This window comes from Falco peregrinus, chromosome 7 (assembly GCF_023634155.1).
Source record: "Falco peregrinus isolate bFalPer1 chromosome 7, bFalPer1.pri, whole genome shotgun sequence".
Taxonomy (NCBI): Eukaryota; Metazoa; Chordata; class Aves; order Falconiformes; family Falconidae; genus Falco; species Falco peregrinus.
In genome coordinates, this window is record NC_073727.1 from 3032383 (window position 1) to 3176561 (window position 144179).

A 144179-nucleotide genomic window follows, 5' to 3' on the forward strand; every position below is an offset into this window, starting at 1 on the left:
CACTGCACAGAAAACCCCATTCATTGTTGCCAAGCCACCAGGGTCAGCCACACAGCTGGAGTTTTACCTGTTTATTTATTTATTTAAAGGGTAACTATCACTTGGGTTTTTAGGTCATGTTGGTAATTTCAGATTTCTGCTCCAAAAGGATACACACACGCACACACACGTGGGCATATACATATATATATGTGTGTGTGTGTGTGTATATATTTCCTGCTTGGCAGCCTGACCTGTGGTGTTGGTCTAAATGCTCCCCTCAGAGGCACAGACCATCTGCCCTTCCCAGCAGGAATACACCGAAATAGCTGGGGGTACTTTAGCTTCAACATCAGGCCCCCCACCAATACATAACTGTGACACTGGGAGCTTTCAGGTACTCCTCAAAAAACCCCCAAACAAACACCAAGCTTGCATTTCTACTTATGTTTCATATCTGGGATGAACCATGTATCTTGCATCTGCATTCAGTCCTAGCTTCTACTCTGCCCAGAGTTTTCTGAAACAAATTTATTGGGAATTGAATTTTGCAATGCTCAGACTCACGAACAAAACCAGCAGAGTGCTGCTTCTTTTGGCTGTGCACATCAAAATGCTCTCTGTTTTAAGTTGTGGCCAGCACTTTTGCAAAATGTGGTTGAAAGTTATACTTTCTAACCTGGCTTTTATCATTGTTCTCAGGAAGTTGTAAAGAGTAAGCGCTTTTAAAGTGAAATCACTTGAGTTCAGTAGTTCTGGAATTGGGCTTTTAAGGTTGCAAATGGCCCTCCAGGGCACAAGGACGTGAATGCTTCGAATTTCAGACTTGTCTGGATCAGGTCGGAGCTAAACATAATCTGAATACCAGGAATCTCAGATTAGAAGGTAGGGTACATTTGGGAACATATCAGACTTGATACTTCAACATCAAGGATCTCACTGTTTGCACTGGCAAGCTCCCCATCCCCGCTCTTTGTTTCGTAAGATTGAAATCTCACATCAAGAGCTTAAACAGTTAATAAGATAACATTGGCACAGCACTGAAACAGAGGAATTAAGAGTGTGAAAATCAGAAAAATGCTTGCTCAAAGTGGTAAGCCTGATAGTAGCCCTGTCAGTTCCCTTAAAACAGATGTTGGCCAATTCTGCAGCTCATCGTGACATAACCTTAGAAAACGCAGAAAAAAAAAATGTCAGTTCATATTACACTCTCTATATAATTAAGGATAATTAAGTACTCTAGATAAGAAAAAAGTTTAATGCTGTGTATATCTTGGTAACATCTCAGCCATCCCAAAGTACACATTAATTCTAGCTCCCCCATGCAATGATACGTATTCTTAACATCAGTGACACCTTAGGTCATGACATGAATTATATTAAATCTGGAAATGACTTAGTACTTTCCTTGCCACCTTGGAGTGCACATCAGTCAGTGCATGGAGCTGTGATTGCTCAAGGAGAGAGATAGGGTGTGTTACAGTCCTCAGAAACTATCTCTTCACAGCCACACAAGGCAGTGCTGTGAGATCCTGTTTCACATGACATTAGGCAGCAGGCCTGAAATCCAGCAGAAGCCAAACCAAAGTCTGTCAACTCTTCCTAAATGAATTTACAAGTGAGGAATGGGGGAATGAGATGAATGGCATGGGCTGGCTGGTTGTGCATGAGTACAGGGAAGCAACTAAATATATTTGTGGAGATCCGAGTACACCACCCCAAAAATACACACATACTTTCCACCATTTAAATATCTTGTCTCTGGGTGGAAGCCAAACATTTTTCTATTTATTTCCATGTATGCCACCAAGATACTGAGGAATTTAATTGCCCAATTCAAAATGTTAAGAAAATAGCAGAAGGCTAAACATTTCAGAAAAGGCCATGGTGTTAGGAGGATGTTAACTCACCTAGCATCGTGTGCTGAAAAAAGGAAAGTGTTTCCTGTTGCTAGCACTGCATGTTCACTCCCAAATGATTTGTGAAAAAAGCTTCATTTAGTCTGCACAAGAAGCCAAGTTCTGCCTGTGATAAGCATTGGGAACATATGCAATGATACCTCGTTTCCAGGCTTGCTGACAGATACTTCCAATTTGCATTTCTAAGCGGAATTAGCAGAGAAAGGGGATTTACACATCCCTTCCTGATAGGGCCGATTGGTTTGGTTTGTGCTCCATGCAGCCAGGCTCCTGCAGAAGCCCAAACCTTGCAGTTAGTTCATCTTCGGACAGGAGAGATACCTTTGGATGAACGTGGTGGTGGACTTGTGCTCAGGATACTCCAGGCCAGACTGTGCCACAAATTCCCCACATTATGCAAGTCATTCAAACTCTCTTGGACTTAGTCATTTTCACAACAGGAATAAATCAGTTTTGCCTATTTAAATTGCAGCTCTTCAACCAGAGTGAGAAAAACTTATTACCACGTTATTAAAGGCGGCCAAGCAAACCCTCCTCGTACAAAATTTCTGCCCCTGAAGGCAACACTGGGAAGCTACGGTCATTCCTCAGAAATGCTTGAAACTGTTATCTTGGTGGAAAGGATCCTTGAAGGAAAACAGCGCTGTTATACCTGGAAGGACCCACACTGGTAGTTGCCCTCTGTTCACCCTGCAATTCCTGACCTGATACTGCTTTTACGAGAGGGAATGTATCCTTGATGGAAGTAACTTGCAGGTTCCCTGAGTGAGCACAGCCAAGAAAATCCTCCCCTTGCCCTCCATCTCTTCAGTTTCACAGGCTACAAGGAGGTAGGTTCACACAGGCGGGACTGCTGTGATGTTTGTGCGAAGACAAGGATGCCTTCCCCAGGAGAAAGGCCTGGGGGTGAACTGGGTTAGCACTGCTCCTGCTGCCAAAATGGGGAAAGGAGAGGCTGGGAAAGCCATTCTCACCCAGGCAACGGTAGCAGCACATTTGGTGTCAAGCCTCTTTGCTACAAAGTGCCAAGCTGCATTTGTCAGCACCTAGAAGTCAGCCTGGGTGAAAGGACATTATTGTAAAATGTAACTGGTATTACTTTTACTAGTAAAATAGATTTCTTTTTTAAAGCCATGAAATATTCAACCTTGTTTCATATGGTTGCAAGCTTACAATATCCATGTCCTCCCCAAACTCCTTCTTGATTGCACCCTGCCAAGAGGACAGTACCCGTCGCAGATGATAGCACGAGTAAGCCCGAGGACCTCCACACTGATTAGGCTGCAGAAGGCTGATTGCTGTTCATGGTGCCTTGGATCTTGGTGGCAGTTGCATTTTCCACGGATACAGGGTCCAGACTTTACTAGTTCAGTTTAGAAATCTCCAGGCATAAGCAACCCCTTTAATTCGCAGATGAAAGCAAGAGGACGTCACAGGCTGCCAGAAGGTATGTGGCATAGCCAGGTCTTCTGTGGGACAAGCTGAATCCAAACAGCCAGGGAAGAGGGTTGAAGTCTTCCTGCCATAGTCCAGATAGTATGATGGGTTGTGAGCAACGGGCTGTCAGAATCACTTTGCCCTCAGCTTAGCCGTGGATGGAGACAATGCCAGCACAAACCAAAGGATTTTGTGTGCAGCTGGAATCCTCCCGAACACATCTGACCCACTGCGAAGAATTTTTAAAACGTGTAACAAACATTTAGTTGTACAACAACTGTAAACAGAAATACCTATTTATATGAGCATTAGAAACCTGTAAATACAAATATAAATCAATCGAAAGTGAAAGCAGACTCAGGATCTCAGCAAAGCTGTGGCAAGTCAAACATCAAGCTTACTTACAGAACCAATACGTCAACCCACGTGTGGGGTGGGCGCGCATCAGGCAAAGCACTGCCATCACAGGGAGCACACCTTTTCTAAGAGAAAGACATGTATAGTTTGGCACATGGGCCCTTGCTTCCCTTCTCTCACATGCTACTCAAGGTGGCTTTGTTCAGCAGCAGAACATGCAGCACGTAAAAAAAGAGAAACAGTTACTACCTACAGAAAAACAAACCTGGGCTTTCCACAAACAGTTGGTGTCGGCCTGACTAGCCCCTGTTGGAAATGTTGTACAAATTTGATATACTCACTGTTTTTCCCCTGGTTTCCTCAATTGGCCGCAGCCTAGTGTCTGTTTTTGCTGGGTTATTCCTCTTCCATTTTCCACGTCGAGGCCCCCTGAGCAGGGCCAGCAGCGCCAGCCGCCCTTGGCACCTCTCCTCAGCGGAGGTGACACCTCAGAAAGCTCGGCAGCCATGTCTGCCAGCCCTTCCCTCTGCTTTCCCCTGTCCCTTGGGGCCATGCTGCTTGGGTGAAAAAACCAATCAACCACCAAAAAACCCACCCAAACACCAAAACCCTAAAGCAGCGCAGGGGATGAGGGCCTGGGGAGAAGAGAAGGGAAAGCAGGAGGGAGCCCTGGCCCTGTCATGGCCACCAGGGCCTCCTGAGGTGCAGCAACACCAGGCCAGGCCGCCCCAAATGTGCGAAATGCCTGAAAACCACTTAAAAGATACTTGGAAAAAACACCACCTGCCCCCTGGTCCCCATTGTGTTTGGGCGAGAACAGACTGTCCCCAAGGCTGGCAGTGTTTGCCACCCAAAAATGTGAAATAAATCAATAATTTTCCTCAGGAACGGCGAGGTTCTGGGGAAGTAGCTGTGGGGACATCCCCCTTTTCTTTCCCCCTCGTTTTCCAGCCAGCTAAATAACAATAAATAGCATCATTTTGACAATAAACGGCATCATTTTGATATGATGTATTTATATTTACATGGTACATTTTAAAGCAATAGCTACACTGATCGTACATATTAGAAACAATAAAAAAAGAAGTTAAGAACTAAAATGTACATCATACACTTGTATATATATTTTTTTTTTTACACAGAGGTAAAAAGGCTTATAAAAATCAATACAACAGGGTTTTAAGTTTTAGTATATAGATACAATAATGATGAGGCTTCAGGCACTTTAATTTGTTAACGTGAGCAATAGCTTGGAAAAAAACAACAAAAAAAAAACCCCAACACAAAAAAACCCTTTCCACAATAGAAAAAAAAAATTTTGGTTAATGTTTTGTTACCACAGATACAAAAATAAAATCTGAATAATTTCTCTCAAATGATTGATGTCAGTATTGCAAAGCTGACTGGGAGAACGCTACACACTGTTCAGCAGCAGTGTGGAAATTAAGGAGAAATATTTACAAAAAAACACCCATTTCTATCATTGTGCCCTTACACCACTGCCTTCACAAACCAAATAACACACGCAGCAAAATCTACAAGTATTACAAAAACCCAAGAGAAGAGGGAGGAAGGAGGAGGGGAAGAAAAAAAAATAAAAAGAGGGATTTTTTTTTTTTTTAATTTTTAGTTCCAGACATACGGAAAGGCTTGGAGTATGTCTACTTTGCTTAAATAAATAGGGGCACTTCAAGACCGGACAAAAAGCTGTAAGATCTTTTTGTAGTGTTGTGCTTTATAGAGAGATGATCTTACAGACGTTTGTTTACATGAAACAACTTTGAGAACAGAAATAAAAGGAAAAGGTTGTTCCATTAATTCTCTTTTTTTTTCCCGAGGCTGGCTTGATGTTTAGTAGACACCATTGAGAGATTTGTCAACTGCTATTAGGCACAAAATATTTATATTTCATTCAGCAAACCCAGACATATCACCCAGAGTGTAACACTCCATCCCTTTTCCACTATCATTCATTTTTTTTCCCAACTGAAAAAATCCCCAGCAACTGCTACAAATTAAGCCTACCAAACTCTATAGTGTATAAGCACATTGCATACTTAATTCATGGTTGACTAAAAAAGCTGTGATTAACTCTCAGAGGAACCGTTGGGACATTCCACCAAGAAAGAATGGCAAGCGTTCCTTTTACATTTATTTGGCAAATTAATAGTTTAAAAAAAAAAAAATCCTCTCTTTTAAGACTGATGTCAATGTGCAATAGAGGGAGGGAAAGGACATGCGCCCACTGGCAATTTACTGCAGAAAGAAATTATGGCAGGAACAGCAGTGCCAGCTTTGACAAGCCAATCCCTAGCTGCCTCAAAGTATTCAGATTGTACTATGCTAGTTAGAGCTCACTGCGCTAAATCTTTTTTTTTTTTTTTTAATAAAAATTATTTGGCTATTCCTTGTAATATATTAGAAAAATACTCTTTTTCCAAGCTAATTACAAGCCTTGTACACAAGACAACATGACATTAAAAAAATAAAAAAAAAAATTAAAGTAATCTTATCCTGCTGTATGCACCTTATGCATCCACTTGATAAATCTGGGTGGTGAACTGGGGAGGGGAAAGCCAGGGAGACACTTCGGTCTGGCTCCTGCAAAGACTCACATGCTTAATCCTACGCACAGACTCACAGGAACGCTGGCTGCATGCGCGATACATCGAGACATGTGTAAGCATCTGGAGGATTGGGACCGCAGGTCAAAAAATGGAAGTGGTGGTTATCATCCTGGCTTTTGCTTTTAAAAACCTGTCTAGATTGCTAAATGTAGTTTCTACTGTGGATGCGTATGTTCTCATGCTCATGTATTATACAGAAAACAAACAAACAAATACAATTTTCCATATAATCCACCACTTAATGCAGCATTTCCCCACAATAGTGCTTTTGACGTTGCATTGGTAGTAATTCTTTGCATAAAAACAATTTTCCTCATCTGGAACCTTAGTGTTTTATTCACAGATCATTACATGGCTGGCTAATGAAAAAGTTCCCTTTCTTTTGGGCAGAACTCTGAAAACACAGTTTTATTTTTCCAATGTTATTTAGGGAAAAAAGAAAACCCTAAAATTTAAGTTTCCCTTTCAAGTAGTGGTCTGAAATGATTACAGGTAAGGAGAACTACCAGATTCTCAATGGTTATGTGACTATGGTAACTGAGCCTTGCTTTCTGTTCACAGAGCTTTACGAACAGAGAAATAATTTCAGATGTTTGCTGAAGGAAATGACGATGGACTCTAGAAGAGAAACTGCAGTTTAGATGGCTATTTTGGCTTTGGAAAACAGAACAAAAACCCCAAAGAAAACCAGTGACAGAAATACTGTGTTGTGGTACAAGTTTGTTACTAGCACACCTTCTATACACACACAATAACTTGATGGCAAGTATCTTCCAAGTGAGATTTCATTCACTACACCACCCCGTTTCTATAAACGCCAAAGCTTGCTAACACGCTGATGGTACCGCACAAGCGGAGGCAAGACGGACACAACCTGGAGATGTTCTACAATCCACCACCATTTAAAGCAGTTCTTTCCTCAAACTCATTTTAACTGAAAAAAAAAAAAAAATTTTAAAAAAATGTACAAGACAGTCTGTTTTGATTACAGATTAATAATACAAAAGTCTATGCTGTAGGTTAGTTAGTTAGAACACTTGATGAGCAAATCAATGCAGTGTGAGCCCCTGACGACCAAATGTAAGATGATCCAAACTGGTGGTTTCTGGATGCTGCTGGGCACAGTGGCTGCATCAAAATGAGTGATCTCAGTGCTCCAAAACCAACGTGTTCCTTGAACTACAGGAAAAACGTAACACTTCGAATACATCTGTAGTCATCCAGCAGCTTTGTGTTTTCCACCACAGCACCTGCACATGACCCCACAGTGGTAACAAGCCCGAAGCGGCAAGTAACAGCACATACATGGAGCAATGAAAGACAAGGCGATAAGGGCCATCCACCGGAGGCAAAACATTTCATCACTGGTTTCGCACGAGCAAGGATCTATATAGTCTCCTTCTGAATCAGACATACAGTGATAGAGCATAGTGTCTGCACACCACATACAGCTCACTCGACGGATGCAAGTCTTGACGCGGTCTGGAGCATCCTGGCATTGACCCCGTTTATTCTCCTCATGGTTGAACATGTCCCTGCAGTACACACACCGCGACCTCTCACCATCTTCCTTCCGCCTGGGCTTGAATTTGACAGGTTGAGTCTTTATCACAGCACCTTTGATATCTTCACCCAGGTCAAAGTCCGAGTTGTCTACGTAAGGATAAGTGTATTCGTGTTTTGAGGCCTCGCTTTTGGCAAAACGTACGTAGGAGTCCGTGTCATCAGGATCAAAGTTCTTTCCTCGTGCTGGGGCATGGCGATAGTCCTCGTATCCAGTCATCCAAATCTTTTCCCGAGGGTTGATGCGCACTATCTCCTCATCATCATCTGGAAAGTTGACATGCCGATAGGATTGCGGTACTGACTGTGGAAGCAGGGATGGAGATGAAGAGGGAGAGAAGATAAATAAGCTCATTTTGCTATCAGCAATCACTGTCTCTTTGCTTAGAGAAAAAACAGTTATTTAATAATTTTAGTTTTCCTTCTTTGTACGCCCTTTACCACGACCCATCACAGAGTTTCAGCCTTCGGCTCAGGAATGGGTACAGCTGTCACAGACCTACGATGGTCCGTGTGCAGGTGGTACAACATAACATTAAATCACAGTATAAGCTTTTTTAAAAAAAAATAATCGAAAGCCATTTAAAGGTAACTGAGAAGGAAAGGGAGAGAAAGGAAGGGGGTGTCTTCCAGAGATGTGAGGGGAAAACCAACCACCAGTCAGCTATGGCAGACACAGCCGTTTAGGTGGCAACACTGGGAAGAAACCTTACTTGTTCTAGATGGTAGTGGTCAGAGCTATAATGGTCGTGAAGGTGTCCACGAGTGCAAATTCTTCGATGTTCGCAGGATGCAGGAGAAGCCAAAGTTCGCACAGGCTGTTCCCTTTTTTGAGAGGAGTTAGAGGAGCTATCTGTAGCATTCTGTTTTAAATGGAAAGGAAGGAGGGCAAATTGTCAAACATTCAGCTGTTATGGCATGCAGTATTAAAAAAGAGGTTTTGCCACTCACTGACTTCGCACACACCTGCAACATTGGCACCTTTGTAAAGTTTCACACAGAATACTTGAAAGAGGCAGACCTGTTGCCAGGCCATAAAATCTGTCACCACACATGTGGAAAAATAATGTCATAGCCTACCCATGACATATCCACCAACACCACTCATGTTCACATGGCGTGTTATTTGTTATACCGGGCATTGCGGGGTGATGAGTGCTCACGCTAGAAGCTACCTATGAAGAGCAAACTCCATCAAATGATGCAATCATGTCAGTCCTGTGGGCAGACTTGGACAGAGCATCTGTGTGCCCAGGCTACAAAAAATCCTGGCAATTCTGTTAACCTCCAGGCATCCCATTAAGCCAAAAACTCCTTTAAACATTCTTCTCCAGTCACCAAATTCCAGTTCATCACAGAATATTTTTTAAAACCTTCAGGGCATGTTCTTCTCATTTTGCCACTAATCTCTAATATGCAACAAATGTTACTTGTGTTGTTGTACATTCCTGGCTCACAGCGAGTACTTTTTTTAGGTTAGTTACATCATTACACAACAACGATCGTGAAAGGTGAAATATCACACAGTAACATGCTATTGCTAATACCTGCATCTTCTTAATAAATCTTCTTAAAAAATTTCTCCTGGAGAAATACACGGCGGGGGGGGTACCAGTCTTAGCTATCCTCTCTCTCTAGCCTTTCCTTGTTTCAATAGGTTCCATACACTATCCAGTCGTTCAGGATTTTGCCCATTAATTCGTTTCACAGATTGCTTGGACTTTTTCATATTAACATGAATATCAGAGGGCAGCTGTTAATACGCTAACAGATCAGGAGCAGGAAAAGAAGCCTCCATGCACAATGATCAGAAAAGCTGTAACACTGCACGTGTGTAAAATATTGGTGCTTTGTATTAAGAAAAATCTCTATTCTCTTCCAACTAACAAGCTGTGCTGCAGCTATGGTGAGGCCAAGGGAGACGTTTCCATTTGCCATGACAGTTAGTTAGAGACACAACTGCAACAGCAGAGAAAAGTTGTATCAGTAGCGGGAGAAGACCGGTTTTACCTGAAAAACCTTCTCTCCTTGTCAAGAATGCACTCTCTAAATATTATTTTCCCATGAATGGTACTAGACATATCTTCTACTCCAAGAATACAAGAACGCTCACTGTGGATATTTGTTTATTCTGAAAACAATGCTCTGCAAGACTCTGTCCAAAGGTGAGAACATCTTAAAGCATTAGAACAAAAAATACATGTTGATCCTCTTTAGCCAGTATAGCACTTAAAAGCACTGAACTCCCAGCTTACTTTGGTGAAAGCAAATATACCGATCTGTTTGCAGTGTGATGTAAAGCCAGGCTGGGTTATCTCAGGGGTACAACAAGCAGGATGAGTTTTGAATGGCTGACCCACCCGTTAGGGACAGACTTTCCATGCATGTCTTTGTTTTGGTTTTTTTTTGTTCGTGTTTTTTTGTTTTGTTTTAAACAAGTACGTAGAAACAGAACAACTCTTAAGACAGTTAACCACCCCTACAATGTAACTGCATTGATATTCAGGGTCTTTTTTTAAAAAGTGGTTTCATCAGCCCAGTCTTCATAACTTATTAAACAAAGGCATTTCAAACCTGGGGTTTAAACCCTTCAAAGCTAATTCTTGCGCCTTTAGGTCCTACAGTATCTAGCACATTTTGGAGATGTTTGAAAAGAAAATGAGCAGCTTCTACAACCAAGTACTTCATAGTAACATTAAGCTTCCAACCTGTTTGGAAAACCCGAGAAAAGTTAGGATTTAGTTACAACAGCCACTTCATATGAGCACCTTTCTGCAGCGCTGTGTGTGGTGCAGGCTCAGATGCTGAGCTGTAATTTAAGCTTCTCAGAACAACAACAGTAAGGCACACGCCCCATAGCCCGGGCAGCCGCAGCCTCAGCCTGCAGCGTGCTCTCAAAGTTAAACTTTGACTGGCATGAACCAAAAAGGAGGCAGAGCCTTAACACGGTGCTGTGCCAGCCAGCGGGACCCTTCACCTTCACTGGAACCACAGCCGAGCCCTGCTAGGATAAGCCTTTCATCGATACGCTCCAAAAACATTGTGGGTGCTCATGGCTGAAATAACGATGCCTGGGAAAATTACCCAACTGGTGGAGGTTGCACATACTGGCCTGCAACCCCCTCACCCTCCTAGATGAAAATAAAAATCCCAAACAGGATATAATTGCTAGATAATCTCAGTGGGGCAGCTGGGAGCTATAACCAGCCCTGCAAGCAGCATGCTATTTGCTGCCTGCCTCTCAGGGAGGGCAGTATTTCTGCAATAGGCAATTGGAAAAGAGGCTGTAGTGATTTTTATCTTGCCCGATTCTTATCTACCCTTGCTTTCCTTCACACCTTAATTCTCCTTCAGACCCAGCAGGGCAACCGAGCCTCTCCTCCACATGTGTTGACATGGCTACAAAACCTGTTTGCAGCATACCACAGAGGCTGTGGCTCTGGCCTCTGCTTTCACCTTATTAAAAAACTGCTGCATTTCCATGTTCAATGTCCTCAGATTAGAGGGGCACTTTGCCAACACAAACACCTACTCTAAGTGCCAGAAAGGGAGAAACCAAGCTATCCGAGACTAGGTCTCTGCTCGCTTGTCCGTAAAAAAAATTCACGTTGCCTCCTGGTTGGTGACACTAAAGGCAGCTGGTTGACAGTGTCTGCAGGGTTACCTTGCTGACCATCGGCTGGCATAAGCACTGTTACTTTCCGACAAGGTCCCTCACTGAAGCTTCGAACTTCTGTAGGAGAAAAAAGAGAAGGCTCTCGACACATAGGAATGAATGAAGACTGGGGAAAAAAAGGTAGAAAATACCTGCCTCCTCCCAAGCAGAAAGTCACCAACGAACCCCACAGGCTCCTCACCCGTGCTGGTGCGCATACTCATCAGTGATGTGAAGAGAGATGCGAACAGCAAGATGACACAGTTTTCTGATGAAACTTAAGTCATTCAAGGGCATAAAAATGAAAGCTGACCCTGAAAACTTGCTTAAGAATCTCATAATGCCAAAAGACTGGATGTTAAAAAAAAATAGAATAAATACCCCTAAAATGCAAAGTGATGGAAACACCTTGATCTGACACACATACAATGATACACTCTGAGCCAGCTGTTGCGGTCCAGGGAAGAGTTCTTGGGATGAAATCAGACAGCCCTGTGACAGTGTCAGCTTGGTGGCTCAGCAACAGATTAAAAAAACCCCAAAGAAGCAGCAACAAAGATGATCATCAAGACACTGCATGTATGTGCTGTGCTTCCCCAGTCTGTCCATAGTTCTGGCCCACCCTCCACCCTGTGTCAGTAAGGGTATTTCCACCATTTCTGCCGTGGTCAGGCCAACCGAGGACACGGGATGGCTTCACAACGCCTCCCTAAAAGCCTGGGTCTCTCCAGCCTGGAAAGAGATAATGGAAGGGACCATGAAGATGGGAAGGGGAAGCCTACTGAATCACGAGTCCTATGGGAACGTGAGTAAGGAAGAGATTATTCTTCTAGTAACTTCAGAATAGAAGCCTGCGAGGCATTCACTGGAACAGGCTCTGATAAAGGTCTAACAGAAGGAGGTGCTTCTGACAGACCCCATAGTTAAAACGTGGTTCAAGACACCATACAGAAACCCTCAGAAGAAAATAAATGACTGAGGATCAAAGGTATGATGATGCTCGACCTTCAAAAGCATACTGTTCTCTCAGTGCTGCTCCACTGGGACTGAACTTGGATTTGGTGACTGGTGAAAAACAGGCATGTTCTCAAAGAAAAGGCACCCTCATATTCAGGCAAGTGCCACTTCAAAAAATGATGGCAAAACTTTGTCAGAGATGGAAGCTGGGAACAACTTCTGTCTGCCCAGGATGAGACTGGGTCTTGGCTGGGATTTTCTACCACCAGCATAGCAGGAAAAATTCTGGGGAGGATGGTGAAGGGGGAAGATACGAGAGGTTTGCTGCAGGTCACATAAATACAAGACACTCACCTACAGGAATACATCTAGAAAGGGCACAGTCTTCAGAGCCAGGCTATTTCACCGATGGGAAAAGATGTCACGAACCGGTGAGCCACCGGTCTATCAGAGAAACACTGTCTTCTTCTAAAGCCTCTTGAAACCAATCCAGCTCCAGTATTTGTTTTTGAGGGGAAACTATTGAAAACATGCCCAGTAGCCACATAAGAGAAATGAACCCAAAACTAAAGTTGTTGGAACAGGGAGCCTGGTAAGAAACTCTGTTTCAACATGCCCTCAAATGCTCAATTAGAGAAATTTGTGCCGCACATACTAAAGCTTTGCGATTGCTATGGCGGTCGCGAAGTCTTGTGGTTTCACTGCTCGGATAACAAAATCATTAATCATGACCATAATAGTAATTTTGTAAAACCCGTGCAAAATATTTCCTTTTGCAAGTGAGCTGTACATATCCGAGTGAGCACACGTACTGCATGCTTGATATGGCTGCTCTGAGAAACACCACCGGGATTCTACATGCAAATGATTGCACTGTGATAATTTTTTTTTACAAAAAGTGTCCTTGTTTCCCCCTCAGACTTTCAGAAGTGGCTCACTAAATTAAAAAACCCTAGCCATTATTAAAGAAGATTGTGTTAATCATTTACTGCAGTTTACTTCTCATTGAAATGGATTTGCTACACAAGGACAGCTGGCTAATCAGGTGCCTAAGTAAAACTCTGAGATAAGCATCTATCATAAAAAATGATGAGAAAAAGAAGCCTGAACTGTACTGATCACCTTGCCTCTAATGGCTTTACAGAATAGGTTCACCCCATGTGATGCAACACCCAAGGGTGACTACAAAAAAGAAGAAAGATTCATCTCAAAATTATGAAGCAATACAATCTGTGGCAGCTTGTCAGAAATTGGTTGCCAGAGGGAAATTACGGAGCTCTGTCATTTTTAACTTCCAGAAGCGCTCTCCGCCAGCTAAAGCATGCACAAGTTTGCTGTCAAAAATAATTGTGCGTCAAGCAAGACGAGATGGTTTTTTTTTTCTCCCTCTAGGATATTAACGGTTACATGAGGTGGACAGGACCAGGGGCAACAGAAGTATCATGATGTTCAACAAGCAGTTTTGCAAGTCATGGACCTAAAGGAGTCGAAAACCTGTGCCAGCCTGGCCTTTGCAAAGCACAAGCCCTCTACAAGCTGACATGCCATGCTCTGCTTTGCTCGTCTCCCACTGCCGTGCGAGCCCACTCACTGCAGCACCCATATCTGAGGGGGACTGGCAACGTGCAGAATGGAAATGCAAAACTTGGTGGGGGCTCAAGTCTCATCTTCACCAAGGCAGCCTCCTGCAGCTGCCAAAGCTCCTTGGAGTGCCTCCTGTGTTCACATTGGGAAGCCTGGACATGTTAAAGAGGAGCCCATTGCTATCTTGTCATCTGAAAAGACATCCCCACCGTCCCCAGGACAAGAAACCCAGCTCCCTCCCCAGTTCACAGCTTGAGGATGACCCCGGAAAGATGACAGCCAGCAAACTGCATCCTCGCCCCGGCTGCAGCCCACCCACCTCCAGCCAAGACCCATGTGGTGACTCCCCGCAGCAGCCGGAGCCCTTTGTTTGTGCGCTCTGCCCAGGTGCAATCCCTTGGGAGTCCCGGCACAAGCCAGCTCTTCTTTGCTTGGCCCTTTTCATTCGCTGGAATAGGGGAAAACACAGCTGTGCTATCAATACGGAAAGGAAAGATGATAAAGTCGGCGAAATGGTACAGTAAGCGAGCAATACTGAGCTAAGAGCTAATCATAAGTTTATCTGCAGAGCCTCTGCTGTTTATGAAGTTTACAAAAAGGAAGTCTGAGAGTTATTTCGCATGCATGGTGAAGAAACTTCCACCTTTCCAAAGAAATTAAGATAAAATATAGTTTCCCAGAACTCCCTCAGCTTAATCTTGCCAGAACAAGTCCTTCCTTTCTCCTCCTGCCTTTTTTTTTTTTTTTTTTTCAATTTATTTAAGCCTAAAGAGACATAGCATGTTTTAATTTCACAGAGAGGGGAACAGCAAAAATCCTAAATTTGTGTCTCAAAACACCTCCTTCTCCCTATTAAGGAAATTAGAGAAGGAAAGAGTTGACATTTTCCATCCACCTCTAAGTGTGCCCCGTATTCTCAGAGCAGCCCACTTCAAAGGGGGCTTAGATAATCCAAGTCTTAAGAAAAAGGTTCAGTGTGAAAAATCTTTTGAGACTCCTGTCTCCTGAGCAGAAGCTTTTAATTTGTCACGGCAAGATAAAGCCACAGAAGAAAATGCTTTTGTCAAATTTCTGTTTGTTTCCTATCACTGAAGACAAGACAGAAATTGTATCGAAGAAAATTGCTCCCATACAGTTTTGAAACGTTTTGACACTCTCATCCACTGAGGACCGCTGGAATCTAGTTCTATTGCCTAGCAAAGAGTCTGAAGGAAAAGCTTCATGTTAGATCATATTCCAGTACAGTTCAGAGACAAACTGGCTGTACACAACCATTACAATAAGCATGGATTCAAGATTTTTCTGAAACCAGCACAGGACTATGACTTTTCAAATGTCTGGACTGTTTCCTCGTCACCACTCACACAAATACCAACCTGAAGTGCAGAAAGCTAGCTAGTTTTACTGCTACCTTTTCTGTTTTTATTTTTGAGTTTTGTGGTTATAGCTCTTAGTGCCAGTGGCTGTGCTGTCTGAAGTCAGCAAAGCTTCAGGAACGTTTACAAGGATTCAGTGCACAAGATCATCTCCGTTAAGCTAACGCTAAGCCCAATTCTGGCATCATCACTCAGTTCTGCATGGAGCACAGATGTGGCCTAACGGCTCGCTTCAAGGAGTAAAAAGAATATATGAGAATCAGACACGGTTAAGTGATACAGCAAATACTCAGATGTGGTAAGGGGGAAACCTCCGTGACATTTTCCTGTTTCACTACTGGTTGGTAATACAAGGAGTCAGACACATCACTGCAAAAGCTGGCATTTGAACAGATGCCCAGAGAAATGCCCGCAAAAGCCAGAGGAGGACTGAAGTAAAACAGTACCCCATTTTGCTCAGGCTCGGCCCACGACCAGAGGCTGTGAGTGGTTCCACAAAACATTTCCTTCCCATATGATACCCCTCGCCTTGTCCTTACTACACCACTGGGCTAGCGCACTGCTTCAATGGAAGAAAAAGTCTTTGCATCAGATACTTAGAAGGGAAACCCAGAATGTTGGAAGGGGGAAAAAAAGCCCCAGCTCCCAGGGGGGCTGCTCCCCAGGCAGCACAGCAATCCCATGGCACAGAGGCAAGAGTGGGATGGCTCTGCCTACCCACGAGGCGCTCGTGTCCTTGTCCATCTGGAGAGACTCTCCTTACCAGGACTCCTACATATCCTTCTTCATTCCTGTAACAACTCCTTGCTGTGGCCTGACAGGATTTCTCCATGTTGAGATGAGCTACATCACTTCAGCAGGATCTTTGTACCTAAGCTCGGGAACTGTTTAAACCAACCAATTGCTTAAAACCATCTAGGGCCAGAGGCAGACTTCTCCTGTCTGCATAAAGGGCTCCGTTAATCTGTTTATGCCTTGGAAATGACATCTTGATGCGGACTGCAGCACAGTCGGCATGATCAGCTGCCCAGTATTTGTGTTAGTAGCAAAGTCTCCCTCTTCTAACAGGTCATATTAGCCACATTACCCCAGCTGTCCTCTGCTAAGGCCAGGAGAGATGGGCACTGAGGTCAGTACCGCTGTGGGGAGGTGACGGTCCCTGCTTCTCCCTCCCACCACTCTCATCACCTGCTCCGTGTTCATGCTTGGGTGGAAAACCACAGGAACACAGCCCAAAAAATCATTTTCGGTCTCAGCTCCCTGACCCCAGCTGACCACCTGCAGAGGTTTGTGCCCTGATGGCACAGGAGGGTCTCCAGGCAAAGCAGGGGGCACAGACAGGTGGTCTGGAGAGGGAGGTGGGTGCCAGCTCCTCTTTATAAAGTCATCCACCTTTGACCTGCTTGCCATCAGCATAGCTGCAATTAATTTGGAAAGTGCCAGCTCCTAATTTTGAGGTGCTAACAGGGAACTTAGCACATCCAACGCTGCTGAAGAACTTTTAGAAGACGGGCAAGGATGCTAGGAGATAAAGGAGTGAAGCTCAGCCAGGGGGTGTTAAACACTGGACGTGCACAGGGGATGGCTGCGCTGCTGCTGAGCACAGCCGGGAACAGATGGCTCCACATAACTCACCACTGAATCTCAACTCTTCTACACAGAAAGTTTCCAAGGCAGGAGGAAGAAAATAAGATTGAGGGGGAAGAAAAATACTAATGAAAGTTAGATTAGCTAAACTAAAAGAACTGGTGCACCTAATCCATCACGTCTGTCTTTGCTATGTACAAATCCAACACTTCAGCCTTTAAATTCAGCAGCACGCTCCTCCTCTATGATATACCAGGTTACAAACAGAGGGGATAAAAACCCAGTTAAATGCAAACTTCCCACAGCACACTGATATGGTATTTTAAGAAGCCAGTTAGGGGTCATTTATTCACACAGTTATGAGCATCCACGTTATTTTAGCTGGAATTCACCACCAAAATAGAATCCAACAGCTGATGCAAACTTTTAAAATACCCTCTTCACATGCAATGCAAATATGTCAGGCTCCGCTTAAAAATGCAATGGTACTTTTTACTTCTGCCTTTCCTTCGCCTTTTGCAGACACAACCAGAGACAGATGAACTGCTTCCTATAATTGCTTCTGATTTAATTTTCATAAAAAATTTGCAAGATACAGGGCGAGCAGACCCTTGGCAAAACACATTAGGCAGGTGAGGGAAGGAAACAGGACTATTTAGATGCAGTTGTTTATAACGCATTTCTGTACCGGGCAGAGGTCCATTTTGAGCTCCCTGGACTCTTGTGTTCTGTTGTTCATCCTCAGTCACCACCAAGCACATGCCTCGGGGCAGAGGGAACACCATCCCGCAGTATTTTGTCAGTCAGAAGGTTGTATGGTGAGATTTTCGGGGTTTTTTTTTTCTTTTTCTTATTAAAGGGCTGAAAGTGGGAGCCTGCCACTTTAAAGGAAAATTATTCTTGAAGCTTCATGTAAAAGTACATTTCATTGTTTAGCTTTACCAAACTCCTCCTTTTCCTTTCCAAACTCTCCAAAAAAAGAAACCCCAAACAAAACAACACATTTGAGTGGATGCAAACAAATTATGGTTAGACTATCAAAACTCGGGTGTACACTTCAAGTGGCCTGAACTCTGTTTTATTATGGATTTTTTTTTCCCCCCATTTCTTTTCTACCTGTTATATGAGACAACAGATTCAAAACAGACTTGCAAGCGCTTAAACAGCACGTGGAAATTACAGGCTCCCTCATGAAGGGCAGGGCAACATAGTCATTTGCCCCGTGGTTCCAACTCAGCCCCCTTCCCACCACTGCCAAGAAGGATGCTCCAGCTCAGCACCAGGAGCCAAATGCTTTCCCCTGCCTCTAAAATACAGGGAGAGGCTGGGATGCCAGGGCTGAGCGTGGCTGTGCCTGCTTGCTGCTCCAGAGCCGCATCCCTCCGGCCCCACCAGCACTGCTGGGTTACGTGCTGGCTGTCGATCCCCTAATTCATTCTGCCACGGTATGGGAAGTGGTCAATCATTGCCATGTCCCCTGTCCAAGGCTGCCTCTTTCCAACAGCGTTTACACTCTGCATGGCATCTGCTCTGCCTGTCACCTTCGGAGGTGGCATCCAGGACTGAGCGAGACACCCCAAATGCAGCCAGCATCCCTGGTGCCCTCTCATGTGAGCGCTCCGGGACGAATGCAGCAGCTGCAGAGCCTGCAGCGTACACATATAGCTGCTCACTGAAAGCAGCTTCCTTGGGTTGCATATCACAATAATGGAAAAGGCCATTTTCTGCCTTTGTGAAACTTTCAAGCACCCCGTGGCCAAAAGAAAGGACTATACACTGCAAGGGCTAACCGCATAATCCAGATTAAAGAAGGAACCTAATGGAAAGCTACAGTAATATCAACTATGTGTTTTCAAGGTAAAAGTGTAACATTTGGCCCTAACACAATGCCACTGACATTGCCTCAGCTATCCTGTCGTCTCCTTCTTGTCTCAATCGAAAGCTGAATTTTGTGGTAGCAACATGAAGGAGGAAAATGCCATAAATACTAAGCCCGGCTCAGCCACGAGTACACGAACCGCCGTATCCGTACCACTGGCACAAGCACAGCAGAAGCCTGCGCAAAGCCGCCTTGCAGAAGGCAGTGTTATCCACGGCCAGGGGGTATGCAATGAATTTCGGGTGGCACGATGAACATCAGCGGGGTGGTGGAGGCTTTTTGCTGCCTGCTTAGCTGATCACTCTTACGGTTTCCCTTGAGCCAGCACTTCTGCTTCTCCAGCCCTACGAGCTGGCTTGAGGAGCTAAACCACCGGAAAAGTATTCACTTTCTTTTATAGGGCTTGGTTTTGGTTCACTTCCCCAGGCTGGCTCAGTGCGGGGTCAGCCGTGCTGGTAAAAGGGGGACGGCAGGAGCCCCTCTTTGCTCCACTGGCTCTCAGCGGTGCTGTGGCTAAAAGATGCATCAGTCAAGTTGCATCCCTCAGCTGTGGTTTCATACACAGCACTAAAATAACCCCTGCAACCCCGTTCCTGCTCCCCGACACCAGCTCCGCTCTTGGCACGGCTGTGCTGCAAAAGCAAGGTGGGGGGAACTGAGCTGGCTGGAAAATAACTTGCTTTTCTCAGGCGTCTTGCCTCAAATCTGGTCCCCCTTACATAATGCTGAAGAAATGCCCGGGGAACCACAGCTGAACAAAAAAGCGTGGCCAAAACAAGAAGGCCACAAACCCGGAGTACAAAACTCTGTTGACAAGCCGAGGTAGGCAAAACCGCTGCGCTGCAAACAGGGGAAAGACCAGCTGTACTTGCAAATGCTCCTCCTGGCTGAGGGCAGGGGATGGGAGCCACGCAAGGGAAAAAGCAAGGGCCACGGTGGCTCTTTTGGGGAGGAACAGCAAAGCCCACCCTCAGCGAGGGGTCCCTGCCATGGCTTTGTTGGCAGCCAGCAATTCCGGCTCCGCTTGTAGGTGCTCACCCCTCTGCATCCCCCCTTTATCTGGGCTGCTGCTATCGCCGGCAGGGCCATGCATGAAGTCCAACTAGTAAGCCGATCCAGGTTAAAAAACAATCCTCTAAAAAAAAAAGAATAAAAAAAAGAAAAAAATCTTTTCCCCCTGCATTTTACTGTAGGTTAAGAAAGGGCAATTTCATCTTGGCTACGTTTTGTTTCTGACACATTTGTGCCTTAAGCACACAAATGCACTAAAGCGTTCAGCTCCAGATGAATTAAAAGGGAACACGCTCATAAACAGCTTCGCACTTTAACTCATCACACAGTTTAACTACATTACTACACAGGCAAATTATTTCTTCAAAAGACAAGCATGCAGCTAGCTGATTGCAAGTGTGAAATGGTGCTACGACGCACTCGGGTAACAAATTCATCAGCGAGAAACTGCAGCTAGGGATGCACCAGTCAATTCACCCTTGGACGAGGAACTCTACAGGCAGGTTTGCTGGTGACCCTTCTCGTGCCGAAGCCTCAGGTGACTGCATATTACAAGGAAACAAGCTTTCTGTAATCTGAGGATTACTTAAATGAATGCACGTCTGGTTATACATAACAAATAATTAAATGGAGTATAAACCAGAAAGAGTTAGCACACTAAAATATGCCACATCATCACTTAAGCACAGGGAAAGGGGAAAGTGGGTGTTAAAAAGAGAAAGAAACAAAAAACCTGACCTAAATCTCTTTGAACTGCTGGAGCAAACTGAACAAAACCCCATACTTAACTGGTGCACAAACTACAACATTTACAAGTTCTGGCAAGATATAGCTATAAGGAAACTTCCATCACAGCAGAAGATCAAATTTCAGTTTCCTGCAGGATATATCCCAATCCCAGCGCAGGACCAACTGTGTTTGCATGTGGGAATGGTACAGAGCCAGAAAATACACTGCAAAAACGGTCTTGAGAGGAAGAATTGTGACAAGAGAAATTGCCTACCCTCAGCAAAGTAGCTCAACACATCCAAGTCGCTGCTATAATTAGCTCCATAAAAACTACACGACAGCGAGACTTGGAATATCTGACAGCAAGACCGGTATTTTCTGCTTAATAATTAGTTACCGAATAAGAGACGCCCCTCGCCTTGTCTTCACGCAGACACCCCAAACACCCCAAGCTCTCAGCAGGGCTGATATTTGCAAGAAAGAATCGCTGCTCATTTTTTGGGCTGCTGAAATTGGGCCTGCTCATGTCAGGGGGAAAAAAAAATCCACATCCTTTCTTACGGGTCTAGTTTTGTGCCAGCGAACACCTTTCTGCCTCCTCCACAAAGTGCCTGCCTGTGGCTGACCAGATTTCGGACCGCGTTCGCATCATCTCCCCGCCGGCGTGGCTGCGAGTGCCGGACCTTTGGGAAGCGCTGCAATACCAGTTGGCTGATCCTGTCCTTGCTGGGGACCTGGGAGTTTCAAGACTGTGTGTGGTAAAACAACCAGACTGATAGTTTGGGTTTGGGGGTGGGGGGGAAGCGTTATACTGTTTGAAAGCTTTAAACTGAAACAGTGCCAAAGAACTGAAGGTCAGTGCATTTGGGAGTTGCGTTAAACTGCGTACTCCTTATCTGCAACAAGAAAACCTTGCTTTGCCCATCAGAGGTTGACCCGAAAGCAAAAAAAATAGTATGATAAATACAATAAAGCAATACAGAAATTGTGCAAGACCTCTGCTTCCTCCTCGTTCCTTCTAACGACAGCAAATAAAGCTTCAAATCTACCCCACGGTTCTCTCCCCTACCAGTTTCCCCTCACTTATCACTTCAGTACAGCTCACGAATCTGTTATATACACAAGAATAAACAGATTATATGTTCTGTGTACCTCTGCACCACAGCAATTTTCCTATTTCCTTCTGTCCAGATGACAGGCTGCAAGTAAGCAAGGACAATCTATAGGCTGAAGACGACGTTAATTGCCCCTACAGTTTTGAAAGACTTAAAGAATTAAGAGCAGCTGCCATCCCATATGACAGCAGCGATATCTCTGTCTCGGTGACAATCATAGTAAATTATTATTGAGTATAGCTTGCTTGTACCGGTAGAAAGAGTAAGAAAATAAACGGGTTAATTTCCAGCATCACTTAAAAGAAACAGGAGGTCCTGAAGGAAAGGGAGAAACACAACGCTATAACAAAAAAAAACAAAACAAAAAACCACCCTGAAAGCCAGAGAAAAACTTTCCACTTGACTTTCCCTACTGAAAAAAATCTCTTTGAGCACTGGTATCCATTCCCATTGAGCAACGTGAATTTGTTGTGGGCAAAGTTAACCTGCAGAAAGGCAGGGGGTGGGGGGAAGGAACACAGAGAAGCTGGCCTTAAAATAGCTGCACATTCAGGACCTTTTCACTGTTTTAGCAGTATCTCTCCTGCCTCCCAACCCCTGGCATAAAAGCAGGCAGAATTCCCCTGATGCACCCCGGTATTAATGGGAGGAAGAAAATAAACCAATTAAACTCCAGCTAAACCAATGACTTCAGACGCCGGGACTACCCTGGAAGTCAGTCTGCTGGAACAAAGCGAGGCAGATTTCACGGCACTGAAGTGTGAAGAGCGAAAGCCGTGTTCAGACATGACAAGCGATTGCTAAGCTGGCGTTGCACTGACTGTTCAAGTGTAGGGTGTGGATGCCCAGAGCACTGCGTACATACAACTTGAGAGACCCAATTATGAAAAAATAGGAATAAATCTTAGTCCGGTTCATTGCTGAAAGCCAGGAAAGGCTGAAAGGCATGGGTTTTTGGTGGTTTTGTTTTTTGAAGGAGGGATTTGAGCCTGCTGGTTTCTGCGTGTGAATTTCTCTCTTCTTGGCAAGTACTTTTTTTCCTTTTAAAATCTGAATTAGAATAGCTGTGGTTTACAATGCAAGCCCAAAATCCAGACATCAGAGGATGTGGCTAGCAACAATGAACCCTTTGGCTGTACATGCACAGCACAGCTGGCTGCTGAGCAGGAAGAATAACATAGGTATGGCCATCTAGTCCTACTGCTGGGACAATCCCCTCATCGCCTCCCTCAGCCTCACCGAGCAAACAAGGTGGATGTGCTCGTGGTGACAACCTACCACCCCCATACAGAGAGCTCTGCTCCTCCAAAAGGCATTTTTCCTTTGTTACTCTAGCTTAGCCTTAAGAAAAAGGAAATTGCAGGCTCCTGCGGCTCCTCAATCCCCGAGTGCAACTCATGAAAAAAAATAAATCTTGCAACTCAGTGCTTCCCTCCTCTCAGCAACATCGTTTGCCACGGAGGGGCGGGACGAGAAATGCTCCAGCATCATACAGAACTTACAAATATATTCCAAAGTAATTGGACTGGGTTTCTACACGTCTACTTTAAAGAAAAAGAGCTACAGTTGTTCTTTAAAAGAACCATCTGAACGTGAAACAACCAAGCCAGCAAGAAAAATTAGATTTAGTGTTTATCTAACTAACATAAATCTTATAAATTTTAATAGCGGGGCTGTAACACGCTTGAGGCCCACATGGGAGATGAAAGTAGGGAAAAGGTTTCATGGAAAGACAGCAGGGAGAAATCTGTTTTTTTAATTAGGAAACCAGAAGAGATGCAATGAGAACTGTAACATTAACATCTGCCACGATCCTCACCGCTACGGTGGCGAATGGGTAATTGCGTCTGTCCCTTAAATGCCTGTCAGCAACATCCATGCCACATGCAAACTTCCTAACTCAAACATCCCTGAGCACAGGGGCTCACGTTCATGCCGAGAAAAAGGCACGAGGGGCGCAGGATCGCTCCAAACATGCAACTTCATGGTGAAAATCTAAGTCTGAAGACTTCTGTGGGAAGCCCAAGAAGAAAAGTGGTGGCAGCAAGATCTATCCACATCACCTTAGTGAAGCAGGAGAACATTTTCCCCATTTGTAGTTGGGGAACGAAGGTAAGCAAGCTTTTAGCCAGAAGTCAGCAAAAGAAGCAATGGATCGAGGGCAGGCATCTTTAAATGCCCCCCTGTAGCCCAGCCATGCATCTCTGGATCACGCCTGCTCTACCTGCAAAATTCTGCAAGTCTCGTTTTGAACAACACAAGGATTTAAAAAAAAAATTATTATCGATGACATGAAATGCCTATGATCGCAACATGCACATCAAAACTAGCATGGCTGAGTTTTGTTGTTTTCTCCTATATATCCCTGTTAATCCAGAAGGGGACTGCAGTAATTTTTAGGTTCACAAACCAGAGCCGACACGGGAGCTGTTGCTCCTCCTGCCAGTGGGTGTCTTTTCTTCAGCGCTAAAGCAGGCACAAGGCTGTGGATTTATCCGAAAAACACATGAGCAGCATTTCAGCTGAGCTGGTCATAAGGTTTCGGAACAAACACCTCTGCTTTTTCAGATGGTTTGCTAAAAGAGACCATTTCAGGCACTCTGCAGACTCTGGAAGACATTGACCTTTCTCTCCTTGGACTGAATTCACATTTTTCACTTCATGGTCAGTGGGATTATTATCTGTAATTGAAAGTAGAAGTGTAGATTAAGGAAAAGATTTTGCACAAGCTTGATTATATGGCGAATCCTGCGGCTGAGGAACTGCAGAATATATTCAGTCCTTATTAAAGGTTATTTCTGAGATGACTGTTAATTAAAGAAGGCTGAAGATGCAGGCTAGATGGATGAAGACAAACAGAACAATCTCAGACCATCGCAATGACAATGTTTCCCCCAACGGAGACAGAACGGATGGCTAGTCTTACTCAGATTGCATCTCTTGAGAGGACGATTTATAATGTACAAGACCGGAGAAATTTATTTGCTAACATATGGAAAACATTTATGGGCCCTACTGAGGATCTGGAATTAAAGAAACACAACTACATATTGTTAAAACTTCTAAATGGAGATTTCATTTTAGAAATAAGCATTTTCCCCGTCAAGTCGGTGGCAGTTATTTCTATATACTTTTGCTTTCTGCCCTGTCAGGTATAAACTTCAGAACAGAGGTTTGTATCGATTCAGCTAGTTGCTGTAGGCCTAATCCACAGGAACATTATTAGATGGCAAAGTCCTGTTTTTAATGATATAACCCCTGCTTCAGAACCATGGATGAGCAGCATACACCGCAGGGATGGGGGCAAGGTACTGCTGCCCAGGTTCTTGTCTTGGCACTGCAAACTGCAGTGATGGGAGGAGATAAGGCTACTGGTACCCGTGATGTTTCCCAAGCAAATGCTTACAGCACCACAGCTGCAGATAATTCAAACTCAAAACCAAAAAAAACCCCACCTTCTGGTACAAGAAAACGATCCTCCATTAAGCCACACAAGATCATAGCCTGAGGGAGAGCTCTACCTCTGGGGCAAACCTTCTCTTCCCCATGAAAATAACTTGCTGGATGCCCGGAAGGGTTGCGTGCTGGCTGACGAATAAACGAAATGAATGATGTACGAGTCGCACGCACAAAAAACATGCACAGAGTCATCATCCCACAAAGTGGTACTGAAGCTAACTGGACCAGGAACAGTATAAAATAAAAGCCCTGTGTCAATCACCATCCAGCAGCCGAATCAGGGGCAGTGCTTATATATATATATGTAAGGAAGGTGGCTGTTTTAAAGCTGGTACCATTACACCGGTGCAGACATCAGTGCTGCCGTGCAGGACAAAGCTGGGCTGGCCGCCTGCAGAGGAGTGTAAGAAATGTCAAGTTTTGGACCACTGTGGTTAAACAGATTGAAACATCTTGAAGGAGAGGCAGGACCTCGGGCCAAATATTTGAGGCAGCAGCGTAGCAGCAATGGCTGGGATTTTCAGAGACGGGTAAATGACTGATTAAATGACTCAATCATGCAGATGCTTTTGAAAATTCTGCCGCACGCAGTTAAGTTTATTCATGCATGTGTGGGAGAGGGGGAGGACTGTGAAGATTTTAATAACTACCTTAGGAAATAAAAAAGAACAAATGTACTTTCTCTTTAAAACAGAGCAAAAAAAACCCAAACCCCAAAAAATCCACTGCTGTGGCTGGGGGAATGAGTTTACAGGAAAGCTATAAAGAAGATTTGTGTGCAAGAATGACCAAATGAACTATGATATCCAAGTCAAAAAGAAGCGCAAAGAAAGAATGAAACAGAAGGGTAAAAATAAAACACATCACAGCCCTATCGATTTCTTCCAGACTCAAACCCCTCCACACTTCAGTATGTTATTTCTGGCTTATGCAGACTCCATACTCCACTGTCACCTACCAGGATAAATGGGAAGCTGAGAGCTTAAGGACCGCAGGAAAAGGAGAGACTTCATCCCGGGAGAGCAAGAAATATTGGGGAAAAAGATGCTCCTAAAGCCTTATTTTTGGAGTATGACAACACGCCTGCCCTGATGTGACAACCTCACCAGCCACCACGTGAGCTACCACCATCGGTGAGGTCCCTCTCATGCTCCAGAGACCACGAAACATGTGGAGAGAGCTGCCAGGCAGGGCACAGCTCGACGTGAGAACGTCCCTGCGGAACCCAACAAGATGGCAACTGCTGCTGAGGTCTCCCTCCTTGTTAATGCTATTGAGCAGCTTGTTCCTCCTTCTCCGCCAAGCATCCTACCCCATAAATATCTGCACCATGGGGGGTTATCTGTCACCTCCCTGGGGTCAAGTAGGGGGGAAATCTCTCACAGTTTTGGCTCCTCACTTTGAATGCAGGAGTCTGAGTGATTTCAATGCAGCTGGAGCACCGCTGATCCAACTTTCCCAATGTAAAGCAACACCTACTTAAAGGCAACAATTTCTTCCTCCCGGTAAAAAACACCCTACGAGTTTAAAAATCAACACTCAACCACAAGAATGAGCTTGTGGAGAAATCCAAGAGCACTCCCAGGTGCCTAAATGTCAGCTGGCTGGATTTTAGTAAAAATATCCTTTCCTATTTCCACAGGCTACTTTGCTCTGCTTTTACACTGAGTAATTCCATGTCTAACCCGGCCAGAGCTGGCACACATCTGCCCAAGGCACATTTCGACTGTCATCCCCTTTCCGACGAGTGCAGAAGAGCCGCACGCACGTCCAGCACACCCATCCACCCCAGCAGAGCACAGCCTACCCAGTGAAGAAAACAGCACAAATCCGTAAACTGCTCCAGCTCCAGCGGTGCCTCCCCCCAGTCCATCCCATCCCAGTGCCTATAAATCACTTCTGGCAGGTAGTTGGGAAGCAGCTGCTAATGACAGTTTTGCTGCGGAGCGCAGGAAGTCACCTTTTAACCCTGCCTGCTGTTGTTTGTCTCCCAGAACCATGACAAAAGGACAGATGCAGTCGACATGCCAGCCGTTGGGAGGATCCGGTCACAACGCAGCAGGGAACCTGCCCTGGTCCCACACCATCACCCTCAAAAAAACACCTTTCAGCTTCGGCTGCTTCCTGGTGCATCAAACAGCTTGATGCCTGTCCTCGGTTTTTCCTTGTTTGCCCTGAAGATGCAGGAAAGCATCCCAAAGACGACTTTGAGTTTGCTGCTGCTGCGCTGAGGACATCCCACCTTCCACCCTCCTGCCAGCCGGTCCCCACCAGTGCCACAGGACAAGGAGGGAGTCTGTAACACAACTAACGCACGCACACATGTGTGTGGGGGGGTTGCAATAAATTTAGGAAGACAAAATATTCGCTGTGAGCACCTTGTTTTCAGCCCATGGAATACCCATGGTTGGACTGCCATTTTATTTCACATTTCTTTATTCCTCCACGCCTTTAAAGTGTCCAAGCATAGTGGGGACAGTAGCTGCCTCTGTTTCAGGAAAGCTCCAAAATACATTTTAGACATTACCACAGATTAAATACAAGCAACTCCTATTTTTTATTTATTATTTACTCCAAGTCACCACTGGGTAGGCAGACAGCATGCTACTGTGCCTTCCCCCAGCTGAAAGACACTTGTTTGAACTTTCTATGTTCATGCACAGGTGAAACACCTTTAAATTTGGCTTTTGTTAACAACTGCAATTCAAAATCTTATTTCCTTGAGTAAGTACCCGAGTAGCAGCCATCTACTTGAGTTTGTGGGATGCTTCTCAAGGACAGAGAGAGAGGTATTAGGCTGTGTGCACCACTCAGATTAAGCCACAGGAAATTTGAGAGTGATTATTTCCTCACTTCTAGCGCTGACAACATCTGCTCTGCCACGCTTTTCACGTGGCGATGGGAGGCCAACAGAAACCCAACGCTTTACGTTCTGTAGAGGACATACTTCCATCAGGCTAAACACACCCAGTGGCCAAACACTGGGATGACTGCTGGAAGCCGACCCTGAGGCATAAAAAGAAACCCCCTTTCCAACCTGACCATGTAAACCACAGCATAAAGGAGAATGACCTCAGGTGACATGTACTTACAGTGAAGACATCATCATCGCCCACCTCAGCCTCGTTGTGAAGCGTTGACGAGGAAGTCGTAGATCCTAGAAAACAAACAAAACACAAACCCACAGCATTTTAAATTCACATTTCTATGTAATTCTTTTTTTTTTTTTAATTAAGCCCATAATCATTTGGATTCTCACAAGTTTTTCTGTTGTAGATGTGTACAACAGTGGCTTAAATTACGGAAGAAAACCTCATCTACATGTAAGCTGGGTTGGAAAGGTAAAATCTGAAAGTGTTTCTTGACGTGCAACTGCATGGCTGCCAATGCTAATTAACTATGTTAAAAATAGCAGTTAACATTTCCAATCACAGAAGACTTTCGTTTCTGAAGAATGGTAAAGCTACGTACTAATCAGCGCTTGAGGCTAGATCCTCAGCTGTCGAGAGACCATATAGGAGTTATTCGTCATATATTACCTAAACCTGGTGGAAAAAATGGCTTAAAAATAAAAAATAAACCTCACTTTGACAATGAAGAGTTAGATCTGGGTTTTTTTCTTCTTCTAATTCTGCAAGTTGTTACATATTGTGAATGTCTTCCCTGTTACCACCTATTTCTCAGAGAACCACCTCGCCTCATGCAAGCAAAGTATTTGGAAGGAGCTGAAATGTGTAAACCCATTTTTTTAAATGCACATACTGGGGTACAGTTCTCATGTCTCATTAATTGCATGGCAACTGTTAAAAAAAGTCGGAAATCATATTAAACAAACCTTCTTCCAACCTCCTTCCCCACCCTGCGGGTGTCCCCCTCCGGAGCCGCCTGTTGTTACCCTGAATTACAGCCACATCACATCCCTAACTAAAACAACTGAATTGTTTGTACCACCTCCATCCTGGAAATTTTTTTAAATAACATGCTTTATATAACGCTATCTGCACCAGTCCTGGCTGCTCTCAGTTGCATCATCATGAAGATGTGCAGAGCTAAGTGTGAAAGCCCACTTAAAACACTAAGTAACGTGCAAACGTTCGTGCCATTTGCTACATTAACCTTAAAAGTAAAAAATCCAGACGCTCTAGAGAGCTGCATAGGATTCCTGTAGTTGCGCACAAAGCTTCTACACTTCTGATGCTACAGGGAACAAACCAGTGGTTAGACATTAATAATAAAGCGGCAGTTTCACGAAGTTTTGAACGTGTGTAGTTTGTCGTGCTGAGTATTACCTGCTCAACCTGCTCAGCCACGTGAACAACAAAAGAACGATAAATGAAAGCCACGGCCGATGCTGTGTGCTCCCCAGCCGGTGCTGGTTTTCATTCAGAAAGCCTTACTTGGATGTTAAGGAGGAACACATTCATAAGGAGCAGTCTGTGCTCTTAATGGGATAAATATAGATTTGCTGATTTTGAAGTATCTGAGATCCAGCAGGACTTGATTTTAAATACCTCTACTGTAAAAATGGGTCAGAAAGAGCAGAACAGGAGTTGCTGCGTACCAGGCATCTCCAAAATAAGACTCGATACAGCTGAGTTATCATCTCTTTGGAACTTTGCACAATCCCATGCCACTTACATAAAACACCACGTTTATGACTCAAAATGCTTCCATTTTAGCTAGTGAGAAGAGAGCACGAGGCCTAGCTGTGACTCCTTCACGTTAATGGCACAGGAAAAAGCAAATGAGTAACTGGTTGAGAAGATCCTTCCCTCTGACTAGTGAGATATTTACCAGGGAAGAGCCCTGAGGGATTAATTCTCTCCCAGTATCTACCATTTCCATGTTAAAGCAAGGACAGGGCATCCAGAATGTTAAGCTGTCTTATGGAGCTGATGTCCTCAAAAAGTATCCACATCTGTGTACGCATTTGAGCTAGAATCCTCAAAAAATAATACCATCTGTATATAAAAATATCCCGGTCACACCAGGTGGAACGAGAAAGGCTTTGGATCACTAGGTCTCTAAATAAAGTGGCATGGTTAAAAATAAAAAAGAAAAAAAAGAAAAAAAAAAAAAAAAATCGAGCAAAACCCCTATGAAGAATCAAATTTCATTAAAATAAAAGTACTATTGAATTATAGCTGTATTATGATTGCTTGATTGCAGTGAAATGTGAAAAGGAGAAATTTATGACAACTTCAAAGCACAGGCAATTCAAATGCATTTTTTACAGAACTAAAAAAAAAAAACCCCAAAACACAACAAAGTCTTCAAGAACTACCATTCAACTAAGACGATGCAGACAAAACTAATTACTGAAAAAAAACCCCCAAATACAAAACAAAGTTTTATTCAACTCCAGGCAGGGAATTCATACTATGATTTAACAAAGACTCGGTAAGATGAGATGCGGCTGCATATAAAGAGGAGCCGGGGCTGTCTGAGTTGCTATCGCTGGCATGAAACCCAAGCCTATCAAATAAAGGCAGTAATAACAGACTTGATGATAATTAAGGGGGGGGGGGAAACCTGGACAGACCAAGCCAGATAGGACTGGAAAACACCTGGACTGAAATCCCTTCCCTCCTTAAGGGATGAGAAAACTCAAGTTCTTAAAAGCTGGGGCTTGCTCAGCGCAGGCGTAAGCACCCAGCTACACCTGCACATGAGCAAAAGAGATGTCCAAGCCCAAGAACTGACGTTAAACCCGTCTTTCTTCCCCGCGCTGTGACTCAGACCCCCGTCCCCACTCCTCCAGGGGTCAAAGCAGCCACTGCCGCACGCTGTGGTACCTTCAATGAGGTCCTCGATGGCTTTCCGCACTCCTCTGTCGAAGGCTCGCGCGTCAGCGGGGCTTTGAAAAGTGAGCCCGAACTTCCTGTTGTCGACTTTCCAGTGGTGGAAGGTAGGGTTTGCCTTTGTGTACACCAGGTCCTTCTTCACAAAGCACTCCAGCACCACCTGGGAGGGTGTGAGCCCCAAAAGAAGAGCAAAGTCACTTTTCCCACCCAAGGACACAGCCAGCACCATCTCAGCCTGGACCCGAAAGCAAGCCAAGTCATGCCTCGCGTGGGGGGAACTGCCTACCCTACCGAACGATGACTAATGAACACCAGACGCTGTAATTGTTCTCATAACCACTGCACATCCAGCTTCGGCTTGTGCTCTGCCTAGGTGCTTGCTCCCTACCCCAGGAGCCTATTCCAGACCCAGGCGCAGTGTGGCACAGGTTACAGCTGGGGGAGGGGGCTCAGGTGGAGGGAGAATGTCTTCCCCCTCAACAGTTTTGCTCAACAGAAATTTTATCTGCCAGCAGCAGATTCAGGGGTGCTGTAACACTCCCCTCGCCCTTTTTTTCCTCCCTCACCCCCAGCCAGACACTCCTCTTAAGCTCTGCTGTGCCAAAACCCACCTCCAGGGTGATGCTCGGGGAGAGCAGGAACGGCTTTGTTAGTCTTACTCCGTCCCCCCAGACCATAAGCATGGCTCCCAAGTAGTGTCCAGAAAAAAAATCCTAAGCAAAATAGTGTTGCAAAAGACAAACTATACTCGAAACATCTTTAACACACCAGTCTTTTGGAAAGCAAGATAATTTCTGACTCAAATAATGCGTATTTTTTTTCCCCAAACACTGAGTTTGCAGAGCCTGTGCAGGAAGCATTATTTTTAAGCTAGCCCACCTCTTCACAGGAGAAAATTTCTGAAGAATCAAGTATATAAGAAACGAGATAAACATTTGAAACGGACCCTGGAAATAGGGAAAAGGCTTTATTAATTTGATTTGTGTGGGGAAAGAAGAGAGCTCCTTTTTAGATAAACAGCTACCAGGAGAAACATAGTGCGCCAATTCATAAGAGACAACTTGTCTTCATATTCTCACTCTGCTTGTTCAAACCTTGAACGGCACGCAGCATAAATAATTCATGCCCGTTTTAAAGGCTTGCACTGCATTACTCAGTGCAATGTGACTGGCTTCATGGGTTCTTTACACTTCAATTCACTTCTCACCCCTGCTAGGTCTTAAAAAAAAAAAATGCAGTCCCTTTTTCAATCATCAAAGTGGGTCTTTGCACATGGATGTCAAAAATTTACCTGCTCCTTCCAGGTGGCGGCATGCCAACCTAGACAGCAAAAGATGGCAATTTTAGATGAAGATAGGTTTGCTTTGTCCAGTCTGGTACTATTTGCACATGCCTGGTTTTTATGGTGGTTTTTTTTAAAAAAAAAAAACCACCAAATTTGCACAAGAATACAATAGCAATAGATTTGGGATAATTCTCATTATAAGAACAGACAAAAGTTGAATTAGGGTCTATTACCAGTTTGTCTTTCTGCCTTTCACCATGGATTAGAAATCCACTTCTTCCATTGCCCTCCGGGTACGTGACCTTGCAGACGCCAACTCTACTGAGACCACCTCCTTCTTGCGGCAACCATCCCCCACTGGAGTCATCTCGGGTCATAACCACAGCTTTGACTCGCACAATATAGCTGTCACTGCAATGGCAACAAAATAAAAACAGAACCTTTTGTGAGCATCACGCGGTCTCAGCGGAGCGTTTTTCTTGAAGGTGGCATTTACACTGCACGGGTCTGGCCCCAACACAGTTTCTGCCCGCAATGGAAGTCCACCTCTGTGATGGATGGCCTTGCCCACTCCAGCCAACACAGGAGAGAAACCCACTGGGTTTCCAAGTGTCAACATACAGATCAAACAACCCATGGGTCTGGACACTCTTTCCCTCATGCAGCTGGGGACAGGGACCAAGAGAGCAGGGGTGAGCCAGGCAGCACCCCAAGGCCACCACCCATAGGGATGCATTGGGGCATTGGGTCTCCAAAGTGTTGGAAGAACATGCGGAGCTCAAATAACCCACAAAACCAGTGGTTTAAGGTTTCTGTGATCAAATTAGTGAAGTGGGCTTTGGAAGATGGTGCTCAAATTCCTCTGCAACTGCGACAGTCTTACGGGAAATAAAACCACAAGCGTGGCTCCATTTGGTACCTCTGATGAAAGGAGATGGGAACCATCTCAGCTCAGTTCACCAGGACCACACCACGTCCCTACAACAGCTCCACCAGCATTTCAAGCTTTCAAAGGCAGAACCAGCACATCATAACCTTGCCAGAAGCTCTCCTGGAAGCACCTGAGATGCGGGGGTGATCTAGGTGTCCATCCCCCCCAGCAGGAAGCTCCACTCCCCCAGAGCTCTCCTGTACCCTTTCCACAGAGCAGTTGCTCCAGCATCTCCTGGGACATCACCAGGGAAGGGGTCATTTGGGAGCAGAAAGGCCACTGCAGCACGTAAGCAAAAGCCAGGCACCTTGCATGGGACATGCAACAGACGCCAAGCTAAAGCGGGTTGTCCTACCCTGGAGCTGCTGGGTAATACCCACATTTTGTCCTCACGCTGCCACCGCCCCCCCCGCGCAGTGCAACGCATCGTGTGTTAGACATCGCCTAACCCGGCGATGGCTGAGGATGCCCTCGCAGGGAGGTGACCTGCATGGTTAGACATTGGCCACACGCAGCCACGGCGCTGCCGGGACACCCAGCCTGGGTGAAACCGGGAGCAGCAGCAGGGGCTACAAGAAAGGACGTGCGAAGAAAACTGCCCAGGAATTGGCCATCTCCAGGCCACCCCAGCTGAGTGCCCCAGGTGGAGGAAGCTCAACCCATAGGAGGGCTCTAAGAGGTGGCCTCTCAAAACACAGGTATCACCCTTTTCCTTGAGGAAAACTCTGTATCCAGACACTTTCCCAGCATCTGCACAACACGACAAGAGAATGGGCCCTTCCTATCCGAAGTTACGTGCAGTGGGAGCTTTCTCCATCCTACACCAGACAAAACTGCCTCTTATTTTCAAGACACTGTTTTTGCATTGCTTTTGTAATCCAAGTGCTAATACTTGAAGCCTTGAGTTCCCTGTTCTCTAAGACAACCAGATTTTAAGCAAGCAGCCCCACAGATCCCGCTTGAGGGCAGCTTCGGGGACAGACCAAGGGAGGCAGCGAGCATCGTCTGGGCAGAGGCACCTGGGACCAGCTAATACCTTCCGCACCTATGCAGACCTTGCAAAACGTGTGCTGCGATCTTCCCTTTGCCAGCTTTATTTTATGGATCCAGCAACTTTCTCACCGGACCTACAGGATGAAGGCAGTCCACAGATGCTTAAGGTTCATCCCCTATTGCTCTGAGGACTTTGCACCGGCTGATAAAAAGCTTTTCCGCATACTCAAGATACGTGGCCCGCATGACAGCTGACACACGCAAAGCACTCACAGAACTGAGAAATGACATTTTAAAGAATATTTTTGCTCTGGAGGCCTTAAAGCAGCATCCTGGTACAGGAAACAGGACAAGCGTGTCTATAAACAGATCCAGTTACCTTTTTACTTGGTAATGAAAACCCATTCCTAGATTTTGCCAGTGGCAACTGTAATCTCTTGGCTTCCTGATACTCAGAATTAAGCAAAATACTTCAGCCAATTTCCTGCTGTGCAAAAATCGAGCTGCTTCCATCCAAGACAATTTTTGTTTTCTTCTCAGTACCTTTCCCATATGGTCTATAAGGATTAGCAATTAACAGAGAAAGGAAAAAGAAAGCCAACTATACATTTTATACTGGACATATTCTATTCTGGACTTATTTTTAGCTCTCTTCTGATGTCGGAGCTGCTCAATACGACCTTCCCCTCCATGCTCCTGCAAAAGTCATCCATGCAAACTCCTGCTTCTCCTTCCACACCTGAAAACTGCCACTGGCAAGACAGCTTCCTGCAGGATTTACCCCTCACTCTCACGGCAGCAGCCAGAGCCTTCAGCTGTCCCAAAAGTAAGGCCGTCCTCGGTTGCTTTGCTGCAGGAATCGTCCACTTAAAGGAAAATTAAACCAGCAGCGACTACTCAGTATGTTGTGATTTCTATCAATTATTTTGTGTTTCCACCACCTCTCAGGGATTTCTCTAGGCTCATAATTACATTTCAATACCAGTGGATGCCTACGCGTCCAGTTTCGGTCCCCTGACTGCTGTCCCTGCCCATTACAACCACAACCTGCTGGGGCACAGAGCCATACAGTTTAGATCTTCACTTCCACACCGATACCGGGACCTGTGGCTCTTATAACCTCTGCCACCAAGGACACCGATTTCACCTATGTACCAAGAGACCACCACATAACCTGCATCTCTCCCATCTTGAAGAGCTACCTCCTTAAATATATCAAGCCAGAAAATCTGGTTTCCATCACCCTACCATGGTGAGATGACCTCTCTGCTCCCTGATTAGAAAAGGGCCTCATCCAGCAGAAGGGTTCGCCCTTGGCAAGGTAAGCAGAGCTCTGCTGCTGTTAACGTAATCCCTTGGCACGCTGTCCTGCTCGACCAAAAGTCACCCGTGACGCCGCGCTGCCCAGAGAGCCCCATCCTCTCTCCCGTGGGGCTCCGGCTGCTTCCCAACATGCCACCTACGCCAAGGGATTTGGGGAAAATGAAAGCAACAAAATAAGGAAAGGAGGCGCTTATGGCTTCCTAGGGCTTGACATCCTGGTTTAGTCACTGGACTAGGATGCGGAACTGCACGTGGCATTTTCAAGGCTACCCACTGCTTCCTTCAGCTTTCTAAGTCAAAATCTCGCCTGCCATTCCCACCCAGAAGCCTAGAACAGGCAGTGCTTCTTTCCCTCACACTGATAAATACTCGGGAGAGACTCAAACATTTCAGGTCAATATAAGGACCTTGCTTCCTTAGTGTAAAAGCTGCTTATTTTCTTTGCTATTTAATTTTACACGACTGCACCGAGGCTCCTGTTGGTTGCAAGGATTAAAAATCCTCGGGAGCAAAGGGGTGAGCTGCAAATCCCACGTGCATGTCACTGCTGAAACCTTGATGCACCAAAGCAGCGAAACAACCACGTCTGAACCCTCCGCCTGCAATTTTATCACGGCAACTGTGCAATCTATTTCAGGAGAAATGGTTAATGAGGTACGTGAAAATATTTGGTCCATTACCATTAATGAGATACCAACTGCTGCTGAGATTACATAGCACAAGCCTTTCATATAGTCAAAAATGAAACAGCTACCCCCCCCCCCCCCCGCCCCAGTAGCCTTAGTTCCTCTGATTTTATTGGCTTCTTAAAACTTTAAGAGCGCTCTAATTGTTGGGTTTATGGCCTACGCGCTACGCATTTCATGCAAACTATTCTTAATTATGCTCTTAAATGGAATACTTTGCTATCTTAACCCAGCAGATTTGTCTGCAACTGCCTTAAAAGCTTGGGAAGAAAGTATCTGCAGGGATTACCCAGCTGCATGGCAGCCGGCCAGCCTGTTTGGGGCTGCTGCAGGTTGTTCGCCCGCCCCACCCTGCGCAGAAAACCAGAATGAACTTGGGGAGGAAAGGTAGCGCAGGAACCCACGTGCTGTTTTTATTGGAAGGAAAAGAGAACCCTTTAAAAATTATAGCTTGTGGGTGTGCATATATATAAATAAATAAAGAGATATTAAAAAAAAAAAGATTAAAAAAAAAAAGCGTGCGCCTGTATAATTGCTACTCCGAAGGATATTGAGAGTTTTCCTAAACAAGAAGTTCTGAACGATTACCTTTGTGATAATTGAACCGCAGTTTTATTACCTACAGCCTAACTTTTACAAAGCATTGGTGTGTCTAAGGGACAGGCGATGTTTAAGGTGGATTAAAGAGCTTTCCTCCAGCATGCAGGAACCACAGTGTAAAATGCAGCTGACACCATCCAGGGCTCCCCGACATCAGCCACATCACTGACGGCAACCGCAGCGCAGCAAAGCCAAGGGGGACAAAGCCCTGAGCCTCGTTGTATGCCTGGGGTGGGCTCACAGCTCCGATCCCGCATCCAGGAGTGAACAGCAAATCATTCCTCTGTCAACGAAGTCTTTAATTTTGCCATCGTCTTTGTAAATGAGGGTCAAAGTACAGACCTCCCTTCCACCAGCCGCTGCTCTTTTCTACTTTGCTTCAAACGCAGCAACTGCAAATACCATCTGAGATACTTAAAAATCCCAAGGGGAGGGGGGGGGGGGGGGGGGGGGGGGAAAGTAGCCCAACCTACCACATTTACTACTTTCCTTTTGAGTCACATCATAAACCACTTCCCAGACGTATTCTGTAATTCAAGAATATTTTTTCCTCTAGCCAGGCTAGTTGACGGATAAAACTTAGACTTCCATGCTAATGCAGCCATGCGGCACTTCAGCGCTTTCCTCCCTTCTCGATGTTGTAGCTTATGAGGCCAGAAGAGATTCAGTCTCAGACAAAAAGATAAGTGCAACATCATGGGCTTCAAAATCACGGACTGCTGCCTTTAACTGATCGACATTCCCAGATCCCAGATTTCCAGGAAGAGCCACAGGGACAGCAGGAGGCTGCTAATGCAACGGCGGCAGAGGTCAGGCTGTTCAGCTGAACTGAACCGCGGCCATCAGGCACTTAAACACAATTTAAACTACTTGGAGCCATGCAAATTTAACTTTACCATTTACTGGGGCATAACCTGCCTTTGGCTGAGCTGGATGTGGTTTCACAGAGCTCTCACTGTGCCCTCCGTCCCTGCCCCAGCGACTCCGACAGCAGGAGTTAAAGCCATCCCGTTCTGCCCGGGTGACTGCAGGAAATTGTATGGGAAGGGTCCTCTCCAGAGTTCATCCTGCAGCCAGAAAGCGGCAGCATTTTGATGCAGGTCATGAAAACCTGCTATTTTTGGAGTCCTGCTTTCTTGACCCAGTCCTTGGTTCATGAACCTTCTACAGCATGGGTGAAATATCTGCAGATTATAACAACTACTTTCTTCTTTAAAACCCTAAGTTAGCATGTTATTAAAAAGAAAACTTCTGAGTGCACGGAGCCACCGCCAAATAAAGTTGGTATTTCAACACCATTTAGATATCCAGCCTGTTTAAAACTTTTCCGTTGGCTATCAGCATGAAAAAAAGTCATTTGCACCCCCCTGGTCAGATCCTATGTTAACATGGAGCCTGCAGAAAACCACAGAAAACCTCCCAAAAGTTTTCCTTGCCCTCACCTCTGCATCACACCAGGCACACAGAACCACTGCATCCGTAACCCAGCTCTAGTATAACACATTTGCAACCTTTATTTTTCTGTCTTTCAAATCTAAAACTGTCAGGATAAACAGGCATCCGGGAAATTTTGGGTTCTGCCTGGTCAGAGTGAATACAAGACAGTTCCATCCCCACATGCCTCGCTCCAGGGATGCTGCCGACTCCTGCCATGTGCCTGTCCTGGGGCACTTCATCTTAACCTGATATTAACCTTACAGGCTCGGTTTCAGGACATTTCTCTCTGTCTCAACAAAATGAGAAAACATTGCTGGCATTCAGCGTTTCCTACCAGCTTCCCTCTGAAAATGGAAAGGAGTTTTCTCTTCCAGCTCCCCAGTCCATGCCTGGCTGCTGAACTGAATTTAGCAGCATGTGTTCAGCTTGTACAATCACTGTTCCACGTTAAAAAAAAAATACCCACAACCAAACCAGAAGAGATACATTAACTCCAAGAACACTGCTAGCTGCAGCAGTGCAGAAGGCAGGAGAGGAAAATCCTGCCCCGAAGGAAGCGCTCCTGCAGGATTTGGAAATCACCGCCGGCAAAGTATAAGACATGCACAGTCCTACCTGCGCATCCCACAAAGCGCCCCAGAGGAGTTGTTTTTGCAGGAAGGTTATTCGGTGCTGGGGGTTTTCTTGCTGGCTGAGTGTTGCCCAAAGTCCTGTGTGCAGCACAAAACCCCAGCCCAGCCGGCTGAGCACCCCAGCGCACTGTCAGGGTCCTGGATGCAGCACGGATGCTCCAAGGCTCAAGCGCCCCCTCAACCCTCAAAAGCTTGTCTTCCTGTAGGACACGTGGCCTCGCACAAGGAACACCGCTCCAGCAGGCTGGAGCAAACCCGAACTACTGCCTTCTGATTTTATTTTTCACTCCCTGATGCCTTTCCTGGGTGTAGAGCAGCCCCAAGGGCAGAACAAAGAGTGGCTGGGTCCTCCACGGCCAGTGCCCAGCCAGCCTGGCTCTGCTCCCAGCGCTACAGCCCATCCGAAAACTCTCCATAGGAAAGATTAACACCAGTTTTGTTTGTTTGTTTTTTCAGAAGAAAAAGGACTTCGCAAAAAAACCAAGACACCTGCACAATCCAGCCGCCCGCCTCCACATCTCCCTCAAACACCGAGGCAACGAGGAACAAAGGAATCCTTTCACCAAAACGTTTGTTAAACATTTAAGGCTCATTTTATTGAGTTTATGAGAAAACAGCTCTATCCTAACTTGCTCAAATGGGATTTCATAATCCCATAAATAATTCAGATCCTTCCAGGAAGTACCTGGAAAACTAATTTTTAAAATATATGTATTTTTATATATATGTATGTATACATATCTATATATATGTATATATAGAATGTAGATATAAAAAAAATTATGTATATTCATTTCTTTTAAATATATTAAACAGAAGAAAAAATACGTAAAGCGACAGACAAAAGCATCAGCTTCTGCTGCAAGAGTAACTCTCACAGCGCATTTTTCCAGTGCAACATCCCAACTAATCTGGATGCACCAAACTAGTCAACGACAGCAATTTGCTGCTGCAGCCAGGGCCCCAGGCCCTCGCTCCTTATTAAAAGCATGTAAAAAAAAAAGAAAAAGAAAAAGTGTTAAAAACCAGCAGGGTTTGGGGCAGGCAGGGTAACACAACCGCTATTTGCACAGCTGTAGGGGTGGCTGTTTGAGCCCTGCGTGGGCTAAACCCGTTTTTTTCGGGCAGCACAACCTCCCCTCCCGTGCCAGGCTTGCCTGACGAGCCCCACAAAGTGCCGCACATGTAGGCAAAACCCCAAACAAACCGGCAAGTGGCTTTTCAGGGGGAAAAACCAGGCTTGCAAACAAGCTGACAGGCCAGCAAAGATCCACTGAGGCAGCTCAAGCACACGGATTTTAAGGGCTATCCCCAGAAATTAGCTTACTACGCTAACACCACTGAAAAAAAGTCACTACTCGTGGATGTACTGAAGCATCTATGCAACGTGTTGTTGAAACGTGTTAAAGCCATCGAAACCCCCAGCAAACCTTGCTACAAAAATAGCCAAGTCACGGGTTTTTTACTCCTAAAAGACAGCCATGACACCACCAGGATGTACACTACTGACAAAACTTTTTAATGAACAACGCTTTAATGAAACCTCTTAAAAAAAAATTACAGCAAACTTCTGTCTCAATGGAGACTTGAGTTTGCTCAGGACCAGCCTCCTTACAGCTTTGCCCGGCAGCTGTTTTGTCAGTGATGGCAAATTACAGGTCTGGGTTTTATTAAAAAAAAAAAACAACAAACAACCAAACCCAAAAAACCCAACCAAAAAAAAGGGGGGGGGGGAGGTGTTCTTTGAATTTAAGGGATTAATTTTGCTATAAATTGTTATAGCTGCACATGAACAGCATGTCTTGGAAAGTTGTAAGGAGCAGCAAAACAACAAAAAAATATATCAGTTCAGAAAGATAACACATTCAAATAATTTGCCCTGCAGCTCATCTAAGCCAGCATACAGTACAGGCTAGAGTTGCACACCGAAGTCCTATTTCTGTGCAAGGTTACAAACTATTAACAGATTTCAAGGAAAGCTAATTAGTACTATCATTTACTGTAATGAGAAAGGAAGTTGTTATTGCATGACAGATGGTATTTGTTTTATATCACATGCAAGATAAGCAAAAATCACATAAAAGCTTAGCCAGCCAAACAGGTAGTCGCATGAGATCCACATCCTGATTTGAATCCTTCCCACACCCCTGAAAAGACGCCACAACCAAGTTCGACACTGATTTTTTTCTAAAATCTACTGACCATAAACATTCCAGTACTGTTATCCTACGTCAGCTAATGAAAGGTGATATTTAGCAAAAATAAGAAAACTAACAAGCACACCAACTGCATTCCAGCTTTGTAAGTTTCATCACCTTCCTTGTTTTGTAAAATGAAACTAGAGGTTTGACACTGCTCGCCAAAAATCGCAGAGGAATGTAATGGAGAAATCTATTCAATTCACAAGACAACACTAATTCCACATGTCCCTCTTCCCCATCCAATGAGTCTCCGCCGTCATGCCGTAGCCCGCCAGGATGCCCGCGATGCCACCAAACGTGCTGGTCAGACGAGGTGTCCCCTTATCCCTGTGTAACATCCCGCTTCGCAGCTCCAGCGGTTCCCGTCCCAACGCAGCACCATTACAGTGCAAGTGGAAATAACTCAAGGGGTACTAATCTTCAGCTACAGAATCAATGACTCTCCGGAACATAAAAATAATTACATACGCACGCATACAGATACACACCATTTCTGGAAAATGCCAAGTTTACAAAGAAAAGGGGAAAAAAAACCCCCCGAAATTGCTCACCCTAGGCAATTTGCAGTTTCCCCCCGCTCTCCTCCATTTTGATCAGTGGAGAATGCAACTATATTTATCCCCCTGTAAACATTCTCTGCACCACGTATGATGCAACTACAAAGGGCAGGCAATATTTTGCAAATATGAAAAAAAAAAATTCTGTGACTCAATTCCAGCTGAATCTGTATCACAGAAGAGGGGAGGGAGCAAGCAGGATAACTGTGGTCTCAATCTAAAGGGGTTTTATCTTTTGCCAGGTAAATGCATTTAAAAAAAAATATAAAAAATTAACTACATCAAAACCAACATGCACACTGATTTCTGCCTTCCACCTCTCTTTAACCCCCTACCTCATAAAGTGTCCATGGAGAGGGACATCAAGGGAAGCAGCTTCCCAGGCAGCATCTATTTTCCTCTCGGTATTTAAGAGAGGGTACACGTTAAACCATTACTTCTGAAAAAAACATATATGCAACCATAAAAAGAGAGCCTGTGTTTCATAGAAGACCTCATACACAATTACTGATGAATTATATGCGGGTTTAGAAAAGATTCAGAAGGGCTGTGGGGGCAGATGGGGGGAGGTGAAGGAAAAAAAAAAGCCAAGAGTGAAAAATATGAAATTAGACACGGTGAGAACACACACACGTACCTGCTGGGGGATGCCATCGCCTCTACATTTTACACCCCGATTGCTCCGTTTTACCATCATTGCCACCACCAGCCTCCAGATCGGTGCTGGCTGCCCCGTGTCCCAGCTGGCTGCTGCCGAGCCAGCGGCTTCCCCCCATGTGTGATTCAGTCTCCTTGAGGGATGTGCTGCATTGTACCGGGTGAGTCATCCCAGAGGTATTCTGCATATTACAGCCCTGGCCGGACCATTACTCATTCCCAACATCCTCCGTCTGGGGAGAGCACAAGCGCTCACACCGCAAAGATCCTCGCTTCCCCACCCCGGTTACAGGCAAGAAAAAAAAAATTTAAAAAAATTTCGACACAACCACCATAAACTAATAACGGGGGCATTTAGCAGCAGCTGATGGAGCAAACACGCTGCCGAGAGATTGCACCAGACCGGCGGGCACGCCGCCCGCTCACCCAGGACTGCAAACAGGTCCAAAGTTGAGCGCGGGCGTCATCGCCTCCGGCAACCCTGGTTGCACTTTATTCCCCAAAAGCTGCTAACGCAGCGCTGGGACCAAGGGTCCAAACCACCCCACGGGCTTGCAGGAAGCACTCTGCCTCCCGACAGCCCAATCTCCATCACAGCTTTTAACGGTGTTTTAAACACTTCCATTTTGCAACAAGTTGATATTTATAAGCATCAGCTATAGGTCTTCGTATCCCATATACCTCTGCAGGCTGCCCACCCAACCCAAGCGCCAACATAGCAACAACCCTACCCACGAGCTTCATTTTGGGTGGTTGGTCTCAAAAACTTGCGGCTCAAACACCTTCACACCCGCTTTAACTCCTCGCTCAGCCAGGGTGTCCCCCCCCCCCTCCAAAGTTATATGATCATCCCTAAATGCCCTCTCATTATTATTTTTTTTTAAAGCAGAAATGTTGCTCAAGAGTTGCCTCGGCACCGATGACAAGAATAAAAATTGTGACACTGGGGCTCTAAAAGCAGCTTCTAAAAATACTTGCCCAGTTTCTGAACTGATCTATGCTGATGATTAGACAGGAGGGAGAAAGACAGCTAATTTAAGTTTAGTTTCCAGGCTCAGCTGCTTCTGCCTTCCTTAAATCCAAACTGTTTTAACCTCGATTTGGGGCAAAAAAAAATAAATCCCTTTTTCCCCAGGATGGAGAAAAGTGGCCAAGGTGATGCTTCCTGCAAGCATCCTTTAGGGAAGCTGCATACCCATTCTGCAGACATCACCACCCCAAAATCACACACACTCTTGAAAACATCAAGCCTGGACCACAGAAACACTGAGCTCAAGCCCACCAAGGCTTGATCCCAGCTTCCGTGCGCAGACAGCAGGCTGCATGGAGGATGCCGAGGACATCCCATGCCACCAGGACAGCAGCAGTCGTTTGCTGTTGGCATGTATCTGCAGCTTCCCTGGATTTTGTCAGGACAACGGAATCAAGCTACAGTCTGCACTGCAGGGAACGTGCAGCATTTTAAGTTTGTTGTAGTGGGACCAAGGGACAGCTGCTGTCACCCTATTTCAGTACACAGCATTAAAAGGTCCTGAATTTAACGGGCAAAGGGTACTCCATTCAGGCAGGAATGCATTTGTGACCACTGGGTAACTGCTCAGCCAGGCAGAGCACCAATGCTATACAAGTAAAGAAAAAAAGTCTGGGGGTTTGGGTTGTTGGTTTGTTTTGGGCTTTTTTTGTTGGTGTTTTTTTTTTTTTTTTTAATCGCACATCCCCACTTCACAACTCACCCTACCCAGATGTGCCAGGATGCGCTGCCTTGCTTTCCTCTTGCTTTTCCTCCCAAATGCTTGCCACAGCACCCACCAGTTCTGTCCTCAGCTGTCTCCAGCCAGAAGTCAGCACACATCCAAAGCAACGTCAGCTGGAAAAATGGAAAACCTGGTGCTTTTCACTGCAAGTCCAGTTTCTAAAGTTTTTCTCCCAAGGGATGGGGGAAGACGAAATTAGTCTCCCAGTGTAAGACAAAACTATCTTTGAATAAGCTGTGTTGTAATCATGTTTTTGAAACAGTTTGAGTGGTTACATCTCCCCAAAGCTTCCCTGCCTTGCCCTGGCCCCACAGCTCAGCCCGGCGCTGTCCTCTCAGACTCGGGACCGTGAAGGCGGCACACAGGAGCAGCATTAACAAAGCCGGTTCCAGCAGCACACCTCAAGAGCAGTTTACACAGAAAAGCCACCACGCTGTAAAGCTAACACAGGTCCACGTGGCAGCCTGGCTCACGCAACGGGGCCGAGCCACGACTTGGGTAGTTTCCGCAAAGCTGCCGGTGTGCCAGGATCGGGAGCAGGCAGGGAGACACCCTGCCTGTGGAAACGCCAGACACAGAAAAGCCCTCTGTTATAAATGTTACTGCATGCTCAATCCATACAGATGCAAATAAAGCCCTGGCCTTCTGTCTACACCAAGAGTTTGTTGCATCATTCAAAAAGAACCACCACCTCACTCAGCTGGCTTCAAGCCCTGCTCCCCAAGGGTTTTCTCCTACGGGAAGTAGATACCAAGTCACCGGAGAACCGTGAACATCAGCCAAATCACTGCTTGGGTTCTCGCTTTTGCAAAGGTTCTTTAAACTTAAGGCTAAGCAAACATCAGCTCCAGGGTTGGCAAGGCTACCGCATTATTATTTTTTAATTATTATGATTATTTTTCCCCTTAAATACTGCCCTGTCCAGTACACCTTAGCACAGCCATCCCTACCAGCTTGGTGCTACAGTGAAATACCCTCCAAAGCTTCCATGCATCTCTTAGCTTGGACAGGCGAGCGGCTGCTCCAGTACACGACCATTTTCCCCCATTTCCAGCAGGATGCAGGCTGCTACTGGGTTTTGCCATTAGGATTCTACAGTAACCATTGCAACTGGAGAACCAACAAGGCGGTAGATCTGCTTTTCACTGCCTGCCAGCCAGCTACAAGCACAGTTCAAAGAGCTGAGACTGGTTGGAGCAACAGGAGCTCATTTTCATTGTAGCTGCTGGAGTATCTGTGATGAAGAGAATGAAATTCAGTCACCTCATTGATGCCAGCCATATTAATGGGCTGAACTTCTGCAGCACAAAATTAATGGCGTGCACTGGACCAAGCCCTGACAGCTTGTGCACCAGATGTGAACCAGAAGCAAAAAGATGTTTCAGCATGTAACTGCAGTGCAGTGTAGGTTCCCAAGCACCTGCAGCCCCAGGTCTGTATAGCACACTCCAAACCTTGTAGCGTCTCATCATCTGGGAACACCAGGCAACCTACCTCAGGTGTTGTGTTCAAGATTTGTTACAGCAATATTGCCTTAACATTGCTTACTGTGCCTTCTCAGGGGTAAAGAAGGATGCCTGTCTCAGTTTCGTTTTTGTTTTTTTTTAATTTAAAAACCAACCAACCAAAAAAAACCCCAACAACCCAAAACCCCAAAGAAAAGACTTTACAGACATTTTCAGTGTAGCTTTTTACCCAGCACTTCAGACACCCCTTTCATTCATGCTGTCCTTGTTACTCAGTTTTCTCAAGTACAGTGTTCATTCAAGTCACGTTGTAAGGAAGAGCTGGAAGTAGAGCAGAAATAGGAAAAAGGAGAGAAAAGCTGATCCTTAGGAATGACTTCAACCTTTCTGTGATATGCTTGGGGCTGCTGAATATTCAGGAGCACTACAATGCTCCTCCCTCCCTCCCATTACCATGCTTTCCCTATTTTCCATGAAAATGGGAGGAGGGCTCTGCCATGCAGCACACCTCTGCTAGCACAAAGGCAAGGCAGCATTAATGGTCCGGCTGAATAGCGCTTCAGCTGCTGAGGAGTCCACGGGGGGATGGATGGTCCCCAAAAGCCCATGGGGGAGCAGGTCTGGTCAAGGCACAGCTCGATTCTGCTTCTGCCCTTCTCTATTGAGACTTCACGCTGACGTTAACCATCACTGAGCACGGTGCTTTCCTAACACAAACGCACCCCCAGTACATCAGTAAAACCAAAGAAAGAGGAAAGCTGCAGTATTTAATCCCCTTCAGACACCATCCTCTCTCAAACAGAGGATGCATTCTTCCTCCCCTTTGCAGTTGTCTCCAGCAAGCTGGGAGCCACCAGCAGGGTGGGAGCATCTCACCATTAACACCCAGCAGCAATCGCTTTGCAACTCTGGGCCCAGGCTGGGGGGCATCATCCCAGCTGGCCTGGCACAGGCATCCCTTTGGCACCCAGCCGTTACACGCAGTACAATCCCAGGTTCTAGCAAGGGCACAACCCACTTATAAATTACAGAGATGCTAAGCGAGCCTGGCGAGCTGGCGGCAACGCTTCTTTGCCATCAAACCGTGCGAACTAAGGCAGCTCTCCATGTCTTGGTTTAAAGAGTCCATCTCCAGGTGCAACAACCATTTTTCTTTTTTGGGTGTTTTAAAGCTTAGCCCTCGGACAGACGTGTCATTCTTATAGATGAATGGACCTTTGTACATATGGATGACAATAAAAAACCACCCCAGCACAGACGGGTATTTCCATCCAGGATGCAGGAAGGTTCTGTGTGGAAGCCATGTGGATTCAATTTTCCTGCAGACAGATCAAAGGAAAGCTGCTGAAAGCGACTTACTTGACTCCAAATAAACATCCATGACCAGAAAAGAGGTTACACAAATGACATGCACCCAGCTCCTCCACGCCGGAAAAGCCTCGTGTGTTTTTCTTCTAATTAAATCCTTCCTCCATAGCTCCTAATTGATACCTGAACAAACAGCTGTAATACACTCCAGGAAATCTATCCCTGTACTTCACTTTACTCACGTGACATGGAATTGATCATCACAGAAGCAGGCTGCATATTTTAACTTTCTTGATAAAAAAAACATTGGTTACAAAAAAAAAAAAAAGCTAGTAAAAACCCAAGACCTTCCTCCTCCCTTTTTTCCATGCTTAAATTCTTAGCTCAAAGGGAGATGCTTTTGATGTCCTGCCTCCCCACGGTTTACATCTGAATTTGTGTTTTTCTTGCACTGGTTATCAATACCTCCTAGGCTGGCCAGACAGCAGAGCTCACCGCCTCTTTCAAGTCACCTGCCCGAAGGGCTCCTGGCCTCCATGAGCCACGATCAATCACTGCCACGAACGGATCTGCACCTCTGACCTCCAGAAAACCCATCGCTTGCAATGTATGTTGAAGAGCTTGATTTAAGAACAACCAGCCAAGTAAAACTTCTGTTTCAACTTTAGACTGCTGAGTCTCACAGATGCTTTATTCTGTTCACCTGCAAAAGATCTCGAGTGATGAAGGATCCACAACATCCCCCTCAAAATATACACATTTTTTTAAAATGTGCATCTTCAACTTCTAACCACTGCCATCTTTGCTTTCCCTTTCCGTAGGGTAAATTTTTTTCCCATGCAAGTACACTCAGACTAATTACGTGTATCCCAGACAAATATATCCAGTTTCTTGCCTTCTCCAATTTCTTCTTTCTAGATTTCAAATCATCTTTTCTCCTTGATGGCTGTCGTTATCTTTCGCAAAGCCCTCATACCAGGGCTCAATACCCCACGCTAAAAGCGCCTGCGAAGGCAGCAAGGCACAGCAGACCAGAGGCAAGCCCCACGACAGGATAACCTTTATTTCTAAATCCACTGAAAACTTCCATTAAACCGTGCTGACCAGCTCCAAGTCGAGACTCAAGCTGACGCTGACTGCACCTCGTTCAGCCTGGTTTTTTCAGCAAAACCCCGTTTTGCTGGGGGCTGACTGAAGCTAACCAGCTTAAATTTTCAAGATCACTTTGCTTCTCCTGTAAGCGTTAGTAAAACATTATCTTGCCCTTAAAATGTACCTTGTCCAGCTCTTTCCAGCGCTCTTAGGAACAAGCCGCTATTTTATAGATTTATAGGAAGATGATTAATGCTTATGATTCTGCTTTCATTTTTAGTAGCACAGGAATTATTTTATGGTTCATTCAGGATAGCAATCCTCGCTGCCTGCCTCTTTTGGAGGACAGAAATGACACGGGACAGGCCTCGCCCCCGCCCATGCCTCCCCCGGGGCAGGACACCCAGCACCGACTCCTATTCAGCTTTCCAGCGTTATTACCCAAGTCCCGCAGCAGCCAGAGATTTCCCACCGCCGCCTTCGGTTTCATCCCCTGGGCTCTCCCTCGCTCTCCCTGCGGCCAGCTTTCCTGTTTACAGCCCTGCCGGCGCAGAGCTGAAGGGCTTTGGAAAAACCACAAACAAACAAGCGTTTCCTCAAGCCGCGGCAGTTGCGTGCCTCTTCCTACAACCGTCCTTCGCCCGGTCACAGAAGCGTCGCTTGCCTCTCGGCGCTTTATTTCCTAGGCTCCACTTCAACAGGCAGATCTGTTAAGCGCTAGAAGACAGGGCAGCGTGAAGTGCCCACTGAACAGATCACGGGCAAGAGGGATCTTGTTTGCATACGGCGGCGAAGCCAGTCGGGGGTGATCTCCTCAGGTTCATCCTGTATTCTCATTCTGACATGTAAGGGCGAGTTGTTCAATGTGCTGCACGCTCGTGTTGCCATGCCAATTCCTTCCAAAAAGGTTCAGTTTTGGGCATGTCTGCCAAGGGACAGCGGAGTCCTCTTGCATATCTGAAGGTGACTGAAGCCTCCCATGATCTCTCCTTTTTGCAGCAGAGATGGTGAAGGCGCTTCTCGCCCTGTTTCCATCAGGGGTTTTGGTGCATTCGATATCAGCCAGCAGCTGCAATCTCAAACCTGCTGGGTTTATCAAGGAATACCACGACACCAATGCTCCATGCAAGACCAAAAAATTGCTAGGCTTAGAAAATACCTACTAAGAGCTTATGAGTGTCTATTCGTTTAATAGCCCACAACACTCCATCTAAAAACATCAAGAAGTGACTACTGAAGCAACATTATCCTCTTGCTGGAGATTTGTGGAAAGCAGGCATATACCTTTTGTCTTTGGGCAAAGCCCCGTCTATACTATACACTGCCCACCCCCAGTAAATTCAGGTAACGTCCAGAAGGGAGGAAGAAGCAAGATACACCCAGATTTCCCCCCACACACCTTCCCACTTGTTTGCCACCGTCTCAAGCTGCGTTACCACCACTCTGCGCATGTTCAGTGGGTGATAATGCAACTGCAAGTGTTTATCTCAGTCCAAAATGGCTTATTTTTTGATTCCTCCCCTTGAACTCAGATTTAACTGGGGTTTTAATTCCCATTTACCAAAGATGCAAAATCAACAGGAGCTGCACAATTAGCCTCCAACACCCCATCTACAAACAGTTTTCTTTTTCCTTAAGGAGGTTTCATCCGGTTATATTAGTTTCTGGCTTCCCTGCCTCGGATTTACCTCCTCTGCTGCCATGTCCACTCATACCTTGGAGCAGGAGACATTTTAGAAAGGAAGAGATGGGTCCCTGCTGCATCTGTGCAAAGGGAGGGCAGCTCCGCACCCAGCACCCCAGTGGGATGTTTTGCCTCCCGGTCAAGACAGCAGCAGAAGCACGATGTGCCCAGACTGCCCTGCAAGGCCTTGTTGTCTGCTAGAAATTAATATTCAGAGAAAACAGTGATGGCGTTTCAGCATGCTAACGGAGAGGAATATGCGTGCGTTGCCCTAAAGCAAGCTGAATACATGCTTTGCTAAACAATTCACACCGTGATGGGAAATCACAAGTTGTCAAGTTGTCTGCAAATAAAAACACCAACACCAAACAACCAACACCACCACCAAAAACACCCCAACAAAACAATACCCAAAACACCAACAAAAATGACAACACCAATAAAAACACCCACCCAACCCTTTCTGAGTCAGACCAAGTGCTATTTCCAATATTAATTTGCAAGGTGGGGCAAGGGGCAATTCAAAAGATTATGCCTTGATGGACCCACAAGCTGCTTTTTCAGGCAGGGATGCCTTTTGATTAGCGCTACCACCGTGATGAGGCAGGTGCCCAACCCGTGTTTCCTCCAGCATGGGGACAGCCCTGGAGAAGCCACCACGCCAGCGCTGTGAAGACACTGTGGATATTGATGCAATCCAGCAGGAGCGTTGAGTTATGGGCGGTGTAACACACACAGCTTCAGCTGATTCGGTGACCGAGTCAGACTATGACAGCTCCATCCGAAACAGAAAGCCACGGTGGGAAAGCCAGCTCCTCATCCCAATCCAGCGCTCTCCCTTGGAGATGCGTGGTCGATGCATGCCATCATTTTTGAGGTACAAGGGAGAAACCACATCCTTGCTTCGGCCTGTCCAGATGCGCTGGGGCTGTAATGAGTCCATGGAGAATTTGGGAGTTGAGTCCCCATCCACCACACGCATGCATGCACAATTTAGGAGGAATGTATTTAAATGCCTGGATTTAATGCACGTATTTAAAGACTGAACTTGAGTTTAGCTAAAAGTAGGAGAAGTTTGTAGCCGTTACCGAAAAGCTTGCCTCCATCCTGCTGTAACGAGCCAAGGCAAGAGCTGGATGTAGAGAATGGGCACCTCTCCCTTGACTAACGGCCAACACTCACCTAATAAATTAGGTGGAAATCCGTAGCTGCCTCAAAACCAGCTCCAGACGTAGCAGCATCCCTCTTTTAGGAGTCTAGCTAACACTGGGACAGGAGACCTCCAGATGCACTTACGACCAAATAAGTGAAGTTTAGCTGAAACAATGCTTCGCCAAAACCAACACAAAGATAGCGACCTCTGCAATTTGGTGCTACTTGCAGATGTCCTAAAGGATGCCATTGACTAAGTCATACAAAAGGTACTTTAACCCCTGGCAGTGGTTCATCTTGATATTTTTTCCTAGCAAAAAGCCTTATTACCGAGGGAGACTTTGCTACTATTTGCAGGAAAATTCAGAAGAGAGCAAGTAGATACTAATTTGTTAAAGAGACAGATAAACATGTACAGGAAATACTTCTATGAAGGTCCTGATCCTCTGAAGATTAATAATCTACAGTACTGGAGACAAAACCATGACACTGAGGAAATAAGTGAACTATAAAAACAGGAAGAAGTGGAAGTTTATTTTTTTTTTCATGTTATTTTGAGGGAGTATTTGTTTTTCTGAAGCTTAAGATACCGGCAAAAGCATCCATCTGCAGGTCACACTATTCTCTACGCAACAGCAGCTGCAGAGAGTTTCCTCACTGGGGTCCCCAGAGCTGTCAGCCCGGGGAGGCCATCCTGCACACTACGGCTTAGCTGCCTCCCCAGCCAACATTGTTATTCCGTTTTCACATCATTTAAAGTCATTACAAGTCACTGAAAGGGCTGTCACTGCGTGGACAATGTTCTGTAGGTGATAGCAATAAATCAAGTTATTTTGCTGTTGCATTTCCACCCCACAGCCACAGGACAAAGGCACTCCCTCCAGTAAGTGTTTCGGTCGATTTACTGTAATACTTGGTATTAACAGAGTACTTGTTGGAAACAAAGAGTTTTGCCACAAATGAGCTATCAAGAAAAGCTGTTCTGGTTGGGTTTTGCTCAAACAAAAATAAAACTGCCCCCGCCATGAATTACGGTCCCTCCAAGCAGGCAGTGGGGATGCGCTGGGGACAACCACCCCCTCTGCAGCGACCTGGTGGCACAGGATTTGCAGACCACTGCAAGCCACCAAAGCTGAGCAGAGACCAACGCTTTGTCCAGAGGCACCAACCTTCCTTGCTATCCCGAAAACGTCTCCTGCCAGCTCGTGGTGGCATTGCAAGGAGCCCTCGGACTCGTGTCACATCTTATACATACATTGCCTTACTCAAGTGAGTCAAGCTGAGGCACAGCGCTGCCCAGGGGTCTTCTGCTGTTAAAGGAGGTGGCAAGAGTAGGCGACAGGGACACCACATCAAACTGTCCTCATCATCCAAGAACCTTTTGAAGCAACTCCTCCACTTCTGTCTTGCAAAAGCCTGCGAAAAATGCAGATCTTTCCCACGGCAGCCCATGCTACACACATGTACTGAATGCCACCCCTAAGAGCTGAATCCACCTCACACCTGTCTGCAGAATCCCCAGAGCACAGAAAGCCATCGGTGCAGGAATTCAGTTTAACTTAACCTGAAAAAAGAGCTTAAATATTTATGCTTCTACTAAGTTCTCATCACTTCGCTCTTTAGTGCCATTATTAGTTGAATTATTTTTGTCCACTGGAAGTGATCCATGTGGACTAGGGCATTCATCAGTTAGGAAATATAATTAAATTTCCACGTTAGTTACCATACGTTAGTTAACTATGGGGTACGGGGTGAGGGAAAGATCTACATTAAAAAAACCCAAGTGCAATACCATCAACCCAGCTCGGATTTGACTTCTACCACAACTGCAACGTAGCTATGTGTACACTTACTTCATGGAACATTTGTATAAATATTTAAAAATCTATATATTGTATCAAATAGTAAGCATTTGCTATTGGACTGACACAGAATATACCAAGCCACATTTTTTCCTGTTTTTAAACATATCAGCTAGGGCAGTGACCAACTCTTAACAGCACGGTCAATTAAATTGCAGTAAAACCAGGGAAGCCAAGATCTGACTCTGAAACAATGTACAGATTTCAGTTCACACAAATTATTCCTGTCCAGAGAAACGCCGCTACAGCAGCACAGAGTGCATCGCCACGCTTCCCGATGACGAGGGACAAGCCAAGGTCTGTGCTCAAAAGCTCACCTGAGCCAGCCTGGCCAGCTTGTGGGTCCCTGCCTTATGCCAATCCACATCCCCTTTCCAAGCGATTACTCACATTAAAATCCTGCTGAATTGCTGCACATCCAAGCAGACCAGCTGTTAATATTTTCTAATTCTTGTTCTTGTCTCCCACGTGTATTAGCGTACCAGGCTTTGGTGCGCTGAAATTTTTAACACCACCTCATAGCTCCTCGTGTTAAGTGACGGCATTGGTAATTAAACAACTTGCATCAATTACAAGGAGAAATTGAAATAATAATAACCAACACAGACAGAGCCCTTGAGCACTGGCTTCTAGGAAATTGCTATCAAGAGCACCGTTACAGTTCACGCTCTCCGGCTAATTAAGTGATTGAGGCAGCAGTGAGATGCTGCACCCGCACACGGTGCTCGCCAAAGCTCCCCATGCTTTGCACCCTGACATGTCACTCCAAAATGTAATTTCAACCCTGAAATGACACCCAGGTATTCCAGCTTCATCCCTGTTTTGCTCTAGATTAAGGGATGAGCTACCAAAACAAACAAACAAAAAAAAACAAACAAAAAAAGACAATACTTCCACAAAAATACCAAACTTTGATATACCAAACACTGATTCCTGCCATTACAGCAGTTCATCAAGTGAGAGCCAATTAGCAAAATACAACAGGCTATTTCTCTCCATCATCTGCCCAGAGAGACTTTCAGAAGTCACAGCTTGGCTCTTCAAGCCCTCTTCTTCAATGCATATGAAAATACCACAAAGTAACAAAAAAAGCACAATAAACGATGGGTACTTCATCCAAAGCAGCCTGCCAAGCGCTGGCCGCCGTGGCTGCGGAGCACGCGGTGCGCCGGGACAGCTGTACGCCAGCTGATGCCGAAGGCCTTGGACATTTCATCTGGGGCATCTTGTGGCTTCTTGGCTTCGTGCAGCATGGGGCGGTTTTGCCTTTTCCATTAAATCAACCAGAGTTTGAGGTCCATGGGTACTTCAGCAGGTCAGAGATGCATGCCGATGACAACAGAAATAAAATAAAAAATAGTAATTAAAAAAAATCATAATAGAGAAAAAAATATCCATGACACTTGACTGTGGACTCTTCCTGCCAACCAAGGTAGCAATGGGAAAGGCTGGGCTCTGGTGCCAGGGACCTCGGACGCCCATCATGCCTATGATGACCAGCTGTTGCCAGTATGGAGGATGGTACGAGGACAATTCCAAAAATCCCACTCCTGGATAGTGCTCAGGACTTCCTCGTGACCCTCTGCCAAGCAAGCAGCACTGCGAGCTCACAGCGGCTCCTCACCTGCTCTCCCGAAACGCTGCTGTGAAATGGGCACGGACGGCTCTGACGAGCCCGGCGGCGCCCACACCATCTCCACATCGCAGATTTTATTAACTTTAACTTGCTAATAGCCCGCAACACAAAAACCCACATCCACAGGCTGCTGAAGGTGCTATAGCCCATTTAGATTTGTAGGGCTAAAATTAAGCTTTTCCTTTGATACAAAGTAATTTTCGGTCGGTGCCCTGGTGCTTGTTCAGGCAGGCTTTCTATTCACCTGGGGCAAGCACGCTCTTCAAGCTTAATTAGGTCATATCCCAGTCTAAAGAATTTAACAGTTAATTGAAACATCACGCCTAGCTACGGTGCGCTCTGCATATCTCTCATGCTTCAATGTAGTGGAAGTCCAAGGGTGGGAGAGCAGCTTGGGGTGGGGAGAAGCCTGAATTTTAGCCAAAAGGAAGAACACGTTCAGCACACTGCCTGGGCTAAAGTCATCACAATAAAAATCCACTCTGCCACAATCCCGCTCCATGACACCGGCAGACTCATTTATACGCGATCCGTAACACTGAGGAGTGCTGAACGGCAAAAAGCATTCACAAAACTGGAGCCATCGCCACGGGTAACGAAAGCCGAGGCCATGAAAGCCTGCGTGATGCTCGACGCTGCCGTGCACATCCACACCGACCCGCCGAAGGAGCCCGCTGCAACCGGAGGCACGGCCTTGCAGGGACTGCCGGCTGTCTTCCAGCTACCTCCCGGTCACTGAACACATGGGAAATATCTTCTTAAATACATAATTATATATTGCTTATTTATGACTTAGGTATTACTTATTATATATGAACTCAAATAATAAGTTTCTCGCAAGCTTACATATCCCTGTGCCAGGTCGTTGTGTGTTTTTGTACAAAAATCCCACAAAGAGCAATCTAAGAAAGACTTTTTCCACGTCCGCCTGCGCCCGTTTGATCGGAGGGAAGACTGTCACCGTCTTCTGACCTTTACAACAAGGCACTCTTGACAGAAATAAGGCCATCCCGCAGAGGGAAGTTACCACATCCAGAAGCAAATATTTTCCTTAAGCACAAAAGCTAGTATATTTAGCATTTTAATTAGATCATGAATGACAAAGTCGTATTCCTGCAAAAAAAGTTCCAGTATTTGAGATGTTCCAAAATAAAATGAATACACAGAGGCTGGATTTTAGCCTTTTAGGTATTTCCTTCCCCGTATTTAAGGTCTACAGTTTTCAGAAGTTAAATATAATATAGCAAGAAGGTGCACAAGCTGTCAACAGGCACAACCATTGCAAATTCTCTTACTCCACCAAGCACAGAGACCCTCGCACCGCAGCACCCACCCTCCTGCAGGGCAGCACCTTCCAGCCAGCCACATCTCCCCCTCTCCCCAGTCTGAAGTTTTCTCTAGGTTCTGAAAATTTACCTCTGCTGGCAAGGGAGTTTCTCAATCCCCTTTTATGAATTATGCAGCAAGAGACACCTGAACAAGGTGCTCAGCCAGGCACGCTCCTATCGGAGCCATCCAAGGAAAACCCTGCCTGGTTTTCTGCCAACTCACTGAGCCAGGGAGCTGCAAGGGCGGGCAATCTATAGGTAGAAACTTCCTGGAGCTTATGTTACGCATCCTCTAGAAGTGGATTTTAAAACTTCTGGAGGTTTTTGGGGTTTTTTTTCTGTCCACAATTTGAAGCTAAACATCACATCAGCAAAACATGCCAATGGATTACTTCCTGTCATTAAGACTTACCATTTTCAAGCAGCTTGCAAAGCATGATGTAACAGGAAAATTTACCTATGGATTGAAGAAAACCTTTCTGCATTTTCTGTCCTTGTGGCAAGAGACCTTGAGCACAGCTTTAGGCACCAGACAGTTCTCTGCCGACACACTACCACTTCTGTAAAACACAGCACGGTTCCCTTTGCACCGCGGGCTTCCACGCCGTGTGCCTTCCCTCGCCAACCGCAGCCGGCCGTCACGCCTCGGCCGCCTCTCCCGGGCTATTTACTCAGGGCTGGGTACGGCCAGGAATTCCTTTGCCTAACAAGACATACAAATGTGCTTTTATACAGTGCGTTTCGACACTGGAAAGTGCTCTCAAGGAGTTTCCCTTTCCTGTCCTGAGGACCTGGTTTCACTCAGAAGTTCAGGGAGCAGAAGTTTCTTGCTGACCAAAGTCACATGCAGAAGCAGAGGAAAGGGTGCTGAGCATTTACTCCTTCCACCTAAGGGAACAGCAGCTCAAAAGAGCAGTTGGGTATTAAGTTGTTGGGAGCCTTTTTCAATTAAAGAATGTGCAAAACCAAAAGCATCCCTCTCTCTTGGGCTATTTTGCAAAGAGAGGGGCTTGGCACGACCTGGCACTCCCCACTGCCTCATGGAAGGAAGCAGAGTAGGGTGTTCTGCAAATATCACGGCAACTGAACACTGCACCGAGCAAACACATACAACTACTCTCGTCGTACCTCTGGAGTCACCTGAAGCTGCATCACTATGCACAGGCATCATACACCTGGGTGCCATCAAGCGATGAGGATGAACCTAGGGCACGCACACTTGAGCCAGCAGTTGGGGTTGCAGCCAAGAACACGTCCCCTGACACCCTGCCGTGCTGCTGGGCAGCTGCACTCTGCCACAAGCCAGAAAGTAAAACGTGGTAGGAGGCTTAATGGGCAAGAAAAAGCGTCAGGTGCTCTGTAGCTGATGAGAAACGTGCCGCTGAACGATCAGCCCAGGAAGATGCACGCTACCTGACACTGGAAGACACCGTCTGCAGGCACAGAGACGATTCCCTTCTGCCCATCTAGGAAAAATAACACTCGCCACCCTCCCGTGCCCCTCAGAGCTGGATCATGGGCGATCCAGCTGGCCCATGGTCACCTCATGGCAGTTTATAAAACCACAAATAGGAATGAATCAGTACTTTTTCTGCTGACCCATCACCCATTAAGTCAACAGGTTTTCTCTGCCATCCCGTCCTTCCCTTCTCCCCCCGCCACCCCCATTACACACAGGGACGTTGACTTCCACATACGCTGCAAAAAAATAACAATCCCATACTAACTGTTCTCCAAAGCAAAGTTAGTAGCTATTTACCAAGTATTTTCTAACACATCCTAATATCTGGACTGCCACTTTTATAAAAAACGAGAGAGGATGAGATGGATCTCTCTGACACCAGGTTCGGAGCCAACCTCTTCCAGGTGTGGGCACGCTCCCAGGCACGGGCACAACCACCAGCAGTTTTCAGCTATATCCCTGGCAGTCCGTTCAACAGCTCCTTTACGGCATTAACTGGCACCCACAGCACACATCACACAGTCTCCAGCCGTTCCACAGGTGACTGGTCTGAGACACCCGACACAGAAGCCCCTCGCCAAGCAGCTGGGTCTCCCACCCTGGCTCCAGGGCAGGGGTGGCTGCAGCGTTGTACGAACGTGGCGCCTGGCTGCTTTAGACGTCTATACCATGAGCGGGCAGCCAGGGCTCGCCACCCCCGGTGGACAGCAATCTGGAGAAGGTCCAACAGGGGATGCTCGTTTCAAGCCCCACCTCTACTATTCGTACCCCAAGCACGGAAGTCAGAGCAAGTCCTTCCTTAAAACACATCTAGGGAAGCACCGCTCGCAGTCCAGTATTTTCAGCATTCAGACTCCTGTGGAACCGCAGCCTGGTAACACGTTTTGTGAAAAATTATCCCTCCTATCTATTCCTGCAGCAGAGAGGAAGCACAAGGGGGAAACAGCCTAGTAATACTTAACTGGTTTTTCTTGACACAAAGTTCGCACAAAAGGCATGCATTTTGCTGAAATTTCAGAATTCAAGTGCTTTCTACTAAGAGCAAAGGACACATTTTCCTCTCTATCAATTCACCCCAAAATCAACACACAAACCTTAGATACATTTGTAATCCGAAGAGAACGGATTTGCAGAAGCACGTAGAGTCATTTTATTGCTGAAATCGCTGCAGAACTTGGAATGCATTTTGTCCAACAGAGGCAAACCCAAAGCAGTAAGTGCTCTCCTGCTTACCGCTATTCCCCTTCGGGTTTTGTTTCTTTAAGTCAGCACTGAGAAAGCAAATTAAGCTTCCAATTCTCAGCTCCTATAATCACATCAGTTATGCGGCACCAACTCCAGAAGTTTATATATTTTCTTTTTAAAACATGAATGGGAAAGTGTATACAAACACCCTTCTTTCCGCATCCCTTCCTTCCCATAAGGAGAAGTGTTTGTTTTTTTATTTGACCTTATGAAAGGTTGGGGAAGCTATTCCACCAATACTCTGATAAAGGTAGCCCACGCTTCCTTAGAGATATAGTAAAAGGAAAGAGTAAAAAAAAATAATAAAAAAAATCACCCACTTGAACACCCCCACCAGCCACAAAGCTGCTCGAAAATATTTTAATGACTTTTGGACAGAACAGCCAATTGTATCAACGAATTAACTCTGTTTAAAATACACCTAGAACTTTCCTGAACAAGAAAATATAGAGGTACATGGATGCAGAGGCACTGAGCACCACACAATTTCAGCGCTCCATTGCCAAACCCTCACATCCTAGATAAAAATGCCTTAGACAGGGCCTTTTCTGTTTCCATTTATAGATCATTACTATCACCATTTCTAAAATAATCCATGTGGCTGCTAACTTTAGGGACCAGTCTTTTCTGTTGTTTATGGGGGGTTGGGGGGGGGGGGGAGGGGGGAGCTTTTCCGCATGCCCTGGAAATTTATTTCAGGGATCTCGTATAAAGGCACGCATATAGAACCAAACCAAATGAGTGGTTGGTGGCAGACTTCGTTAAGCTGTAATTTTTTTTCATTCACAGACTGTGATTTCGAAGGGCTCCTTAACCGCTCGCGGGGGATCAGCATGGCCGAGGCCAACAGGGCACCAACCGCTAGCTCCACACCCGGAAACTGGGAGACCCCAGCAAGATCTTGGCTTCGTGTGGAAACATAAGCATTTTTGGGACCAAATAATAGAACTGGGAGAGAAGCAAGATTTTAAATGTGCAAAACCATCAGAGAAGTTGGGTAAAAAAATAAAATCAAATCACTGTATATAAAATATAAACACTTTCACACTGTCCAGCCCAGCATCGTGCAGGACGGCAATCCCAAAACCAACAAACTCTTTGGGAGTTCAACCCAAGGCATCAAAATAAGCCTGTTTCTGCCTCCTCTGTATCTGCTGTCTGTTAATCATTTCTACACAAACATAAAAGCACAACTTTCAGGTGGGGGAAGATCCCACATGGACATCAAATCAAATGGACACAAACACCCACCCTCCTCCTGCCCCTGCCCATCCCCACCAAGCCACGCCAAAGGACTTTAACCAAAGCTGATCACTTTGCCAGGTGAACTGACACCTGGGAAGGTTTGTGACTTCTGGGTAAGAGCGAGGGAGTCACGGGCTTTTTAGTAACTGATAAAAGCACAGAGAGACCTGAGGAACAGCTAAAAAAAGTTGGTATTTATCACATAATTTGTGTTAGGAACCACTGTAAAAAGCCACATTGCTGACCTGCTGAGATCTTCCAAACCAGTGTATGCATAGAGATGGGGGAAATGGTTTATTTGGGCTCAAAGGCTCTTCCTGGAGGATGCAAGGGTGTTTCTAGAACTTGCTGACTGCATTGGTCAGACCGTGCTCTCCGTACGCCCCGGCTCCTGCCCACGCCAGCCTGCCTGTCCGCGGTACTTAGAGCCAGTGCTGCAGGAGAACGGAGGCTGTGGATGCCTTACGAGAAGCTCCACAGATCAGCAGGACAAAGCTCCAGGTCACTAAGGTAGGCAAGACACAGGGAAGTCGCAGCTCTTCTTGATGTGTTTTTCCCTAGAAAAATCTGCAAGTTATCCTTGCTGTTTGGGTTTCTAACTGCATCTTTGAAATGCATTTAGTCCTCTTTCTCCCCGCTCTTCAATCACCCTGCCTTTAATTTTTTTATTTATTGTTTTTAACCAAGCTATCTAACACTCTGCATTGCACTTCCTTCAGGCAACAAGCAGCAGCTCATCTCCAGCGTTGCTTACTAACCTTCCAGCCACTCAACATTCAGGCTCTCGTGCAGAATTACAATACCAAAACGCTAAACACTTGCATGGGGGGAAAAAAGAAAAAACCAAACCAACCAGCAATTTTTTCTCTTAAGCAGCTTGAGTGGTTTAATTGTACTGCAGCCTTTTTTTCTTAATTTTTAAATACAAAAAACAAGCTCTGCACTAAGTTTTTCCCCCAAGTTCAACTGAACATCAGATGCCGTTCTAAAAGCACAAGGTCATTCAAGCAGTGCAAGTATCAGAATTATTATTTTACAAAACTCTACACCACTTCCTAACTTTTATCTTTACAGCCACCAAACTGCATACATCCAGTAACAACACATAAAGCAATGACGGGCTGCAACCAGCTTAACACCTCCCATGCCAAGTTTCAGTCAAGGATGAATTATGTTGGCAGCACTATACATCTCCAGCGATAAAAGTTTTTGCTGTAATTAAAGAAAAAAAAAAAAAGAGCATGCTCTGCTGAAGTACCAGTGACTTTTCTGTAATTTATATACACACACTTCAAATACACAGAGCATAACAAGCTCTGAAATACAGGGATTTACGCTGCGTCTAACAGGGGTGGCGGTACCCTGGCTCTCCATCCCCAGCAAGGCAGTAGGGGTTTTAATAAAAGTTAAAAAAAGCACCAAAGAACATCAAAACTGAAAAAAAGTACCAGTGCTAAGGAACCGGGCACCTTGGGCTTTAGGAAAAGTGATCAAATAAGGTGGCTGCATTGCCAAAACCGTGAAGAGGCTAGCAGGAGCCAGGTCTAGCTCCCACTTTCAGCAACGTGCTCTCCCATGCAGCTCTTCAACCGTCGACCTGGCAGCTGAGGGTGCATTTCTCAGCTTGCCAGCATCGCAAAGACCCACCACACTGAGCACCTAGGGCAAAATGGGGCCCTCACCTCCCCACTGCGCTGCTAGACTGCCGTCCTTACACCCCCAGCCATGCAGGATGGACAAACGATGGAGAGATGCAAAGGTCCAAGCGTTACAGGAATCGTGCTACTGAACAACTAAATTCAACAGCTGAAAAATCTCCGAGCGTGCTTTGAATTAGCCCGGGTGACGCTTTCAGATCTCTGCACCATTTTTAAGAACCAGACTGTAAAGAGCACACAGCCCCAGAGCCAGGAGGGCTGCAGCACCGGCCCAGTCTACTCGCCAGCTCCGCTGATGCCTTCCAGCAGCTCTTTACACCATCCCTTTGATTTCTGGAAAACAAACCAACAGTAACTCTCCAGTATTAACACCTGGACACTTTTTCTTTTCTCAGCCCTCTGAGATCTCACGAAGATCCCACTAACAACCACGCACCTCCTGGCACCACAGCCCAGAGGCAGGGTGATGGGCTGCAGGGGAGGAAGGATCCGCATGATGAGCCGCCCAGGCTGCTGTTCGCTACCAGGGCACAAACCCAGGTATTCCCCCCGTCCCCCCAGCCTCATTTCCTCCAAACTCCAGGCAAAGCAAACGCTTCCCTATATGCTGCAACTTGAAGCATCAGTAACCTTCTATCAGCTTGTTCCCTCGTAAAACCACGCAAACAGCCAGCTCGCCTTCCAAAGCGCTCAGAAACCCAGGCGGGAGTGTTTGGACATGTCAGCGGAAGAAATGCAGCGAGCAGAGGTGAGCTGAGCTCTCAGCTTTCAGCAAGCCCAAGTGTGTGACTTGGGGAGAGGGGCGAGCACCACGGGTATCTTTTTGGGCAGCATCCCCCTCACCGCAGGGACCTGCTCAGGGTGGTACATCCCCTGCTCAGGGTGGTACAGGTAAGGAGTCATTTCAGCTGCTGAAAAATTAGCATTGCCTGTATTTAAAAAGGGAAGACACCCTGCCGCCCAGATAGAGATACACTTTATATACTATAGATAGGCGATGGGAGGAGAGCCTTCTTTCACCTCATGTTCCCCCCTCCTGAAAAATGCTTTCCACCACCAGTATGTGAATTAATAAATAAATAAAAAGCATTAAGTGGTCTAGCGACTCAAAAAGAAAAAGAAAAAAAAAAAAGAATCACACAGAACTGCTTTAGCTCAGATGCTAATTGCTGCTAGTGGCATCAACTAATCCTAAGCATGGACTTGATTCCTATGAAACCACATCATTTAAGAAATGTTGTCTTTCCGCAGGCAAGGGGAGGACCAGGAAGGAGCTGGTAGGCGAGACCGTGGTGCTGCAACATGCTCCGGTGTATAGGGAAGAAGCTCTGTGATTTCCCACAGGTTTTGAAACCCTGCTGTGCAAACACCTTCAGTGTATTCCAGCTCTTGCAAAGGAAACTAACTTGCTCCTAACTACTCACCCAACAGGCAAGCAACATTAAACATTTTAACATGCAGTACAGGGAGGGAAGCTGCCCAGTTTTCAGACCCACTTTTAACTCGCAAAAAAATGAAGCAATGGGACTATCCCAACAGGACGTCTCTATAATGCAATTTAAAAAAAAAAAGAAAAATCAGATCTAAGCGTTTCCAGACCTCCTCAGGACTCGAGTGCATGTGCAGAACACGCTCCTGTCCTTGCACGGCAGCACAGGTCCTTACAAGCTGAGAGACATGTTTCCCATACACTAGATCAAAAGACACTATCAGGTTTTACAACACATCTCCCAGCGCCATCGATGCGAGTCTCGCAACAAGCAACAGCAGAAGTGTAACGGCGACCAACTCAACTTTCCTCTTACAAAAAAGGGGGGAAGTGGTCGTTGCCAGCAAGAGACACACACTTTTGTTCCAAGAGGAAGAGACGTACACAGGTAACGAGTCCTAACGTTACTTTTGAAAGACCATTTAATACACGTGCAAACAAAAAAATCCATTTAATTGTTTAAGTAGCTCACTGACAATGCTCTCTTTGATGTGCATTTCGCCTTGTTTCTGTAGCATCTTGGACAAAAAGCACTAGCTAGCCAGGAACGAGCTCCACACGATAGCCTTTAGACCAAAAATGCTTTTCTACTTGCTAGGAATCACTGTCAAGGTCCAAGCGCTTTGTGGAGATGGGCAACTCCACAATCTCACTTTTGAAACCACAATGGATAGGGAAATCAAGGGGTTTTTGTTAGAAAGCCCTGTAACCTTTCCTCCCCACGCCTGCCAGAAAGAAGTTTCCTTCCTAGCTGGAACAGCCATCAGCTATCGTGCTCAGCTGATAAGACTCAAAATCTCTCCTCCGACTACAGCACATGTAGGAGTTGAGAACAAAGGGGAGGGGGGGGGAAGTAATGTTAAAACCCCAAAACATAGTCCTTGAAGTGTGAGCTGCAAGCAAAGCAAGTCAAAGAAGAAGGTTACTCTAAGAGCCTAAGAACAAGCAGACCAGAGACCAAAACCAATAATAATATAGGTTAAAACTTCCTTAGACCTACTGCAACAGACAGGTAGGACCTGCCGGCTGTTGGCAGAAAGGTCTTCAACAGCCCCAGAAGCATGCTTTGTAGTGCTGCTTCTGACAAAACGCAGCTTACTTTTAAGGTGAAGCATCCACTTCTACCGCACGAAGCTCCAGCTGCCACCTCAGGTGCACATGACGGGAGACCACCTTCCCCTGCCACCAGGGAGAAAACACTGCCCACGGGGCTCGGCTCGCAGTCCTGCTTACAGACGAGAGCGACATGTGAAGGAATAGAAAGAAAATAAGCAAGAGGCAAAAAACCCCCACACTGAAGAGTGCAGGGGAAAGGAAATGAAAGAGCGTAAAACAAGAAGCGAAACAGAGAAAGTGGGCAGGAAAGTGCAGAAATGCAGCAGAAGGGAAGAGCCCCTCGCCGGCTCCGCGCAGAGCGGCTCCCAAGCTCAGCCGCAGGCAAAGCTGCGGCTCCTGTGGCACAGAGCCGGCTGGCAGGCAGCGGGGCAAGCCCGCTTCCCTGGATGCTGCAGGGACGGGGCAGGGGAGGGAGGAACCAGCAGCGACTTCTGCTTGAGGGACAGCGATGAGACAGTGCAAAGACATCTGCCCAGACTTAAAGCAGATGACCTTCCTCTGCCCAGCCAACATTTGTTTGACATCAGGCTGGAGTAGGAAAAGAGGTGAGTAGCATCACTACGGTGTCTGCCGGTACCAACACCAACAGTCGCACCAATATAATAAAAAACTCCAAAATGACTGTGCCAGCGGGCAGAAGTGAAGTATTTGGGCACGGCTTTGCTAGTCTTGCTGCATTACCAGGGCTGTCCCCTCGCCCTGGTTCTATTTCTGCAAGCCAGCAGCCTTGACTTACCAAGCAGAGGGGACCAGCAGACAGCCACCCTTGCCACACGAGGGAACAAAACATGAGAAACTGTGCGGGCAAACCCAACCTTTGTTCCGAAATGCCGATGCAAACCCAAAGGTGGGGGTTAGGCGCAAACGGAAGGCATCCAGGCAGCGGCCGGTGCAGCCCCGCTGCATTTCTCTGCCACTTCAGAAGGCCAGGTTTTCAGTACTGAGCAAGCACCAGAAAAATAAATGATTAAAGGAAATCTGACAAGGAAAGGGGGTGGATGTGGGTAAGGAAAAGGGAAGGAAGGAAAAGAAAACTCACAGAATCTCGCCAGAAAACGAATGGGCAAGAACAAAAAACCCTCACACCCAACAAAAAAAACCCAAAACACCACCAAAAAAAAAAAGAGCATTAAAACCCATCAGCTGCGTTCACCCACGGGCAAGGTGGGGAGGGTCAGTGTGAGCAAGGCACTGGGCGATGCTGCAGTCCCTGCTCGCTGGCAGGCTTGGAGAAGACCTCCCTTACCAGCGCCAGGATCTACGTGACAACAGCTTCTCACTTGCTTTTGGTAGTTCACAGAAACAGGGCCCGCTGCAGCCCGCATCTGCTGTCAGTCAACTCCACAGTCTATTTGTGCCTTTTTTAGTCAACCGACCTTTTTTTTTATTATTATTTCTGCTTAAATTTCTGCACTGCTTCAGAAGCGTAAGTCTTCCAAAAATCAAATGCTCCACTTAGCCAAGAGGGCATATATCAAAAACACCGTCTCCAGGGCTGTTCTTTTCGTTTCACTGATCCCTGTGACCTCTCTACTCCTGCAGATCTCTGGCAAGAATGATTAACTTCTACCATTAAAAAAAAAGGGAGGTGGGTGGGAAGAAAAAAGCAAAACAAAACCTATTTTTGAATGAATTTGTTGTAGGGAGCAGCTCCTACAGCCGAAGCTGCTCTTAACAGCAGAGAAAGCAAGAGGTGCACCTTTGCCAGCGAGCCACAAGATCTCAACTTCTGCAGAACCAGGGCGTTGCCATTCAATGGGCTGGATCGACACACGACATCACCTGGGTCGGGATGTGGCTGATTGCCCGCACCCTTTCAGCACTCAAGCTTCCCAAGCATATCTCTCCCAGGTTTAGTATCTCTGGAGGATCATTTATTCTTATTCTGCTGGAAGGAAGGAAATTGAATGTATCGATTACTTGAGCATGCCAGAAAGTGTAAGAAAGCAAAAAGAGGGATTGAAACCAATAGCTAAGTTGTGTCTCATTCCTCAGCTCCTACTTTCCAGCCCAGGTCCAGAAGAGCAAGGACAATTGCCATCATCTCCCTGCAGTTTGGTGGCCAAGAGGAAACAATTCTGTGGTTGAAATCCAGAAAACTGAGTCCACATTAAGAGCCAGCCCTGCCGCACAGTGTACTTTTGTTTGCAGCCTCGGGATTTAATTAAACAGGCAGATAAAGCCTACCTTTTAACCCACGCTCCAGGGTGCACCCCAGCAAGATGAAAAAAAAAAAGGCTTTAAAAAACAGGTCGAAGATGATCCTGTTGCTGGTGCGGCATCTGCCCCATGCGCGGGCACCATCCCACCGCCGCCGTCCCACCATGCTTCTTGCTGAGGGGAACCTCACCAAAAAAAACCCCTTGCTTTCTGGCATGAAGTGGGGTTTGTTCAGGTTTCTCCTCTTCATTGCAGGATCAGGGTTATCCGAGGGCTGCCAGCGGCCACAGCATGGACTAACGTGCCAGGAAATGCAAGTCTGGCTCTCTCCCACTTGTGGCAACCCTCTTCCCACAGGTCTCCCTTCCAGTCGCCCACCCAAATGCCCTGTCTGTACACCTTCCACCTTCAGCTCCTTTCCAAGACAGAAGCAGAAAGGGTCAGTCAATCCCTTTCCCCATCACCCCTCCTTCATCCAACAGAGCTATTATTCCCTTATAAACAGCAACTTCTCCCAGTAACCAAACAAAGCGGCTAGTTACATGTTGTATTTTAAACAGGCATGTTTTCAGGCCAAGAAATAGAGTTATATTTTGGCAATCCTTCATTTCCTGTCCTAGTTGGGAGCAATAATGTCATGACACATGGCGTGTCCCATGCCTTCCTCCCCAGCTTAAGCTCGCAGCAGAAAAAAAAAATAATCTAGTGGAATGAACCGCTTATGACACTTACAGAAAAATCATTGGTATTGGGCAAAAGCATGGTGAAAATGAAGAAAAAATAATTGGTTTTTTTTTCAGCATAAAGGGCAAACTGTAATATTGACAGAGTTGGTATCCAGAGCAAGCATCGCTGGTCGCTGCTCAGTGACAGAGGGACATGAGATTTTTGGGACTGGTGAAAGGATGAGCGGGAGTGAATCAAGTTTAATTTTCTTTCCCTGGACTGGGGAAAAAAAAGCATCCGCTCGATTCCACGCCACATTTTGCTGTCCCATACAACACCACAGCAACCCCCTACACAGCCCCAGACATATCCCACTTAACCCAGCTCATTATAAACCTCCAGGGACCGGTCCCACTGGCAGACACCAGGCAGGCGCGCTGCGGGCTCGCTGGAATCAGCGCAGTGTGAGCGGCGGGGATGCTTGGGGGACACTTGGGGGATGCAGCCGCTGTCTGGCTCGGGCAGGGCATCGCGCTTCATCCCCAGCAGCGAAAGGCTTCGGACCAACACTTCCTCGTTCTCTGACCTTTTCCATTTAATTACTTCCTGTGACTTTCTTGGAACCGTGCGGCGGAACGAGCAGGCGGCAGCCTCCGGGCATAACCCAATTTTCTCTCAGCGTTCGGCTCCATCCTCCTACTTCCAAGTGAGATGACGGCGGCAGCCCACCCAGGCGCTGCCCCTCTCCGGGCGCTGCCAGACGCTCTCCCATCGCTCACGCTCTGCGCTGTAGCTTCGTGCCTCCCATTTCTTACTGGGCGTCCCCGCTTTGCCCCTGCCCTGCAACGTGCGAAGGCGCAGCACAGCAGGGATGGGGATGGGGGAAATAAAGGCTGAGATGCAGAAAGAGGCGCTCGGTTTGCAATGACAAATTGACCTCTAAGTATCGATCTGAAATGGTGCAGTCAGGAAGGGACCAATGAGTTTCCAGCATCCTAAGCCCTATTTTCCTCCCCTCCTTGGTTTTATAAATTGTTTTAAAACTCAAAAAATCTTATTGAGCTGTTCTCAAGGAATTAATTTAAAAAAAAAATTAACAAAAGCCCCAAACACCCAAAACAGGGAGGGGGAAGATCCTCATAATTTCCTTGAGGAGGGTTATTTTAACGTGCATCCTGACAGTGGTCCGTTTTTTTTGTAATCTGGCTGTTAACATTTGCTCACAGTGCACTCAGTGAAACGAGAATAGCTATGCAAATTAAAGCCAGATATCTAGGGCAAATAGCATGCTATACTACCATTGTTCTGACAGCTTGAGAAAACTTATCAGGCGAGCCTGTCCTTATTTCTTTTAACACCATATATATTGAAGAAGGAGAAAAAAAGGAAAAAAATCAAATCACTTCACCCACCACTGAAATGAAAAACAACCCATGAGTCACCGGCTTCAGCGACGCTATCAATCAATGCAAGGTTGGAAGCTGAGAGCTTACAGAGGAAACCATCGCTTACCTAAAACACCTCCCCGGGCCCTGCGCAGCGAAGGCCCGGACTCAACTGCGACAAGCCCAGCCTGCAACTGCCCAGACGGCTGCAGGGACGCGCACTGGGGTAAGGACCGCAGGACATCATCCTACCCTGACAGCCAACACACCCAGATGCCAAGAGCTAACACCAACCTGGGAAGCGGGTTGGGTACCAGCTCCCCGTGGCCACCAGCGCTCCCCAGCTCCCAGTGACCAAAGCACAACATTGCTGGGTTAACTGGTGACCTCAGGAGAGGCGGCACAACCTGAGAGCCGCCCTCCCCGGCTCAGGCAGGAGGCGCACAAAACCCATTTAGCCAAAGCATCCCTCGGCATGGCAGCGTGATGGCACGTGGAAGAAGAATTTACTCCAAACCAAACTGCAGCTACAATTAAGGGGAAAAAAACCCCAACGATCGGAGCCAAGCACTCGCTGATTTACACTGACACTCACCTCCGCACCGAGCCCTGCAGGAAAATGCATTGGGAGCAACATCTCCTGCAAGACGACGGCTGGTGAGCATCAGCTTTCACCCACCGAACCAGGCTGGGCTCACCACGGCGCTCTCGGAGCCCAGACAGGGACCCACCTCACCTCCTCTTGTCCAATTTGAGAAACTAAACCAACGAAACCCAACCCAGAACCGGCGGGTTTTTATTGGAAACGAGTTGGCCACTTTTTCCAGCCTGCTAGGTCATGGCAATCCATGAGAGAGAAACTCAACTTCTTTCATGTTTTTGGAAGAACCGTACCAACTTCAAAATAACCACAATTTCAGAAGCTACATATACACACATATTTATAGTCTCTTCATTAAGAGGTGCCAATTTACCAATCCCTCCCAACGCACGCGTCGCAGGCAGGAGCCATTTCCTTCACCGCTCACATCTCCCCAGCAAATCGCCTTAAAATAAGTCCAATGTTACGACGGTGTACGCACCGCGCATTCCGCCAATTATTTTTTTTGGCCTCTCAAACCGAGCCGAAAAATTGCACAATTCCGACGCCGCTTTATAAGCCCTGAGAGCAGTCATTTTACCGCGCGGTACATCCTATGGCGCTTGGCACAAAACCAGTCCTGCACGCGAGTCAGCTATATTTTTTTTTTGGGGGGGGGGGGGGGGGAGGGGACGGGGGACACGACACACTGTCAGAAGGCAGGAGGAGGTAGCCAGGAGCAGCAGCTGGGCCAGCACACCTTGCAAAAGGTTCTGTAATTTTGCTGTGACAGATTGAAGTTTTATTTTGGGGAACAAAATTTAGAAGGGGAAAAAAATAATTTAAAAAGTATCAGGCCTTTTCCAAGGCTCGGTGCGGCTTGGGGGGATATGTGTGGGGAGGGTGTGGGAGCGCTGGGGTGGCCGGGGGGGGGGGGGGGGGGGGGGCGGCTGCCCCCCGAGGACACAGGCGGAACGCGGGGGGGGGGGGGGGGGCGGTGAATGGGGAGGCCGCCGGTGACCGGGTTTATGAATGCGGCGTCATGTGACGGCGCGGGCCGCCCTCCTATTCACAAAACCGGGGCGGGGATCCGCGACATCCCCCCCCCTCCGCTTCCCGACCACCCCCCCCCCCCGCCCCTCACCCAGCCCCGGGAGTGCGGGGCGGGGGAATTAAGGCGCACCACCGCATCGCCTCCCCCACGGCACCCCACACCCCCTCCAACCGCCCCGACTCCCCCCAGCCGGGGCGCGGGGAGGCGGCGGGGGGGGGCTGGTGCGGGGTGCCCCCCCCGCAGGTCCCCGCGCCTCCCGGGGGTTTTTATGAATGAAAAGGCGGTATGCAAATGAGCGCGGCCCGGGGGGGAGCGCGAAATGGCGGATGCGCGGGCGGGCAGCGCGCACACGTACGCGCGTGTCCGCGTCCCTCCGCCCGCCCGCGAGCCGGGGGGGGGGGGCGAGGGGTCCGCACCGGCTCCCACCGGAGCAACAAAGCGGGGGACGCGCGCCCGTCCCCCTCCCCGCCCGCCCGCCCGCCGCCCCCGGCCCCGCTCACTCATCAGGGAAGGCTTCCTCGGTCATCTTCTCCCCGTCTAGGCTCATCCCTCGCCGCGGGCGGCCGGGCTGCGCCTCCGCATCTTCCCGGGCTTCACATGGCGGGGGAGGCCGCGGCTGGCGGCCGCGCCGGGCCCGACGGCGCGGGAGCGCGGGCGGCGGCGGGGGGGGGCAGGGGGTGGGAGGGGAGGGGGGGGGCTACGGCCGCGCTGGGCGGCGGGCAGCGGCGGCCGGGGGCGGAGGAGGAGGAGGGGAGGCGGCGGGCAGCGCGCCGCGGGGGCGCGGCGGGGCGCGGCGGCGGCGGCGGCGGCGCGGGGTCCGGGCCCGGGGGAGCGGCGCAGCGCCCGGGGGCAGGCGGCGGCGCCGGGCCAGCCCCATGGCCGCGCTCACGCCATGGCGAGGCGCCGCGGGTGGCGGCGGAGCGGGGCAGGGAGGCGGGGGGGGGAGCCCCGGCAGGAAGCGGCGGCGCTGCCGAGCGGCCGCGGCCGCCGGGAGCGGGCAGGGCAGCGCCGGAGCCGGGCGGGAGGGAGGGCGGGAGGGAGGGAGCGGCGGCAGCGAGGAAGGAGGAGACGCGCCCGCCGCTGGCGCCTCCCCCGCGGCGGCGCGTCCCGCCCCGGCCCGGCCCACCGAGCCCCCGCGGCGCAGCGCCCGGGGTGCGGCCGCCGCCGCGCTCGCCCCCGCCCGCCGGCACCGCCCCCCGCGCCGCAGCCCCCGCGCCCCGCCCGCCGCCGCTCGGCTCGGCCCGGCCCGGCCCGGCCCGCCTTGCTTTGCTCGGCTCGGCCCACCTCACTTCGGTTCCAGCCTGCCTTGCTTCGGCTCGGCCCGGCCCGGCCCGCCTTGCTTCATCTCGGCCCACCTCACTTCGGCTCCAGTCTACCCTGCTTCAGCGCAGCTCACTGGCTTCAGCTCGGCCCGGCCTGGCCTTGCTTGGCTCAGCTTTGCCCACCTCACTTTGGCGTGGCCCGGTTTGGCTTGACTCACCTCGATTCGGGTCGGCCCGGCCCAGTTCAGCCCAACTTGCTTCAGCTCAGCCTGGCTCAGCCTGGCCTGCTTCAGCTTGGTCTGGCTTGGCCCGGCCTGGCCTGGCTTGGCTCAGCCTACCTTGCTTCAGCTCAGCTTGCTTTGGCTCAGCCCGGCCTGGCTCACCTTGGCTTACTCTGGTCTGCCTCACTTTGGCTCAGCCTAGCCTGGCTCGGCTCAGCTCAGCCCACCTTGCTTCGGCTCGGCCCAGCCTGGCTTGCTTCAGCTTGGTCCGGCTTGGCTCGGCCCACCTTGCTTCAGCCAGGCCTGGCTCAGCTCGGTCTGGCTCAGTCTGCTTTGCTTCAACCTGGTCCAGCTTGGCTCAGCCTGCCTTGCTTCAGCTTGGCCTGGCTTGGTCCAGCTCAGCCCACCTCACTTCAGCCTGTCCCAGCTCAGCTTGGCCCACCTTGCTTCGGCCCAGCTTGGCTTGGCCCAGCTCAGCGGGGTCTGGCCCAGCTCGGCTCAGTCGGGCTCAGCCTGACCCGGCCCTGCTCACCCCAGCTCAGCCCAGCTTGGTTCGGCTGCCCGCTGCGCAGCACCGTGCTGGGCTGGGCCAGGCCACAGCACCACGCCGGCCGCTCTGGAGCACCGAGCCGTGCCGTGCCCGTTAGTGCTGCCCCGGTTGTGGCCGCGGCTGTGCCAGGACACCTCCTGCCCGGGGACGGGCTCCGTGCGCGGCGGGGCCGCCGGCCTCCTTTTGAACAGTGCCCAGGGCTGAGCCTGGGGTTCGGTTTCTCTGCCAGGCCCCTGTGGCGGAGCCGGGTGCCACCCAGGTGTGGCACCTGGCCCCCAAGACTGCTGGGCCACCTCCACCCTCACCACGGTGGCCGCTTGGCCCCTCTGTGGCCACGGTGCCACCTGAAGCCCCTTCCCCACCGATGGCTGGAGGCGACGGGGCTGAATCCCAAAGGGGCGTTTGGGTTTGGGGGGTTCGGGTTCTAAGTGCTCTAAAGTTTCTTTTTGGGAGCAGAAGTAGGAACATGGGAGGAAGCCTGCGGAGTGCTAGCAAGGCGACCGAGGGAAATGCTGTGGGGGCTCCCAGTTCTCCGGGGGGGAGGTGACCCCCAGGAGAAGCAGCGCATCCTTCGGAGATGGTACCAGGATCCAGAGCTTTGGTGCCGTTACAATAGAATATATTAATGCCCAGCCCCCCGCGGCAGTATGTGCATTATAATGCCCATCCATATAACATGCCTTGCCATCGCTAGAGCTTTGGCCGTAAGAGGGGACAAGGCAGGAGGGCGCAAGCCTGCGTCCCTCCCCGTGGCAGCCCATGGTGGGCTCCCTGGGTGGCACTGCCACCTCCCCCCATCCCCATCCCACCCGCTCGCGTTGCTCCACACAGCACGGTGTGACACCCCCTCGGCTGCGCTAATGCGTCCCCCCCACGGGGCGTCATGCTGCTGGGTCTGCTAAATGATCCTGGCTAATTATTATACACCCCCCACACACACACCCCGCCCAATACCTCTTCATTTTGGAAAGTTATTCGAGGATCCAGCTCACAGAATGGCATGAGAAACATCTTGGCAAAGCTGAGCTGGCAGCCAAAGGAAGTGGCGAGGCAGGAGTAAGCGGCTGGTGGCAAGGAAATGGCAGGAACATCTTCAGCTGCTGCGCCATAAAAGACCAGATGTAATGGTTTGACACACCTCCACCCATCCTATGTCCACTTTTTTTCCACCCCCAAAACGATGCTGAGATTGCACAGACTTAACAACCTTAAAACCTTCCACGCCAACGATTTCCACGGTTGGCGCGAAGCGCCAGTGCGGGTGGAGCGGGGGAGCGTGGCATTTAGCAGTTGGCTACTACAGAACCAGAATAAGGGGAGAGTTACGGCCACGTGAAAAACCCAGGGCACCATCAGGCAATTAAAAGGCCATTATAATGCATATACGGCTGTGGAGGACTGGGTATTAATCACTGTCTGATTAATGCTCCAGAGCCTGACTGTATGATCTGGGTGTATTTTTAGGCACTTGGGTTGTGCACGCGTATATTTGCCCCGACGGCGAGAAGCGAGGGTGCCCGAGGCTTGGAAGCCAAAGTATTACTCTGTCTACTTTCTTGAGTCATTTCCTGTGGATTTGCGAGATCTCGTGTTCCCTCTCTGCTTTCACCGTCCTGCTAATTTGGACGCTGCTAAGCTATTTCTTCTCTGAACGATTTCTCTCCCTGCACAACCCTCTTACTATTATTTTCATACCGATAAATTATTGAATTTTATTTTTCTAATATTCAGGTTACCGTGCCGGTTCTTGCGAGTAGCGCTTTCACAATGACTGACTTTTCTGAATGAAAAGGCTCTCCGAGGTGCAATTTCTGCCGGTGCATTGTACTGTTTGTATTCAGGGCTTCTGCTTGCACACAGAATGGTGCTTCCCTGCCATGCGATCGTTATGGCACCTAGAATTAATTAGCCATTGGTGGCAGAGCTTCAAGCCGGCAGCTTCTGTGTACTAAGGGTTTGCGTGCTATGACTATTCTGCATTTTATAATCAAAAGGAGCATTTCTTTTGCAGAATAATACTTGAGCCGTGGCAGAGAATGTGGTTTATGGACCGTGTTCCTGCTTGGACTGAAGATGGACACCACTGCGTGCTGTGGCACCTTTGGCCAGTGCCCATTTGGGGTGAGAAGCGCTGGGATTTGAAGCGGCAGGTTTAGGACAGCGCTTACTGCGGGCTCGCAACATAGCCTCCTACCTTCACCTACTCTTGCTCTGAAAAGCCGTGTCCTCGAGCTGAAATCTTCCACGCTGTTGGTTTGGGAACCTGGACATGAACGTCGGGTACCATGTTGACTGGGCTGGTTTCAATGATTCACTGACTCACTCGGTGACTTTGAACGAGTGAGGAGTGGAAGTCAGCAGCCCTGAATCACGCTGTCCTGCAGACGGTTACCCCCCCTTCCCCAATAATTTTTTGAGCAGCAATCATATTTTACAAGCAATGATTACATCTGTGTTTCCCCCCCCCCCCCCCCCCCCCCCCCCATTTATAACCACTCAGAGTTGAAGAGCTGTGGAAATTATCTCCATCTTTTGCAGCCAGCTTGAGAGCTTTCGGAGCTCAAAATTTTGGGGGGGTCATGGAGTTTGGAAATAGAAAGGATTTTTTTTCAGTGGGAGTGGGATTTCAGCGTGCGGTTTGGAGAATTGTCAGGAGGATTTCAGGCACCTGCCAGGGGAAGAGGAGGTGGAGGGCTCCCGCAGGCTTCCCAGGATGTCCTTTGGAACGGTGGGAAGACGCGAGCAGGAAAGCAGAAAGGGAGCCTGGCTGCCAGGCGGGCTGCTTTGCCTGAGGTCCAGCTACCCCCCTCTTTTCTCCATTTCTTGTTTTTTTGTAACCAAGTGTTTTACTAGGACAGAAAATGGCCACAAAGCCTGTATGATCTACTCACTACCGCATGCGTGCACCTCTGTACAACTCCGTACACCACGAGGCTGGTGGCTGGCAGGGAAGAAGGGGAAAGGAAGAACATGGAAGGAGAGTAGAGTTCTCCAAAATAACCCGGTGCTCACCGATTCCAATAAAATAAATGGCTCTTTAGAGGAGCAGCTCAGTGCTTTCAGCTGAAAGCAGAGGTGGAGCAGGAGCTCAGCCCTTTCTGGACACCATGGGATCCACCTGGGCAACAGCAATGTCGCGACAGCCAGGCAGGCATTGACCTCAGCCAGCCATGAGTCACACGTATGGGACAAACCTGGTCTCCTTCATACCTGTATTCACTAAACCATCTGCTCTCCTTCTCCCTCTCCCAAAATAAAAGGAAGGTTTACTGAAACAAGGGGATTGTAAGGAAAAGGGGGCTTTTCAGAACCCTTGCTTTCCTACTGGGCATGCTGCTGCCCTCTTAGTATTCGGCAGTATGTGATTTATAGCCCTCCTGACGTGATGGTTTGGTGTTTCCCTTGTGTGCATAACTTCCTTTTGATATAAAAGGGTGATAACAAACCTAAATTGTAATCTTGCAAGCACATGACACGTTGTCTTTGTAGTGCAGATAGCAGGAAAATGCTCTGATCTGGAGTTCGGCCCCTCAGCCTCCCACCCCCCTCCCCAACCCCAAATTTCACCCTGGTGACACAGTGGCATTAGCAGGTTCAGTGTGACAGCAGTGTTGGCGGGGGCGGTTCCTTCAGGTGTAGTGCTGCAGGGTGATGTTTTTCAGGCGTCCCCCTGGAGCTGAGTCCCTGGCGAGGACTCCACAAGAGATGGGTGCACAGCTGCTTCTAGAACTTCTCACATACCTTTTGTTTGCTGAAAGCCTGGAAAGACAAACTGCTGCAAATCCCTCACGTTGTCGCTGGTGGCTCCCCAGCAGTGCTTTGCTTATGGGCTTTCCTGGCTCAGAGCGTGCCCTGGCCCGTTGGACTGAAAAACCAGCGTGCGCGAGCTCTGCCAGTGCCACAGGTGCACTGCCAACCTCAGGAGTAGTCCGAAGGCCGGGCTACTTCTGGCATGAGGGAAAGGCCGCTCTCCTCTTAAGATGCCTTTCCACCCTTGAGAGGTTTCTGCGTTTTTAATACAGCTGTTCCCAGGGCCTCACGGGAGCTGAATAAACAGATGCCAAATAATCTGGTTTTACTTCAGGGAGCACAAAAGTGGATGGATCTGGGCAAAACACTGGAGCTGTGCACACCTTTCCCTCTTCTCCTTGGGGATCATTTGAATTAGGTTTGAACCCTGAAGTGTATTTTAAGAAAGTCACCTTCCAATACCCAAATATCGCTCAATAACCAGCGTCCCTCCCCTTCTCGCACAGCTGATGGGAGACCATCCCTTTGGAACACCCCATCGCCCTGACTGCAGAGCTCTGTGGTCAGCCGTGGTGGGTGACAGGATGAACTGTTGACTCCTCACTTTGGCAAAACCAGTTTTCGTGGCTTGACCTGCTTTTCTCACCTAGCATCTTGCTGTGAGTAGAGGGTCCCCGTTCAGTACCCGAGCAGCTGTAGCTATGGGTTCATCCAGTCCAGACCCAGTCGTGGCAGTAACACCCCCCTGGTATTGATCAGGAAAGGTTTCTGGAGCTAAATTAAGCTTTTGAAATAAGGAAATGAGGATGCAGCTGGGTCATGTGTTTAGGTGGAACGAGTGTTGTATGTGCTCTGCCCGTATCCTCCTTAAGCGAGCCCTTGGCTGCCAGCAGCACTGACCCACGCAGTCCTTTACAGATGCTCGACAATATTTAATTTCAAAGGGTAGCAGTCCACCCTCTTCTCCACGCAGATATTTTCCCTTGTGTCAACGTCTCATAACAACTCCAGCTAGGCAAATATAGCACATGGCTTACAAGCGCCCTGGAAGGGCTGGGGGGTGGGGAGTTGAGCTAAAGAAAGTTCCCGGTTAACCCCACGCACCACTGGGTAGCTTTGCTGGGGACAAGTCGCAGCACACAATGAGGAAGCTGGGAGGAGAGTTTAATGTTCTTGCAGAGAGCACCACCTTAGACAACCATCCTCCAGGACGCTTGCATTGCTGTTCCCAAGGATTCCCATGGAAAATAATCATATGCTCCTTTTATGTCCCTTGTAATGACAAACATATTATGCTTCCCTGCCCACTTCTAAGGAGAAAAGTAATTAGTCACCCCACACAAATCTTTTGGGACTGTATGTATGCTCCGGTATGTATTCCAGCTCTGTCTAGAAGGGAATGAAGATGCACAGCTCTGCTCTGCGTGTGGTTATTAACAGACGCCGCCATCCGCAGAAACCGGGTGCGAGGCCTTTCACGTGCATACCGCCAGCTGCACCCCCAGCGGCATGGGCTGCCAGGGCTGACAAAGCCCAGCAACACCAGCCCAGGTTGTCAGAGCGTCGTGCCTGCAAAGCTAAAAGCGCAGGCTTGCCTCCCCAGAGCTCACAGCCTGCTCACAAAACTCCCTTGTTTTAGATAGGAGCCTCTCCAGCCTCTTAGGGCAGGAAGGGGCGGGGGGGAGGGAAAAAAGTTCTGGTTATTGCTGGGTCCATGTTCTGACCTTAAAAGCCCAAAGTAAAAACAATCCAAGATGTGGGGCTTGCTGGAGTGGCAGCTGAAGGGCTTTTTTTGTTCGTGCTGCAGTTAATACCACCATGCTAAAATTGCAAGCGTGGAGGAGTGGGGGTTAATTTCAGGTTTATTGTGAGAAGAATTATTTAGAAAGAGCCAGAAAACATCAAATGGAAGACACTGTAGAAAATAAGCTTCATTTCCATAGTCAGGATTACTTGACTTATGCTGCAGGGACTCTGTGAAGGAAACCTCCTAGATCCACAGCAGGTAAACATTTGCATTTGATTCTGTTTTTCTCTTCAGGTCTATAAACTTAAATAGATGTGCTGAAAGCTGAGTTTAGGAAGAGAATTTCATTCCCTCCTGCACATACTTATAACATGGTAATTGTTTGACTGTAGCTTTACAAAGGATGGCTGGAGGGGTGGTTGGCAGGGGAGGAGGTATGTGTGCTGATCAGCCCCACTGAAGGCAGTGCCAGCCAGATCAAGCTATCCCAAAGATATTTTGTTTTGTTTTATTTTATTTTGTTTTATTTTATTTTATTTTATTTTATAGCCATTATTTACCTTCAGCAGCTTATGGAAAATTCCTGCCTCCTGATTTCACACACTGGAGAGGTCCCATTGACGACATGGGGAACACATGTGTGTGCTAGGACCATGTGTGTCTTCAGGGTCACACGTGTTCAATATGGGCACAGATCTCTGCTAAATTACGGGCCTCGCTTCAGAAAGGTTTTCAATTGCCCTAAATTTCTGAGGGAACAAGGAACAAGATCCTCAGCATATCCAGACCCCTACCTTCTTATACAGCCCCACCTCAGCAGCACTGTCTGGCATCTTAAGCATTTTATCACTTTTTTTTATATTATTTAAACAGGGAGCTAGAGAGCTTATGAAGATAACGTTTTGGTGACTGATAACATTTTTTTGTAATGTCATTGGTTTTGTCTTCATCAGACCTATTACAGACTCTGGGCTCTTCCTTTATTTTTTGCTTTCTGCTTCTTCTTTCCCACCAGACCTGTTCCTCCTACACAACATAGTCCAAAACCCATCAAGGGGTGACAGAATTGCCCTAACCCACCCTAACCATGTGCCTACCTTTCCTGTACCTGCTGCTCCTCATACCAAAGCCATTGCCACATTGCCATACATTTCGTGTATTACTGCATAAAATGCTCTGGATAACCGTGACACTGAAAAGCTGCTTACAAAGTGGTTCCAGCTCAGCTCTACGGAGATTTGGGTCTTCCCTTTGGCAGTTCTGAGCCTAAGGATGTAACAAACGTGCAAGCTCTCCCACAAGGCTTGGTCAGAGGCCGTCTGAATTTTGGCCCTTCTCCTCTCCCAGGGTCACGGGCAAACTGGGGTAAGTCTTTGTCTTCTTGAAACAGAGGTGGATAACTCTCCTGCTTTACAGTCCTGGGGGGGTGCAAAGCAGAGGTGGTTTTCACCTTGCAGTGGCAAGTCAAGGTCCCCTCCGCAGACGGACTTTTCCTCTGTTAGTAATGGCACGAGCAAGGCACCCTTGAGAAAGGGCACCAGAGCCTGCTGCCTTCTGCTCCCTGAAGAACCCTGGCAGGGGAAGGGATTTTGTGCCACTATTACACAGACAGCACCAAAATCACAGCCAGAGCTTTACTGGACCCTAAAATCAGCTATACCGGGAAGTGGCGGAAGGTCTGCAGCAACTTTGCTGCGCGCAACTACCCCAAAAGGGGCTTCGACCTTGTAACAGTGGCACTGCCTTATAGAGTTTTCCCATATTTGTTTTCCAAGTATTGGGGGAGATAATTGCTGAGGAAGATGAGATCTTGAAAAAAGGTAATCACCCGGGTAAGAAATGATATATCGTGACCTTTGGTATAATTAGTGCATCTGTGTAATCATCTCTGGTCTTATACACTAATTTTTATTAGTATCCTTCACAGTAAGGGTGGAGAAGAGTGTTAGTCTTGCCTTGCAGCAGAATAAATCACGGCCCGAGGAGATACCCAGGTGTCAGGGGGAGAACTCAGACTCGGGAGCACTTGGGAGTCATCTAGGACAGGAAAACACCATCCACTTGAGCTTAATTCCCTGTGCTTATTTACGTGTGTTTAATTGCTTGGCTGTAAGTGGTATTTAAATCACTTAAGCCCCTTTGTTCACCTGTAATTTATTATCAGAAAGGACAGAAATAAATTCTAACAGGTTTGTGAGATGTACCGGAATTACTCCAAACTTAGGAAATTTTAGAGGGAAGTTAAATGCTTCAAGCCTGAATACCATGCTGCTTGTTCTCTTCTAATAGTTCTTATCAGCACGGAGTAAAAAAAAAATGCTGTTGTGAAGCTGCCCCATCAAACTGAACGTGGTTGTAATCATTTGCCCGGTGTGGTGTGTGCATTTCCACCCCAGAAAAATTCCTTACACTCAGACTGCCACGTTTGAAAAGAACTCTCTAGAGATGAAACACATTTTTCACCCTCCAAAGAAGTGTTTTCACCTATAAATGCTTTTTGCTGCCTAAACAAGAGCCCTTTCCTTTGCGCTTGTGCCAACATGTAACTTGGATGAAAAATTAAACTTAGATTCTTAGTTATAAAGCTTCCCCGGATTTTTATTTTTTTTTTTTTTTAATAATGACTGTAAGACACATGCCTCCTCTCTTCTGAATTTTAACCTTTCTAATGAAGGTGTGTTTGAAGAAGGCACACCCTTCAGAAAATGCTTTGCGGTATCGTATTTGTGCCTTTGGTATTGAGGACCAGCTGCCTTTTCAATTTTAAATGCACTTTTCAGGGTCTTACATCACAGAGGCCTAAATTAAAACACATTTACCATAAAGGGGTGCAGCATATGCGTTCATCCTGGAAAATGCACTGCGACATGAAAGATACCCAAGCACTATATGTAATTGCAAGGATGAGCGAGGCTTGGCCTTTCAGATGTCCCACGCGAGGGAAGCACCCACATCCCGCAAAATTGCAAGCTACTGAATCATGGAAGTCGGATCACAAAGCCTCTAATTCCTGCTGGTTTGAAGATGTGTGTGCCTGTGAAAGCTGAGCCCCACACTGAGCCGGGGGTGGCCGGCTCCTGGGGGCTGTCAGAGCCTGCAGGACCCCTGCACCAGGCACCCGCCGCGACGCGGGGAGCTGCAGAGCTTGGGAATGGGGCACCTCAGGGTCTGGTGGCTGCCCCTGGTGTGAAGACTTTGCATAGTGGTTTGCTGGCTGGAAAAGGCTGGTCATGCCCAGTGTGAAGAATTATTTGTTTAGTTCTAGGTGTCTTTCTCTTAATTAAGAGAAAAATTTTCCTCTCCAGTATGGTGGCATATCCCAGGAGTAATACCACTGGCACCTTTATTTCCGATATACGTACTGTGGTGTGACTAGCAGCTGGCCTTTAACATCGCTCCCTGAACGTATGCAGCTAAAGAAGCCTGTGCACCCCTGCAGAACCAAAGTCCTCTTTTTTGGCTTCGTATGGGATTGATGCCAAATTCTTCCTCCGCTTCCACAGCTCCCGGGTAGCTTCAGAGAGCTCCATCAACTGGTGGGGATACAGAGGGACCCCCCAAAACTCCGAAGGAGTGAGACCTCTGCCTCCATTCGTCAGCAGTCTTTCCTCGTACCTCCCGGTTGGGGGGAAAGGTTTTGCAATCCATTTCAAGCATCAGATATTGGCAATCCCTCCCTGAGAGCGTGGCGGCTGGAGAGTACCCTGGGCTGATTTAGGAGGTGTGGTGCTCTCCTGTGTCTAGACACCACAGTAAATGCTCTTCAGCCGCCTGTGGGGTTACCAGGCTTGACACGAATGTGCTAGCCAAGCTCACAAAGAGGAGGAAATATGGGAATATTCCCCGCCAGAAGACACTGCCTCCCTCGATGGTTTCGTCTGCAAAAACAATGGCTTACAGAGAGTTTTGAACTGGAAGGTGTTGTTGGCCTTTTTCCTTTTCCTCTTTTGACTTGTTTCCTGTAGGGGAGCCGCTGGAATTACTCACTGTTGTCATCAAGTCCTAGGGATTCCCCTCCCCATCCTCTTCCAGTTGCTCTACATCTCCCAAACTGCCTGTGATGCAAAATTTTTGAGGGAAGACATTGCTGTTTAAAGTGGAAGCCATGAATACAAGAGCTGCTCCTCCCAAAGGAAATGTTCTTTTTACTTCCATGTCCTCAGAGAAGTCTTAAATCTTTGCTCTGTACCAGAGTATTTCCACTTGGGACTTCCTGGTTTCCTATAATCTCTCTCGCTGAGCCTGTGGAACAGGATACTAAATCCGTCTTACTGAAAATAAATAAATAAATAAATAAAAAGAACAATAAAACCCTAACTGAAATATTTTGCTGAAAAATATCACAGCATAGTGATTTTTGAAACAAAAGCCCAAGAAATATTTTTTGCTTTTCTAAACTAGGAAAAAAAAAATGCAGGCATATATCCCGTCGGTTGGAGTGGAACTGGAGAAGTCCAATCCGTTGTGCTCAGCGCCAGCTTCAGGGAAAGCAGAGCCTGGCTCTGCCTTTTTCCCTGTATTCATGTGCCTTCGTTACGAATGTTGTAGAGTCAGTCTCGGGAAGTTTTGTCCTGATGTTTGGGAGGAGGTGGCTATTTCAGGCACTGAGGTGGCTCCTTTGGAGGGGCTGCAGCCTGGCTACCTGCCGCGGGTGCCCTGAACGCCTCTCTAACCTCCCTCAAACCATGGGGGCTCTGCACCCCACTTCTCTCTGACCCAAGGCCACCAGATGCCCCAGGCTTGGGTCTGTCCCAACATCCTTACGAGCATCGGTGGGATATTGGTTTGTCCTGATTTTTTTTTTTCCCCGGATATGTTTTTTCTCCCAGCAAGGCCTTCTTAATCTGCAATGAACCGACCTTATTGCTTGGCAAGTGGACAGGACTGTCCCATGCAGGACACACGTGCCTGACCCATCTCGCACCCTCCCCAACAATTCCTCCCTTCTCTGCTCCTTCCTCTCTTCTGAGTCATCACCCAGCTGAGTGCCTCGTAACTTCGGCGCATTCACACCCCTGCTGTCCCAGATCTCGGGGGATAAATTCCCAGCTGATCCCGCACGGAGGGATGGCTGGTGCGTGTGCAGTGTCTGTAGGGTGCAGCACACAGCCCCTCGGCGCAGGATTCCCTGGCCGAAACCTAGACACCACGTTCCCCTCCACCACGTTAAAATGAAAGTGAGCTTGGCCACAGCGAAACCACAGAGCATCCGCGGCGATGCTGTAAGGCGCCCAAAGCTTTGCTTTGGACTTTCAGGAGGTGCAAAATGCATGGATGTGCCTGTCAGTGGGACCTCCCGATGGACGACGTGTCACTGGGCTCCCCACTACGAGAGCTGCCCTGAGGTCGGTGTCACAGGGTTTCCGCAGTGCTTATCCTCTAGATGAGTCTTCGGGGGAGGGGGGGGGAAAGGCAGAGCCAGCCGCACAGGTAGGGCGAGCGCAGGCATCTGTTGTGGGGCTGTGAGGAACCGCCAGAAACCCGCGGAGGAAGGTGCAAAAAATCGTGTGAAAAGGGGAAAGGGGGCAGGGAAGAAGCTGTTTTTCTCAAAGCCTGGCACACGGAGGAACATCCCCAAAGAGACACGTGCATTAGGCAGGTTTAAGCCATAAAAGGTTTCGGTGTTCGGTAGGTGCTGAATTAGAGGGAAAGAAGTTTTCACGGTGGTGGTTAACATGCTGCTTTCGGGAGAGTGCCCACACGAGCAGGCACAGCAGCTTGCGGTGCTGATAAAGCTCGTTTCTACTCTGAGAAACAGCCCTGGGAGCAAATGGACTTGCCACAGCCGCACAGTACATGGGACAGAGTGAGAAAGAAAATGAAATACAAACAAACTCCCCTCACCTGGCGGGCTCCACACACCCCTTCACAGACTGGGTCAGCACCGAGCATTTTAGATGCTCCCGAGATCCATGGGTCAGGCAGCCTGGATAATGCCGACTCCCTCTGGGAAGACCTGGGGAAATAACAGCTGCCTCAGCTCAGGGGCTGTGCTGGAGAATGAAGAGAAAAAGAACTAAAAGATCTAGATTGGGTCAAAGTGAAAGAAATTGTCATTTTTCTCTTTTTTTTTTTTTGTTTTTTTTTTTTTTTTTTGTTTTGGGGGGAAATGAGAAAAACCCCAACGTGTTATTTTGGGTCAACCCGAATCGCATTTTGAATGTAATGTTTTGTTTTGAGGTTAGTTACCTCCCTTGCTTCTCACACTTTCTTTTATTTCAGGTCTCTTTTGAGTGGAAAATGCCACTTCAAAATAGCAAATCAAAGGGTTGTGTTTAAGAAGCATTGAAATAAAATGCTGTGGCATTTCAAAACAAACCGTTTCGTTCAAGAGATGTAGGTATGTATGTCCTTTCCCCCTACATTTTGGGTACAGCTGAAAATGTTTGCCATGTTTCATTCATTCTGCAAGCCCCAAAATTGCATGGTTTGGGTTTGTCTTTTTTTCCCTAGACATTTTTGGGGGTTTTTTGGCCTCATTCAATTCCTGCTGAGCAATTACCTCTGCAGAAACAAGAAAAGGGAGACGTGTAACCTGGGGAATGGGGGGGTCACAGCTCATGTTAGCGAAAGGCCCCACGAGTGCTTGTGACTCCTGGTTGTGTCTTCAGGGCACAGGACGAGGCTCACAGCAGCACCTGGGCAGAGCCCAGGCTATGGCTGAAGGCAAGAGCGTCACCAGTGCCCTCATATTTCCTGGTAAAGCTATTGAAGAAGCAGCAGTGAGGAAAGAATTGAAGTGGTGGGGGATGGATGCACGCAGGTTTTAAATGGCTGCACTGCTGGATGGTTGGTTTTCTAGCAACCAGATCACCGGCATCAGCCTTTCATCCCGATACACTCCAGGGTTTCTCAGTTTGCTGGCAGGTTGTGTCGAGGTAGACGTGTAGGGTCACGCAAGAGGCATCGGGGGCTGGCTTTGTTAGTATGCATCCCACACCCTGTGGGCTCAGCAGGTGTCTCTCCTTCAGTGGGTCTGCCCTGTTAGGGCTACGGGTGCGGAGGTGCCCGCAGTACTACCTTCCCACTCAATCCAGGGGCTTGCCTGCTCGCCAGCTGGCGTGGCAGGCTAGGGACATACAGAGGAGCAAAATGCCTTGTGCTTACTCCAGATAAGAGAGGTGATGCTGACAGGCATGAGAGAAACATCCCAAGCAACTGACTGAAGCAGAAATGTGGTTGTCAGCTTGAGTGTTTGCCCAACTTTGGCACTCTCGGGCAGGGGCAAGCAGGAGCTGGTCCAGGGGGACCATGGTGGCACTGCGATGTCCAGCCGACAGTCAGGTCCTAGAGTTTCTCCATCCAGCTGTAACACCTAACGTGAGGGCAGTAGCCCTTTAACACAGATGTGTGGTAATGGGCAGCTTAGGTGATGGGCATTTCCTTCCAGACCTACAAACACTGCTGTGTGCTCCGGCTTGCAGGGGACAGAAGTTCTGAACTGAAGCCACTTTAAGTTAGCAAACTCTTTTTCTGGTTTTCCCAGAGCTGGCCAGCTGTGGCCTTCTGTGGTTGCTCCAGCATGCAATGTTTTGTAATGAAGTGGTGGGATCTCAGCAGGCCTTATTCTGTCACTGGAACAATGGAGCACGGACTTTCTTTATATCCTGAAGGGCATCAAATAATAAGAACAAGACAAGTTGTCCAGCTGTGCTTCAGCTGGACTAGTTTTCTCTTTTCTTTTTTTTTCAGTCAACCTTAGTAGACAGTGTGGCTGCCTAATTCACTTATCTTCCTAGGAGGATACTTAACATGTAAATAGGAACCTGGATTTAAGAAGTGGTGTGTGTCTAGCATGAAGAAGTAAGAATTACCCCCGGTGGAATAACCTTTCTTTTGTTGGGGTTACATTGGGAAGGAATTTGGTCTGTTACTTGGCAGTTCTGTGCACCAGCTGAATGGTGTCATCATTGGCACTCATTAATGTCTAGAAATTAATTCCTAACCATAGCCACCTTGGGTGATTTATGCTTGAAAAGGTCGCATAGCCTGGTACATTTAGGAAGGATAAGTAAAAGAATACCAACCCAAACTGCCTCCTGTCTGGCGAGGACTAGGGTTACTCAGGTTTCTTGGCAGTGCTGGGCTGTTTGCTACTACAGCTTAACCCCTGCAAAGTCCACGTAGAGGGGAAGAATTGCAGGCAAAACCCCTGGCTGGTCCCCTGGCTCAGGAGCGTGCCGGGAGGTGGCTGTCACAGTGTGCTGGGGCTCACGGTGCCACACAGAAGGAAAGCAAAGCATCTGGCCGTCCCCGCCGGCCGGTGGGAGACGTGCCTGTGAAGGTGCCGGTGGATGCTCACTGCCCACAGCCTGTCTCCGGCTGCCTGTCACAGCAAGGTGAAAATGATCCAGATAAGCCCCTTAAGAGCAGATTTTGAAGGAGCAGGACCTGTGGGACAGTGGCAGTGGGAGCAACTCAGCCAGCACAGCTGCAGCTGGCGGAGGATGTGTATCTCCATCCCTATCCTCCTGCTGGGAAAGGACCGCCTGGGAGGCAAAGCCCATCTCACCAGGGGCTGGGGGAAATAGGTGACAACGAGATGATCCCCCTGCACCCGCTGAAGCAAATCAAGCAGGCTGCAGGGGGAACAGCTCCTATGTTAAGCCCATCATACTTGCTATCGGAATTTTTGTTGTTGTTGTTGTTGAAACCACTACAGAGAGCAGCACGTTTCCAGCCTGGCTCCAGCAAGCAAACTTCCCCGTGGCTCCCTGCCGGCTTGGGGAGGGTTCGTGGCTGGGGATGCTTTACCTCTTCCGTGCCAACTCGACTGGAGCCATGTCTCAAGATGGTTCTTTGATATCCTATACAAAGGATTGTTCCTCGTGGTGTTTTTGTCACGAAATAATATGTTTCTGCAAAGTTTAATCTGATTAAAATACAAAGGATTAGGATGGGGGCCTGGATACGTGCAAAGTAGTATTTATGTATCTCTTTCTTTTGTTAATAGATAGGCCTGCCAGTCCCACAAAAACTTAAGCATGCACTTAATGTTCCCTGTGGCTAATCCCATGAAAGTCTACTCCCAGCATATAGTCAAGCACACATGTGCATCTGTGGAAGGCACGGACTGCATGGACCTGATACTGATGTGCTGACTTAGGGCTGTCACGTTGTGGATGTTTGCATGTCTGGACTCAGGGACGCATAAACCCTCATGGTCTGGATCGACAAGGTATTAAGTAGGACTTGGAAAATGGAGGGCTGGCTCGGAGAGGCAAGATGTTGCATTTAACGATGTGAAATAATGGTAGAAGCCAGGCACAGGATCATTAAGTAATGCCTTTTGCTGTCCATTCTTTGCTTCAGCCTTCCTTCTGCTTCTGTGAAGCACTGACTCCTGCGCCTTCTGTCTAGCAATGGCACGGTTGCCATCCTTTTTTTTCAAATAGGACACTTCTGTTTAATATTTCGAAAGCAAGCCTAAACCATGCACACGTATCAGTGTGAGGCAGAGGGAGAGAAAGCTCACAGATAACGCAGTATAGGCACGTAGTAAGACATGCATCTTGTCTCCCAGTAAAATTGGTGAATTCCTACCAGTGCCACAATAGCATTCTCAATTACTGCAACAACGTACGGCCTTTGATACAAGATCACCAGAAATTTTGTCTGCAATCTGATAAAAAGTCAACTGTACCAAAGCAGCAAAGAGATTGAAAGCAAAACAATCAAAGGAAATTGTGCGTGTGTGTGTGTGTGTGAAGAACAACCCCAACAAAGGAGAAATTACAGCCTAGAATTTCAATTATATGATGTATGTTATCCTGAAAACCCTCAGTGTATGTCTTGAAGGCAGATCTGTGAGACTGGAGTGACACCCCAGCGTGTGGGTACTGCTGGGCAATTATGGGTTCTCTAGCACATCTGTGATTGTGAATCCTTCCTTGCGAGGACCACATAGACCTGGGTACCTGGGGAGATGTGCTGGGTTTGGCTTTCAATTTAACCTGAAGCAAAAGTCAGTCTAAGGCTGCCAGATTGTGCCTGGTTTCAGATCAAACCCCTGTGAAAGTAGTGAACTCAGTATGGTTTCCACTCAAAACCATAAATCGGTCTTGATTTGCTTGAAACTTTGCCCGTTTTTTTTTTTTTTTTCCCCAAAAAACTTGGCCTGTGTTCTAGGTTTGTAACAAAACCTAAAACAAACATCACTGGGTTTCAGGTTTAGTTGTGAAAGTTTAACACAGAAACCATTTTCCTCCGGGGGGAAGGGGGATGCTGGTCTGTGTGCTCAGGCTGAGGTTCATTTTTTATTCTTTTGAGAATGATGGTGACAGTTTGTAATTTCTACCTTGAAAGCAGCTGGGGAGGAGGCTTTGGCTCGACATCTCTGAAGGACGGCACAGAGGAGGGTGACCATCACAGCCCTGCTTGGGTCCCCAGCCTGGGTTGCCCGTGGCTGTTGGTGGGGAGCACGTTAGCGCGGAGAAGCCCCGCTGGCTCGCAGCTGTGCCGTTTAACTCGGACCGGTGCAGCTCTGAATCAGGGTCAGCATTTGACAGCGTGGAGGCCAAAGATACCAGGAGGACATATTTTTGCCTGGCACATGGTAAGATCAGCAACTGGGAAGCATGCCACCACAGGAGAAGGAGCTGTGAGAAACTGCAGCTTCCAGCTCACGCTGAATTCCCGTCTCACCAGGAGTGAGGCTTGTCATGTAAGAAAGCAAGATACCATCTATTAATTGCTGGCAGCATTTTGCCTTTCTGCAAGATAGGAGCTTCCGATTCCTCTTGTGTTTCTCCCAGCAAGCTGAGCCTCACATTTCAGAAAGAAAGTCCAAGCTGGCATGCTACCCTTGCCCTGGTTTGCATGACAGGGAAACCAGGACTCCAGCATTTTCCCATTAGCCTGGTGCGCCGTGTGCCATGTCATGCAGTGTGAAGCAGAGATTTTTTTTTTTTTCTTTTTTAAGCAAGATTACTACTGTGCACAAGGTCAAAGACAACAGGAGTTATTGTTTGCCATGTGAAAAAGTTGCTGCTGTCTCTGATGAGCACAGATTCGCTGTGTGGTCCTTACAGCTTTTGACCCAGAGGTGTGAATGCGAACACTAGAGCCCTCTTGGTGTGCCTGGCTATAATCACAGGAAGGTCATTCATTACTCAGGTCCTGAAGATATGGAAGTCTTGGTAATCAGTTTGGATGGGAGGGGTAAATTAATCATTTCCTTTTACGCTTGTTGATAGAGCAATTCATTCTGTCATGAGAAAATTTGGAAGTGGGGGAGAGTTTCAGTAAACGGCAAGTAAAACCTGAGATTTCAAACAGATGTTGTGGTCCAGCTCTGCTGCTGCTTTTCTCTTCAATCTTGCTTCCCCATCTCCTCACAACAGGGCCTTTTTCAGGGCTAAGCCACGCTTCCCAGAGCCATCCTTTTGAGATAACTGGGACAGCGGATAACTTTTCACCCAGGGAATGGACCGAAAACCTAGGGGAGTGCATCTGCTGTCTCCATCTAGGGAACCAGATGAGAATCTGGAGAAATATGCCCAAGGCGTCTCCAGCCACCAGCAGCAAAGGCAGATTAGAGACCTTCTGTGGAAAGTAGGAAAGGAGTGTCCCTGGCAGCAGGGACAAATCCTTTCTGCCTCTGCCTGGCCTGTTGGGCACTGCTGAACTCTCCTGACTTGCTGTGACAAAAGGATCTGAAATAACCCTCCTCTGGCTGCTGCCCTGGGCTAGCTTCATCGGACTGGGAAAGCAGTGCCCATCTCCAGGACACTCTGTCCTTCTCCTGGCAGCGCCTGGCTCTTGCAGGGGATATTCTAGCCTCTCCAGAGGCAGCTGCTAAAATATTGTTGAGTTTAGAATTGAAAAATAAGGAGAACTGAAGCTGGGGCTTTTTTCTGGTTTGGTTTGGGGTTTTTGCTACATCAGGCTTTAAACTGCTAATTCTAACAATAACATTTCAAAACATAGTCCAATGATACCACCACGTGTTATGAGGGACATGGCTATCACGGTGGTTTTAGACACTTGCCTAGGTCCTACCAGTTTCGGTGGGGGACGTACAAAAGGGACCTTCACGCTACTTCATAACACTGAGCCGTGAAACCAGAGCTCATTAGCAAAATGTTACGTGTCAAATCCATTTAAACATCCTACATCATTTAGATACAGAAGTTGCCACAGGAAATGAACGGCACCGTGGCATGGCTGTTGTGTTAGAAGAACTTGCTGCTTATTTTGCCTAATTGCCTACCTGTCTGCTACAATCTCGTTGTGCTAAGTACAGACCTTTCTAAAGCTCCTTACAGTGGCTATGTGGTAGGGGGGGGGCTGGATGTTATTTAAATTAGAACAGGGAAGAAAAAGAGCAATTAGTGTTTCCTGAGATCACAGAATCACCTTTCAGTTGCACCAGTGGGAGATAGAGCTTGTTAGTTAATTGGAAGGGCTGAAACCCCAAGGCACCAGATGCCATCGCGTTTAGAGGCTGCAAAAGAAGGCAGAACTGTGTGCTGCAGGAGTTTTTTGTCTGCCAGGATTGCAGGAGTATAGCTGCGCTTTCCGTTTACAAAATGCGGCTATTACTGTTTTTATTAAGTTAGTTTAGGTGTGAATGGTCTTTTTTATACAGTTTCTCCTCAAAGCACCAGTGCGGCTTTATCTGGATTGAGGCAGTGAAAATGTTATATGCTACCAATCCAGCTGTGCACCATGTTAGTTTGTGGGACTGACACAGGGGGGTTAAGTTAATCCAGCTGATGTGGGAGTGCTCTGATACAGAGCTGACCTCTAACTTCATGCTGATGACAGGCAGCAGAGAGCCGCCCCATCAAAGGAGCTTGGTACTTGGGTGTCTTTAAGCTGATGTAAGTGCTCCTTCTCACTCAGGTTGTATTGCCACGATGCTTTGGATGTTTATAGTTAAAGCTCTCGGTGGGCTGAACACCACTCTGGGCTTGCAAAGACCTTGCCAAATCGGGTAGTACCAGCTGGACTGAGCTTGAAATGAAGTGACGAAATGCTGGCTACGCAAGCGCCTGTCGGCCGGGTGTCGGTAACCCCGCTGCTTGCCAGGACCTGTGCTGTAAGGCCATAGCCACAGCTGCTCCTTTGTCAGTTGATGGCCAAAACCTGTATCGATTGTGCCAAACCGTTTGGTTTCTGCTCTCGGTCTGGTTCCTCATGTCTTGAGCATGGCTGGTGTTCCAGCCCCCGCGCCCTGCCCGAGCTGGTGGCTCTCAGCGCAAGCGGCAGCCTTGTCAGCAGGGCACATATGGGGGCTGCGATGTGGGGGCATTGGAGAGGGGAGGATTTCGCTGCTCTGCCTGGATGGGCCATGGGGCCTCTCAGTGTGCTGGGCAGCAACCATGTCCAAAAGGGACTTTGAGAGTTCCTTCCTGGGAAGCTCATGTCATAAGGACAGACCTTACTCTGGCAATACAGTGCTTTTGCCTTTGGGATTTTGGCCCTGAAATGACTCTTTGCGGCTATAGTCACACCTAGGCAGCATCGTTACTGACAAAATGATGGGGTTCAACCTACCCTACCTCCTCACAGCACTGTACTCCAAGTCGCTGTGTTGGTAAAAGAGATGGCAAAGTTACAGAAGACAGCTTGAGCTGCTCTAAAGGCAGATTGCTGCTGGGAGAGGGGAGCACATGCCCCCTTTCCCTGGCCACCCCCTTTCTGCCCTTAACTGTGACTGTTCTGCTCCCCTCTTTATGCCAGTCTTTGGGCTGTTTGGGACCCTTCAGTTGAATGCACTAAACCAGAGGCTTAAAAAATTAAACCTAAAGTAAAAAAAAGTAAAAACCCTAAATCCACACACACACAAAAAAAAAAAAAAAAAAGAGATTTTTTGACCGCACTGGTCAGCAGAAGGTGGAGTCCAGCACATGGGAAAGGAAGGGACAGAAGAGAGAGGGAAAATGAGAGCTGCACTAAGGATGGGAAACGGGATGAGGAAGAAGAGAGGAAGGAAGGAGGAAGAGAAAAGCAATGGGCTGTTATTTAAGCCCATCCATATGGTGGAACTTCACCTTCTTCCTGCAGCCCAAATCTCAAGGTGAGAGACCTGTTGTCTGCCTCGCACCTTTGGCAGAGACCTTTGACATTTGTTTGCAAACGGGTCTGGCAGCAGCCACGAGAGCCACAGCACCTGCCTGCGGGCAGGAACGCGGGATACACATGGCAGCTCAGCACCCCCTGCTCTGGACACCCAGAAGAAGCCGTTGCCCCCAGTTTACTGAGCACTGCTGCTGGACACGTTGGTGCACAAAGACCTGGGAGAAGCAGGGAGTTAAGTTCTGAGGCAGGGAGGAAATGAGCTGAAATGAATGTAAGAAGCACTGTTTTCAGGCTGCAAGACACGTAATAACTAACCTGAACAAAAGCTCTCTATCCCAGCAAGGTGTTAATTATATGCCTTGTCTTTCTGGATATGTGCGAACAGGGTCTCTTTGCCCACTGGGAACAATAGGTGTAATTATTATTTAGTTGGAAAGAGAGGAAGCCCAGCTGCCTTTAGTGCACAGGATCACATGAAGGCCAATAAAGTGTGTGCACACGTGGCCTGCGCTCTGTGCCTTAGCGTAACCTACAGAGTTTGCCAGTGTAATTCTAGGGTGTGGAAAGAAATCAACTCCCCCACTGCTGGCAAGGCGCTGGTGCAGACAGAGCTCTGCTGACAGATGAGTGTTTCTGACAGTTTAGCGTGCCTGGGTGCATAGGTGGCATTGCCACAGGCTGTGAGTCCCTTTGGTGGCAGGCTAGGCGGTTCAGCCCATGCCGCTCCACGGCAGTACCTTCCAGAGGACAGGCAAGGACAGTCACACTTTGGTGGTTGTTGTTGTTGGTTTTAGTGCAAGGTAACTCCTAGCCCGGCACAACAATTTCCATGCATTAGTTTGCTGATGTTCCAGATGTGTTACGGGGCACAGTGTACGTTTGTAGCAGCTGAGGTCTATGCTCAGTCTCCAGCTAAGGAGTGCGGTAGGGAAATGAAATCTCTGAGGCTGAAGCGAGGAAGTATTTTGCCAGAAAGTGTGGCAGAACTGCTCAGGTCTGCTGGAGGGAGGCAGGAGGCTGCATCATGAGGACCTTGTAGAGGCAGAGGACAACCCACTCGAGGCTGTGTATATGACATCCTCTTTCCTACCATTCCAGAACTAAGTTGGAAGATAAATCTCAAAAGCCATCATAAGACTGTCCAGGTAGGGCCTGATACTGCTCTGTTTCCAGCAGTATGTGTTCCATTCTCCCAGTGTAGGACATCCTCCATGCAGAACAGTCGCGTGGCACAAAGCTGCCCAGCTGTGCTCCCTGCGACCAACCCTAGATGCTGCTCACCACCTCTTCAGAACACCCTTGTTATAGTGTGTTCCTCCAGCCCGCTCATTTGCTCCTTCACTTTGGGAACCTGAGGATTTTCCCCCTCCTGGCTGAGCACACAAAGTGTGGACCATTATGTCAACATCCATGCTGGCTCTGATTTCAAGAGTTGACTGTCATCAAGCATCAGTGTCACCAGGGAGCTTTCTGCTAGGTATGGTCCAGACAACTGCTTGGACCGATCTCATTAATGACTTATGTGCAGCTGTAGAAGAACATGGAAACCTTCTCTGCCAGAATGCTAGAGGAATTTCTAGGTTTAATCCTCCATGGGGTATCCTAGGCTTTGAATGTGAATAAAAAGGCGTCTTCTGGTAAATGACCGTAATTTTATTAGGAGGGAAAATGTAAGAAATTTAGCATTAAATTTGTTCACAAGTACAGTAAGTGTTGGTTGGAAAAAAGCATAGAGACCACCTTATGGATAGCTTAAACAACCACAGCTCGCTGAAATCTGAGAGTGCAAACAGAGCACAGATCTTTCTGCTACCTCCTCAAAGCATCAGGACTGGGCAAAGAGGTGCTTTGAAGAAAGTTTCTTTCCCTCTGCTAAATGCATGCTTTTCCTGAAGAGGTGCCATGTATAAAGAAGAAATCATGCTAAAGGCGTAATTTTGTTTTCCAAGTCAATGTTTCATTTGCCTCCTCTTAGAATATACATTTCTTTGCTTATGATCTTGGCATGGCTGTACATATTTTCTATTCTCTTCAGGGGTGGTTTGCTTTGTTGTCATAGCAATGCCTTCTAACTCCTGCACTCACCAGTTTCTTTTCAGGTTCTTGCAGGCTGCAACCAGTCCCTCATTGTGATGATCACATCTCCTAGCAGCTTTAACACCTCTTTTTTTATCTCCTAACTATAGGCACATTCAGTAGCATGATTCCAAAGAATTCTGGCCCAAATAGGTTTTCAGCTTGGAGTTAAAATAAAAAAAAAAAAAAAAAAGAAAAAAGGCAATAACACTGTTTGTATCTGTTCGGGGTTTTCATTGTTCTACTGATGATCTAATATTTCAGCATTTTTATTCATTCATCTTCTTAGCTTTTCTTGGACGTGAGCTGTAATTGCCTTGGTGATCTGGCTATCGGAGATGAGGTGCGCCAGGCTCATCAATGTTGCCTGAGAACTGTTTTTCCCTAGGTCGTGATCATAATGGCAATGTGAGGCTGGGACCAGGCCAGCTCAAATAAAATGGTCCCTTTTTCCTGTGCAGTCTTGCTCGACAGCTTTCCTTCCACAAAGCTCCACCTTTAGAGGCTCATCGCCTCCCTTTGCATCCAGCTCCACCTTGCACGGCTGGAGAGCCAGAGCTGCTAAACCAGGCAACAAAAAGTTAAAGCTACAGGAGTGATGGAGGCTAGGTGAATTTCTTCTTCCCCTCACCCAGGGCACTCTTTTAGTATGAAGCAGATCATCCAAGCCATGGGATATTGCTGAACACGGGCAAGGTGGGATGGGGTAAGAACTCTGCACTCAGCCTTTGGGCCCAGCTTTGCTGTGGGCTTCCTTGCCCTTGTAGGAGTCAGTCCCTCTGTCCTGCACACCAGTGCACCCAGGGCAAAAGGGAGAAAACCCTCCTTCTGCCTCATGGTGGGGGGCAAAATCCTTGCAAGCCCATCTGGGCTTAGATACCCCCTGATGGTATGGATGGGGGTATCTAAGATGGAAGGGATGGTGACAGATACTACGTAGGGAGAGCGTAGACTTTATTTGTCATTTCTGCTGTCCGTGGCGGACCACCGCAGGGAGAACAGTGGGTGTGAAGGTCCCTCTGAACTGAGGCAGGGATGCTACTTCAAGCAATGCACCTAGATTTAAGTTGAAATCTAACCTCTGTCTATTACACCTCTGGTGTGTTCTGCAGCTGCTGGTTTTATATGTTATATGGGAACGCTTTCGCAGGATGGGGTGATTCTACCATCTTCTACCGCAGAGCTCTCCCTCATTTTGTTGATGCAAGCCATGTATTTGAGAGCATACATGAGGCTTCCAAAGCAGCGAGCCAAAGGAGCCGTTGCCTGTATGCTCACCCCCAAATATTTTCTTGAGACAGATTATTACAGGCTTGCATTCCACCCTTACCACACAAAATACAAATCACAGAACAGAGATGGCTCCTGCTCCAAAGAGCTTTGTTCATCACACAGTGGCTGTATGAGGTTGCTGGCTGATATTTTGTTGCTGTTGGAATTAGTTTCAATACGAATCAATACCTTTTTTTTTTTTTTTTTTTCAGCACGGTAGGCACATATGCTATACAATTGAAAGCAATTTTAAGGGAACTTGTGCTTTAATGAAACTCTTCTTTGGTTTCAGTTCCAAAGGGACTATCGGGCAGGATCATTAGTTATTTGCTGTCTTTGTAAACATTACATTCAGTTTGGATTGTTGTTGTTGTTGTTGGTTTTTAAATCAAAGATATTTGTTGTTTGGGTTTTTTTTTTTTACTTTTTCTCCAAAGTAGGAATATTTATCTTTGAATCCTCCAACAGCTTTGGAATGCGGCCTCCACACAGACTTTAATAGCAAAACCCACTTCTTCTGACTCAGGGACCATTTGATGAAATGTCTAGAGAAGCAGAAAGCAGCAACAAAAAAAGCTTTACACAGATGCTTCCCTGTGACTAACAGAACGTCCACCCAAAGCGGAGGGAGTATAAGTACGTTTGTCATATGTGGGTGTATTTTTCCCATACATTCATTTTTAAAGCTATGCAGTAGAGCACTATAAAATTATAGTTTTACAAATAAGCATTATTTGACCGTCACTGGGCTGAGCTGATGACTCACTCTGTGACCTCCATGCAAGTCATTTGATTTTCTTGTTCCTCAGTAAGACTAGCTGGGAAACAGGGTGAAAAAAAAATAAAAGAGAAACCCAGAAGACATTCCTGACAGTATGTTCCCTACCTAAGCTTTGTTTGTTGACTGGAAACACAACATTGGAAATAAGAGCTTTACAGCTGTTGGCTTGATGTCTGTGCCCAGCCCTGTAGGAATTGTGGGTGGCCGGTGTCTCTGAAAAGCATGCTCTAAATATGGGTTGTGGTGTCTGACCAATTCTAAAACATTAGCAGTAGAAGACTTGCAGTCAGCTGCCAATACCATTATAGTGTCCCACCAACATCATTATAGTGTCCCATTGTCATTGTGGTGTGAGCTGGATCTTTTAGCAATATAAATGTACTGTCTCCAGATGCACTTGGAAACATTAGCCTTATAATACAGAGCTTACAGGCTTCAGCATGTCTCTAGACATCTCTGTCCTCGTTTACTTTCTGATACCAGGTTTCTCACTGACCTGAAAGCTACATATTTACACAAAAACACCTTTTTTTTAATGAAAATAGTCTCATTATGTCCGGAAAGCAGTGCAGTTGCACAGTGTTTCCAGGGCCCAGAATATGAGTTCATCCAACCCATGCAGTATTACCGGCATTTTGAACACTTCTTCACTGTTCAAAAGTTGTGGGGCAAATCTCAAAGAATTATCAGGTTGCTCTGGCTTTAAAGACCCAGTGTTTGCTAGCCAAATTTGGGTGCCTTTTCTGGCTTTTCTTTAAAGCACATCTGTGCTATGTTTTAGAATTCTTTGCAAAGAATAGTGAGAAGGAGAAAATAACTTTCTTTAATGACACTGGGGACTGTATGCAATCTCCTGGCTCCAGGAGCTAGGGCTTAAAGGGTGAGGCTTGGAAAGGCCTGTCTGTTTTGCCTCTGTCTTTGTTTTACATATGTTTCTAGTTTATTTTCTTGTTGCTATTCATTGCTTTTTTGTTTTGCTTTCACTATGCTTTCCCCTCAGTTTCCACCTAAGGTGCCTTGATCTATTTTGACGAGGACACAGCAGTTATCTTAAAAAGAAATCTCATTAACTTTATTTTGACTCCTTCTTTCTGGTTGCCAGTTACACCAAGCCCTCCTTTCAACCTGTCGTCTAGTGTAATTGCTACCTAGGAACAGCAATGTTAAGCTTTCCATACGTACAGAGTGACTTATGAGGTGTCAACTCTGAAGCATCGATACCATACCTTGAAGGCACAAGCTTGCTTCAGACCTGACTCATGACTGACAGACCAAATCTACTGGATTTAAGTGCCACAGCCGAAGAAATAATTGCCCTTCTTAGTTTGCACTGCCTGTCCATTAGGTGCTGGCGTTTCTGCAGCAGGGTTGGAGAGTGGGTCTTGTTTCTCGCTGTCTTTGGGCCCGGTTCATACTCTGTCATTTAGATCATGCGTCTGATGAAGGTAGGACAATGATACCAGGTGAGCAAAGCCAGCGCTTCCCCATGCAGCCATCCTGCTAGTAGGATTATCTTGCTGGCCTCTGATGCTGTATCTGTCCTTGTCCTTGTCCATAGTGATCGGCTGCCTAGGACAGGACTGGGATCCAGGGTGTGGGATGGGTAAGACCTGCAAAAGGATCTGTGTAATGGACAAACCTGCCGAGTGATGGAGCTTATGAAGCAAACAGTGAAATCAGCCCTAGGAGGGTGAGTCCTCTCTCTTCTGATCATGTAAGCTGCTGAAGCTGAGTCACAGTCCCAGCCATTTGGAAGGACAGGGGGGCTGGAATGAAATATAGCAACAATTAACAAAAGAGAAATGTACTGAATAAGAGCCTCCTCCATTTCGTTTTCCTTATGGATGTTATTGATTCATCACTCTAGCAGTCCTGGCTCCCACCCAGGATGCAAAGGGCATATAGGTTGTCTGGAGGCAGTGGCTATGAAAGATAAGGAATATTCCTGTTCAGTATTTTGTGCAGAAAATCTTCTTGCATGTGTCCTGCCCAAACTGCTTGTGTAGAACGGCAAAATGTATCACGGGGAAAGAATTGTGCTGATCTGGATTATTGTGCTATTGGAAGGTGACTATTACTGAGAGGGGAGTATCAGTCACTGCAAGTAGTTGTTCTGGAAGCTGCTCCCCACGCACATTTATTCCATGCCTCTGTATACACAACCCTATAACTACAGCTTCACCCACCGACTTGCACAGCCCCGCACCACCTCCAGTTCTGCCCCCCCCACCCCATGTAAGTCCCACCTGCTTGCCTACACCACCGCGACAGTAAGCTGAGCAGCAGACACTTGCGATGGGAAAGCTCAAGCAGCCGGTGTACAGGCTGGCCGGTGTGTGCACGCTGCTGGGTCACCCCGTGAGCCAAACAGGGGACTGTGGAACTACACGGCATTCATTTGTATAGCTCTTCTCGGTCCAGCGCCAATTTTCATTAAGCTCGGTGAGGTTGCAAAGATAGTGTTTTCCAACCTCTCTGCCAAATTTAGCTGGAATTGGCCAACAGGTTTAAAAGCATTTGAATGGGGGAGGAGGGTGGGAGAGGAAAACAGACGGCAGGATCACATAAGCCTCATTTCATTAGGAAGCCAGGCTAAAAAAAAAGAGAGTTTAACTTCTAGCAATTAAAATTTTTGGATTTGTCTTTAATACTTAGCTATACAAAGAGAGCTGGTTTTTATCCAGACCCATTAATAAACAGGGGTCATCACTGGATATGTTTGAGAAACTGTTTTTCTGTTACCTATGTGAGTCAAAGGAAGAGAGAGAAAATCTTGATGCTTATGTACTTGGAAGGGGAAAGTGGTGGAGTAGAAGAGATTATGAGCAAGCAGAGAGGGCAATGCTGATCATATACAGTTAAAATCATTTTTACCATGGTAACAAAAAATAAACTCCCCTAGAATGCACTTGAATCTACAGAACCAATGTAAGCAAAGATAGCGATGAAGTATGTGTTGTTTAGAGCACAATTCATGGCAGCTCCAATGAAATTCTTAATGAAGCTCCAATGAAACTCTTAATGAACTATGATATTTTCCTCTTGAAAATCACTTTTTGAAAAAGGAAGCTGTTAAACTCTTTTAATCTTCACTTCCAATGGTTGCCAGCACAATCTGATCCAGGGAGTCAATTAGAAAGGATTCTCCTGTGTGCCAGATTTAATTATCTCCTTGTTGTGCATTGAACCACTATTTAAGTGTTCTCTCTAACTTCCTGCGCAGAGTTTGGTATCATTAAATCTTCTTTTCCAGAGGTACCAAACAAACGCTAGATTGTACAAAGCTAGTACCATTGCGTCTGTCTTGTAATAATGAGCATTACATTATTCATAGTCTTGAAAAAGAAGGGAGATGCTTGGATTCAAATGCAGTCTTAGGGAAAACTTTCCCCCCAGCAGTTGTGGTTTGCTAGTGAATACGATTATGCGTAAGGAGAAACTTTGCTTGCTTCTTGTGTGGAAGAAGCTATGTATGAAAGAAGGGGGAATCTAAACCCTTCGGTCTGTGTCTTACTACTCTAAGCCAGCTGTCTGAAAGGAAATGGTCAAAATCTTGTCAATCGTTAAGAAAAATTTGTTTACCAGATGTTCATAATAATCCTAAGAATATAAAAAAGAAGGGAAATCTGACTCCTTACTGAGAACCAGGGCTTGCCACTCCTGTTCCATTGACATCAGCAGGACTCCTCGTGTCACAGAGGGCAAATATTTTCTGAGAGCAGATTCCTGTTCTGAACCCTCCTACGTCATTTACATACACACCATCATTACAGGATTGCTCAGAGGCTGCTGTGGGTGACCTCTTTCTTCCCGTCTCCCCCACACTTACGGTCACACGTGTGTGAGCTTCTCAGATTCGGAACCTGAGTACTAATGCATGTGGCCTGGGCTGCATCTAGATGTCACATATGGCAGGGGTAGGAGTCCTCCTCCAGGATCACCAAAACATCTTTAGTGGGAGGTTAGTGGTATGTTTGAAAAGGGTTATTCAGCTTGGAAAGCCACGGGAGTGTCACAGCCCAGAAGGACATCCATCCTCTTCTCCATCTGGTTAGACCTATGGAAAGATAACACCATTGCCACTTTGATGGAGTTGTCCATCTAGCATCCACTATGGGCTTCAAGGAAAATCTGCTGGCTGAGCTCAGCCCACCAGTTCAGAGGGTTTGAGCCAGCCTGTCTGATTATGCCTGCAGTGGATTAGGCAGCACTTAGATAAGGTGATCCCACCTACAGAGTCGGGAAGGTGGTAACCCTCCAGGAGGCAGGGGCTGACAAGTAAGTGGGAGGTGGACGCGTCTTCCAGCAGAGCAGCTGTTTGCATCCTGGCCAGGTCTTTTAGTCCTAACTTGTAACTGCCTTCCAGGAGCCAATTGAACAGGAGTGGAGGCGGCTGAGCCTTGCAAGAGATCCATTTCAGGATCAAGTTATTGCATTTAGTCATTTTTGGAGGGATGCTTGGTCCACATGGGGGGATTTAGTAAAGATGGTAGCTTTACCTTCATACTGAATCACCAGAAGATGCTGCTGTGTGCTCCTAGCAACAACAGGAAACATCCGGCCCCCTCTTAAACTGCTGCATTTGGGTTTTTTTCACTGCTTAGAAGACACAGTGAAAAATAAGTTGGGCTAAAGGACAGTGGTGTCAGAGAAGCAGAGCAGAATGAACTGGCTGTGGAAAGGAAGAGTTTTGTAAAGCAGAGGAGTAAGGCTCCTGTACAGCCTCCCAGAACTGGAGCCTCACATGCCCTGGGTGCAAAAAGAGCAGCTGGTTTGAAGCCAGCTCTCTGCAGCTTTGCAGGAGGATGCACTGCAGTGGGTAGGGGATGGGGGGTGTCAGCCTGCATCCCAGGAGGCCTTTTTGGTGCCCAAAGTGCCTAAACTGTCCCTTTTATAGCAAGCCAGACTGAGCTTAGTGGATGAGGGAAAGGCTGTGGATGTTGTCTACCTAGAGTTCAGTAAAGTGTTTGACGTTGTTTCCCACAGCATTCTCCTGGAGAAACTGGCGGCTCATGGCTTGGACGGGTGTATTTGTTGCTGGGTAAAAAACTGGCTGAGTGGCCGAGCCCGAAGAGTGGGGGGGAATGGAGCTACATCCCGCGGGCGCTGGGCCCACGGGGTGTCCCCAGGGCTGTTCGCAGGTGACACCAAGCTGGGGGGAGCGTTGATCCGCTCGAGGGCAGGGGGCTCTGCGGGGGGGGCTGGGCAGGCTGGGCCCGTGGGCCGAGGCCACTTGTACGAGGTTCAGCCAGGAGAAGGGCCGGGTCCTGCCCTGGGGTCACAGCGGCCCCAGGCAGCGCTGCGGGCTGGGGGCAGGGGGCTGGGGAGCTGCCCGGGGGAAAGGGCCTGGGGGGGCTGGCTGACGGCCGGCCGTGTGCCCAGGTGGCCAGAAGGCCAACACATCCTGGCTGGTACCCGGAACAGCGTGGCCAGCAGGGCCGGGGCAGTGCCCGTCCCCTGCGCTCGGTGCCGGTGCGGCCGCCCCTCGAACCCTGGGCTCAGCTCTGGGCCCCTCACTGCCAGGGGGACGTGGAGGGGCTGGAGCGTGTCCAGAGCCGGGCAGGGGCTGGGGAAGGGGCTGGGGGGGGCGGCGGGGGGGTTTATTCTGGAGAGGAGGGGGCTCAGGGGGACCTTCCCACTCCCTACAGCTGCCTGACAGGGGGCTGTAGGCAGGGGGGTCGGGCTCTTCTCCCGGGTAACAGGCACTAGGGATGAGGGGAACCGGCCTCCGGTTGCACCGGGGGAGGCTTAGGTTGGATATAGGGAAAAACTTCCTCGCAGGAGGAGTGGTCAGGCACAGGCACAGGCTGCCCGGGCAGCGCTGCAGCCGCCGTGCCCGGGGGTGTGTAACATACGCCCAGCCGCCTGCTGAGGGGCACGGTTTAGCCGTGGGCTCGGCGGCGCTGGGATGAACGGTTGCCCAGATGCCCTCAGAGGTCTTTCCCAGCCTAAGCGATCCTATGATCCCGGGATCCGCTGAGGTGCCGGGCCCGCCGGGGGCCCGCCAGGAGCCAGGCTGCAGCCGCCCCCCCTCACCCCGCGACCTCGAGCGGCTCCGCGACATGGCGGCCGCTCGCCCGGCGCCGCCGCCGCCAGGTGGAGGCCGGTAGGTCTGGGGCGGCTCCGGTGAGCCACCGGCCCGCCTTTCCCCGCAGCCATGGCGGGCCGGGCCTGCGGGGGTCTCCCCGGCCCTACGGGGGGTCCTTAGCCCTACGGGGCCTGGGGGTCTCCCCGGCCGCCCCGCCGGCCCCAGCCCTGCCTGAGGGGAGGGCGACATCTTGTGGCCGCGGCGCGGCCGTCGGGGACGCAGCTTCCCTCGGGCCCTTCGCGGCGAGGGGTGGCGGCGGAGGGGGCGGCCGCCGTGGCCCCTGCCTCTTCTCGAAGGGGGGTTTGTGGTGGTTCCCCGCCGTGCTCGGCTGGAAGAGGCGATTGTGAGCTGCTGCTGCCCTGGTTTCCTCAGCCAGGCCATCCTTAGCTGCAGGGAGGCTGCGCTTCAGCTGAGGCCTGCTGGAGGGGCCCCGGCGGCGGCCTGCCACAGTGACCTGTGTCACACAGTGACCTGTGTCTGTGTCAGCAGTGACCTGTGTCACTGTGGGCTGTGCTGGGCCTGCCACGTGGCTTCATGTCCCTGCAGATGGAGGCGTACCCGTAATGGGAGTAGGAGTGGGAATCTGGCAGGGGTTGGCACAGCAGCACGGGTTTGCAGCACTACACCCTCGCGAGTGGGAGCCCTGGCATGTCCTCGTTGTGATGCTGGCAGGAGACAGGGACGAGGTGGGAAGTTAATGGGTGACTGCGGTGAGGCTGGTGTTGGGGCGTTAGAAGCAGCACTCTGAAGCTGCTCGATGGGTGGCAAGTTGTTCAGAGCCTTTCCCCAGCATTTCCCGCACGTTCACTGAAGGCCCTGATGAAATTGTGCTAGCTTGTCTTCATGCAGAAGAAGGTCCCTGTTGCATCTCAGTGTCTTTCGTTGCATAAGGAAGAATTATCTGTGGCAGTGTGTCCTCCAGTGTTGTTACATCCCACCAGGTTTCCGTGTGGATTCTGACGAAATCACAATGTACGGGCCCACAAGTAAACAGATTCGTTATCAGCTGCTGTTCCAGTCCTGCTTGTGCTAGAGGTAAGGCTACAGGAAGCTGGCGGTGGACTGGGGATTAAGTAACTGTTTATATTCCTCTTTCCACTACTGAGTGGTAAAATAACCTTGGATAAATCATATTGCCTTGTAAGGCCTTGGCTTTCCCATCTGTAACGTTAAGAGCACTCCCTTACAAAGCACTTCCAAGACCTTTTGAAGAGAATAATAGGATATCTCATTCCTGAATTGTTCCACAGCCTAAGAAGCCTTATTTTTGAACAACTATTTCCGATTGGTTCTTTAAGAATTTCAGTAAATTAATTAATTTGCAAAGGTGATTGCTTTTTGTTTCAGCGTTGCGATAGCAAGAGGTATTTTCTTTCAGGGGAGGGGGTGGTTTGTGCATTTTTTCTATTCTCTGTGTTTTCAGCTTACTAAGATGGATAAATAAGCAGATGGCTCTTTCTGATATAAGATTGCAGTCAGTTTTACAGGTAATGAATTAATCCTGCACTTAAGTATTTTTAAATGTTTCTGGGTTTTTTGTGTATGTAGAACTGGCAGCTTTACAAACAGTCTTTTGTATATCTCCATTCCAAACAGCACTGCTTCCTGTGAAATACTATCACTTGTTTTCCTTATCTATGTATTGTTATATAATAAAGTGCACGCCTAAGGAGAGAGGTCTGCCCTGCACAGGTGCTGTAAGCACTGGTACTTCCCATAAAAACAGTCGGAGCAAGGCTGATGGTCCTGGGCAGCCTGCTCTAGGTGTCTCTACTTGAGCCGGGGGGCTGGATGAGATGGCCTTCATAGGTCCCTTCCAACATCAATCATTATGTGATTCTGTGACATCTCTGAAAGTCAGCTATGGATTTGCCTGGCTTTTCCACACCAGGGATGAGAACATTAGTTTGGGAGAACAGAAATGGCTTTTTGCTCTACCCAGGCATGTTACTCTCAGGGGAATTTGAGAATACATGTTGACTGACAGGATGCAAGTCACAAACTTTGCTGCTGTCTTCGTCCCCAAAAGAGGCATATAGGCACAGAAGTGCTGAGGTCATGTAGTGCATTCAGCTTGCCTAGTCCCTGTGTGCCAGAAGGAAGTCACTGCCATAGAACAGATTCGTTTGTCTTACAAGGAGCAAGGAGATGGGATGTGATGAAGTTCCTCAAATAAGGAATTGTGTAGGAATGATGGCAGAAATGTTGTTCTTCTTCCTTCATCTGTGGGATATAACTGGCTGGCACATCCTCTGAAGTTGCAGTGGGACTCATATCTTTGAGTCCCTGCACATCATGCCCTCCTTTCCTCCTTGCCATCTCTTGTCACACACTTCATGACTTAGTCCTCCATTCACTCCTGTTTTGTGAGGGGGAGTGTTGATATCTCTGCCCACACTCCAGTTTGAAACATAGGTCCAGTTGGGTCTCTGATCTTTAAGGACACCTGCTCTGTGCTGATCTTTTAATAGTTTTAGTAAATTGATTTGCAGGGGGGCTATTTTTGCATTGTGATTGTCATTCTGTGACACAGGTCCAGCCAGGAACATGCCCTCGTCCTCTGAAGTCCAATAGAAGAAAGAAAGAAGCAGAAGTGGCCACAGGGGCCATGCTCATTGTAACAGAAAAACTTTAAAGCTGCTGGTTCCTGGAAGGGATCACAGCTTCCCTGTGGGAATGCAGCTTCACATAACGTGGAATTAGTCTGCAAAATTCATTGCTGTTAGTTTACATTGGGATCAAAACTCAGCAAGAGGCAGAGAGAAGGAATCCTCTTTATCTGCCTAATTAAGGTCACCAGTTTCGAAATAGTTTATGCTAAACATGTTTTTCGAAGAAGGTACAAAACCTTCTGATGCAGTCAAGGTGAAGTCCGGATACTAAGATGGGGAACAGGTAATTGTTGATCTCTAGCATCTTGCATCTTGCTCCAGGATGACTCCTGGTCCGCTTCCTGAGCTGGAATCGGGTTAGATTCAGTAGGGAAATTCAAGTTCCTAGATGGGACTGGGGGTTGTTCAAGTGTCTGCATAACAGGAGCTGGTAATGTCAGTCAGTCAGCCAGTTCAATTGTACATCTCTCGATATTCATTGCTAATCATTAGCACTGTTAATGGAATAATCAAAGAACTAATGGGACTGGGGATAGAGTCTTACATTTTGTGTTTTGGATAGCTTTCTCTAGCAGCATAGTGCAGCTTCTGGACAGATAGGGTTGAGTGGAGAGGCCGGCCACTACCATTGGAGTATTTTACTTTGGTATTTGAAGTTGTGTGTAGCTAGGCAGTAATAGGCAACTGCCTTGAATGACCCCCAAAACAAGCAGCCAGTGGCTGTCTGGTTTGCACTGGGGTGAAACCCGCTGTAGAAGCACTGTTGCCATCATTAGCACATTTGGTACGGAGACAGTGCTGGGGAAGACTTTGCACTCTCCTTGTGAGGTGTTTTGCTGTTATCCTCCAAGAGATTAGGAATGGTCCAGTCTTATTCTTTTAGTCCTTTCTGTAACCTAAGTTAAAGGGGATTTCCAGGGACCCCCCAACTCCAGAAAGATGCTCTGTTCTCCCCTTTATAGAGAATGGAATGATTTCCTTAATTGTTCCCAGTCAGTCCGTCTCATTCTTCTTGGGGGTTCTGGATCTATTCCCTTGACAGCTTCTTGCCAGACTGCTATTTCTGAGAAAGTTCCACCCTCCTTGGGCTGTAGTCTTTTATTCCAACCACTGCTAATCAGTACATACATAGCTGCAGAACATGAAGTAGCTGCTCAACACATTAACTCCTTGGTGGCTGGGTAAATATAGGGCTTGAACTCAGCATTCTGCTCCTCAAAGAATATGAAACTGTGGAACTTCCTATTTTCTTCTGGGTGGTCTCTCTGGAAAGGAAGCACTTTGCCAAAGACTAAAAGAAAACCTGATTTTAAGGAACTGCTTGAGAAATACAAGTTCCCATAGGAGAGAACAAAATTTCAGTCTCTAGAATTAACTAGTGAGTTATTTGGAGGAAAAATTAATTAACTGTGTGAATAATCCTATTTAGCATAATAGAGCAAAAGCAGCAATCCTGCACATGGCCATCCTTCATTCTACTTTGTGTTTTTTTTCTTCTTTGTGCTTAACAGGACAAGTTGAGCAATTCTAACAGGAGTGGCAGAGGTTAGCTTCGTCACCTAGTGCATTTTGCTGGAAAAGGTTCTAAGAAATGGGATTCTCTTATTTCCCAGGCAGGGGGAGGTATGTAGCTCCCTCCTCTCCTCCATATTCCACTGGAACTATCTCAACCCAAACCCTAGAGCATCACCACAGTGCAGGAAGATCTTCAGCTATTTCATACTAGCATAGCTACGTCAGGACTGATTTATGGCTGTTGAGGATAAGGGCCGTGATGCTTGGTAATCTGCATCTGACTTGGTTTGTGCATCTAATTTTTATGAAGACTTTTGGGGTTCTTTAGGTATTTCAGTGTGATCATTTTCTCCCCAGTGCAATTGTGTATCCTCATGTTGTTTCTTTTCCTCTTGCCTTTTGGTTTTCTAAGTGATCTAAAAGTTTCACTGCCAAGAAGAACAAGAAAGATGAGGCCTATTTTCCCCATTCTTTGATCTCTAATAAATTGGAGCCAGTAAATTATATCTGCTAGCAATTCTTGTGTGTATCATATCTCTCAGGAAACCACACTGAGACTTCTATAACGGTTTGAGGAGAAAAGTGTGCTGAAGTTAGCCTTTCATTGTCTGTATTTGATCAGGGAATATATGACCTAAAATTTATTTATATTTTAATAAAAACAAATCAGTGGCTTTTCAGATCCCAAAGCAAAAGAAAGAGATAATACAGAGAATAATAGGAAGAAAACACGAGCTGTTTTGGTTACTCTGTGTGTGTATGTTTATAGACAAAACCAACAAGATGATTCTGGTCCAGATTGGCATGTGACTCTGTTAAGGCAGAAGCAGAAGGCCTTCTTTCAACAAGGGGAAAACCAAAGACAAATTCCACAAAACCTGGTGCTATGGGAAGAAGTAATGTTCAGGATACAGAGACTTTGGGTGGTAATGTCTGGGGCTTAGGCAGGGTGAAAAACTTGGACAAGATACCACAGAAAGTCACATCTAAGTGCATCTCTGAATCTTTGGCCAGTTCTCTACATCTGACTTCATAGCAGTTTGTATATAGGGAAGAAAAAAAAAGATTGGACGCTGGAGAGGATGCTCTTTTGTGCATATATGTGTATTTATTTATACACATGCATGCACACATACATACGTACACTTATCTACACACAAAAGGACTGAGCACATACATGTTTAGGAAGGAAAGCTTGCTTTCTCAAATCGCCAAAAAAGAAGTGTGTTACCATAACTGTAAGTTTGAAAAACACTCAAAACAGCTTTGATGGAGTTTGAGTGAGTGTCTTGGGCCAGGACCGGCAAAGGATGCCTGGAGAGCAGTGAGAGTTGGATTTCAGAAGTGCCTATGTGTGGGATCCCCAAATTTTATTTGCCTACATATCTTGGTCATTTAAAAAAGAGTGCTGGCTACCTACATCCTTTGGGCTATAGAAGAAAACCGCATTTCCCCTCTGTCCCAGAAAATCTGCCATTGATTCTAGGTGCAGCGAGCAGTAGAGGAGGCCCAGCACCGTTCAGTACCTGTGTTGGGATGTTTCGCTTCTTTGTGCTTAACGGGAAAGGTTGAGCAAATCTCACAGGAATGGCAGAGAACAGCAGACTGACTGTTGTGGTTGGTCTTGCCAACTCTCCATGGGAATTCAGGAAAAGGAACTGCTCTGTTGGCCCTAGAACTGATCTGCAACTTCTTTGAGCTTTCGGTTCCTTATCACTCTAGTCAAAGAACTTGCTGTTTCTGCTTAAGTGACTTTAGGAGCAATAATCCTGTAGATCTTGCCAACAGCTTAGACTTCCCCTGAGGTCTCAGTTATACAAGACCGTGTTGCTTCACACGCAGCATTGTCTGTGCTTGTGTGGGAGAGTATTCTCTAGGTTGCGGTCACTAGATGGCAACATGATCACACACAGAGGCAGGTTTCTTACTCCCTTCCTTGGAAGACACACTCTCTGTGGAAGGGCTGAGAGGACCGGAAGATTGCATTGAACTTCCTTGATGCCTCCAAGCTTTCTAAGATGGCAGTTAGCGAATGCAGCCTTATAGGAGATGTGCTGTGTCAGACACAGCATCTGCAAGTTACTTCGTATTGCCAAATTCTTCCTGTGTTCAAAGGGTCCCATCATCTACCTTTAGGGATTTGTAGTGAAGAGAAACGCAAGTCAAATAATTTTTTTTCCATGGTAGTTCTCAGCACAATATTGTTAAAATCTAATTTTCAACTTTCTGTTTGAGTGTATACATGTCTGTGTGCACGAGTGCATATATACAACATTTTTTTCTTATGCCCAGCTATTTAGAAGAGAAGTCCCTCTGGGCATCAAGACGAATAGGATTCAAGTCTTCCTGCAGGCTGTTGGTATTGCGTTGCCAAATTCTGGCTTAGCTCAGTGGGAAGGTGGACAGCAACCCTGGCACATCTCATTGTCACCTGCAGGTCAGCCTCCTCCCAGAGTCAGGGCATCCTCTTTGCTGGAAGAGCTGCACAGTCTCAGATCCTGCCAAGTGGATATTGTGGGTTAGCAATGGCCATTGCTGATGGTGGAAATATGTAATCCACAGGCTGACACAAAACTGCCATCACAATTATGCAAAGGTTTCCATAACAACTAACAATTTTCATCTGCATTAGTCTTGTTCCCGTCCTCCCCCAAGCTATGGGGTCAGAATATTTAACAACTGCAATGTTCAGTTATAATGAAATTAATACGTTGAGGCTCCTGAAATAACTCATGTCTTTATACAAGATTAGCATTATTTGTTTGGCTAAAGGCATTGGTGCCTCTGTTTTAAGATGTGTCAGAGTATTTATCAATTTTTTTGAGTACTACATACCTCCTAAACACTCTTAGATGTGTCTCCACTTTCCAAAAGAATCATCAAGGGAATTAACATTCATTAGCTGTGTGTTTACAGTAAGTGGATCACAAAATATTGGCAGGGTCTGGACATTTGTGTGCCAGCTGACTTGGGAACCTTTGGTGGCTGAGCCTTTCAGAGTGATTGAGATTGATGGGAAATGATTTCAGGGGCAGGACTCCTGTCTGAATCTATAATCAGCTGTAGGAGCAATATTTTCCAAAGGTGAATTAGTCACCAAGTGCAGATAACTTCTCTGTGCTGATAGATACCCTGCTATCAACCTGCAGTGTTTTGTAAAGAAAAATGTTGTCCGTATTGTGCAGTGGAACACACTGTTTTCTGTTTGTTTGCCTGAGACTTTTCTGCAACTTCAGTGCAGACAAAAGACATACTTGGTTGCCTGGTCTTCAGTGGGTAGTGTAGGTACAAAACAGTTATTGCTTTCAAACTTCAGCAGGTGTATTATTCCAGGTATGTGAGAAATCATACACTTAAGCCAACCTTTCTCTTTCACAGCTGCACATTAGCTTCTCATTCAGCAAAGCTCTTCTTTCTGTGCCTAATTAAAAGCAGCCTCATACATTCTCTTGTAAGCACATCCTTAAGCATTTGGTCCTTGAAGACGTGTGAAATTGAATCAGTTTGGTTGGGAGTAATTTTATTTTGCAGATCATTTGCTTCATAGTTTACTGTGACGAGGTCACAAGAACCTACCTAGGAGCTGAAGGGGTCTGATGGAGGCAATACATCTGTTACTATATGCTCCACCAGTGAGAAGGGTCAGGAAAAAACAGCCACCTAGATGAAGACTGCTGCCTGAGCTAGTGGTGGTGGAGAGTGAATTTCTGTTGTTAATCCTGGTCACACCATCTTGAACTACTGATGGGCATGAACATTCCCTGGTGCACTGGCCTCAACCAAAGACATCATCTTCATGTGTAGCCTGACAGAAAGACCCTTTGCAGGGGATAGATCCCCAGCCATGTCACTTGCTTACCTTCCAGCGACACATTCTTCCTCAACTGATGGTCCTTGCACAGGGACTGAGAAACTGAAGGGAGCATAAGGAAACGTAAAGGTATGTGGAAGTAGAAAGCCTGTCTTCTTTCTGGGAGGATATCTTGCTTTAGGGTTGCTGCAGTGGAGAATTCATTCAAAGGCTGTATCTTCTCTTGCTCTCCAGAGCACCATCCTGTGTTTCACCCTGAAAATTGTTTCCTATGCCAGTCATTCTTTGGGAGGAACTACCACCTGTAATCCAGCTGCTATAGCTAGTCAATGTGCTGTTATTGCTTGTTCAAGTTATTTGATCTTTCTTCTGACATCTTCACTCTGAATCCCCTTATTCTTGACTCCAGCTAACAATAATAGGAATTAGTAATGGAGAAATGAGCTCTTTACCCCTCATACTTTCCTGTGCCTCCCAGGCACAATACTAACTGGGTAAATCAGGTGGAACCTTCTGCAGGAGGGCACAGTTAAAACCTGAGCCAGAAGTCCCTATTTTTATTTTACTTTATTTATTTAACATTTCATTACAGCCCCTTAGGGGTATGTGCCTGATAGAAAATATAAATGCATGGAGCCAAATTCTCCTTGGAGGGCTCTATTCTGCATGAGGTGTTAAACAGCTGCATGACCACAATATCTGCCTGGAGTAATCCCACTGCAATAAATGGAATTACCTGGATGGTGTAAATAAGAGCAGATTCTAGGCCTGAGGCTACTTGCAGTTATTTTGATTTTTATTGCTGGCCAACAGATGAATCCTCTTCCCTGCCCCCTGCCCCCCCCCCCCCCCCCCCCAGTAGTCTGCCAATAAAATAGCACTGTTGTTATGATTCTCGTATTTTCCTGTCTTAATTAATTGAAATTGTTATTAAAGTTCAGTGGTCATCCAGACAATGCCAAGGTATTTGGGAAGACTTTTTACCCCATTTTATTTGTTGTCAGCGCTGTCCAAGGTATGTGCTATAAGTGGGGTAAACTGTGGTCTCTTGTGTTTGAATCTCAAACTGGAAAAGCTTGCTTGATGTTCCAAATAATATTAATTTTAAAAAATAATGGTTATTTATTTATGTCATGTAGGGGTCTCAGAATTCATCCTGTGTGCTGGTCAGACCTCCTTTAAAAGCAAATAGTAATGCGTCATCTACATTTGCTAATGCATCTCTTTTTAGCTGGATTCAAAGCCTGAAAATGATTCTCAGCTGTAAGGATGTGTCTCTGTGACATGAGCTCAATCTTTCTGGGTGTTGCATTTATTAGAGGAATTGCTTAGTAGACTGCAAGAATGACTGCAGGAGCTTTTCCAAAGTAACTTAGGGGAAAATCTTCAATATTTTCTGTATTTATTCAGAAGAACACAAGTGAACACATAAAAATATTGCAGTTGGTCATTTTCTTGTGCTGTCAGGTACATGCAGCGTACAGTGTTAAGGGAAGAATAGGTGTACTTCAAAACTGAATGTTCCAGAAGTATTTTACCAGGAGCAGTTTAGATTTTGCTCATGATTTTGGTGATATGAAAGCAGAGGAACATCCTGGCCCCAAATGGGCTTATTTCAGAAATGTGAACAAGAAGAAAACTGGGCCCTAGGTTTCAGCTAGCTGTTCTTAACCTGTACTTCAGTGTTTGTGTGCTTACGTGCCTTTCCATTAAACTAGCAGGGATGTGCCGAGATAAGCTAAATTCAAAATGCTGAGGGGTTTTGTATTTTTTTGGTAAGTTGCGTTTCATGGATAATAAGCTTTCCTTGGGCTTTCATTTTTGGCTGTGCAGGTGCTTCATCCAAAAGGGAGCCCTGCTAGTACTGCGTGGAAATTAGCTTCAGAGCTCATCGGTGCTGGGCACTTCAGACAGGCTTTTTGTGTGTGAGGAGCTGATCTGCTTATGGCCTACACGGCTACTCCTGACTCACTGTGCTGAGGGAAGGCGGGCACAGGTTTGGTGCTGACAGTCAGCAGGGATGGGGCTCAGGCTGCTTGCCTCAGGTTCCCCACCGGGCACAATTTCTCTGTCCTGCGGATGCTATGTGAGGTTGTTTAGCATTTGTAAAGCGGTGTGTGTGTGGGGGGCACATTCCCGTCCTCACCAGGCAGAGGAGCACTAAAAGGTGCTCAGTCAGCCTGGGAGTCCTATGCAGCACGAGGAGGCTGGGCTATGAACAGATCCTCAGTTGGAGTGGAGTGGGAGGGCTGTGCCCTGGTGGGAAGGAGGGTTCCAGAGACGGGGCCCTGCACTTGGGGTGCAGCAGGATCCTGAGGTGACCAGGCAGCAGAAGCTGCTCTCTGAAGGGTGAGTGAGCTGTTGTTAACAACACTGGCTGTGTTGGGAGCTGATGAGGATGTGCTTGGTGGTAGTCGGGGGGGGGGGGGGGGGGGGGGGTGAGGAGGAAGCAGTGGGTGTTATCCCCGCAGGTGCTCCAGGTGAAGCTGTGGTGTTCCTTGGGCAGAGGGAGCTATGTGCAGGATATTGTCAGGGTTCTGTAAGTGGCTGGCTGGGTTGTGGCTTATGCCTGGGCTATGGATGTGGGGCGACCTGAGCTTGCTCTATGCAGAGACATAGGGTGTGTTGGCTCAGATGCAGGAGTGAGAATAGCTACGTGTCTTTCAGGAGCAGCTTGGTGCCAGGAGAGATGGCACTGCTGTTAGGCAGCCCTGGAGCAGGTAGCTGATAGATCTGGTGCCTCTAGAAGTAGGAGCACAGGCAGAGACAGCCTGCCCCTGTGTCAGTGGGGCTGAAAAGTCTGATTCAGCATTGACTGTATTGGACCTGATCCATGTCCGTGTACTGTCGCTTTACATGAGCTATTGTAGTCCCACCTGCACGGTGCTTCCAGTAGCTGGCTTGGACTGGTGTCATAGGGGTCAGGAGGCCTGATGGATCTGAGCTGAATCTGTGTGGTCAGCTTGTCTGCCGTGGGACCCCTGATATACCCCTAATTTCTCATGGTATCTGGAGTTCACCATTGCTGGGTGTTTTTTAGGGGATATATCCTTGCCCTTTGTTACTCTGGCTATGTAAATTACACTGTATATTGCAATATGTAACTATAAAGATATATAATTACATAATCTTTCTTCCTACTTTAAAATAGTAACCCTCTACCATTAAGATGCTTAGAAAAAACATAATTTTTCATGAGAGATCTTTTCCTAAAGAAACCTGAGTTATTTCTTAAGATGTGTGTTCTTTTAAAGTTGTCAAGAGCTATGGCAATATTAAATAAATACAAACAAATGTATACTCTATTTAATACTTTGGTGTCTGGTTGTATACTTAAGTAACATTATGAAATATACATGTGGAAAGCCAAATTGACTTTGACATGTTAAACGTGTTGGATAAAAGCTTATCGGGGGCTGTAAAGAGTTCTGGTAATAACAGTGGGTAGTATTATGAATAATCAGTCTTGTTTCTAGATAGCAGCTTCATTGTTAGGCAGAATAAATGATTTTACTCTGAAATTTAATACCGTTGCAGCACTTTCTTCATATATCTCTCTCTATATCTATATATATCTCACATTGATTGAAAGCTCTGATGAATTTTGCTTGATTCCCCCACATGGTAAAAATTTACAATGGTATGAAAGTTATGAGAGAACACTTTTACTTAAAGGAAAGGTCTGAATGATAAATGAATTAATTGACAAGCAGATGAAAATAAGTCTTCTGGTCATCTGAAAAATGATATGCTATAAATGCAACTGTAGTGGCTTTTAGCAAATGCCAAACTAATGTGAAAAAATGTCTTTGGGCTAACTTCTCGTAGCTCTACAAATACAGAATGCAGGCTCCAGCGTTTTGCTTCCTCTTAGCTGAAGGGTAGAGCGTATTCCATCCAGGCAAAGGGTACCAGAGTTTGTAGTCCTTCTCTTAGTTTCCAGTGCAAGTTTAGGCTCTTGTCCTGCGGTCCCATAGGATCTTCCATGCTCTTGTGAACACATACAAAGTCATACATGCATGTGGGAGACTAAAACCCAGGAGTGCTTTTGTGCCATCCACTTCTTGCACTGCCTGTTGGTGGCAGTCACATCCTGGTCCCAGGCTCTGATTGCTTAAGCAAGGAAGGAATTTCCCAGATGTCATGACAAAGCTAGGAGAAGTAGTTTATCTTGCTTCCATCACAAGTCCCAGCCTGTAACAGGAGTTGAGATGGCTGAGGTCCATAGTCCATAGACCTGGCAAAACTAGAACAGCCTCAGGGATTAAGTTTGGCAGACAGAGAGGAGGTGAGAAGGGGATCTATACTGGTGCCATTCCTGTGCTAGGGTTTTGTTAGGAGACATGGTAGTTTTACAGAAACCTTCTGCCTCTGCCTTTTTTCCTGGAGACAGTATCCCACTATTACTGCTCTTGTATGATGCTGTGATACTGCCTCTGCTATTGCTCTGTGCATATTTTGGATCATTCATGGTTTTTTTTTTTAACTCTTTGGACGAAAGGTGTCAAAAATATTGTCTGTGTTCTAGCTGAGAGGAAGAAGATAGAAATTTGTTTCTTTCTTTCCATTATAACTCTTCCTTTCTTTATATCCGCCAAGTTGTAGACATTTCTAGGTACTCTGTTTTTCTAGCTCCTCTCATGTCTGTTTTCTACCATCTACAAACTCAGGCTTGTTTTTAATTCTGTTTTCCTTATCGTTTGAGGACAAGACTGGACACAACCAAAATTCCCCGTGGCATCCCCTGAGACACATCCTCCCCGCTTTCTGCTTGTAATCCTTTGTTTATGGTCTTTCAGCCAATTCTCGATTAAGGATCATGTGACAGTGTTTATATTCAAACTGAATGCAATTAATAAGTGTCAAGACGTCATGAAATGCTGTATGAGTTGTGTGCTAAAAGACAAATGTTCTATATCTAGGCCTTTCCCTTCAGGCACTAATTAGATAATATATGTTTGAAAGGGTTGAGTCTGTCAGTCAAGCCATAGATCTGTAAATCCATGTTGAAATTCATATGGCAACACTCATCAAAACACTTAAACATGTGCTTAAGTCCTTTCTGTGTTCAATCAAGTACATAAGCATGTGCTTAAGATTTGGGTCTCCAGGCAGACCCATTGAAATCAATGAGAGAAATGTTTTTCATCTCGATGCTCCAGATCTCCATCTTGCTACCAGGAAAACTGAAGTCTTCATTTACCAAGAGCAGAGTCATTCTGAATATGACACTTCAGCAGATATTTAGTGCACTTACTTAAAGCACTGGAGTTATTGAAAATAATACTTAGGAATGTAGTTTCTTTCCTCTCTTTTAGAAGTAGTTAAGCTCCTTTAGTGCAAGCAAAAGGACTCATCTAGAAACACTTACCAGTGGCTCTGTTTCACCTCCATGAATATTTGTGGGAGTCTTTTTCCATCGGCCCCAAGTACTTCATGGTGAGGTCAGTGTGGTCTCTACTAGGTTTTAGTGCATGGCCTTTTCTGTCCTGGGAGCCAGATAACAGGAAGACCTGTGGAATAGCATACCCTTGGTCACTCACACCGCTCACATTGCAAATTTGCAGAGGACTCGTCAGTTCCCAAAAGTGTTTGGGCACTTACCTGGGAGCGGAGTATGGAAGGACCTCTGCATGTTGCCTGTATTGCAAGGAAAGGGCAGCCTTGAGGCACTCAACACCAAACTGATCTCCTCTAGGGGTAGTTAGGCCTGCTAGTGCGCCTGGCCAAGACTGCTGTGCTTGCTTAGATAGGCTGCCTCGGACACAGCGGGGCAGATGGTGGGCAGTGTGGTGGCAGTGGCCAGAACATCCTGCACTTCTGCAGAGACTGCCCTTACATGGCTCATAGAAGAACAATGGCTTCCTCGCTGTAACAGCTACAAACTGTCTTACGTGCTTTTCTTTTGGCCTGAAACCTCTTTTCCTCCAAAAGATTGCAGACTGGAAATAGCCTGTGTTTTTCTGGGAGAAAAGAGTAAGAAATACAATAGGTTAAAATAGGTAGAAATTGATTTGTCTGTTCTAGAGGGAAGAAATGGAAAAGGGAGCTTGACTGGGACAAAAGCTCCGGTTTCCAGTGAAGTCAACTAATCACAGGTCTTGAAGAAAAGCAGACCTAAAAGTCCTGAGCAGTTCTGAGAACTGGTATTAAGAATACCAATTTAAACATGGTGGCCCACATCTGGAACACCTGTAATTCTTTAAGCTAAGCTACTATTATAGGACAGCCACTCTGAAACCTTACCTTGTGTTCTGCCAAGACTCACTTGCATGCTTCTCCAAACAGCAGAATTAGTCCATTTAAAGGCAGTGGGTACTACTTGGCCTGCCAACGCAGCCCTGGCTACCATTAGGATGAAGCTAAGCTATAGGAATTTGCTTCTCCTTTCTGGTAGTTCAGTATTTCTGCCAAAGGGTAGAGGGCACCAAAAATGTGTAACAGGTAGAAATGAAAGCAAGTTCTGGATGCTCTTGCTAGTCCTTTCCAAGGACTGTCCATACTGCCCACAAGGGGCTGACGTTATAGTGCTGAAAAAACGGATGGTTTAAAGCCCGAGGGAGTGCAGATTTGCATCCTGCAGAAGCCCTTTACTAAAGCTGTGAGAGGAAAATGTGTTCATGCAGTACAGTGCTATGCTGTAACTAGACGGGAGTGAAAGCGCTCCATGAGAGTTCAAGAACCCATCAATCAAGACCAAAATGTGATTGTGAAACAAGAAGACAAAATCCGTAGCCAACGTTTCAGAACCAGGTGACAGGGCTCAGTTAGATTGGAGTGACCTCTAACATAAATTAAGCGTAAAGCAGCTGTGATCTGTGGTGTGAAATCCAGTGGGTGAGTTCACATCTTAGTTCCTGTCCCCACTGCTGGCTGTTGTAGCCCAATGTGAGGGAGTGGAGATTGACCCAAGGCCTTTGTTAGCCACATAAGCCTTTCTAAGAGCTCTGAGCAAGCCCTCAGAGGCGTACCTGGCTTTGCAGTGTCTGCTAGTGCCCCAGCATGCTAAGAAGAGCTGTTGTTCTGTTCAGTTGAGTGCTGTTGGCAGCAAGGCTGGAGGGCGAACTACCAAAATCCTTATGGCTGGGACATAGTCAGTCAATTGGCAAAGGCTTGTGAATACGTGCAGTTCTCAGCACTGGTTGAATCTGCAGTGTTTGGAGACAGGCCCATCTCATGTGATGGTGAGTAACCCAATATGATTTTCCTGACAAGTGGCGACTCGATGCCAGCATTATGAATTATCCAGGGCAAAGCAAGGTCAAGTGTTCAGGTAACACAGGTGTTCTTAAATAATCCATGGACCATGAGTAGCTTTTATGATTTCTCACCCTCTTCCCCTCCCCCTTATCTTCCTTGTTTTCGTACTTCACACAAGATCTACCAGCTTCCAGGCCTAGCTCCTGGAAAACTGGAAACAGCCATCTCAATCATGCACAAGTGAACTTGTTAATGGACTGTCAAAATGGATCAGCATGTTGCGTTCTCATCCTTCTTAATCATGAGGACCTGCTGTATTTCACATCTTTTCATTCTTGAACGTTTGTAGCCATCCTAACAGAAGATACTACAATTAGCAAGCAACGCACAGGTGGCTTCCTTTTTTTGCTGCAGCAGCAAACAGCAACCTAGTGTCTAGGTCAGTACAGCCTCCACCAAGAAGAGGACACATGCAAGGAAACCCCCCAAGTGGCATAATTACTGAAGTAACCGTGTTGCAACAAATTGCGTCTTACTTCATCTATGCCATTGGGCCAACTCTTCTCTTCTGAGAAGATGGCATGTTCTTGCATTTAGTTGTTGCCCTGGCTGACTTTTATCAAACAGTTTCTCTTCAGACTTCGTAATGAATACTATTCAAATCACTTGAAATCAATTTACTGTCAATATAAATGAAAAATAACCATGCTTATAAACTCATGGGGGATGTGAGGTTATCATCTGCAGGCCTGCATAAAATTCTGTCCACACTTAGTTGCTGAGCTGAAGTTTTGTGGATGCCATCGCTCCTGAAAGGAGAAGGCATGTTGACATAATGCCTGACAGGAGGCATGTCGGAGGCCAGCATTCTGTCCAGAACACACTGTGAAAGATGGTATGTGCAGGGCCTAACACTTGATCTGAAAAGGTGGACTGAATGTTGAGGCAATGCATGCAAAGAAGAAATCCTTCCTCCATATCCCCTCACTGAATTTAAAGATTAGTTGTAAAGTTAATCCTGTGTTTTTCAACTGCAAAACCTCTGCTCCGTGGAGGTCTACTTTGGTCTCCTGAGCCCTCCCATATCTTCACTTTTTCTCTTAACATGTGTTTGGGCTAATTCCATCATTAAGCAAAAATCAGGATTTGGGCAGAGTGAAAGACTGTAAAATCACCTGTGGGAACATGGGGTGAAATGACAGCCAGAAAGATGCTTCCACCACCTTCTTGATTGTTTTGTTCTGCCTGTGTAGAGTTCATTGGCCCAAAAGCAGTTACTGAGTTCTGAGAAGGACATGTTGGTTTGGGTTGAGTTGTAATGGGAAATGGAGCTGCGGCACAGCCTAGGAAGAGGAGCTGGGGAGGGGGGTAGAGGAAGGGGAGTAAAATTTTGATTTAAATAAATTCTTGCAGAACCTTTCTGTTCCGAAGGGAAGAGCGGTAAGTGTGAAACTTTCCTCTGTTCCTTAGATGAGTTAAGGACTTACTGTGCTTACTCTTCCTGTTCATCTTCTTCCCCTTCCTCCCTCCTTTTCCTTCTGTGCTATCTCGTGAGTCAGAGTGGGTGTATCACATGTAATTAGTCTAGATTGCTGTTCATGTTGGAACAGCTACCTTGCAGAGCTATCTTTCATCAAGAAAAAGCTGCCAGCTGAATGACCTGCAGCAGATAGCTGGGTGACCTATTCCGCTTGAGAGACTACTGTGCAGTTTGATGCTTGTTGGATTAGGAAGTGTGACCACAGTAATTAGCAGGAAGTTTCTGGATCTGGATACAGCACGTTAAATGCAGGCTGGCCTTTGACAAGGTCTGGCCTTGGTAAATGAGAGTGGGCAGGCTGGGCTGGGGTGCAGAGATACGATGGGCAGGAGAGAATGTGAGAGGGATGGATGTGATATCGCAGAGCTTGTCACAGGCTAAGGCTGGGCATGCTTTTTTCTGAGGCTGCAAAAAGAATTGCTTGCAGCTCTGTGAGAGAGAAGGGTATGAGTTAAAACAGATTGACTTTCCTCCTCCAACACACACGTGCTCCTTAAATACCAGGGGAGTACAAAGGGAGCAAGTCTTTAAAAAAAGATTTGTTCTATAGACTGCAAAGATATGCGATTACTAGCAGTCGTACAATTTATGGGAGGCAAATGTGCACGTGGGGCTTTTATGAAGTGCAAGTAAAGCAAAAAGATAGAGGGAAGGAAGAGGCATGCTCTCCAAATGCCCATCTTTTCTATCAACAAATGTTGCCTTAGAGGCAAAAGCTTGGGTGTTTCTTTTTCCCTGAGTGTTCTGTGTGCTTGTATTAGTCACACCCATTTATTTTTGGCATAATTCATGCACTATTTGAAACTTGGCAAGAGTAGGGATGTTATGGCCAACAGTCAGTCTTGCTTCAGGAGTTTCTATGAATATGAATGCCTGAAGTTCACATAAGCTTACTCTGTTGCTATAGCAACAGATTTGTTGTGAAATCCTTGTATTTTAAAGGCTAGGTTCTGTAAATTAACTTCCATCTTCAGTAGGATATGTGATGCTAGTGATTTCTACACGTATTGTTTTCAGTGAAGTTGCAAACGTTAGGGGAATGGATAAATTCAAGGATCCGGTGAAATTAGATTTAATCACAAACAATTCCAGCACTTAAGATCAAAGTAAACTAGTTTTGTGTCCCATCCGGAGAGGGGCTGAGTGCCCTCAACGCCAGCAGGGTTCAGAAAGAGTTGAAGGTGCTGAGTAACACAGCTCAAGGTGCTGCAGGATGGTGCCTTACACATAAACAGTGCAGACCCTGCACAGCATCCAGCACCTACAGGGATGTGTTCAGTTGTGAAACAACAGGATAGGAAGTGTCTCACAGAAACAGAATATTCAAAATCTGCTAGACTTATTTTCTTCTTAAAGGGGAATATTAAAATATGTTTTTGTTTTTCTGCTTGCTCAGGGATGTTTGAGTCTCAGTTGACAATAAGCCTCGTACAGGCAAACCCCTGCACTGAAGTCCATATGTTCTGTGTGGAAACAGGGGTCATTGCAGGTTCAGGGTCTTACTGCCTCTTCGTGAAGGGCCATCAAATACACATAATAAACTAACTTGGGAGTGGAGAGGAAGTAGGAGCTATTTTTTTTTCTTCCTGCTGTTTTCTTTCAGTTGGACTAATCTTGGTGTAATGTAACTGTAATAGGTTAACAACCCCAACCCCCCCAGATGCAAATGGGCTTTCCAGATAGACGGGATCCTTTTTAAAGAGATAGCGGAGCCTGATTTCCAGTTTGTCTGTAAGTCCCTGGGCCTCCCAGTGTTTGCAATTGTTGAAGTAAATGGAACCCCATGCAGGGTGTAAAGCTAAACCTGTGTTTGAGCCTTTGCAGGATCCAGGTCCAGAAGTGGCTCACACCAAGCATCTAAAAAGGGAAATGAATGCCAAATTAATGGCTTTTCTTACTCTTTGACTTGGGTGCCTCTGGTATTTCAAGGGCTTAGAGGTTTATGGATGCTGGGTCATTCCCGTTCTGCTAACAGGAGTGTAGGAGAGAAGGGGGCAAGTCCCTGTGGGCCAAACAACCTTTTAGCAATACTTTAAGGGGATAGTTCTCTTTATGGAAGTGGGATGACTTGCAAAACTGGATTTTTATACAAAGCTGGTTTTGGTTAGACCAGTACATAAAAGTATCCAAAACACAAAATCTTGATTTTGTGGTTGAAGTCTTTAAATATTTTAAAATGACCAAAATCCTTTTAAGATTTATTTCGCCTTTACTTAAAAACTGCTTCTCCAAATTCCTGTCAGATTTCGCTTTTTATGCTGATATTGCAGTCAGGGATAAAGTGAAGCTGTGAGATTTGGGGGTTGGGGGAGGGGAATGGTGGTGGGGAGATGGTGCTGGGGGCAAGAAGATAGGCTTAAGAATCCCTGAAAACTTTTTTTTTAAATATATCTTTGCTGGAGGTTATGCAATAACCGTGTACAATAAGCATTGTGCCGCCTTGCCAAAGCAATTATCTGATTTTCCTTTCAGAGTACAAAGCAAACCTATTGGCGTATTCAACAATAGTCTAAATTACCAATGACATTTTTTTCATTGCTATAGTCTAAAACAGGATGGTGGGTTGGAATAATCTGTGTTTTGTAAGGACTGCTGCTTTTACAGTAAGAGGTGGATATGAACTATATTTTAAGGTCAATCAGAAGCTTTCTAACTGCAATATGGGGACCTGATAATTAAAGAAATACATGAATGAAGCAAAGTATGTGTGTTTCCTAATTCATACAAAGAAAGACTCTTGAACAGTTTCAGAGGGCAGATTTGGAGCTAGAAAGGAGATTGCAGATGAATCAGTCACTGCTGATGGGTTTGCTTGCTATCTCTGAGATCAATGAATATGTATGTCTGTACCGCAGAGCTACAGTGTAGTGGAGAGCTCAGAGCTGGCCTTCGGTACGCACAGCTTGCTGGAGCCACCCTAGAACTCTCCTCCCTTCCTTCTGGCCATCTGCCCCCACCTTGTTAAGCTGTGGCCCATCAGCAGACACAGGCATACTTCCTGGGTTTAGCAAGTATCAGGTTCATTTCTCCTCCAGCCACTGCCTGTGGGGACAGTTTTAGGTCCATACTGCTTTGTTACATCTTTCCCACGGCAAGACATTTCCCTCCTTTTCCATTCATGTGTAGCAAATCTGTTCAGGAGACTGATCTGTCTGAAACGTAATAATTTCTTTTTTCTCTGCTTGGTGTGGGTTAGTTTCAGCTGTGCTGGTTCCTTAAACTGACCCACATATATGACCACCAGTAACAGCGCAAGGAAGGAGGCTGGATTATGTGACTTTCATTAGAGAGATGGAGATGAGATCAAAACAGGCTTGAGCTCGAGCTACTGTGGAACCTTACCTTTAATCCTGAATGCTAGCGAAGAGAGAGAACTTGGGAAAAGAAGGACAGAGTTGCCAATAGAGTTGAGTCTGCAGGTAAAGGCATGGGGAATTTAAGTCATAGGGCAGAGAGACAACCCACAGATTGCTGGGCTCTTGGCTCAGGATAGGTTATGTTTTAGTGGGAAGTGGGGAGTAAGGGTTTGTGAAGGCAACCTTTTTTTGGGGCCAGCTGCAGCTGAGACACTGAGCTGTCCTCTCTTTAGGGTTCGATTAGCTTGCCAGAGACCTGAACTATCGTAGCAAGTATGCTTTGACACCCAACCTGTCAAAGTCACAATTCCCAGCCAGAAATGTCTCTCAGAGTGCCAGAGATGGAGGAAATGAGAGGATTTCAGTGTTGTTCTTTTTTAAGTGTTGTCCAATTGCTGTGATCTTGGTGCACAAACAAAATCAGAGGTCAAGATGCGTCTAATATAGAAGGTCTTACACAAGCCCGTCTTTAGCCTGCCTGGTATGTGGCCACCTGCCTCTGAGCGCAGGTAGAAGGCAGTACTGAAATTTGGAAAGGCATCCCAAGGCATGCGCTGACTGCTTGTGTGAGTCATGTGAGAGCTATATCTCACTGTGCTTCCAGAGCAGGAGCATTTGCTGCTTATAACCAGTACCAGAGGGTATTAGAAGTTCAGCCCTTTGCTGGGACAGACTGTTCCACATGATGTTGTGTCCATTAGGTTTCTGCACAGACAGAGAAACTCTTGGCTTTCCAAGGCGTGGATCTTGGCCTTCTGTTGAAATGTCTGGACAGGCAGCCTGACCGCATTCACTGAAAGCTGGGGGGTGGCGCATGAGACTTCTGGCTCCCTTAAAGGAAACAAATGCAATGAGGCTTCCGTGTAATGACAAATTACTATCAGGATCAGGAGGCAGGCAATGCTCTGCATATTATAATGTAGTGTAAGTAGCTCTACTGGCTCCTATCTCTGGCTTATTTTGTCATTTTCTGGCAAAGCAGCACTGTGATCTCCCCCTCCTTCTTCCCCTTCCCCATTATTTGTTTTGTGTGTTTAATTGGCAAATTGGAGCAAGTGTGGAAGCTTGGTAGTTTGTTTTGCCTGAAGCTTGGCTTTCTAACAAACAGCTGGCCACAGCTCCAGGTCCAGATAGTTTGCTCTGGACGCTTGAAGGAAATGCATACTTTGCAAGTGGTCCATTGAATGTCACTATGATGCTCTGCAGAAATTCAGCCCTAATGAGGTTTGTCTGGTTGCAAACAAGATGAACAGAGAGCAGTTTGGAATTGTCAGTTTTATTTTTCTTTCCAGTTTGCCATGCTGAGCTCATCTCTTATTCTAACTTAATTTCTTAAGCACAGAGGTATCTTGCTTTACTCACCCCTTTGGATGACCAGGGAAATAATACCAGTTTAAGTGGCTTGCTAGATTTAGCTTATTGGTTTCTTCCGTTTTTTTCTTTGGGACAGAGAAAGGTCAATGGAAAAATACTGCTGGCTCATCTGTTTTAGGTTTTATGCTATGTCTGTAAAGAGTAGTATTACACAGGACTTGCTGTCACTGGACTTCTAGTATTATCCCTCACTATACCTAATTATCCTCTGGGAGAGAGATGAAAGGGTCTCACTGCGGTTATGCAAAAAAAGTAGCAGCTGAGCAGTAAGAGGTACTGGATCCCATTGTGCCACTGTCCTACTCACTAAGAAAGACGAAGCAGCAGTCCAAGGAGTAACTGAAAGAAGTGGTGATCAGGGCAAATGCACTGCGAACACAATACCCATAATTAGTGAGACAAGTATTTTTTTCACATGACTGTTATTGCTAATGAGAAGAGTTGTTTTTCTCCACTTCTTGAATTGTAAGTTTTCAAGGGGAGTAGAAACAGCTAAAAAGTACTCATCAGTGAGCAAAGGGGGAGAGATCTTGTCTTTTGTGGGTGGTAAAGGCTTGTTTTGTTTCTGGGTTCAGATTTCAAACTCTGGGCTGATCCTGCCAGGGCAGAAGAGGCGTGCAAGCATCTACAAATGCAGCAGCTGAAGTAGCACAGGGCAGGAGCCAGTCACCCATACTTAGCCTCCAAACGCTGCAGGGAGGTGGCTGCAGGAGTTGTGGGGCAAGGAGTATGACCTGTGGAGATTCCAGGTAGAGCCACTGCTACTTTTAGTTAAGAAAGGTGCTATCCCAGATGTAGTTATGCTGGCTGAAGGAGTCTCCCCTCTTAGCTTCCCATCAATTTAATACCTGTGGGCCCAATGATAGGGGTCTAATTCCTTTCCTTCCCTTCCCATCTGCTGTCTGAACTGTACATGTGGTCACTGCCTGAACTGGTGCGAGTCCAAACAAGCTCACTTAAATTAACTAGTCTTCACTGTTCAGTTCTGTGATTGTTAACAAGCCTTTCCTTTTTAACTTGGGTCATTTTTGCTAGAATTTGCTGCTTGTTTGTTTAGCCTGACTTATTTAGATCAGAACGTAACTGTTGCGTGACCTGCCCACTCTTACTGTCTTCTAGCAGAGGTGGAAGGGTGGGCAGTGACTGAGATAGGTCCTTGTGATCAGAAGAGAATACACGAAAGCAATAGAAGCTATGCCATTGCTCTTCTGTAAAAGTGTCAGCTTTAAGGGTGTGTGTGGCTTTACTTTTGTTGGTTTATGAAATAAATACCACATCTAAAATAATTAAATCAGGACAAAGAGTGTTAACCAGTTTGGGGAGTAATATATTTAGTCATGTTGTCTGACCTGTGGTAAATATGGATGCACAAGCACTTAGTGCCTGAGCTGGTAACATACTTTGAACATAGCTAATTTCTGTTGAAAGTTAAGCTAATTCAGATGAGTCAAAGTCCTCCCTTAGACTCTGTGTCCATGCATGGGCAATTACCACAGCTCAGCTGGTGCTCAGTCTTGAAATTGTGTCTGATGCCCGAGACTCTCTCATCATACAAAAACTGGGAAAAATCTGTGGCAGGCAAGCTCTCTTTTTGTTGTGCTTAATAGCAGGCCTCAGTCCTAATGGATACTGGTTGGTATCACTGGAGTATGGAGACAGCATGCTACACCCTCTGAAGTTCCATTTACTGTCCTTCTGGAAGCATGGGGAACCGTGGCCAGGAATACCAGCTAGTCCACGGTGCACTTTGCAGAGCAAGGGTATATTTCTTCTCATCCTTGTTGAACACTTCATTGTGCAGGGAGACAAGAGTCCTGGTGACTACTGTCCTCCAGCCTATCCAATAATGCAGAAACCTGTTTCTAACCTGGAAGGACTGCTGAGAGCTTTTCTGTCATGGGAATTCAGTTTTCCCATTTGCCCAAGAGCAGGACCCCTTCAAATTCTTCACTTGGTGCAAGCGAAGCCTTGATACGAGCAGGGAGCTGTATCACTTGGCAGTCTGAGGCTGCAGAAATCCGTCCTGACCAACAGACCAGCAATAGGTGGTATTACTCTCAGCTTAAACTAAGAGGCCACCCAATGCAGATACAAACCTTGGCTCCTGCCTCGGTATTTGAGCACACCCTTAAAACCAGTATTTCAGCCTGCAGCTTGGAGCACGTTAAATACTGCAGGTAAGAGACCATGACTGCAGGGAGAGTCAAAGCTCTGCAGGGACCATTTGAGATACGAGACGGAGTCACAGTCCCATTAAATACCGTCGTGTCCTGGTTCGGTCACAGAAAGCAAAGGTCTCTAGCCAAGCCTGTGTGCATGACTAACTGCTTTGAAGAGGTAAAACCCCACTGTATCCTTCTATACAATAAGCCTCCAGCTGGACTCTAATTAGGCACATGCTATTCCGTAGCAGCCCAGAAATTTGGGCTCAGTGTGGATTCAGTTCTTTCCCTATAGAAGCCAGATGAAGTGAAACTTCTGGCTTCAGGTTGGCTCAAGCTCTGTGTCTTTTGGGTTGAAGCACAGCTTCAGTCATTAGAAAAAACTCCTTTTGACTGAAGTGTTTTGGTGACAACATCTCTTTCTGGAGTCAGTGTAAAAATATAAGAGAAAACAAAGCAACTTCGGCTCCCGATTCTGGTTGCATTTTTTTCCCCCCAGAGAATGGAGGAATTTGGGCACATCAGCTCTCTGGCCTGGAAGCAACTGGCAATGTTTCAAATACATGGTCATCTTTCCAGTTTTTGAAGAAGCTGTGTGTGGGTTGGAAAGAGAGCTGACTGCCTCTGACTGATAGATGAACTTCGGAAATTCAGCCCTTGTTTTTAGATATTTTCAAATATTTGGAGAACAATATTAAAACAAATGACTGACAAAACGATGATTACACTTTTCAGTATTTCCATGGTTGCACAATAAGGACAGCACATGAAGAAAGAGCTGAAAGTTACATTATCGTTGTAGGAACAGCAAAAGTGTCAACATTGATTTAAGAACAAAGTCACACACACGATTTTATTTGTTCCTGATCCTCCTCTGTGATACTTCAGTCTGTTTACACAGTGTTACCCAGACTGACATTTCCTATGTGTGTCCAAATTAATTTAAAACTGCAATGCATATTGAAGACAGAGAATTACAGCTCATATGCAGTAATCTTCCAGAAATTCACCATTGCTACTGATGAGCTTTTATTAACACCACTAACAACTGAATTCAAACGGAATGTTATTTCAGATCACATTAAACTGATGATGAGTGCAACATTTCTATTGTTTGGAGCTGACACAGATCCACTGGAAAAATGATTTCCTGCGAGGTACAGATGGATATTTCAGCAAATCAGAACACAAAATGCATTTGTTTTAGGCTCAGTATTCTAGACCAAGAAAATACCCTGAACTGTGTCACATTGTCTTTTAAAAAGGTATGTTTCCAAACTCAGGGGGAAAAAGTATTCTGGATAATAAATAAATCCTTTCAGCTTCAAAGAGTCCACTGTGGTAAGGATGAATGAAAACACAGAGTTTAGGAATATGAGGAAAGTGGTTTAAGTAACAAGACTGAAGAGCAAAGCCCATCAAAGCCATTAAGGCATAAACCAACAGATTTTAAAAAGTGAGAGTTGAAGATTATTTAGCATGGTGTGGAGGCTTTGCAGAACCCATTTCAAATGAGGATGGAACAAAAGAATGAGCAATTGCAGCTTTAGGGGAGATTTATTTCAGTGGAAGGGAAAACACTTGCTCTCTGATACCAATTAACCAACAAGAGGATGGCGTCACAAGCCCCCGATATTAAAAATGTAAATCCCAAGCCCAAGGGTGCCTGAATTGCAGGTCATACAATTTGAGGAGAGAATGCATAAAGAGATAACGAGACTTGTATTCAGACCACATCGGCTGCCTGATTATCTCCTTGCCTTCTGCCTATTTTGCTAGCTTACAATAGGAGAGTGTCAGGAGAGAGGAGCAGGAGGCTCCACGGGTGAACAGGATCACTTTGGGAAGTGGGCTGAAGTTGATCAACTGTGTGCCACAGAGGTTAGGAAAACAGAAGATTAAAGCCTGATATGGTATAGGAGGCAAACAGGTGAGGGAGAAGCAACATAAAGGAATTGTGGCACAGTTTTTGTACCCTACGACCCTGGGGCTTCATGTAGGGCTTTAAATCAGTGGTTCCCAACAGAGGGCATGACAGGAGTCTTTTGGAGCCTCTTGGAGAGTTGGGATGCATTTGCTTACTCTCACAAGGGGTCATGACCTCAGCTGAGACTACAACATCCAGAAGGAGGGTTTCAGGGTGTCGTGAGCAGCATGGGAATCCTGTTGCAGATGTGCAGTTTGCAACTCAAAAGCCAGCATAAGCCAGATGGAGCACAATGATGCTGGTTGGGAAACTTTAGACTAGCTGCTTGCCATGTTCAAGGGGATGTGGACTTGAGTGGGACAGCTAAAGCTGAGCATCTTTATTAGTACTGATGCAATTAGGGCCCACGTTGTCCCCCCCTGAGGATATGCCTGAACTGAAAAGCTGGATCTGGAATCTCTCAGGCCTTGGGCTTGAGTCCAAGTGAGGCAACATGGGCTATTTTGATAATACCAGCTCATTTCCATGCTGTCAGGGCAAGAGGTGAATGGTGATGGGTAGATGAGCTGAGGTTCTAGCACTAGGAGAATCATACTCTCATTCATCACGGGTTACCTGGGTTTAGTGCTAAAGGTAAAGGGTTTTAATGTGGTTTTTGTGTAATTGCTGTGGTTGATAGTAACAATCTGATGCTAGAGAAAAAGGGACAATATTGCAAACTCCAGAATATAGCCTCAAACACAAGAGTGTGCTGCTGTAAAAGAACCTTGGATTGTGGAAATGCTATTTTTACTGACTGTAGGTGTTTCTTCATTAGATTAAGCAGACATGTTGCCACAAGAAAGGGCTGCCTTTGATTTAGGGTAAAGAGATTGTGGTTGGAATTAAAGGAAAATTCATAGGAAAATTAATCTAAATAAGAATAATTGAAGAGATTCATGGTTCATTTGCGCTTATATTCATCATGCCTATTGTCTGAAGAAATACACTTACTTAAAGCGAAATGACAGATTATAATTTACCAACTTTGCATTTATGACATCACTGTATTGTCTATTCCATAATCAGAAATATTAAGCCTGAGCAGTAATTTTTGCAAAATACTATTATAGAGTTATAAATGTCATTAAACAATAGATTGAGGTAGTGCCTTGTAACTTCAGTCTCTGGATTTAAAATATTACATGGAATGAAAGTATTCTTTTTAAAACCAAAGCCATGGCACTGTCTTTTCCATTGCCATTATGCTGTAAGCCGTTGTTTAATTTACATCTGTTTTCCACTTGTTTTAGACTCTCATCTGTAACCTTTATTTCTTCTTTACATTTTAAAAGTCTTCTTCTCCAGGTCTAGTAGAACATAATTCAGAGGTCCAAAGCCCTTCCTTGGGAAATGTTAGAAGCGAATTTACAGTGCTTGCTGCTGGGCAATCTGAAGTTTGTAAGAGCAGAAGCTGTAGTGGAAGAGGAGGCAGATACTTTGGTTCAGAAAGCCTGCCTAATAAGACTGTGTTGGGTTATAATAATTGCATTTACTGTTAAAAAAAGATATTTTTCCAGAGGCCATAGCAATTTAATTTCTGGGAGCATCGTTTTTGCTATTCTTGAACTTTGGGCAGATTCTGTTCCCTGTTATAACGTACCGTGTAAAAGCTAATCAGAACTGGGATCTTCCCCGTCTGAAGGCCCCATCTAAGGTCACTCCGCGCATTAGCGGCGTGCCTCAAGGACACTGACCACGTTGCAAGCTGAAGCAGGGAGTTCAGCTAGCAGCTCAAGGAGGTTTGGTAGAGGAAAATCAGACACTTCTGTCCTGTTTCCCACATTCACCCCAGCGTGATGGTGAGATGACAAAGCTCCGAGTGGCAGACCTAGTATGTCATGATCTCCGTGTAGAGCTTGTAGTTTGCCTTTCTTAAACGTTCGAAGCGTTGTACGCGCTGTTGGAGGCTTGGGTTGTTCTCCGTGGTGGGCACTAGAGGGCGCAAGTGGCCAAGGTAACGCTTTGCGCGAGTCCTCTGAAACGTTTCTGAGTGGGAAAGAACAGCCACCCCCGCAGCAATCTGTCAAATGCCGTTAGATGCCCTGTCCATTTTTACATCTTTCCTTCTTCTTAATACAGAGGTGTGGCTTGGAGGCTTCGTCCTGAATAATTAAATCTTCCTATATGCCCGACCAAAGCGGAGCAATTGGTGCCAAGTACATACTTTTCCCTCTGATAGAGCAGTAAATTTCAGTTGCTGCAATGGTCTTAGTACAGCCCATTGTTCCTCTGGGCAGAGCTCACATTAGACCTTAGCAGGCTTGCTGGTGGGATGGGAGGATTTTGCTAGTGGTCTGCAGTATTTCCCAAAATGTGGTAGAAGGAATGTCTACATTTCTGCCAGCGCTGAGGTGACATGCATAGGTTTTTAAAGATTTCTGTAGCACTTGCTCATGTTATTATGTATGTGATAAGCTCCTGTTGTTCACACTTAATACTGGGCAAGGGTGAAAGGGGACTCCTTTCAGTAGGGGCAATGTGCTTCAGAGGTGGACATTCTTGTTCTTACTGACAGGCCCCTAATCAAGAAGCTGAAGAAATGGGGTGAGAAATTTAATAGAAATCCTCATTCATTGAAATCTTAACCTAAACTTTGATATCCAACTGGGAGCTCTTCTTATCACAGAAACCACGTTTTACCAATTATTTACCCTAGCAAATAACCAGGCAGGCATGTTAAGGATGGCTGTAGTGCCACACAAGAGTGGGCTGTGAAACAAAGGAACTTGCCAGTGCCTGAGATCCTGTCTCAAAATTGTAATTGCTTAGGGAAAGTGATTCTCTACTTCATAAAATGTTATGTACTGCAAAGTGAGTGACTCATCAATATGGGGATATTACCACTAACTCTTAATGCAACGCTCCCCTCTAAGGGCAGAAAACCTGGGGCCTGATTCTGTTCCCATTAGAAATTATGGGAGTTTTGTAGATGATTTCAATGGAGACTGGATCAGACCTTGGTTATTTTTATGGGCTAAATGTCCTATGCATTCAGGGCTTATGCCGTTACAAAGACTTATGTTTGTAATAAGAGACATATTGCTTTGGATATAAATACAGCCATGAGTATTGAATACAAAAAAATATTTAAGCACACTGAGCCAAATTTGTCCCCACTGCAACTCCAAAAGCTTAATAGAATTACACCAGGGATAGCACAGGAGTAGTATAGCAATATAAGTAATTGGTAATGGAATAAGCTTTTAATTGTCCTAATCTAACCCATTGTCCCTCACTCCCAAATTTATTGGTAGCAAACATGAGTGTCCAGAAAACCAGCCACCCCAATAGCTGTAAAAGGAATACACTGGTATGACTATGACTAATAGAATGTGACATGACAGTCCTCATGCATGGGGAACCCAAAAATGAGTTGTTATTAAATATGTGCATATGATTTAGAAAATTCTCTTGTCACATGTTCTGCAGTGTCCCACTTTACGACTTCCATCCCTGCAGTCTCTGGGCAGCCCTGTTTGCCCTCACAAATACCCTTTGAAGTCCTGTGTTTCTTACTGTGCAAGTGAGGAATTTAAGCACTGAAGAGCACGATGATGAGATTCACAGAGGACCTCACCCTGAAGATGTAACTCCAGGAGGGAAATACCCAAAGCTTACATGAGCTGCTGAAGGGGAAGTCTCTTAGAACCCGTGTATGGGAAAAGCAAGGCATGGAGGTGGAGTAGAATCCAGGTCAGCTGAGTCTGGTCTGTGTGAGGCCAGGCACAGTGCTGGGCGAACAGGGGGACTCATCCTGCCTGATGTTTTGCAGTCTCTAGAGCACAGCTCTCCTCAGTCCAACGGTAAAATGGGCTCAATTTTTTTGTCCTTAAACCAGAGTAGGTCATGGGTTTGAGAATACAGGTGCGTTTCGGTTCATCTATTTCCATTTTGAACAGACCTCAGCATTGTCTGTGTGCAGAAATTGTTTTTAAAGCCAATTGCCTATTTTTTTAACTGATCTGTAGAGACATTGTGTGCCAGGAATTTAAAGCTATATGTATGGGAATGGTAAATCCTCACATAGGTCATGAAAGTTAAGGTGCACAGGGCAGTTCTGAAATTTTAAAAAAGCCAGTCTGTCTTATTTTGAGGGCTCAGTGGAGTTTGGGTATGACATCAATTTTGTTAAGCTGCTGTCTGCTCTCCCTGGAGGAGAATGTTATGTCTCTATCCAGATACTGGCATATCCCTATTTTTATGCCAGCTATGCCAGAGTTACAAAGTTTTAGTCAAGCATGATGAGACATGACAGGGCACACTTTATTGAATAATAATGCCTGCCTAAGTGCATTTTCCATCTGCATTTAAATGCAATGCATTTGAAGTAAAGCAGCAATTCCAAAACATGTTTTTGTGTGTCTGCAGCAATGGGCACCTCATTATTGTTTACATGATATACAAATTAAGGAACAAGAAACAAAAATATTAATGTTAGAAGAGTACCTAACTGCTGCAGAAATCGGTCCTCAGCAGAAACTATGATAACTTTATATTTGGAGGGAATTTTTTCTTAGCGTTTTCCCTCCCTTCTGTATTTTTAAAGCATTTATATTATTTAAAATGGATCTTTATACACTAGAGGTCTTTAGGAACCTGCAGGAGACGAAAGCCTGTAGCAGCCCTTCCGATGCTGACAGTTTAAACCTAAGAAGCTCTGACATTACTGGGAATCCTTTTGAAGTGGCTGCAGCTTGAGGAAAATCTAGCTGTTCCAGAAAAGGAGACTTTTCAATTAAACAACATCTTCCTTTCGATCAAAGATAGATTTTTAAAGACTTTTAAATTGGCTTTACACTGTTGGTATTAAGCAAGCACTGGATTTCACCTCTTGCCTTTCAGGGCTGGAGAGCCGAGCCCCACTTGGGCTTTATGCCAGATGGTTAGCAGACTGGAACCAGAGGGATGGGTTATTTCTTTTAATGGAGGAAAAGGAATTGGCAGCAGGAGTGAGCTTATTAAATTGTTTCGGTCTGCTTTTATTAATGCATTTGTAGAGTCGGCAGGTAGACTCACAACTGAGAGAATTTCACCAGCAAAACAGCCTGTTTCTAGCATGGGCTCTCTCGTGGTGTTTCCAAGCTCCTGGCTGAGCTTAATGCTTCCTTCTTCCTGCCAGGTACAGAGGCCCTTTTATTTTCTGACCCCAACTTTGGTTTCTGTCTTCCAACTTACTTTCAGCTCCGTGTGTGTTTTACTGTGTTGCAAAACCGTTAACATTTCTACTGTAGGCAGCCGAGCCAACTCCTCTCTTACATCCACTGTCTATTAAGGAACCATTCAAAAAGAGGTAGCGCACCTCTAAGCCACCTTTTTGTTGATATTTCCATATCTGCCTTGAAGGTATCTACATAAATGTTACTGCAGAGGAGCATTTAAACTGAGCTGCTTCTTCCTTGTAACTGAAGCACAGAAAGATTTTTCCTTGCATTTTCTCCCCACTCCTTACCCCCTATTTTGCTTATGCCCATTTGTCTCCTTCCTTCCCTGCTGTGATACTCTGTATTATATTTCCCACCAAGCCTCTGAAGGAGACAATACCAGGAGTCCTTTTCTATAGCCTCTGTTCTGAAAGACAGAGTTCATGTGCGACATACAGCCAGAAAGGGAGGGCATAGGAAAAAGATGGATTCCTCCTACAGCTTGGGACACTGGAATTAATAAACATCTTTCTTCTTTGCTGTTGTCCCTCTCTGTGGTAGCTTGAGGGTATTCAGCTTTGGATGTGCTATGCAATGTTTTTGCAGTTAGTTGAATTGGATGCAGTGAGATTTAATCATGACTGAGTGAGTAGTGGTAGTGACTAAATGATTCATTGAGCCCGAGTCCTGACATAGGCTGCCCAAAAGGTCAGCTCTTTGTCTGAAGCCTCTTCTAACAGCAATGCATGACAGGGCTTTCTGGGAAGACCAGATTCTGTTTCTCCTGTGTTTGGTTCTTGGCTTCTTAGCTCTGTGTCTCCTCATGGAGAGCTCATCCCACAAATGTTCCACAGCTAAAGAATTACTCCTGAACTGGGGATGGAGAACTGTTTCCTGCCATATGTCAGAGGAACGGGGTCCTGCCTCCCTTCTGCCTTGCAGACCCCTAAGCCCAACAAAGGAGAAGCTATCACTTTACAAGCAGATACAGCATCTTCCTTTTTGGACAGTGGTACAACCCATTGGGTCCATTTTATAGCTGAGTCTGGGCTACTGGCCCTTTTCATTTGCAATGGAATTTACTGAACAGTTTGCTAACGTACTGAGTTCCGTCTCTTAAACTGAGACTTCAGCCTTGTTAATTTTTTGCTTCGGTCTTGGCAAGAAGGTCTGTCAGAAGACTGGGCATCTCAGAGAAGTTTGCTATGTGCCATGCACTTCAGATATTTTGGTAGCTCATTTACTACAGTCTGGAGTGGGGAAAACCCATCTGAATTTACCTGGATCCACAGGAGTGCTCAGAGAGACTCTGCTGTGGTCCAAGATGGTAAAAGCAGTTCCTTCAGTATTATGGATATTTTTTTAGTCTTATGGACAGTTTTGGGATCCTTGTATGAGCCATTAGTAAATCATCTCAGCCACAGGGTTCTTGGGGATGTCTTTCATTAGCATGTATCCACCATAGTTTCCCAGTTGTCCTTTGTGTTTTGCCTTCCTTCCTGTTGGATGACCATTTTCCTAGCCCTTGCCTGTGAGGACCTCACCTTCCTAAGCTTTGGTTCCCACACAGGAGCAGACACAAAAGAAAAAGATTTTGGGGAAATTCTGGAAAGTTAGTGTCCAGAACTGAGTCAGGATCTGTTTGACTTGAGAAAGACTATTTTTCTCCTGTTAGAGGGAGATGAGGATCTCAGTTTTACACCAGATCTCAGTTTGCACTGATGGAAGGAACTGGTAGCACTGCTGGATGCCCAGGCTACATCAGCAGTGCAACAGGACAGTCCACAGTGCTCTTGCAGAAATTAAGAATATGCTGAATTAAGAACATACTTTAATCCCCGTTTTGCCTTAGCTGCAGACCTTGGCAGGATGGTTTGTCAATGCACAATTGCCGATGATATTTATTGTATCTGCGTGCCCTTCAACGAGCAGAGAACTTCCTGCTGTCCCCCTACCCCCACACACTTCTCCCCCTCCTCTGCCTTGCTGATCCCATGGGTTTGAAGCTCATCTGTGGAAGTAATTTTTTTCTAGTGGGATGCTTGTCAGGTCCTGTCAGCTACAAATTGCTCTACTGAAGGTGCAGAAATAGAAATCCTTACCTGTTACCTGTGGTAGTGGGCTTTTTCACTCTGAATCTCAGGACAATCATCTGCGGCAATTCTAACGACTTTCAGTGCAATTTAACATACTGGGTGGTTTTTAGATCTCTTATCTGCACCATTAGCTGGCACCAGCTGATTTGTAACACAAACAAAATCTGTGACACTGCCCAGTGCATTACTAGGAATGGAGTGTGCTGTTTAAGACAGAAGACATCAGAGTGAAGTGAGGAGAAAGACACAGAAACTTCATTACCATGGTAGGAGGGTTAATATTTTTAACAGGTTTCCACTCAACTTTTCTGCTTATTCTGTGTCCCAAATGTATCTGGTCTTAGGAAAATAGAACATAAAGAACAGTGATATCTACTTGTTGATTTTTGCTTGGGGTGACTTTCAGCAGAGGTGTAACGTGGTGCAGCATATGCATGAAAGCCGGTTTGATCAGCTCACATGGAGGAGTGAGTGGCACAACGCCTCTGTGAGCACAGAGGAATCCAGAAGAAATGTGTTTGCTTATGGCCAATATACACAAATTCAAAGCCCTCATTGAGGGTTTGCAGCACTCCATGAAGTGTCTGACACACCAAATGCATGTGCTAGAAATCCACAGACTTTTATTCTTGCACCCAATCCTGGCAGCATAGCTGGCAATGCAGCTGGTAGTTGTCTTGCACATGTAGAAATGTGGGGAGGTAGAAAGAGAAGACTCCAGCAAGAGCGAAAGAAAGGCTTTGGAAAAAAAGTTATGATTATCCTTGTGTACGATACTAAAACAGACAGGCAAAAAATTTCTTCAGGTAGACTTATTCAGAAAGGCATATTCCTTTTTGTGGGCTCTTCTATTAAGTAGGAAATATATATATATAAAAAGATGTAAAAACCATCCTAAAGCCTTATGTTGCTTTCAGGTACTTCTGTAGGTCTTCTTCTGAACAGGTCTGCTCTGGTTTTGGCTTTGCTTCTTTTCAGTGCTCAGGTAGTGGAGGCACGTCTGATTCAGGTGTTAAGGCCTGGAAACCCATTCGTAGGTAAAAGTGGATGCTTCTTGCAAAGGGACTGACTCCAGCCTTCGTAGTGAGAGTGTTGCTCACTTAATACGGCTCCTGTTGTGTCCAGGGCTTTGCAAGCAGCTGCAAGAGCTGAAAACAATCCAGATGTTTTTTCCCAGTGTTATAACTGCCTGCAAAAAGGGTCACATGCATTGTCTCTAATCTGTTAAAGGCAGAGCCACATGGGTCGACTTAAGATGGAATTGTTAACCAATGACCAGTTTATTGATTATTGGGTTAGCACATGACAGTTGGAAATGAATCAAACTCCTCTGGAAGCATGTGAGGAGCCCACTTTTAGGCAAGGTGATGTCATCCCTTGAGGCCACGCAGAAAATACTTTGGGGAAGGAGTTTGCAGTAACTGTCTTTCCTCCTTTCCTGCCCAGGAGAGTTTCATGGATGCATGTACCCAGGAACTCCTTGGATGGGAAAGAGCCAGTGAGGTGAACATTTGAAGGTTGCCTCACCAAGGTGTTCTCAGGCTTGGAACGCTGCTGAATGAGATAGCTGGCAAGTAGGGTATACTGAATGTATATGTGTTTATGTGCTAAGACCTGGGGAGGGGTTTGGAGGCAAGGTGGTTCTGGCAGCAGATATGAACAATTGCATATTATATTGGGGAAAGAGAGGAGGAGAGTAGAGATGGATATAGTTGTTTCAAGCTCACAATGGAACAGGAAGGCCAGGCTCAAACACAGCCACGGGTAGTTACTGAAAGGTGAAATGAACAACTCTAGCTTCAACAGATGATTTGAGCTGAGCAATTTGACTTTGCTGAATGCAGATTTGGGGAGAGCTTTCGTGATGAGCCTTTTTGCCACTGGGTGTAAACAGGTGGGAGTCACTTCAGACAAGTGAGTAACAGACACTGGGTGATGAGAACATCCCCAGAGGGCACAGCCAGCTCTGGAAAAGGGTGCTTGCTGCAAACTGGAAGAGTTTGTGCAGGGTTGTGCTGTCATGCAAAACCTGCTGATCCCTGCGCTCCCCACCTCTAGCAACCTCAAGTGAGGCATGTTGGAAGAATATAGTAATGTGGACCTGACTGTAACAGATACAGACCCAGGTCACAGAGAGATCAAGTGAGAAGCCTAAGACTGGCCTCCAGTACGAAGAAATAAACGCTGATCTCCAGATCTTCAATTCCAACCTCTAACTAGCCCTCATCCTTCCTGGGTAGCTGCCTTCTGTTGGGGTTTCCTGTCCATGGCAGGGTGAATTTAAATTGATTAATTTGGTCCTTCGGTAAGTAGAATGGTCAGAGACTGGAAGGCTTCTAGAGGAACAGATGGTAAAGTTTCAATTTACCTTTTGGAGCAATAGCTTTGCTGCTTTGGTGTAGTTTTTGGAGGTACAGTTAGGAGTTACAAAGCCCAAGCCAGCAGCAGAGCCTGTCGTTCTTGTGTGTCACTTACTGTGGTGTGCTTGGGTATGGAGAAGTCTTCTGGTCTCCTAAGAGAAGGACAGTGTTGTTTCTGTTTCACCTTCAGAAGTAAGAAATCAGCCTGATAAATAGAAGATGAAAAATTAGGCCTTTGAAAGGCACATTTTCAAAAGTAAGGAGCGCAAATCAGTGCATCCATTAATCAGAGGGCTGGAGCACCTCTCCTGTGAGGACAGGCTGAGAGAGTTGCGTTTGTTCAGCCTGGAGAAGAGGAGGCTTCAGGGGGACTTATTATGGCCTTTCAGTACTTAAAGGAGGCTTGTGAGAAGGATGGAGACAAAATTTTTAGTCGGGCCTGTTGCTATAGCACAAAGCATAATGGTTTTAAGCTATAAGAGGGTAGATTTAGGTTAGATGTAGGGAAGAAATTTTTTATGATGAGGGTGGTGAAACACTGGAACAGTTGCCCGGAGAGGTGGTAGATGCCCCATCTGTGGAAACATGCAAACAAATACCAGAATGTTTACAGCAGAGTCAATAAAACTCTGCAGAATTAGGCCCTTTAAAATTAATTGCACTCTAACTAAATTGTACTCTAACAGACATTTCACGTCACCTACAAAACCCGCAAAGCTGACAATCCTGCTTCATGGGTATGAAGAGGAATGTCTAGTCCCTCAAATCTTGCCCTTGGTGCAGGCAGCCACGTTGCTGGTGCAGTGTATTTCTGCTGTCCCTGCAGCCAGTGTTGCAGATCCCACTTAGTGAAGCAGGGGACCAGCTCTGGATCTTCTTGAAAAGCTGAGTCTGAAGTTTTCTTTCTAACGAATCTGACAGGTCTCTCCTTAGCCAAGCCAGCTGAGGTAAAAAGTGCCAGACCCCAGCACCTCTGCCCTTCACTCTTCGCATCCATAAAACCATACCAGAAGAGAGACACTTTGGAGCATTCTCACAGACTCGTTAAATGACCTAAAGAGGGGTTAATGGCAGAGCCAGGGAACTTTTGTGCACACAACCCTGCCCCTGTTTCAGAGTGGGAAGTGTGTTCACAGAGGGTAAACCTAGTGTAGGGAACCCAAACTCTGGAGACAGGGATAGATCCTCATTCCAGTCACCTGACTTCAGAAAATAAATTTCCAAGAGTTCATTAGGGGAACCAGTCTCCATCGATTGCCTGTAGAAGCTGGCCAGAGAACTTAAGTCTTCCTGAGCTTTGAACGTGCCTTTCCCAAGGCTCCAGCACCCCCTTCTTTTCTGGAAACTGAGTGGTAGCCAGGTAGATGAACTGCAAGCTAAGCAGCAATTTATAGGGCAAATTCAGCTCCATTACACCCCCACTCCCCACCCCCACCCCCACCCCCGGAAACTTGCTGGCAGTCGGTGCAAATTGTAGAAGAGGAATCGTTTTCTGGGAACTTGCACGTAACAATGGCATGTTGCATTCTGCTCCCATTGCCGAGGGAGTTTAAGTGTAGCCTGGGGTTGGTGACGTGATGGAGGCAGGAATAATGGCAGTGAGGCTCATAGCTGGTAGAACAGTTAACAATTTTTCAACCATACCTAATGAGGGAAAGAAGGGAATCCTTGTTACCAGGCTTGGAATAGCTGAAGAGCCATCAGAGCCCCAAGCTGCAGAGCATGAAGTAAAGGTGAAGATACAGCCCTTGCTGTATTTCTTAGTTTGCTTTGCTTCAGTTAACCATATGGGCTTTGTGCTGGAAGAGTTACTTATTTTGGATGAAATTCACCCTAAATAAGTGGGATGGAGGAGCGGTGTTTTACAGAACTAAGAGCTAAGGATGAGGAGGAGGGATTTCCCCAGTCAGCCTGAGGGGCTGACCTAGGGCTTTGTCCTAGAGGTGAGTGTTATCTGTACAAGTGGAAGTGACCCCGGAGGGTTGGACCACAGATTTCGGGGAAGACGGGCCTCTCCCCTTGATTTCTTACTATACTCTTGTGTTTGTGGAAGTGCAGAACTATACTGGAGAGCCTCTGAGAAGCTGAAACCCTTTCCCTACTCATGAACTTGATCTACAAACCATGTGTATATCTTTACCAATGGATATCGGCTGGGTCAGGAGTCCAAGGCTCACCTGTGACTTGAATTCCTTTAGACTTCATCTAAACTACTCAGGTAAATATGGAAACACTAAGAAGGATGACGCACGATGCCCTTATATGCACTAGTAATGGAGGAAAATAATATGTGTGTATGAAATATTTTTAGAAGGCACAATATCATGGCTTATATCCTTTCCCTTGTTGTACAATAGTGTTTGTGGTTACTTATTCAGCCATCAGTGCAGTTTTTGCTTTGGGAATATAATCACCTACTAATGCAATTTATTGCCTCGTATATTTCTCTGCCAAGAACATTATCCCTTAAATAGAGGCTTTGTAATAATAACCTCTAATTTCCACAACTTCATTGTTAATTTCCACAATTTCTACCTCACAAGTATTAAAACTCTAAGCTTTCCATGAGTCCCTAGATTGTTTCAGCTTAATGACAGTAAATCCAGTATTTTCTTCCTGAAGATTTTAGTCCTTTAAAGGGCACGAGCCCTTGTCTCTGTGCTCGGTGCCGTTTGAGGTACACTGCTGGGAACACTGGAGTCTGCTGTGGATCTTGATGATTACACTGCATACACATTAACATCCTGGGACAAATCCTTTCCACAATACCCCGTCACTGGGATCTCTGTGAGGTCAAGGCTTCCTCAGGTGTCCCATAGCAGAACAGAAGCGAGATGACTCAGCAAGTGTTTTTGTAGAGACCAGAAGGCTGAAGGAACCTGTAAGTGCTGCGGGGCAGACCCTGCGCACTGGCAGGTTCTCTGCCTTTTTCTAGTTAATTTCCTCAGTTTATTTCTTCACCAATCTTTGAGAGTAAAGGTGAGTAAAGAGCCTTTGCAGAGCCTTTTTTTTATGTCCCAGAGGAAATACAACACTTCTTTATGTGGCTTTTTCACATCTTGTCTCTATGATTGTTTTATCCTAGAATCCATTTATTTATTATCACTTTTCATGCCAGAGCCAGAAAGGATGCCAGCCCAATGCTGTCCTCAGCGGTACAGCCAGCCTTGTCTTCCTGGATCACTCATGGGAGGTTGTTCCGTCCATCTCTACATATTGCCGAGATTGTGTCCGTCTGGTTTGTTCTGAAAACCCTGGGAGGTTCTCTTACAGGGTGGGGTAGGTAAAATGCCTGCAGGATCCCCCAAACTTCCAGTGGTTTCTGCAATATTTTGACATTTCTGTTAATGCAACAGAAACGTTTTGCTCTTTGTCACAGCAGACAGTTTCCATAAACAGGTTGGGATGCAGTCACAACGTCCATGGTAGAAAAGCGGTGTGGCAGGGAGCTAAAGGGATGTACGCCTCTCTCCTTGAGTCAGTGTCTCACACAGACATGCTGAAGACCTATTATTGTGAAAATTAGAACATGGAGATTCATCTGTTCCACCTCACTGCAGGTCTTGCTATTTCCAGAGATGGAAGAATGGGTGTTTGGTCTCCTGAAGAAATTCCAGCATGGATTATTGCATTCTGCCTGTCTACTGAAACCAGAAAACTTTATGACCAGGGGGAGAAAATTGCCAGTCCAGTCCCAAGAGAGGCCGGGCATGAGTGATATCTCTTATTACTAACATTTTTAACCCCTTCTAGTTTCTGGGGCAGGTCCCAGGTCCCTGCTCCTGCCTTCTTTTCTCTGCTTTATACACATGACCCTTGTGAGTGAGACATTAACTCCTTGTTTGCTGAAAGGGAAATTGGCCCACTGGATATTATCACACCTCCTAATACTATCTGGGCAAATGGGCAGAAACAGGCAGCACTGGCAGAATATGGGACTAACGTGCTTTCTTTTTTCTGCTTAATTGTTTTATTTAGTTTTACATATGCCCTTTGGCGGCCTTATTCTGTCCTGAGCTGGCCTTGTTTCAGTGGGTGGGCTTCTGACCTGTCTATAGTGTGTGCAGCTTGTAAACCATTTGGAGACCCTTCTCTGTGAAAGGCACTTTATGAGAGAAGCTAGGGTTTTCCAAGCTGTGGCGTGCATATCACAAGCCACTTCAAAGTCATTTGTGCAGAGCAGCGGCTGCCATTACTGAATTTGTCACTTGCCACCACAGATGGTCATGGTTTGCAGCAGCCTCTGCAGCGCTCCCCAGAAAAGAGCTCCCTAAAAAGAAAAAAATGCCACATTGAAATCTTTTTCTAAGCCACTGATGTTTTCACTAGATTATAGTTCAGTTAAATATACTACAAAATCAAAACCACAGTGTAATAATTTGTTTCTTCAGTGCATCTCTCCAGGATTCGTGTTCTTTGCAACTGCTTAAAACATTTGATTTTTCCACAGTTTTGTATATTGGTTATAATGCTCAGAGTTCTGTCTTTCTTTTAAAGTAGCACAATCTGCTGGTTCAGGGCAACTCCATGGAGGGAGATGAGGTTAGTTTGGCTGGTTTTTTTCCCCAGCGAGATTATAATTTGTTTCTCAAAGTTATGAGTTACTAATCTTCCTAAAAATTATTCCTTCTACTGTGCAAAAGCAAAAATAAAATGGAGCCGAAATATGCTGGATCATAGCAAAATTAAATGGAAATATTTTACTTTTAAATAAGTTGCATATGTGTTTCCCTGTTTAGTATTCACAATGTATGGCAGAGACGCTTTCAGAAAAGAACTAATTTTAAAAAGAGATAGATTTACACACACTACAATGAAAGCAGTCACTGGCAGTATTGTATACCGTATCAAATCAGTGACTGTTGTTACATATTTGAAGTTAATTTGACACTGAAGTAAACAAATCAAAGTGTGTTTATAGAATAATTAGACCATATTCTCAGTATTGTAGCTACGAAATTTTGTCACTGCTATTGAAGTACTCTGTGGTTTTATTTGGTTTGTTTACAGAATTCCCTAGCAACACAAAGAAAACTGTCAGAATTACATAAGTATAATTGTAATGGTAAAACCCATCTTTGCATAATAGTCATAGACCAGCTATATAAATCATAACCAGTGGTGTTGCTTCGTTTCATATTTATGATTCTGGAAGCGTAAGCAGATATATTGGTGCGTTAAAAAGAGTTTGAAAAAAAATTTGCAAAGATTTGTTTTACCCAGCTGAAAAATAAAAACCAGCAATAGGCTCAAAGTTTTTGTCAATATTCTATGTATTTTTCTACAACATAGAAACACAATACTTATATATAAATAAACATTAATACATAGACATATTGCTACATACGTTTTCTCCTCTGGTATTTTGTAGTCATGTTGTTGTGTGGTTTTGCAGCACTCAAGAACAAGTGATTGTAAAGAGAGACTAAACTGAGAGCAATGTGAAGTTCTTTTTACATCCATCCTCTTCCTGAAAATGTGGATATAACTGTGCTTGAAGAAATGATAAAAGAATCTAGACTATCTCAAAGCTGAGATTATACCTTTTTTTGGCTTCTAAGTCAGGTGAAGAGGCCATCCGTTATTTTCATTGTTCTCTCTTATAGTTCATTATATCATTTGTCACTTTTGCTGCCTCTCTTGAATGCAAGGCAGCCGCTTTTGGTTAATTTGGGCCTAATACTGAAAAATGTATGGGTTAGTTCGGTTCAACTTGGGAGTACTTGGCTCTTCTCAGAAGCAGTTCTCAGAATTACAAAGCTTTCTTTTTCTTTCTTGCTCTTCTTGCTCTTCTTCTTCTTCTGCATGCACAATAAAATAACAGTGCATGGAAATCTGGACCTGAAAGTAGGTGTTCCTTACCTGTATGGAAAGAGCAGCTGTTAAGAGGAACAGAAGTAACAAAAAGAGGCAGAAGAGTAAAGAATTAGAAGTGAAGTCCTAGGCTTTTTGAAACCAATGAGAAGTTTGATCCTAACTTCAGTGGTCTCACGCCCCGCCAGCCCCGAGTCTGCTCTGTGGATGGCTGCCTACCTTAACTGTATTCTTTGATCTCTTCTGGATACATTTTCCCCCTTCTCTTTTAGTGAAAGGATGCTTGTGATAAATCTTTACTGATGGGAGTTATTCCTCTAAAATAACATAATTCTCCAGCAAATTACTTCAGAATCACGTTCCTGAGTGCCTCAGGTGAAAAAAAAAATATTTGGATATTGTTTTGTGTACAGGAGGGGGAGTTTTATTTGGAATACAAATTTACTACGTGTGAGTTTTTGCTCTCTCTGTGCCTGCCTTCTGCAGACCTGGCATCCCAATGTCCTGAGAGCCTATTTTTTTCAACGCTGGACTTTCTACTCCAGAAAATGATGTGCCCAGCTGTTTGCTCAGGTTGCAGGGCTTTATGTGTTGACAGTCCATGGTGCAACTCGGTGTCAGCCTGTGACCGGACTTTCTGCAAGTAGCCAGAATCTTTCCCATTCCTTCATACGGTATCCTTCTCACGATGGGTCTGAGCTCCAGGAGGTATCCCAGCACACAGCAGTGGACACAATCCCACTCTTTAAACTTTATAGGTCTGATTCTTGTTTACCCAGTTGTAGTCAGATGAGTGTCCAGGTGGCTAGTTTTGTTTTAGAGTTTCTCCCATCTGGATTCCTAGTAATGTAGCACCTGGAGCCTACCTTTGCTTCAGTTCCTCCCTTGCTAGGAGTTTTGGAAAGCACACATCGTGTAGTCTTCTCCTAGAGGTGGCAAGTTTATAGGGTTACAGAATGATAAATGAAGACAGTAATTAACAAGAGACTTAACTGCCTCTTAACCCTTTCCCTTTTTGGAGAAAAGATGCTATAAAAACAGAACTGGAATCTCCTGTGTTGTTTACTTTGTTTATCAAGATTATATAAAAAAAATCAATATCTAATTTTTCTATTACACTTTAGCACTGCATCTTCCTAGCCCTTCAGAATCATATCCTATTGATTCTACCTTTAATGACTTTGAAATTTTCAGTTATTTGTTTGTGGAGAATACTGTGCCTCATATAGATTTCCCTGTGTTAGTTTAAACGCTGATAGTATACTTGGTGAATTAATGAAATAAAAATAGCTTTGTCAATAAGCAAAAGTGAAGCCACTTCCAACGTTTGTTCTGTAACCACTGCTTTCTGCAACTGCTGCCTACACAAAATTAGTTGGTGGGATTAAAGAATATATTCCTCTTTTATCCCATGTTTGAGTACTTGATCACAGAGGCATAGTTTAATCCAAACATCAATAGCACCTCATCAATTCAGTCAGATGCAGCTGTCACAGTGGACTTTTGGTTTGTTTAGAGCTTTGTGATTTATCCTTTTTTAAGGTCATAGAATATTTTCTTTGATTTTTGATGCTGAAATCTTTCTTAATCTTCTAAACTTGAGAAACATCTGTTAAGATTTAATGGGGTGACTTTTGTCTTAAAATTGGAGTTTGTCTTGCAAATCTTCAGGTTTGAAAAATAGGAGAAAAGTGTAAACATATATTCCTTAACAGTTATAAGCCCTGCTTGGTCAGCAAGCGATTAAACTAGTTAAAATGGAGCAGCAGGCAGTG

General features: G+C 46.3%; 1 protein-coding gene across 3 annotated transcripts; it reads right to left on the reverse strand.

Annotated features, from left to right (window-relative positions):
* Nucleotides 1-4688: 4688 nt before the first annotated feature.
* Nucleotides 4689-70359, reverse strand: SPRED2 (sprouty related EVH1 domain containing 2). 3 transcript variants are annotated; one of them, XM_055810535.1, is made up of 6 exons: nt 70183-70359; nt 32557-32734; nt 31030-31198; nt 28327-28391; nt 8596-8745; nt 4689-8186 (listed from the first exon to the last, which is right to left on the reverse strand). In XM_055810535.1, the coding sequence occupies exons 1-6, from the start codon at nt 70227-70229 to the stop codon at nt 7536-7538; spliced, it is 1260 nt and encodes a 419-aa protein (XP_055666510.1). In that variant the 5' UTR covers nt 70230-70359; the 3' UTR covers nt 4689-7535. The 3 variants fall into 3 exon arrangements, with proteins under 3 accessions (XP_055666510.1, XP_055666512.1, XP_005232488.2); XM_055810537.1 differs by lacking the exon at nt 70183-70359 and adding an exon at nt 65537-65759; XM_005232431.3 differs by lacking the exon at nt 70183-70359 and adding an exon at nt 42321-43459.
* Between the last annotated feature and the right edge of the window lie 73820 nt (nt 70360-144179).

Excerpts from the sequence above, each read along its gene's own strand:
- SPRED2 (XM_055810535.1), bottom strand. The coding sequence starts at position 70,229 with ATGAGCCTAGACGGGGAGAAGATGACCGAGGAAGCCTTCCCTGATGA. Across the intron at positions 28,392-31,029 it reads CATCGAGGACCTCATTGAAG|GATCTACGACTTCCTCGTCA; the intron begins GTACCACAGCGT and ends TTTGTTTTCTAG. Across the intron at positions 8,746-28,326 it reads GCGATGATGATGTCTTCACT|AATGCTACAGATAGCTCCTC; the intron begins GTAAGTACATGT and ends CATTTAAAACAG.